Genomic DNA, 144,179 nt, shown 5'->3' with positions numbered 1-144,179 from the left:
GCAGGGAGAAAAAGAGAAAGAGAGGTAGAGGTAGAAAGAGAAAGAGAGGTAGAGGTAGAAAGAGAAAGAGAGGTAGAGGCAGGGAGAGAAAGAGAAAGAGAGGTAGAGGCAGGGAGAAAAAGAGAAAGAGAGGTAGAGGCAGAAAGAGAAAGAGAGGTAGAGGCAGGGAGAAAAAGAGAAAGAGAGGTAGAGGCAGGGAGAAAAAGAGAAAGAGAGGTAGAGGCAGAAAGAGAAAGAGAGGTAGAGGTAGAAAGAGAAAGAGAGGTAGAGGTAGGGAGAGAAAGAGAAAGAGAGGTAGAGGCAGAGTGAGAAAGAGAGGTAGAGGCAGGGAGAAAAAGAGAAAGAGAGGTAGAGGCAGGGAGAGAAAGAGAAAGAGAGGTAGAGGCAGAGTGAGAAAGAGAGGTAGAGGCAGGGAGAAAAAGAGAAAGAGAGATAGAGGCAGGGAGAAAAAGAGAAAGAGAGGTAGAGGCGTGTCATAGTTGAAGTGCCCCTATGATGAAAATTACAGGCCTCTCTCATCTTTTTAAGTGGGAGAACTTGCACAATTGGTGGCTGACTAAATACTTTTTTGCGATACTGTATTCCCCCCAAGCAGACACATCGATGGCCCTGGACTAACTTTATTTGACCCTATGTAAACTGGAAACCACATATCCTGAGGCTGCATTCATTGTACCTGGGGATTTTAACAAGGCTAATCTGAAAACAAGACTCCCTAAATTCTATCAGCATATCGATTGTGCTACCAGGGCTGGTAAAACCCTGGATCATTGTTATTCTAACTTCCGCGACGCATATAAGGCCCTCCCCCGCTCTCCTTTTGAAAAAGCTATAGACAGAGACTAAAACAGGAAGCTCCCGCGCTCAGGTCTGTTCAACGCTGGTCCGACCAATCTGATTCCACGCTTCAACATTGCTTCGATCACGTGGATTGGGATATGTTCCGCACTGCGTCAAACAACAACATTGACGAATACGCTGATTCGATGAGCGAGTTTATTAGCAAGTGCATCAGCAATGTCGTACCCACAGCAACTATTAAAACATTCCCAAACCGGGCCTCCCGGGTGGTGCAGTGGTTAAGGGCTGTACTGCAGCGCCAGCTGTGCCATCAGAGTCCCTGGGTTCGCGCCCAGGCTCTGTCGTAACCGGCCGCGACTGGGAGGTCCGTGGGGCGACGCACAATTGGCCTAGCGTCGCCCGGGTTAGGGGAGGGCTTGGTCGGTAGGGGTGTCCTTGTCTCATCGCGCACCTGTGGCGGGCTGGGCGCAGTGTGCGCTAACCAAGGTGCTTCCTCCGACACATTGGCTTCCGGGTTGGATGCGCGCTGTGTTGAGAAGCAGTGCGGCTTGGTTGTGTATCGGAGTACGCATGACGCATCGACTACAGCTCTCTCCCGAGCCCGTACGGGAGTTGTAGCGATGAGACAAGATAGTAGCTACTACAACAATTGGATACCACGAAAAGGGGGTAAAATTCTAAAAAATAAATAATAATAACAATATATTTTTTTTTTAAACATTCCCAAACCAGAAACCGTGGATTGACTGAAAGCACGAACCACTGCTTTTAATCAGGGCAAGGTGACCGGAAACATGACCGAATACAAACAGTGTAGCAATTTCCTCCGCAAGGCAATCAAACAAGCTAAGCGTCAGTATAGAGACAAAGTAGAGTCACAATTCAACGGCTCAGACACAAGAGGCATGTGGCAAGAGGCATCAATCACGGACTACAAAAAGAAAACCAGCCCCGTCGCGGACCAGGATATCTTGCTCCCAGACAGACTAAACAACTTCTTTGCACGCTTTGAGGACAATACAGTGCCACTGACACGGCCCGCTACCAAAACCTGTGGACTCTCCTTCACTGCAGCCGACGTGAGTAAAACATTTAAACGTGTTAACCCTCGCAAGGCTGCAGGCCCAGAAGGCATCCCCAGCCGCGTCCTGCCTGATCACAGTTGGTCCAGCGTTGTCCAGGTTTGGCTAAGGTAGGCTGTCATTGTAAATAAGAGTCTTAACTGACTTGCCTAGTTAAATAAAAAAGCTAATGGAAGCAGAAAACATTCATGTCCACATCCAGTGTAGAAAACTAAAACATGTTCTGCTTCATCATCATTACACAAATCCCAGAGCATGGTGTGTTTACGGACATATTCAATCAATCCTTATCCCAGTCTGCTGTTCCCACATGCTTCAAGCGGGCCACCATTGTTCCTGTTCCCAAGAAAGCTAAGGTAACTGAGTTAAATGACTACCGCCCTGTAGCACTCACTTCCGTCATCATGAAGTGCTTTGAGGGACTAGTCAAGGATCATATCACCTCCACCCTATCTGACACCCTAGACCCACTCCAATTTGCTTACCACCCCAATAGGTCCATAGACGACGCAATCGCAACCACACTACACACTGCCCTAACCCTGGACAAGAGGAATACCTATGTGAGAATTCTGTTCATCGACTACAGCTCAGCATTTAACACCATAGTACCCTCCAAACTCATCATCAAGCTCGAGACCCTGGGTCTCGACCCCGCCCTGTGCAACTGGGTACTGGACTTCCTGACGGGCCGCCCCCAGGTTGTGAGGGTAGGTAACAACATCTCCACCCCGCTGATCCTCAACACTGGGGCCCCACAAGGGTGCTTTCTGAGCCCTCTCCTGTACTCATCTCATATGTATATGTATATAATGTACTCTATATCATCTACTGCATCTTTATGTAATACATGCATCACTAGCCACTTTAAACTATGCCACTTTGTTTACATACCCTACATTACTCATCTCATATGTATATACTGTATTTTGTACCATCTATTGCATCTTGCCTATGCCGTTCGGCCATCACTCATCCATATATTTATATGTACATATTCTTACTCATTCCTTTACACTTGTGTGTATAAGGTAGTTGTTGTGAAATTGTTAGATTACTTGTTAGATATTACTGCACGGTCGGAACTAGAAGCACAAGCCTTTTGCTACACTCGCATTAACATCTGCCAACCATGTGTATGTGACCAATAACATTTGGTTTGATTTGATTTGGGGGTGGTGTGTGTGTGTGCGTGCCTGGGGGTGGTGTATGTTCGTGTGTGTGCCAGGGGGTGGTGAGTGTGTGTGTGTGTCTGTGTGTGTGTGTCACCAGCCCCTACCACAGGTGTGAGCTGTGAATGTCACTGACCCGAGGCTTGGTTTCCAAAACAGGGGCTTACACCATGACTCCTGGGAGAGAGAGAGAGAGAGTGTGTGTGTGTGTGTGTGTGTGTGTGTGTGTGTGTGTGTGTGTGTGTGTGTGTGTGTGTGTGTGTGTGTGTGTGTGTGTGTGTGGCCTTCTTTCACATGTGTAGGTTTGTTACACAGGGGAGTGTGTGGGTGTGTTTGAGGCCTTGATAACACTTTCCCCTGTTTTAATTCTCTTGGGAAGATCGGCACTGTAGACTATAGACCCTTACAGAGAAACCACATGATTTCACATGGAACATCTCACAAGAAATAGCACATTTTAAATGGTGTGAAAAATTGTGTTTTTTTTTATCACGTCATCACATGTAGTTTTATGTCAGCACATGTAGTTTTATGTCATCACGTGTAGTTTTATGTCATCACGTGTAGTTTTATGTCATCACGTGTAGTTTTATGTCATCATGTGTAGTTTTGTCATCACGTGTAGTTTTATGTCATCACGTGTAGTTTTATGTCATCACGTGTAGTTTTATGTCATCACGTGTAGTTTGATGTCATCATGTGTAGTTTTATGTCATCATGTGTAGTTTTATGTCATCATGTGTAGTTTTATGTCAGCACATGTTCCATTACATGTTGTCACAATAATACATTGCCTTCACATAAGATCATGTGATCACATGAAAACGTGTTTTTGGAACACTTCACATGTGATCCCGTGACATTCATGTTGTTTTTCCGTGAGGGCAGGCCATACTGTCTCACACCCCATCCACATTTTATGGTCCACTGCTTATGGGTCAGCAGCTGGTCAATCAGAAGCATAAAAGAAAATGCAGCCGCCACCATTGGCTGCTACGTAAAGCCAACGGCAGTTGCTCTCCGCAAAAACAAATGCATGCTAGCAAATGTCCTCCTTGTTGGACCTGCGTTTACGACATATTCAACTTGTGTTTGTGTGGTTGTTGCTGTTGTAGTTTTCTGTCTCTTGGTCTCGTTGGTGCAGTGATTTAGAGTAATGGATCTACTTCAGAGGTATACAATAACTTTTACAATTGTCCCATTATCTGACATGAATGCACAGTGTAAGTACACCATTTATTATTTAACAACGCTGTGGTACAATACGGCGGGAAAGTGACCGCCTTTGGGCTTCAAGATTATACACCAAAGTATGTGGACACCCCTTCAAATGAGTGGATTCTGCTATTCCTGTTGCTAACAGGTGTATAAAATCAAGCACACAGCTATGTAATCTCCATAAAGAAGCATTGGAAGAAGAATGGCCCATAATGAAGAGCTCAGTAACTTTCAACGTGACACCGTCATAGGATGCCACCTTTCCAACAAGTCTGTTCGTCAAATTTCTGTCCTGCTAGAGCTGCCCCTGTCAACTGTAAGTGCTGTTATTGTGAAGTGGAAACGTCTAGGAGCAACAACGGCTCAGCCGTGAAGTGGTAGGCCACACAAAGTCACAGAAAGGGACCGACCGAGTGCTGAAGCACATAGCACGTACAATTAGTCTGTCCTCGGTTTGCCTTACTCACTACCCAGTTCCAAACTGCCTCTGGAAGCAACGTCAGCACAAGAACTGTTCGTCGGGAGCCTCATGAAATGGGATTCCACGGCCGAGCAGCCGCACACAAGCCTAAGATCACCATGCTCAATGCCAAGCGTCTACTGAAGTGGAGTAAAGCTCACCGCCATTGGACTCTGGAGCAGTGGAAACACGTTCCCTGGAGTGATGAATCACACTTCACCTTCTGGGTTTGGCAGATGCCAGGAGAATGCTATCTGCCTGAATGCATAGTGCCAGCTGTAAAGTTAGGAGGAGGATGAATAATGGTCTGGTGCTGTTTTTAGTGGTTCAGGCTATGCCCCTTAGTTCCAGTAAAGGGAAATCTTTACGCTACAGCATACAATGACATTCTATACGATTCCGTGCTTCCAACTTTGTGGCTAGAGTTTGGAGAAGGCCCTTTCCTGTTTCTGCATGACAATGCGCCTGTACACAAAGCAAGGTCCATACAGAAATTGTTTGTCAAGATCGGTGTCGAAGAACTTGACTGACCTGCACAGAGACCTGACCTCAACCCCAATGAATACCTTTGGGATGAATTGGAACTCCGACTGCGAGCCAGGCCTAATCCCAACATCAGTGCCCAACCTCACTAATGCTCTTGTGGCTGAATGGAAGAAAATTCTCGCAGCAATGTTCCAACGTCTAGTGGGAAGCCTTCCCAGAAGAGTGGAGGCTGTTGTGGCAGAAAAGGAGGAACCAACCCCACATTAACACCCATGATTTTGGAATGAGATGTTGGACGAGCAGGTGTCCACATACTTTTGGTCATGTCGTTTATTTATAAAGAGAGGAAGAGAATTGTTATACATACTGTTGAGGTCTGCCTCGTCAAATGCATGAAAATGTGGTTGTTTAAAATATACATCCAATTATATTTGTACAGTGCTTGTGGGATAATTTACATCTACCCGATGCCTTTTATGAACGTTTTCATTTACGAATACGCAATCAAAAACTTTCATGAAAGCCATCGGGTTGTCGTAGGCTAGAATAATCCACGAATGCGAATATAGTTTAATAGACAGTACCAGTAAAATATTTGGACACACCTACTCATTCAAGGGTTTTTCTTTATTTGTACTCTTTTCTACATCGTAGAATAATGGTGAAGACATCAAAACTGTGAAATAACACACATGGAATCATGTAGTAACCAAAAAAGTGATAAACAAATCAAAATATATTTTAGATTTTAGATTCTTCAAAGTAGCCACCGTTTGCCTTGATGACAGCTTTGCACACTCTTGGCATTCTCTCAACCAGCTTCATGAGGTAGTCACCTGGAATGCTTTTCCAACAGTCTTGAAGGAGTTCCCACATATGCTGAGCACTTGTTGACTGCTTTTTACTTCACTCAGCGGTCCAACTCATCCAAAACCATCTCAATTGGGTTGATGTCGGGTGATTGTGGAGGCCAGGTCAGCTGATGCAGCACTTTTCTTCTTGGTCAAATAGCCCTTTCACAGCCTGGAGGTGTTTCAAAATACTTAGTAGTCACCAAAGTTCCAGAGCACATCTTTAAGCAGTAAGACACACGAGGCTGGGCTATATCATGAATAAAGTCACAGTGACAGCAGTAAGACACACGAGGCTGGGCTATATCATGAATAAAGTCACAGTGACAGCAGTAAGACACACGAGGCTGGGCTATATCATGAATAAAGTCACAGTGACAGCAGTAAGACACACGAGGCTGGGCTATATCATGAATAAAGTCACAGTGACAGCAGTAAGACACACGAGGCTGGGCTATATCATGAATAAAGTCACAGTGACAGCAGTAAGACACACGAGGCTGGTCTATATCATGAATAAAGTCACAGTGACAGCAGTAAGACACACGAGGCTGGGCTATATCATGAATAAAGTCACAGTGACAGCAGTAAGACACACGAGGCTGGGCTATATCATGAATAAAGTCACAGTGACAGCAGTAAGACACACGAGGCTGTGCTATATCATGAATAAAGTCACAGTGACAGCAGTAAGACACACGAGGCTGTGCTATATCATGAATAAAGTCACAGTGACAGACCTGCTGGAGGCTCCTCCAGCCACAGCTTCTGTTGACTCAACATTATACTGTACAGCAGGCACACTGTCAGCTACCATTACTACTGCTGTCCCGTGGTCTTCCTCTTCATCCTTCTCAAACTAGTAACAAACGCATGTACGCACACACATCAACAGGGCTTAGCTTCAGACTAAATAGTTTACATTAGGCTGGGAGATAGGTAGGCAAGAAACGGCAAACACACAAATCCCCCCTCCCCCACAACACACACACGCAGTCAGGCTCTCATGAGGAGTATCTGCAGCAGCCTGGTGGGGCAAGCTTCAGCTAGCTACACCACAGACAGGAAGAGATGGGACGGGTCAAACACACACAGACAGACAGACAGACACACAGATGGCTCATTAACACTCGCTGTTTGAATAGGTGTCTGGCTGACAAGAGACAGTGTGTGAGCATGTGTGTGTGTGTGTGTGTGTGTGCGTGTGTGTGTGTGTGTGTGTGTGTGTGTGTGTGTGCGTGTGTGTGTGTGTGTGAGATTAGCCAGTGAGACATCACTCTACACTTGAAGCTGTGTGAAAAGGAGCTGATTCTTCTTAAAGCTGCTTGTCTTAAACATCACTGTTAGCCTTACTGTAGCTAACCAGAGAGGGCCCCTTGCTTTAAGCTACTTCTATATACCCCTCTCTGTTCAACGTTAACAAATCAGTTAGCAGATACTACAGTGATTCACTGTACAATAAGTTAATTTCTTCAGGAAGGGGGAAAACCATAATCATCACAAGTATAGTGGCTCAACTTTAATGTAACATTCCTCAATCGTTTCATCAATAATGTTATTGTCCAGGTTGAGAAATTCATGAATTCATCGTGCTTCTCTACATTGGTAATATTCTATGGTTGTGAACGTGGTCTGTAACCAGTCACACTCCATTAGAGGCTGCTGAGGGGAGAAGGCTGAATAATGTCTGGAAGGCACTGGTGTAAAGGACTTAAGTAAAAATACTTTACAGTACTACGTAAGTCATTTTGGGGGGTATCTGTACTTTACTATTGATAGTTTAGAAATGTTTTACTTTTACTTCACTACATTCCTGAAGAAAATAATGTACTTTTTACTCCATACATTTTCTCTGACACCCAAAAGTACTCATTGCATTTTGAATGCTTAGCAGGACAGGAAAATGGTCCAATTCACGCACTTATCAAGAGAACATCCCTGGTCATCTCTACTGCCTCTGATCTGGCGGACTCACTAAACACACATTTCATTTGTAAATGATGTCTTAGTGTTGGAGCCCCTGGCTATCTGTAAATGATGTCTTAGTGTTGGAGCCCCTGGCTATCTGTAAATGATGTCTTGGTGTTGGAGCCCCTGGCTATCTGTAAATGATGTCTTAGTGTTGGAGCCCCTGGCTATCTGTAAATGATGTCTTAGTGTTGGAGCCCCTGGCTATCTGTAAATGATGTCTTAGTGTTGGAGCCCCTGGCTATCTGTAAATGATGTCTTGGTGTTGGAGCCCCTGGCTATCTGTAAATGATGTCTTAGTGTTGGAGCCCCTGGCTGTCTGTAAATGATGTCTTAGTGTTGGAGCCCCTGGCTATCTGTAAATGATGTCTTAGTGTTGGAGCCCCTGGCTATCTGTAAATGATGTCTTAGTGTTGGAGCCCCTGGCTATCTGTAAATGATGTCTTAGTGTTGGAGCCCCTGGCTATCTGTAAATTATGTCTTAGTGTTGGAGCCCCTGGCTATCTGTAAATTATGTCTTAGTGTTGGAGCCCCTGGCTATCTGTAAATGATGTCTTAGTGTTGGAGCCCCTGGCTATCTGTAAATGATGTCTTAGTGTTGGAGCCCCTGGCTGTCTGTAAATTATGTCTTAGTGTTGGAGCCCCTAGCTATCTGTAAATTGTGTCTTAGTGTTGGAGCCCCTGGCTATCTGTAAATTATGTCTTAGTGTTGGAGCCCCTGGCTATCTGTAAATGATGTCTTAGTGTTGGAGCCCCTGGCTCTCTGTAAATGATGTCTTGGTGTTGGAGCCCCTGGCTATCTGTAAATGATGTCTTAGTGTTGGAGCCCCTGGCTATCTGTGAATGATGTCTTAGTGTTGGAGCCCCTGGCTATCTGTAAATTATGTCTTAGTGTTGGAGCCCCTGGCTCTCTGTAAATGATGTCTTGGTGTTGGAGCCCCTGGCTATCTGTAAATGATGTCTTAGTGTTGGAGCCCCTGGCTATCTGTGAATGATGTCTTAGTGTTGGAGCCCCTGGCTATCTGTAAATGATGTCTTGGTGTTGGAGCCCCTGGCTATCTGTAAATTATGTCTTAGTGTTGGAGCCCCTGGCTATCTGTGAATGATGTCTTAGTGTTGGAGCCCCTGGCTATCTGTGAATGATGTCTTAGTGTTGGAGCCCCTGGCTATCTGTAAATGATGTCTTAGTGTTGGAGCCCCTGGCTATCTGTAAATGATGTCTTAGTGTTGGAGCCCCTGGCTATCTGTAAATGATGTCTTAGTGTTGGAGCCCCTGGCTATCTGTAAATGATGTCTTAGTGTTGGAGCCCCTGGCTATCTGTAAATAATGTCTTAGTGTTGGAGCCCCTGGCTATCTGTAAATGATGTCTTAGTGTTGGAGCCCCTGGCTATCTGTAAATTATGTCTTAGTGTTGGAGCCCCTGGCTATCTGTAAATTATGTCTTAGTGTTGGAGCCCCTGGCTATCTGTAAATGATGTCTTAGTGTTGGAGCCCCTGGCTATCTGTAAATGATGTCTTAGTGTTGGAGCCCCTGGCTATCTGTAAATGATGTCTTAGTGTTGGAGCCCCTGGCTGTCTGTAAATTATGTCTTAGTGTTGGAGCCCCTAGCTATCTGTAAATTGTGTCTTATTGTTGGAGCCCCTGGCTATCTGTAAATTATGTCTTAGTGTTGGAGCCCCTGGCTATCTGTAAATGATGTCTTAGTGTTGGAGCCCCTGGCTGTCTGTAAATGATGTCTTAGTGTTGGAGCCCCTAGCTATCTGTAAATTGTGTCTTAGTGTTGGAGCCCCTGGCTATCTGTAAATGATGTCTTAGTGTTGGAGCCCCTGGCTATCTGTAAATTATGTCTTAGTGTTGGAGCCCCTGGCTCTCTGTAAATGATGTCTTGGTGTTGGAGCCCCTGGCTATCTGTAAATGATGTCTTAGTGTTGGAGCCCCTGGCTATCTGTGAATGATGTCTTAGTGTTGGAGCCCCTGGCTATCTGTAAATGATGTCTTAGTGTTGGAGCCCCTGGCTCTCTGTAAATGATGTCTTGGTGTTGGAGCCCCTGGCTATCTGTAAATGATGTCTTAGTGTTGGAGCCCCTGGCTATCTGTAAATAATGTCTTAGTGTTGGAGCCCCTGGCTGTCTGTAAATGATGTCTTAGTGTTGGAGCCCCTGGCTATCTGTAAATGATGTCTTAGTGTTGGAGCCCCTGGCTATCTGTAAATGATGTCTTAGTGTTGGAGCCCCTGGCTATCTGTAAATGATGTCTTAGTGTTGGAGCCCCTGGCTCTCTGTAAATGATGTCTTGGTGTTGGAGCCCCTGGCTATCTGTAAATGATGTCTTAGTGTTGGAGCCCCTGGCTATCTGTAAATTATGTCTTAGTGTTGGAGCCCCTGGCTATCTGTAAATTATGTCTTAGTGTTGGAGCCCCTGGCTATCTGTAAATGATGTCTTAGTGTTGGAGCCCCTGGCTATCTGTAAATGATGTCTTAGTGTTGGAGCCCCTGGCTGTCTGTAAATGATGTCTTAGTGTTGGAGCCCCTAGCTATCTGTAAATTGTGTCTTAGTGTTGGAGCCCCTGGCTATCTGTAAATTATGTCTTAGTGTTGGAGCCCCTGGCTATCTGTAAATGATGTCTTAGTGTTGGAGCCCCTGGCTCTCTGTAAATGATGTCTTGGTGTTGGAGCCCCTGGCTATCTGTAAATGATGTCTTAGTGTTGGAGCCCCTGGCTATCTGTGAATGATGTCTTAGTGTTGGAGCCCCTGGCTATCTGTAAATGATGTCTTAGTGTTGGAGCCCCTGGCTATCTGTAAATGATGTCTTAGTGTTGGAGCCCCTGGCTATCTGTAAATTATGTCTTAGTGTTGGAGCCCCTGGCTCTCTGTAAATGATGTCTTGGTGTTGGAGCCCCTGGCTATCTGTAAATTATGTCTTAGTGTTGGAGCCCCTGGCTATCTGTGAATGATGTCTTAGTGTTGGAGCCCCTGGCTATCTGTAAATGATGTCTTGGTGTTGGAGCCCCTGGCTATCTGTAAATTATGTCTTAGTGTTGGAGCCCCTGGCTATCTGTGAATGATGTCTTAGTGTTGGAGCCCCTGGCTATCTGTGAATGATGTCTTAGTGTTGGAGCCCCTGGCTATCTGTAAATGATGTCTTAGTGTTGGAGCCCCTGGCTATCTGTAAATGATGTCTTAGTGTTGGAGCCCCTGGCTATCTGTAAATGATGTCTTAGTGTTGGAGCCCCTGGCTATCTGTAAATGATGTCTTAGTGTTGGAGCCCCTGGCTATCTGTAAATAATGTCTTAGTGTTGGAGCCCCTGGCTATCTGTAAATGATGTCTTAGTGTTGGAGCCCCTGGCTATCTGTAAATTATGTCTTAGTGTTGGAGCCCCTGGCTATCTGTAAATTATGTCTTAGTGTTGGAGCCCCTGGCTATCTGTAAATGATGTCTTAGTGTTGGAGCCCCTGGCTATCTGTAAATGATGTCTTAGTGTTGGAGCCCCTGGCTATCTGTAAATGATGTCTTAGTGTTGGAGCCCCTGGCTGTCTGTAAATGATGTCTTAGTGTTGGAGCCCCTAGCTATCTGTAAATTGTGTCTTAGTGTTGGAGCCCCTGGCTATCTGTAAATTATGTCTTAGTGTTGGAGCCCCTGGCTATCTGTAAATGATGTCTTAGTGTTGGAGCCCCTGGCTGTCTGTAAATGATGTCTTAGTGTTGGAGCCCCTAGCTATCTGTAAATTGTGTCTTAGTGTTGGAGCCCCTGGCTATCTGTAAATGATGTCTTAGTGTTGGAGCCCCTGGCTATCTGTAAATTATGTCTTAGTGTTGGAGCCCCTGGCTCTCTGTAAATGATGTCTTGGTGTTGGAGCCCCTGGCTATCTGTAAATGATGTCTTAGTGTTGGAGCCCCTGGCTATCTGTGAATGATGTCTTAGTGTTGGAGCCCCTGGCTATCTGTAAATGATGTCTTAGTGTTGGAGCCCCTGGCTCTCTGTAAATGATGTCTTGGTGTTGGAGCCCCTGGCTATCTGTAAATGATGTCTTAGTGTTGGAGCCCCTGGCTATCTGTAAATAATGTCTTAGTGTTGGAGCCCCTGGCTGTCTGTAAATGATGTCTTAGTGTTGGAGCCCCTGGCTATCTGTAAATGATGTCTTAGTGTTGGAGCCCCTGGCTATCTGTAAATGATGTCTTAGTGTTGGAGCCCCTGGCTATCTGTAAATGATGTCTTAGTGTTGGAGCCCCTGGCTCTCTGTAAATGATGTCTTGGTGTTGGAGCCCCTGGCTATCTGTAAATGATGTCTTAGTGTTGGAGCCCCTGGCTATCTGTAAATGATGTCTTAGTGTTGGAGCCCCTGGCTATCTGTAAATGATGTCTTAGTGTTGGAGCCCCTGGCTATCTGTAAATGATGTCTTAGTGTTGGAGCCCCTGGCTGTCTGTAAATGATGTCTTAGTGTTGGAGCCCCTAGCTATCTGTAAATTATGTCTTAGTGTTGGAGCCCCTGGCTATCTGTAAATGATGTCTTAGTGTTGGAGCCCCTGGCTATCTGTAAATGATGTCTTAGTGTTGGAGCCCCTGGCTCTCTGTAAATGATGTCTTAGTGTTGGAGCCCGTGGCTATCTGTAAATGATGTCTTAGTGTTGGAGCCCCTGGCTATCTGTAAATGATGTCTTAGTGTTGGAGCCCGTGGCTATCTGTAAATGATGTCTTAGTGTTGGAGCCCCTGGCTGCCTGTAAATGATGTCTTGGTGTTGGAGCCCCTGGCTATCTGTAAATTATGTCTTAGTGTTGGAGCCCCTGGCTATCTGTAAATTATGTCTTAGTGTTGGAGCCCCTGGCTATCTGTAAATGATGTCTTAGTGTTGGCGCCCCTGGCTATCTATAAATTATGTCTTAGTGTTGGAGCCCCTGGCTATCTGTAAATTATGTGTTAGTGTTGGAGCCCCTGGCTATCTGTAAATGATGTCTTAGTGTTGGAGCCCCTGGCTATCTGTAAATGATGTCTTAGTGTTGGAGCCCCTGGCTATCTGTAAATGATGTCTTAGTGTTGGAGCCCCTGGCTGTCTGTAAATGATGTCTTAGTGTTGGAGCCCCTAGCTATCTGTAAATTGTGTCTTAGTGTTGGAGCCCCTGGCTATCTGTAAATTATGTCTTAGTGTTGGAGCCCCTGGCTATCTGTAAATGATGTCTTAGTGTTGGAGCCCCTGGCTGTCTGTAAATTATGTCTTAGTGTTGGAGCCCCTAGCTATCTGTAAATTGTGTCTTAGTGTTGGAGCCCCTGGCTATCTGTAAATGATGTCTTAGTGTTGGAGCCCCTGGCTATCTGTAAATTATGTCTTAGTGTTGGAGCCCCTGGCTCTCTGTAAATGATGTCTTGGTGTTGGAGCCCCTGGCTATCTGTAAATGATGTCTTAGTGTTGGAGCCCCTGGCTATCTGTGAATGATGTCTTAGTGTTGGAGCCCCTGGCTATCTGTAAATGATGTCTTAGTGTTGGAGCCCCTGGCTCTCTGTAAATGATGTCTTGGTGTTGGAGCCCCTGGCTATCTGTAAATGATGTCTTAGTGTTGGAGCCCCTGGCTATCTGTAAATAATGTCTTAGTGTTGGAGCCCCTGGCTGTCTGTAAATGATGTCTTAGTGTTGGAGCCCCTGGCTATCTGTAAATGATGTCTTAGTGTTGGAGCCCCTGGCTATCTGTAAATGATGTCTTAGTGTTGGAGCCCCTGGCTATCTGTAAATGATGTCTTAGTGTTGGAGCCCCTGGCTATCTGTAAATGATGTCTTAGTGTTGGAGCCCCTGGCTATCTGTAAATTATGTCTTAGTGTTGGAGCCCCTGGCTATCTGTAAATGATGTCTTAGTGTTGGAGCCCCTGGCTATCTGTAAATGATGTCTTAGTGTTGGAGCCCCTGGCTATCTGTAAATTATGTCTTAGTGTTGGAGCCCCTGGCTATCTGTAAATTATGTCTTAGTGTTGGAGCCCCTGGCTATCTGTAAATGATGTCTTAGTGTTGGAGCCCCTGGCTATCTGTAAATGATGTCTTAGTGTTGGAGCCCCTGGCTGCCTGTAAATGATGTCTTAGTGTTGGAGCCCCTAGCTATCTGTAAATGATGTCTTAGTGTTGGAGCCCCTGGCTATCTGTAAATGATGTCTTAGTGTTGGAGCCCCTGGCTATCTGTAAATTATGTCTTAGTGTTGGAGCCCCTGGCTATCTGTAAATGATGTCTTAGTGTTGGAGCCCCTGGCTCTCTGTAAATGATGTCTTAGTGTTGGAGCCCGTGGCTATCTGTAAATGATATCTTAGTGTTGGAGCCCCTGGCTATCTGTAAATGATGTCTTAGTGTTGGAGCCCCTGGCTCTCTGTAAATGATGTCTTAGTGTTGGAGCCCCTGGCTGCCTGTAAATGATGTCTTGGTGTTGGAGCCCCTGGCTATCTGTAAATTATGTCTTAGTGTTGGAGCCCCTGGCTATCTGTAAATGATGTCTTAGTGTTGGAGCCCCTGGCTATCTGTAAATGATGTCTTAGTGTTGGCGCCCCTGGCTATCTATAAATGATGTCTTAGTGTTGGAGCCCCTGGCTATCTGTAAATTATGTGTTAGTGTTGGAGCCCCTGGCTATCTGTAAATGATGTCTTAGTGTTGGAGCCCCTGGCTATCTGTAAATGATGTCTTAGTGTTGGAGCCCCTGGCTATCTGTAAATTATGTCTTAGTGTTGGAGCCCCTGGCTATCTGTAAATGATGTCTTAGTGTTGGAGCCCCTGGCTATCTGTAAATGATGTCTTAGTGTTGGAGCCCCTGGCTATCTGTAAATTATGTCTTAGTGTTGGAGCCCCTGGCTATCTGTAAATTATGTCTTAGTGTTGGAGCCCCTGGCTATCTGTAAATTATGTCTTAGTGTTGGATCCCCTAGCTATCTGTAAATGATGTCTTAGTGTTGGAGCCCCTGTTTATCTGTAAATTATGTCTTAGTGTTGGAGCCCCTGGCTCTCTGTAAATGATGTCTTAGTGTTGGAGCCCCTGGCTATCTGTAAATGATGTCTTAGTGTTGGAGCCCCTGGCTATCTGTAAATGATGTCTTAGTGTTGGAGCCCCTGGCTATCTGTAAATGATGTCTTAGTGTTGGAGCCCCTGGCTATCTGTAAATTATGTCTTAGTGTTGGAGCCCCTGGCTATATGTAAATGATGTCTTAGTGTTGGAGCCCCTGGCTATCTGTAAATGATGTCTTAGTGTTGGAGCCCCTGGCTATCTGTAAATGATGTCTTAGTGTTGGAGCCCCTGGCTATCTGTAAATTATGTCTTAGTGTTGGAGCCCCTGGCTATCTGTAAATGATGTCTTAGTGTTGGAGCCCCTGGCTGTCTGTAAATGATGTCTTAGTGTTGGAGCCCCTGGCTGTCTGTAAATGATGTCTTAGTGTTGGAGCCCCTGGCTATCTGTAAATGATGTCTTTGTGTTGGAGCCCCTGGCTATCTGTAAATGATGTCTTAGTGTTGGAGCCCCTGGCTATCTGTAAATGATGTCTTAGTGTTGGAGCCCCTAGCTATCTGTAAATGATGTCTTAGTGTTGGAGCCCCTGGCTATCTGTAAATGATGTCTTAGTGTTGGAGCCCCTGGCTATCTGTAAATGATGTCTTAGTGTTGGAGCCCCTGGCTATCTGTAAATGATGTCTTAGTGTTGGAGCCCCTGGCTATCTGTAAATGATGTCTTAGTGTTGGAGCCCCTGGCTATCTGTAAATGATGTCTTAGTGTTGGAGCCCCTAGCTATCTGTAAATGATGTCTTAGTGTTGGAGCCCCTGGCTATCTGTAAATTATGTCTTAGTGTTGGAGCCCCTGGCTATCTGTAAATAATGTCTTAGTGTTGGAGCCCCTGGCTATCTGTAAATGATGTCTTAGTGTTGGAGCCCCTGGCTATCTGTAAATGATGTCTTAGTGTTGGAGCCCCTGGCTATCTGTAAATTATGTCTTAGTGTTGGAGCCCCTGGCTATCTGTAAATGATGTCTTAGTGTTGGAGCCCCTGGCTATCTGTAAATGATGTCTTAGTGTTGGAGCCCCTGGCTATCTGTAAATGATGTCTTAGTGTTGGAGCCCCTGGCTATCTGTAAATGATGTCTTAGTGTTGGAGCCCCTGGCTATCTGTAAATGATGTCTTAGTGTTGGAGCCCCTGGCTATCTGTAAATTATGTCTTAGTGTTGGAGCCCCTGGCTATCTGTAAATGATGTCTTAGTGTTGGAGCCCCTGGCTATCTGTAAATGATGTCTTAGTGTTGGAGCCCCTGGCTATCTGTAAATTATGTCTTAGTGTTGGAGCCCCTGGCTATCTGTAAATGATGTCTTAGTGTTGGAGCCCCTGGCTATCTGTAAATGATGTCTTAGTGTTGGAGCCCCTGGCTATCTGTAAATGATGTCTTAGTGTTGGAGCCCCTGGCTATCTGTAAATGATGTCTTAGTGTTGGAGCCCCTGGCTATCTGTAAATGATGTCTTAGTGTTGGAGCCCCTGGCTATCTGTAAATGATGTCTTAGTGTTGGAGCCCCTGGCTATCTGTAAATGATGTCTTAGTGTTGGAGCCCCTGGCTATCTGTAAATGATGTCTCAGTGTTGGAGCCCCTGGCTGTCTGTAAATGATGTCTTAGTGTTGGAGCCCCTGGCTATCTGTAAATGATGTCTTAGTGTTGGAGCCCCTGGCTATCTGTAAATGATGTCTCAGTGTTGGAGCCCCTGGCTATCTGTAAATGATGTCTTAGTGTTGGAGCCCCTGGCTATCTGTAAATGATGTCTTAGTGTTGGAGCCCCTGGCTATCTGTAAATAAAAAATACAAATAAAATGTTGTCGTCTGGTTTGCTTAATATAAGGCATTTAATGATTTATACTTTTACTTTTGATACTTTTAGTTGTGGTATATTTTAGTCAGTACATGTGCTTTTGATAGTTACGTATATTTAAAACCAAATACTTTTACTGAAGTAGTATATTACTTGGTGACTTTGACTTTTACTTGAGTCATTCTCTATTTAGGTGTCTTTACTTTTACTCCAGTATGACAACTGGGTACTTTTTCCACCACTGCTGGGACGGAACGAATGGAATGGCATCACACCCCTGGAATCCATGTGTTTGATACCATTCCACATATTCTGCTCCAGCCATTACCACGAGCCCGTCCTCCCTCATTAAGGTGCCACCAACCTCCTGTGATACACTCACAGGTAAAGGAGACCCAGCTGTGTGAGCGAGGCGGTTATGTTTCGGGTCGCAGGGTGAAAGTTCAGATCTGCACCTGTGCCTCAGCCTAAACACAATACCTGTCACCAACAGACAGCCTTTAGAGCTGATGTGTGTGTGTGTGTGTGTGTGTGACAGGGGAGCAAATACCTGAGCCACGTGCAAGTCCACACACAAACACACACATATTATTACTATTTTTAAAACATAATAGCAACTGACCTGAATTATAAAAAAGATAAATATCAGACACAAGCCTGGTTGCTAGACAGCCAGCCAGACAGACACATCTCATGGGTGGGATGCATCAGACCCTTCATCCTCTTGACACGGACAAATAAACCCTACACACACATCAAATAACCTTACAATGGAAAACACTGGGGGAGATCACTCTCTAACATCATCTAACTGCTAATGACTTTATTTTCTTATCAGCAGGCTATCCAGGAAGTACTTCAAACTTTCTGTATTCCTCTGCCATATGTGTTACTATGACAATAGAGATATATAGGTGACACAAATGGCTGTTTAAAGGCCCATTGCAGTCAAAATCCTGTTAATTCTGTGTTTAGTATCATTTTGTAAAGCTGAAGAATATAACACTGTAAAAGTGTGAAAACATTGAATCAGTGTTATTTCCTGTTTGTTTCTGGTTGAAACTAGAATATGCAATGGACCTTCTAATCGGCGGGTTTTGCAAGGTTGGAGTTTCAGCTTGCCTGGGACGTCACCAAGCAGTACATTAGTTAATAGTCCAATAACAGAGAGAGTTCCAAACCTCTCTGCCAATAACAGAGAGAGTTCCAAACCTCTCTGCCAATAACAGAGAGAGTTCCAAACCTCTCTGCCAATAACAGATAGTTTCCCCTCCCAGAAAAATTATTGCTTGAGGAATAGTATATTTCTTTGTTGCTAAAAATAAATATTTGTTCTTCTTTTCAACCATTCTGATGTAAAACTATTACAGTTAGGTACTTAATTGTTACCCACAAAGGATTTGATATCGATATAAAAACGGCCTTTAAGCTTTCGATCGCAGTATGTGAGATTCTACTGCATTGTTTTGTTGTTGCTGAGAGGAAAGGTATATGTGTCTGTGTGTACGAAAACAAACAATGCAAACAAGTGTAACAGCACCTGTGGGCAACCTGAGGGAGTCTACTGCTCTGTTTATTGATCAGACAGGATTACAGGGGACAGTCAGACAGAGGTCAAGAAGACTGATCAGCTGCATTCATCATCCACACACACAGCTGAGGCCACATAGGCTACATTTACACAGGCAGCCCAATTCTGACCTTGTGTCCAATTATCGGATCCGATTGGTAAAAATACCAATTATTGTTAAGAGATCAGAATTGGGCTGCCTGTATAAACACAGCCATACACACCGAGTGTCATGGATAAGTCCCTTAATCAATCAATTCATGTAATAGTTAATACACAACAGTATAATGACGTCACACCCCTAGCCACTGATCTAAGGCCAGTGTAGCATTCTCTCCAATGGTTAAGTTAGTATTTCGGGAGAGGAAGCTGATCCTAGATCTGTGTCTAACGGTTACTTCTACCTGAAGTCTTCAGTGCGGCCTATTAAACAAACAGATGACTTGTGCAGAAACCTTTCAATGGAAGTTCCCCTGAAACATGAGCTCTTTCCTTCTTGACCCTTTCGAGTCAGGGCCAGACCGTAACATTCACATGATGTAAACATGTTTCTGTAGTGTAGATTTTGCTTCATGCGTGGGAATCCATATTGTGTTTGTGCCAGTCAGCCTCTGTTTTAGCCAAGCTGTCCTGTCTAAACCTTCATGTGTTCTTTTTAATACAGGAACAGCCAGTCAGTCTAGGTAAAACAAGGGTGTGACTGTAAACTGAAGTGTGTTTACATTGGAGTTATTTTAGTCAAATGCAGAGCGACATACAGGAGCAATCAGGATTAAGTGCGTCGCTCAAGGGCTCATCAGTATATGTTAAAACCTGGTCGGCTCGTGGATTTGAATCAGCAACCTTTCAGTTACGGTCCAAACGCTCTTAAGCGCTAAGCTACCTGTCACCTGTGTGGGCTAACCCATCCAAGAATTTGATCTACTCAAAGCAAAAGTACAAAGTGAGATCTGGGCAAACCCCCCACCCCACCCCACCCCACTCTCCTTACATCAGTGCAAATAACAAGGCAAGATGGAATTTATCTTCCAATGAATTGTCCAAAGATCCATGGTGATTCTCTCCATTCTTTCTATATACCAAAGCCAAAGTGAAAACCAACCAACGTTAGTACTGTAGGGGTTCAGGAATCACTTTAACTCAATAGTTCCTCTCAGAATATATTTACTGTACTTTACAACTTGCTGGCAGCAATATATTTAAGTTATATATTTATTTAAGTCTATATTTTGAGAGAAATTCCTGATTTCAAACCTCAAGAAGAGGTTACGTCTCTACCAGTTCACAAAATGACAAACTGATACTAGGCCTGGGGTTAAGGCGATCTTGTGCCTGAAGCCTATAAACAATTGTCTGGGTTTACACAAATGCCCCCTAAAGGCCCACTGTCACTCACACCTGGCCAAATGATATTACTCAAGAGCTTTATTGGGATGGTCACAGTGCCCCCTGGTGGGGCTTACAGTGAACAACATTCTCATCCAGATACATTAAAACGCAAGAATTAACACTACAGGTAGACTCCGTAATAGATCATCATACAAAGCTGGGCGACTTCCCGCTAACACATAACAATAACAGAATCCAAATCTGCCAAGATGACCGCCACTACTGGCTATTTCCAATCTGCGCCTCAATTGGACAATCTTGTTGTTAATTTCCGAAAGCAGGAAGTGGCCAACTGTCTGTGTATGATGAGGTCACAGTCTGCCTTTAAGAACACCGACAGAACAGCTGTCGTCAAATTCATCCCAACAATACTCTATGAAAGGTGCTGGACACTTCACATATTTCACAACTAAATCCGCTGGAGTAAAACAGAAGCATCTCTTTCAGGTTGACGTTTATGTGCGTTATATGGGTATACATTGAACACGTACCGTCAATACATCACATATTCACTTTCATAGTGTATTGTAAATTCTCAGTTTCAAACAGTTTAGCAGAGATGTTGATGGTTGAGCCACAGATGGAAGTGTCTTATTGGCAGTCTGAACGGGGTAAATAAGGTGGGTATTGGTTGGTTTATGTGCGTGTCGATTCTTCCTCATTTCTCCCTCGCTCTGAACACCTGCTCCAAAGGAAAAGGAAGGAGGTTGATAGATTTAAAAAAAAAAAGGAAGATATGGTGAAGAGATATGGCTGAAAGAAAATAGGACATGATTTATTTTTCCTCCCGCTGCAGCGCGACCCTCTTCTCGTGCTGGTGCTTGGTGATTCCGTACTTGAAGAACTCATAGACGGACCAGCTGATGGCTGTGGAGGGCATCTGATAGATCACCCTGGCCTGGACTCCTTTAAAGAACCCAGGCAGGCCACCCAGCCTGTACACTGTCCGGAAGGCATGGGCCAGGCCCGTGATGTGTCTGTGTGTCCCCTGACCTCCACCCTGGCCTGCAGCGGGGAGCCCCACCAGGGACTCCTGGGTGTTGAGCAGGGTCTTGCAGACATCCAGAGGGGTGGTGGCTGCAGCAGCGATGGCCCCGGCCAGGGCTCCAGACACCATGTGTGAGGAGGGGTTGTACTGTCTGTGGGGGTTGAGCAGCTCCTGGAGGTACTCGTAGGTCATGAAGTGGAGAGCCTGGAAGGGGACGTTCATGGTGAGCTGGGTGGTGTAGGAGCGGTAAAAGGCCCCAGGGCCCTCGCTCTGCCACACGGCACGCACACAGTCCATCACGCCGCGGTATGGAGAGTTATACATCTGCAATCGCTGCTTCACCACTGGACAGGGAGAAAAAGAGGGAGGGGGGGATAGGTGAGTAGAGGGGAGGGAGGGAGGGAGGAAGGGACAGGTGAGTAGAGGGGAGGGAGGAAGGGACAAGTGAGTAGAGGAGAGGGAGGAAGGGACAGGTGAGTAGAGGAGAGGGAGGAAGGGACAGGTGAGTAGAGGAGAGGGAGGAAGGGACAGGTGAGTAGAGGGAGGAAGGGACAGGAGGGAGGAAAGGACAGGTGAGTAGAGGGGGGAGGGAGGAAGGGACAGGTAGGTAGAGGGAGGAAGGGACAGGTGAGTAGAGGGGAGGGAGGGATGGAGGGAGTATTAGAAAGACAGGATTGCCAGGTGTGTTTACATCATCAGGGACCAGGAACAGAGTCCAGAGAATGAAAAAGAAATAGCAAAATGATTGACCAAATAAAAAACCTGCACAGTCATAACTTCCTCAAAGGATTTAACAGATTTATTTAGGCTGTTGAAGCTAAAAACCTGCTCCCTCCCTCTACCTGCCCCCCACCCCCCAATCTCCCCCTCCACCTAGCTAGCAGGTAGAATAAACAGGCTAGGCCCTAGAGGTACAAGGTGCTAAACCTGCAGAGAGAGCTCTGACACAGTGGTTTATCTGCAGCAAACAACATCTCAGTGTCCTTAACTTCTTGAGTGTAGGTAGCAGGATTTTCGTTTTTGGCTAAAAGACATACCCATTTGAAACTGCCTATTTCTCAGGCCCAGAAACAAGAATATGCACAATTGTCAGATTAGGATAGAAAACACTCTAAAGTTTCCAAAACTGTCAAAATATTGTCTGTGAGTATAACAGAACTGATATTGCAGGCGAAAACCTGAGGAAAATCAAACCAGGAAGTGCTGTTTTTCCTGAAAGCTCTCTGTTCCATTGGATGGCTTGCCTCCATTTAAAGGGATATCAACCAGATTGCTTTTCCTATGGCTTCCTCAAGGTGTCAGTCTTTAGACAGTTTCAAGCTTTTATTTTGAAAAAATGAGCGAGAAAGATAACATCGCGTCAGTGGATAGCTGGTTGTTGGATAGCTGAGTTTTGCTTGCGCAACAGAGTGGGGCAGCCATTGTCTCTCCCTCTCCTATTGAAAAAGCGACAGTCCCGGTTGATATATTATCGATTATATTTTTTTTAAACAACCTGAGGATTGATTATAAAAAAACGTTTGACATGTTTCTGTGGACATTACGGATACTATTTGGAATTTTCGTCTGTGATGTCGTGACCGCTTGCGCCTGTGGATTTCTGAACATAATGTGCCAAACAAATGGAGGTATTTTGGATATAAAAATAATCTTTATGGAACATTTATTGTGTAACTGGGAGTCTCGTGAGTACAAACATCCGAAGATCATCAAAGGTAAGCGATTTAATCTATTGCTTTTCTGACCTTCGTGACCAATCTACTTGGCTGCTAGCTATTTGTAATATTTTGTCGACTGAGAGAGATGTTCTTACATAAACGCTTGTTATGCTTTCGCCGAAAAGCTGTATTGAAATCTGACACGCCAGGTGGATTAACAACAAGCTAAACTGTGTTTTGCTATATTGCACTTGTGATTTCATGAAAATGAAATATTTTTAGTAATTTAATTTGAATTTGGTGCTCTGCAGTTCAGCGGGTGTTGATGAAAATGATCCCGCTAAAGGGATGGGTGCGTCAAGAAGTTTAATACACCCCATGCATCAGAAGGAGAAAAGCAGGTTCAAAACAGTGCCGTGAGACCTGTGTCCCTGGCCCAGGGAAAGAGAGAGATTATTTATAGACAGAGAAATGTACCTTCAGATGGGTTCATGGCTGCGTCATGAAGCAATGTGGCTACACACCCTGCCGTACCTGTAACACACACACACACACACACCCCAATGGTGAACAACAACAAGAGAGAGAGAAAGATTGCAGGGAATGAACGAAAAAGCAGAGGAGAAATCCTCTAGTTCTCTCTAGTGGTAAAACAGGACATCATCACTGCTGATGGACCAGTTAAAACTTCTCTTCCTCTACTGGGCACATCTGCAATCTCTTACCCTGCCTCTCCCCTGACTTGGAAACAAGGGAGGGGGGGAGAAGAGAGAAGACAGCTGACCTGGGAAGAAGAGAGAGAAAAAGCAGAGAAGACAGCTGACCTGAGAAGAAGAGAGAGAAAAAGCAGAGAAGACAGCTGACCTGGGAAGAAGAGAGAGAGGAAAAGCAGAGAAGACAGCTGACCTGGGAAGAAGAGAGAGAGGAAAAGCAGAGAAGACAGCTGACCTGAGAAGAAGAGAGAGAGGAAAAGCAGAGAAGACAGCTGACCTGAGAAGAAGAGAGAGAGGAAAAGCAGAGAAGACAGCTGACCTGAGAAGAAGAGAGAGAGGAAAAGCAGAGAAGACAGCTGACCTGAGAAGAAGAGAGAGAGGAAAAGCAGAGAAGACAGCTGACCTGGGAAGAAGAGAGAGAAAAAGCAGAGAAGACAGCTGACCTGAGAAGAAGAGAGAGAGGAAAAGCAGAGAAGACAGCTGACCTGGGAAGAAGAGAGAGGAAAAGCAGAGAAGGCAGCTGACCTGGGAAGAAGAGAGAGAAAAAGCAGAGAAGACAGCTGACCTGGGAAGAAGAGAGAAGACAGCTGACCTGGGAAGAAGAGAGAGAAAAAGCAGAGAACAGAAACAGGGATAAATAGAGAAATATTCTCTAGTACTTGCTTTGTCTGAGCAAACTGTGTTTCAAGTTTCTTGTCGTGCAAATTAGAACTGTGTGTGGACAGACCTTGATGACAGCTACCTAGTGAACTCTCAGAGGACTGTTAGTCTGGTTCTAACTGCAGTCTGCTTTCCTTTCACATGCTCTCTAATAAAGCTAGTTACAACTCTACGGGGGACAGAAACAATTCCTGCAGTAATAATAGTGTCTTTCTTTACCCTCTGAAGGTCTCTGATGCAGTCAGTCTGTGAATGTGGCTGACTCGGCAGAATGCTGACCATTCATACGGGGTCATATCAGCCGCGCGGCCAGATAAATACCACTCCTACTAGCCTGCAGGGCCAGAATTAGACCCCACCACCAGCTGATACCCCGCCAAAGTGGCTGGTGATGTTTTTCATCACACTGGCGAGTGGACCAACAAGTTAGTTTCAGGCCAATCAATCAATTAAAATGTATTTTATAAAGCTCTTTTTACATCAGCAGTTATACAGATACCTGGCCTAAAACCCCAAAGAGCAAGCAATGCAGAAGCACGGTAGCTAGGGAAAAACTCCCTAGAAAGACAGGAACCCAGGACGAAACCAAGAGAGAAACCAGGGCCTGCTTACTGTCTGGGTATGAGAGATCCTGGAGCTCAAGCAGTAGTCCTGTCTACTGTCCACAGAATGGGGCTATAGGAACAATGTAGCACCACTCCTCAGCCACTGTGCTCCAGGTGGCAGGCTGACTCACTCACCCACCCACACAACTCAGTGTCTGAGAACAAGGTTCATCTAGGTTAGTCCTAGTAGCATCTGCTTAGTGCCCAGGGGAGAAAAGGGCCTCTCCCTCTCTGCAGTGTGAACCAACATTACAGGACTACAGAACTAAATAATTCACTACTTGATTGAGTTGCTAAGAATAATATTGGAAACACCAAATGAAATGAGTGTTTACAAGAAAAAAACAAGGTCATTTACTGTATGTAGGAGAAGTACAGGCTTGGTATGCACACATGTGCATTTTGTGCGTGTGCTTTGCATGTATATGCCTTGTGTGTGCTGTGTTTTCCCGGTATACCGTTGGCCAGGTGGCTGTTAGCACCAGGATGGATGATGTCACCCAGACTCTTCTTCAGTTTCTCATAGCAGGCAAAGTAGAGAGCATGTGCCGGTCCTGCCCCCACGGCCGTGGCATTCAGCCCTCTCATTGGTCGCCAGACACCCTCTGTGGTTATGATTCGCCGAAGCGCGTCCATCACATTCCGGTAGCGGGCGGCAGGCTCAGGCTGTAGGCTCTGCATTCGCGTCTACACAGGGGAGAGGTTAGAGGTCACAGACCTACTGGTTACCCAAGTCATAACCTAACCACACACTTCTCACCATACCATAATCTAACCAGAATGTTTAAATTACATTTGAGAAACTTCCATGTTGGAATAAAATCTTAGCAGAGGTGGGATGAGTGCAGTAGTTGTAATATATTAAAAAAGCCAAGTCATAATATTGGCAGTGCTTCCACATGCTAAATAGTTTCACGTTTGAACATTTTGAGTGGTCGTGCCCATCCCTCGTGTTAAACAGAAGGACGTGTTGAATAAGGAGACCCAAGGTCAGAGGGACATAAGCTGCCTTTCTGTGAGCCACCCCCCCCCCAGCAGCACTCACACGCCCTGCCCTTACACACACTCCTTATCGCTGGGCCAGTGTCCAGGTTCAGTGTTCATCCCGTGAGGCTCAGGGTTGCACATTTTGGGGAATATCCACAGGTGGAAACATTCCATGGGAATATATGGGAATTAACAGAAATATATGAAAATTAATACCATTTAAACTGTGGAATTATTTGCATTGGATATATTTACCATATCATACAGAGACATAAACCTTTTACCTTATCATTAGACATAGTTGCAAATGATTAAATCCTTCCAATAGAAATTTAAAAAAACAATTTAGTGACAAATTGAACTTTAATTAAATGAGTTGACTCTTCACATGGGATGATTTCACTGAACAACAAAAGGGAATATTGAATTATCTCCAATGATCCATCGCATCTCCCAAAAATGTTTTCAACACACATCTGTAAAATGATAGTCTAGAAACTAAAGCTTTGGTTGTTATCCTCTCAGGCTTCCATGTCTTCTCCCTGGACCTCCTCAATGTCCACCTCTTGAACATCAGACTGAAGTCTCATCTTCACTTGTCAGCCTCAGATCTGCCCGGATGGCCACCAATTATTCAACCCTTGTATTGGTCAGCCTGTTGTGTGCTTTGGTGTGTGTGTGTTCCCAAACAAGGACCAGTTGCACTGAGGTGGCGGATGTTGGTGGGATTTGGAGGATGATTGAGGCAATATGGGAAATTTCCTCAGATCCACAAAGTCCCTTCCACCAGGTGGCTGATGAGATATGTTGGCACGACTGCCATATTGCATCTCCATCCCAAAGCCCTTGCTTGGAAGTGTACTTCGCCAGACTGCCAAGAACCTTGCCCTCATCCAGGCCAAGGTGGCGAGACACAATAGTGATAACACCATAGGCCTTGTTGATCTCTGCACCAGACAGGATGCTCTTGCCAGCATACTTGGGGTCCAACATGTACGTTGCAGTGTGTTTGGGCTTCAGGCACAAGTCTTCACGCTTTTTGATGCATTTCAGAACTGCAGTTTCCTCTGCTTGGCACAACAGTGAAGTGGGCCGGGCAGTATGGATTTATTATATTACATCTGCAAGCAGAGTCTGAACATCAGACATGATGGCATTGTCTTCCTCAATCTATGCAATGGCTACTGCTATAGGTTTCACTCTGCTTACCACTCTTTCCCAAAATACATCATCCAGTAGGATCCTCTTGATGGGGCTGTCCATATCAGCAGACTGTGATATGGCCATTTCTTGGAGACTCCTTCCCATCCAGGAGACTGTCAAACATGATGACAACACCACCCCAACAAGTGTTGCTGGGCAGCTTCAATGTGGTGCTCTTATTCTTCTCACTTTGCTTGGTGAGGTAGACTGCTGCTATAGCTTGATGACCCTTCACATACCTAACCATTTCATTGGCTCTCTTGTAGAGTGTTTTCAGTGCCATGATGTCCTTGAGGAGCAGATTCAATGCATGAGCAGCACAGCCAATGGGTGTGATGTGAGGGTAGGACTCCTCCACTTTAGACCAAGCAGCCTTCATGTTCGCAGCATGGTCTGTCACCAGTGCAAATACCTTCTGTGGTGCAAGTTCATTGATGACTGCCTTCAGCTCATCTGCAATGTAGAGACCGTTGTGTCTGTGCTCTTGTAGAATACTGGTGGAGGGATGGAGATCTAGTTAATTATTCCTTGCCCACAAACATTCGACCACCCATCAGAGATAGGTTCAGGGTTCATCCTCTCACTGTGAGGCTAGGGACCAGTGTCAAGGTTAAGGGTTCATCCTCTCACTGTGAGGCTAGGGACCAGTGTCAAGGTTAAGGGTTCATCCTCTCTCTGTGAGGCTAGGGGCCAGTGTCAAGGTTCAGGGTTCATCCTCTCTCTGTGAGGCTAGGGACCAGCTAGTGCTGTGAAACGCATAGAGGGTCTTCTAATAACGTCCAAAGGAGAGGCCCGGGCTACAGCTGAATGGACAACACATGCTGATTGCTTGCTGCAGTGTGTATGTCAGTGTGTTACAGGAACTGTAAAGCACTGTGGAATGCCGGGGCCTGTAAGAGAGAGCAGACTCCCACACGTCAACCAACCATGCATAATGTAGCAGTACCTGGATGGCCTTGAAACGTTTAGAACAGCGCCATCTTGGAAGATATTTGATGTCAATGTTTCAATGAGACTTCGGTATGAATCAATGTTAAAGGAAATAAGAACAGTTCTCTCAGCCACGACACACGATATGTAGCCTATGGTTGTGTATTGCAGAGAGCTTAGCTTGTCTAGAAAGTGCCTTTCTAACCTCAACCTTTGGAATGAGTGTAAACAACGAGTTGACATTATCTCTACTGTGCAATCTGTGTGACAACCACTGCAAGCTATTTTCCGAGGATTATCAACTGTTAGTCCACTGGGGTCAGCTGTCAGCTTGAGCTAGGTCCCCTCTGTAGAGATCTGCTAATGTGTTTATAAGTAAAGACGGTCAATGCCATGTTGTTTGACAGGTGACATGATTTACAGATCAGTGAGTCTGTGTCTCAGGCTGCCCTTCCTCTGCAAGCAGACTGTTTCACTGTCTGGGCTGCACCTCAATACTTTAAAGACACATGCTTTCCTAGTCTCCTTTACTTTGTCTGCGCGCATTTGAAAACTCAGTATATGTGAAAGCAACACAGTGGCCGGATGCCAACTGGGAACTTTTTTTTTCGACTGTCCTGTTCTTTCATGTCGTTGAAGAGAGGAGACTGGAGAGGAAGCCATTTTAGACGACTGAGACGAAGCCCAAGCTGTGTGAGCAGCACCTGGATCAGAGGTAGGAAATACAGCTGGGAAAGACAGACGAATCTCCGCTTTGTTCTAAGAGAGCCCTGCTCTCCCACCTGACACTAACAGCTGACTCGTCTCCCTACCTGACCGCTCTGACTCGGTTGGTCTGTCTCTGCTAACTGCATAGTTGTACACAATGACCGCAGCGGTCTACAAATCTCCCTGAATCTTAAATAACTACTCAATATTATTTGTAGATCAGTCAGTCACAATTTACCGATGATATATCACGGTTTTGATGCTCCCAAACACCACCAGTGACCAACTCATGACTCTTTCTACAGGGACCACAAAATATACCAGACAAAACACTGGGCTCTCATGTGCAGAGCAGACCTAAATCAGTGAGTGGGCCTGTCAAAACAGCATAGGCTAATGTAACTTAACACATCTTGTTTACATAACACCTAAGTCATCCCGGCTAAGCACTTCATCCAACACACATTTAAAGTCTTATAATATAACAATAAACAGAACTATGGTTCTAAGAGTGTGCAGTGGTAGAGCCAACCTGTCAGCCTAATTCTGCATAATGAGCACAGCAACATAGAAGCATTGTGCTCTTAATCCCAGGACATCCAGCCCGGTATTTTCTGTAAACAAAGAACAGTTCTACCCCATCTAAATGCTGCCAGGTAGCAATTAGCATTGCAAGTTCGTTTTGCATGGCCCGATGCCCCGGGTGTGCGGAGTTTCCACATTGTACACCATTGGTTTCTATTGAATCTCCTTCCAACCGGGGAACCGGGCCATGCAAAACGAACTCACCCATTGACAATCTAAGACTTTTTGACAGAATCCAGGGTGCCTGTACTAACCTATGGGTTCTCTTCTTGAATACAGGGACAGTTTGGAAATACAGGGAGTTACACCTAGAAGCCATATGCATGCTAAAAGCAGTTTGGAACGTTTTCAAATGTAACGTTAGCTACTAATCGATCACATACTCTCCTACGGTTACTAGTCACCTAGCTAGCTGGTGGGCGACGGTGGTGGGCAACAGTCAGCGGGTGATGTGTATACATGTACAGGAAATGGGGCACATGTGCTGCTTCATTCCACCTAACAGTCTCCTTTCTCAAAGCGAAAAATAACTTTGCGTGTTATTAGTATGAAAAACTACCTGGGGGTGCACACTAATGGCAATAGGGACCATAGTAAATTGCAGTAGGAAAATGTTAAGCCTAAACCCATTATATCAGGCGCCAACTAAATAGCTGGCTACAGTACTAGCTAATCATCATTCAACCCCAGACTCGAGCCGATGCACAGCCAGAGGCCGACCTTGCTGTTTTGGTTAGCTAACTAACAGCTAAAATGGCTAACGTTAGACAGCTAGCTAATAAGATGACAACAACGGCAATATTAAATTCCTAAAAGTTTACCTTTCCACTTTATTGAAATTCTGTATGCCAAAGTTAAGTTAATGAATATGGCGACTAAATATGTGACAAAAGTAACTTGTGTGCACTGCAGTAACTAACTAGCTAGGTAACGTTCCCTAATCTAGCAAGTAGAGGATTCTCGATCCACTGATATTCGTAGTGGATGGAAGTTAGCTCGTTAGCATGCTAAGTTAGCGTCCTAGCTGAAATATTAGCCTGTCTGGTTTCGACCTTGCCTCATATGTGCTGTGACTGACAAACTTATTGACATGGTGGCCACCAATCGGATTCGCATGATTGCTGAAGCCACATCATGACGAGCAAAGTAATTTCTAACCCTCCAATGTAATGTGCCCAAGCTCCAAGACAAGTCGGTTAACTATCTAACGGTTAACTATCTAAGTTAGCGGCTAACGCTAGCCCAACATAGCCTACCGCGTTACCTTGACACAGTCGATGGGGAACATCAGGCAATGCTCCATGATCCCAGCCACTGCTCCTGCAAACATGTGGGTGCTGGTGGAAGCGCCTTGCGGCAAACCCTCATACTCCGGTTCCGAAGCATCTGCTATTTCAGGAGGGCCACCGCTAAACTGAACAGTCTGGATCTCTGCATCGCCTCCGATCCGGGGAGACAAATTCCCAACGAGGCTCTCCGACACTCCCCAGATCCTTCCACTGAACCATCGGACCTCTGCGCCGGCTGAGGCTCCAGCAACCCCGGCGTTCCCGCCTGCTGTCTCCGCTGTCATCCGATGCCTTCTCGGGAAACCATCCGCTTCCATTGGAATCTCGATGGACAGTCTTTACTTTATGCCCCGATGGCACTCCGTCTAAGGCGGTTTCGTGTTCGCGTACCGTTGGTAGTTTTTTACATTCCCATCCCAGATGTTTACCGGTCGTACACCGTTTCCACGCCCCGCCTCCCTCAGTCCCCAGAGCGGACAGGTCCACGCAGTGTTTGGGAAAGGCTTGCCTCTGCCGAAACCCCAACAACCGGATGTTCCGGTTTTCAGGGGAAGTGAGAAGAGAGCCTGTGACGCGACGGCCGCTTTTGGACGTTAACATAATGTGGTTGGTTGAGCTATAACTGCATTTTCTATTGCATCAGGATTAAAACTGAATGTTTCTAAATGTGAAATGTTATGTTTATTTGACTCTGATGATAAAGAAATTGAAAATATTCCTGTAAAGGACTGTGTTAAATATTTAGGAATACATCTGTCAAAAAACCACTTAGTCAGACAACATTTGAATTTCTCTCCTAAAATTAAGAGAACTAAACATATATTTAATAATTGGCTACAAAGAGATCTTTCTATACTTGGGAGAGTACTTCTGTCCAAGGCAGAGGGACTGTCTCGTTTTGTGTACCCCTCATTATCGTTATGTGTAAATCCAGCTACTTGTAAAGAGATCAATAAGACCTTTCTTGACTTCCTCTGGAAAAATAAGCCTCACAAATGAAAAAAATATGTCCTTTCTAACCAAAGAGCTGAAGGCGGTCTAGAAGTGTTGGACTTTGTTGACATAAATAACACTTTCAAGATAAACTGGTTGAAAAAATGTTTGCTCAATACTGATTCAATATGGTATTTCATTCCAAATAATGTTTAATAAATTGGGAGGTCTTCAATTTTTACTGAAATGTAATTATATTCCTGAAAGATTACCTGCTAAATTGGCTAGGTTTCACCAACAAGCTTTACTGGCCTGGAAAATATGTTTCCTGCACAATTGTTCCCCTCATAAAGCTCTTTTGTGGAATAATTCAGACATAACTGTAAGGAATAAGTCATTGTTCTACCCCAGCTGGCATGAGAGGAATATTGACTTTGTCCTTGATATTTTCGACAACAAGGGTAATATTCTCAGCTATGAACAATTTATAACATTGAAAGAGTTTCCAATACCTTTCAGAGAGTTTATTTCTGTGATCAAAGCCGTTCCCAGTGGTCTAACTACACTAATGAAAAGTCATCTTAGTTTTGGGAATGATCACAGAGTTTATCCAGAACTCAGATTGGAAGGCTAAGTTAGCTTACTTGAGATATCTTGTTGTGATAAATATATAAGATAAATACAGTGCCTTGCGAAAGTATTCGGCCCCCTTGAACTTTGCGACCTTTTGCCACATTTCAGGCTTCAAACATAAAGATATAAAACTGTATTTTTTTGTGAAGAATCAACAACAAGTGGGACACAATCATGAAGTGGAACGACATTTATTGGATATTTCAAACTTTTTTAACAAATCAAAAACTGAAAAATTGGGCGTGCAAAATTATTCAGCCCCTTTACTTTCAGTGCAGCAAACTCTCTCCAGAAGTTCAGTGAGGATCTCTGAATGATCCAATGTTGACCTAAATGACTAATGATGATAAATACAATCCACCTGTGTTTAATCAAGTCTCCGTATAAATGCACCTGCACTGTGATAGTCTCAGAGGTCCGTCAAAAGCGCAGAGAGCATCATGAAGAACAAGGAACACACCAGGCAGGTCCGAGATACTGTTGTGAAGAAGTTTAAAGCCGGATTTGGATACAAAAAGATTTCCCAAGCTTTAAACATCCCAAGGAGCACTGTGCAAGCGATAATATTGAAATGGAAGGAGTATCAGACCACTGCAAATCTACCAAGACCTGGCCGTCCCTCTAAACTTTCAGCTCATACAAGGAGAAGACTGATCAGAGATGCAGCCAAGAGGTCCATGATCACTCTGGATGAACTGCAGAGATCTACAGCTGAGGTGGGAGACTCTGTCCATAGGACAACAATCAGTCGTATATTGCACAAATCTGGCCTTTATGGAAGAGTGGCAAGAAGAAAGCCATTTCTTAAAGATATCCATAAAAAGTGTCGTTTAAAGTTTGCCACAAGCCACCTGGGAGACACACCAAACATGTGGAAGAAGGTGCTCTGGTCAGATGAAACCTGGGCCTGCTTTTCTTCAGCAGGGACAGGGAAGATGGTTAAAATTGATGGGAAGATGGATGGAGCCAAATACAGGACCATTCTGGAAGAAAACCTGATGGAGTTTTCAAAAGACCTGAGACTGGGACGGAGATTTGTCTTCCAACAAGACAATGATCCAAAACATAAAGCAAAATCTACAATGGAATGGTTCAAAAATAAACATATGCAGGTGTTAGAATGGCCAAGTCAAAGTCCAGACCTGAATCCAATCGAGAATCTGTGGAAAGAACTGAAAACTGCTGTTCACAAATGCTCTCCATCCAACCTCACTGAGCTCGAGCTGTTTTGCAAGGAGGAATGGGAAAAAATGTCAGTCTCTCGATGTGCAAAACTGATAGAGACATACCCCAAGTGACTTACAGCTGTAATCGCAGCAAAAGGAAGGTGGCGCTACAAAGTATTAACTTAAGGGGGCTGAATAATTTTGCACGCCCTTTTTTTTTCAGTTTTTGACATGTTAAAAAAGTTTGAAATATCCAATAAATGTCGTTCCACTTCATGATTGTGTCCCACTTGTTGTTGATTCTTCACAAAAAAATACAGTTTTATATCTTTATGTTTGAAGCCTGAAATGTGGCAAAAGGTCGCAAAGTTCAAGGGGGCCGAATACTTTCGCAAGGCACTGTATATAAGAAATTATTCATTCACAAAACCAACTTACACCGAGAGGAAAGTTTTTCTGGAACATGCTTATTCCTGACAAATGCATGGTTAAGGCCTTACAAATACTGTATACCAAACAAAGTTAAGGAAGTGCACTTCAACATTTTGCATAAGATATATCCATGTAATTCTATGATGTCCAAATTTGTGGCTATTGATGATATCTGCGTTTTCTGTGAAAAAGAAGGTGAGAATCTGTCTCACTTGTTCTTTGAATGTAAATTTGTGGCAGAGTTTTGGGATAACCTTGCAAAATACTTATTTACCATTATGAACACTGCCTATAATTTTAACATAAAATATATAATATGTTACTATTGCAATGATAACAAAACCACTGAAATTATTAATTTTTTTATTCTTGTTGTCAAATACTTTATACACAAATAAAAATTCCAAAATTCTATACCAAAATTACCAATTTTTCTGATTGAATTTAATTATCTTATTAAAACACTAACCCTAGTGAATAACAAAAATAATAACATCTTCATGAATCATTATAATAAGATATTTCCAGAGCAAATATAATTGCACTTAAATTGTTTCTTTTTTGTGTTTTATTGATATTTTGTGTATGTTTGAGCATTGTTAATACCTGTGTTTAGTTTGCTAGACATGTTTGATGTAGCAATGTAAGTTGATTTTTGTATTATGAATAATTAAAAATAAAAATGTAATTAAAAATAAATAAATAAAATAAAATAATGTGGTTGGTTGTCTGGTATAGCTATCTTAAGATGAATGCACCAACTGTAAGTCGCTCTGGATAAGAGTGTCTGCTAAAATGTAAATGCAGGCTAGATGTTAAAGAATCAGTAATTTGGGTATATATTTGGGCACTTTTTCACCACTTTTCTACAAAATCTTTAAAGGATACATACATATGGCATACTTGGGCCATTTTGTTGTGTTTTCCAGACCCCCTCAAACATTTTAAGACATTATTGGGGTGTATGTACCAATTATTTATGGAGATATGGCCGTGTGAATCCTGTCCAATATGGCCATGTGGATCCTGTCCAATACAGCCCTATGGAGCTGGTTGATGGTCATTTTAAAAACTGTCCCTTTATAGTATGAGTATAATATGTTAAATCTGCTATGGAGCTATAGCTAGACATCTTTATTTATACTCTTACTTACTTTGTGTAAAGGCTGAAAGGTCTCATCATAAAAGTGTTTGTGTAACCGATGTGAAATGGCTAGCTAGTTAGCGGTGGTGCGTGCTAATAGCGTTTCAATCGGTGACGTCACTTGAGACCTTGAAGTAGTTGTTCCCCTTGCCCTGCAAGAGCCATGGCTTTTGTGGAGCGATGGGTAACGATGCTTCGTGGGTGTCAGTTGTCTATGTGTGCAGAGGGTCCCTGGTTCGAGCCCGGCGAGGGGACGGACTAAAGTTGTACTGTTAAAATGGGTTTACCCGTCTCTCTCGGCTGGACATAATGCATTCCTATGAGATTTTACCCAAAGTGACAATTACAGGGTAGGTTTTCTGTTACATTTCTAAAACTTTTTTCCAAAAAGGACTTCTTTAGACATGTGTGTCAAATCTGGTGGACTATCACAGTTTAAACAAATTCACTTAGCTGCTGGGCTACAGTCAAAAGTACCTCAACATGACCTCAATGAAAGGCTTAAGAGTACTTTATGATCAGAAGTATTTTCTATGGCCTCCCGAGTGGTGCAGTGGTCTAAGTCACTGTAGCCTGGGGTTTTATCCCAGGCTACGTCACAACTGGCCGGGACCGGGAGTCCCAAAGGGTGGTGCACAGCTGTCCGTATATTATATGTGGGGTTTAATTAGTGGGTAGATGACCCTATTTTCATCTAGAATGTGGCTGCAAATACAGATGTTTCGCGGTCGCCACCACTCAAGCCCCTCCGGAATCTGCTTTCTCAAAGCTAAGGATCACGTTCTGCGCTTGTGTTATTTTATGCACACTGCATAGCTGCTGCTCAAACTCCCCCTCTTAGGTTTCTCTCTTTACTCACCAGCCTCTCTGAACCATGATGAAGTATCTCTACCTCATATTTATTAAAAAGAAACTGGCAATTTGAACGAACATTCCCAAAAATATTTATTGAAGGCTATACAACCTTCTCTGTCAGTTGTAACGGATATTGCATTTGCACAATAATTGCTGCAAAGAAACAACTACGAAAGGACACCAATAATAAGAAGAGACTTGCTTGGGCCAAGAAACATGAGCAATGGATATTAGACCGGTGGAAATCTGTCTTTTGTGAGACACAGAGTAGATGAACGGATGATCTCCGCATGTGTATTTCCCACCGTGAAGCATGGAGGTGGTGCGATGGTGCTTTGCTGGTCACACTGTCTGTGATTTACTTAGAATTCAAGGCACACTTAACCAGCATGGCTACTACAGCATTCTGCAGCGATACGCCATCCCATCTGGTTTGGGCTTAGTGGGACTATAATTTGTTTTTCAGGACAATGACCCAACATACCTTGAGGCTGTGTAAGGGCTATTTGACTAAGAAGGAGAGTGATGGAGTGCTGCATTAGATGACCTGGCCTCCACAATCACCCGACCTTAACCCGATTGAGATGGTTTGGGATGAGTTGGACAGGTTTGGGATGAGTTGGAAAGCATTCCAGGTGAAGCTGGCTGAGAGAATGCCAAGAGTGTGCAATGCTGTCATCAAGGCAAAGGGTGGCTACTTTGAAGAATGTAAAATATAAAATAGATTGATTAGTTTAACACTTTTCTTTGGTTACTACATGATTCCATATGTTTTGCTGAGTCATGGCTGAATGACAACACGGATATTATACAGTTGGCTGGGTTTTATGTGCTTCGGAAAGAAAGAACAGGTAAATCCGGTAAGCCAAGTGGTGGTGGTGTGTGTCTGTCTGTCAATAACAACTGGTGTGTCTAATATTAAGGAAGTCTTGAGGTATTTCTTGCCTGAGGTAGGGTACCTCATAAGCTGTAGAACACACTACCTACAAAGAGTTTTCATTCATTTTTTTCAGAGATGTTTATTTACTACCACAAACCAATGCTGACACTAAGACCTCACTCATCGACCTGTATAAAGCCATAAGCAAACAAGAAAATGCTCACCCAGAAGCGGCGCTCCTAGTGGCCAGGGACTTTAATGCAGGCAAATTTGAATATGTTTTACCTCATATCTACCAGCACGTCACATGTGCAACCAGAGGGGAAAAAAACTCTAGACCACCTTTACTCCACACACAGACATTCGTACAATGCTCTCCCTCGCTCTCCATTTGGAATTACCATAATTCTATCCTTCTGATTCCTGCTTACAAGCGAAAACTAAAGTAGGAAGTAGCAGTGACTCACTCAATACGGATGTGGTCAGATGACGCGGACACTATGCTACAGGACTGTTTTGCTAGCACAGACTGGAACATGTTCCAGGATTCATCCAATGGCATTGAGGAGTATACCACGAGCAATGAAACAGGCAAAGCGTCAATACAGGATTAAGATTGAATCCTACTACACTGGCTCTGACGCTCGTCGGATATGGCAGGGCTTACAAACTATTTACGGAAACCCAGCTGCGAGCTGCCAAGGGACGCGAGCCTATCATGCTTGCTTCGAGGCAAGCAACACTGAAGCATGCTTGAGAGCATCAGCTGTTCTGGACGACTGTGTGTCTCCATAGCCGATGTGAGTAAGACTTTTAAACATTCACAAGGCCGCAGGGCCAGACGGATTACCAGGATGTGTACTCGGAGCATGCACAGATAAACTGGCAAGTGTCTTCACTGACCTTTTCAACCTCTCCCTGACCAAGTCTGTAATAACTACATGTTTCAAGCAGACAACCATAGTCCCTGTGCCCAAGAACACGAAGGTAACCTGCCTAAATTATTACCGCCACGTAGCACTCACATTGGTAGCCATAAAGTGATTTGAAAGGTTGGTTGGTCATGGCTAACAACACTATCATCCCAGAAACACTAGACCCACTCCAATTCGCATACCGCCCCAACAGGTCCACAGATGACGCAATCTCAATTGCACTCCACACTGCCCTTTCCTACATGGAGAAAAGGAACACCTATTTGAGAATGCCGTTCATTGACTAGGAAAGGCAAAGGGGGATACCTAGTCAGTTGTCCAACTGAACGTAATTCAACTGAAATGTGTCTTCCGCATTTAACCCAACCCCTCTGAATCAGAGAGGTGCGGGGGGCTGCCTTAATCGACATCCACATCTTCGGCGCCAGGGGAACAGTGGGTTAACTGGCTGCAGCTCACTGTTCAACACCATAGTTCCCACAAAGCTCATCACTAAGCTAAGGACCCTGGAACTAAACACCTCCCTCGGCAACTGGATCCTGGACTTCCTGACGGGCCACCACAAGGTGGGAAGGCTAGGCAATAACACTTCTGCCACACTAATCCTCAACATGGGGGCCCCTCAGGGGTGCGTGCTTAGTCACTTCCTGTACTCCCCGTTCACCCATGACTGTCTGTCCAAGCACGACTCCATCACCATCATTAAGTTTGCTGACGACAAGGTTTGGCACTATGTATTCAGGTAGGTAGCGATCTCTTGGCATCCGCCAAACCCAGATTCGTCCATCGGACTGCCAGATGGTGAAGCTTGATTCATCACTCCAGAGAATGCATTTCCAAAGTGTTATGAAATGTAATGTCATATAATATTTTTAATTGTATGTACCTGCCTTAATGTTGCTGGATCCCAGTAAAAGTAGCTGCTACCTTGGCAGGAGCCAATGGGGATCCTTAATAAACACCAGGAAGATTACCTGCTGCCTTGATCAATAGCTAACGGCTACATAATCATCTCCTCCACCAGACTTCTCTCTGCTAACATGGAAACTAGCTAATTGTGTTTCAGTCCAGAGCTGTTTTAACTTAACACTATTATCTATTCTAGTCCCCGAGAGGACCTTCAAGGCAGTGCAGTGTTCAATTTCTGCCGACCAAGGGGAATGAAGTGTTAATTTCTGCTTACAAGAACAAAAGCCACTGGTTCTGATCAAGTTAGAGTCGATTGTGTGTTGTCCAAAGGCGCTCCTTAAAGGAATACCAAGCCGGAGAAGGGTCATCATTCTCCATTGACCCTAATGTCTCTCTAACACACTCTAACATGTCCTGGGAGAGAAGTGTTACAGGAGACGAGCGGGAAACCTTAGATCGCTTAGACCTCCCCCCCCCCCACACACACACAGAGAGACCATATATCACTCATAACATACTACTTCATTCCCTCTCCTGTGGGACAACAGGAGTTATTTTACCCAGCATAAGCTAAACAAGACAGAAAATTCACATTACACTGCCTGAAAATTAGACGATAACCTGTTTACGTCCTGCTGTTTGGTTGTTTTTGCACATTCAGTGAACACTCTTCCTTGAGTTACAGAACAGATACCTTCCGCGTGGGTTTTCTGTATTCCCTTGGCTGCTGCATTGTTAACTGGCATATTACCTATTATTGTATTTAACACAGGCGTTGGACTACTGAAGATGCTGACGGAGCTCAATGTGACACATTAGGAAACCATCTTCTGTTATGGAGACTCTCAAGGTGGGCCCTTCACTTAAGATGGTTTCCTTTAGTGCTCTTATGGAAGATGTCTGTCAGGGCTCTGTCATGATTTTATGTGGTCCTGTAAGGCTCAGTTGCAACAAGATTATCGTGTGTTCAATTTCTGGGACCACCCATAGTTGAAATGTAGACACACATGACTGGAGGTTGCTTTGGATTAAAGCCTGCTAAATGTTATATTATGCACATGATTTGACGTCTGGCAACTTCAGGCCTCTGAATTTTTCCAATGTTAACAAAAGCGCTTTAGATGTATGCTAAATACTATTAAAATAGGTAATAGAAATGGTTAGAATGGAGTCAAGGCTTACTGGAAAATACTTCAGTTATCTTACTAACAAAAATATTTCTGCATCAACATGCCGTTCACCTGAAAATATATTTATTTAAACCTATTTTCAACATTGTGAATTCTTCTTTTTCTTTAACTGGAATTAAAAGTTGAAATCGTTCGTCTATCACTGGCTGATTCAGAATCAGAAAAAAAATACTGTCATTTAAAACTATTTATAGGATTGTGTCAGTGTTATACGAAGCGAAACATTGAAATCACACCATGATAAACAGTAGGTCAGTGAAATTGTTGAGTGAATAATGTGGATTCGGCCTACGTTAATTCCAACTGCAGTAAAGGGTTCCATGTGTAGACAATGCCCATCTGCTTATCGGTCTGAGATGCCGTCTGTGTATTCGGGGCCTGTATTTGAGTGGAGGACATTTTTGGTTTAATGCAACAGCTGCACCACCTTGTGGAAAATAAAATGGCAAACAAGAATATATATTTTTTTAAAACTGTACACCTATTATTTATTGTCTTTATAGCCATGGATATCAATCACATTTGATTTGTTTGTCTCCTTTTGTAAATACCTTTGTAATAAAGTGCAACCCGGTCCTAAACCCAACACAGAGCGAGCAGAAAGAAGCCACACCTTGCAGGAGTTTAACAACCCAAATACACACGTTGCAGCACAGATGACAGTAGAGATAGGTAGAATTCATAGAGGACTCATCTTTGTATCTGGCCATCTCCATTTTGAAGTTGTACATTTTCTTAACGATAGGCTGACAGTGCCTTGCAACAGTATTCACCCTCCTTGGCATTTTTCCTATTTTGTTGCATTACAACCTGTAATTTAAATTGATTTTTATTTGGATTTCATGTAATGGACACACACAAAATAGTCAAAATTGGTGAAGTGAAATGAAAAAAATGACTTGTTTCAAAAAAAAAAAAAAAAAAAAAAACTGAAAAGTGGTGTGTGCATATGTATTCACCCCCTTTGCTATGAAGCCCCTGAATAAGATATGGTGCAACAAATTACCTTCAGAAGTCACATAATTAGTTAAATAAAGTCTACCTGTGTGCAATCTAAGTGTCACATGATCTGTCACATGATCTCAGTATATATACACCTGTTCTGAGAGGCCCAGAGTCTGCAACACCAGAAAAAAATAAGCAAACACATTTGGTGTTCACCAAAAGGCATGTGGGAGACTCCCCAAACATATGGAAGAAGGTACTCTGGTTAAATGAGAATAAAATTAAGCTTTTTGGCCATTAAGGAAAATGCTATGTCTGGAGCAAACCCAACACCTCTCATCACTCAGAGAATATCATCCCCACAGTGAAGCATGGTGGTGGCAGCATCAGGCTGTGGTGATGTTTTTCATCAAAAGGGACTGGGAAACTGGTCAGAATTGAAGGAATGATGTATGGCGCTAAATACAGGGAAATTCTTGAGGGAAACCTGTTTCAGTCTTCAAGAGATTTGATACTGGGAGGGAGGTTCACCTTCCAGCAGGACAATGACCCTAGGCATACTGCTAAAACACTTGAGTGGTTTAAGGAGAAACATTTCAGTGTCTTGGAATGGCCTAGTTCAAGTCCAGACCTCAATCCAATTGAGAATCTGTGGTATGACTTAAAGATTGCAGTACACCAGCAGAACCCATCCAACTTGAAGGAGCTGGGGCAGTTTTGTAAGAATGGGCAAAAATCCCAGTGGCTAGATGTGCCAATCTTATAGAGACATACCCCAAGAGACTTGCAGCTGTAATTGCTGCAAAAGGTGGCTCTACAAAGTATTAACTTTGGGGGGTGAATAGTTACGCAGATTAAAGTTACGTTTTTTTGTCTTATTTCTTGTTTGTTTCACCCAAAAATATTTTGCATCTTCAAAGTGGTAGGCATTGTGTAAATCAAATGATACAACCCCCCCCCCCCCAAAATTCCAGTTTGTAAGGCAACAAAATAGGAAAAAATGCCAAGGGGGGTGAATACTTTCGCAAGCCGCTGTAACTCGATGACTCGGTTGGACATGACTCTGACAGGGTCACCATGAGGGATTAGCCAGTGAAGTTGGAAGTCCCACCCAGTTGACTGCATTAAAATGGTGGAAGCTAATACTGCCATTTGGCCACTAATGGCCTCTATCATTCTCTATGGGAGCATCTCAATTGCATACTCCTTGCACACCCTCTCCCCTCGCATTCCCCTCAAAACCCATTGGAGGAAAAGGTCAGAGGGGAGGGACCTCTGGCTTTCTCATTCAATGGGTTTTGAGAAGGAGGTGAGGGAATGCTAACATAGTCAAGGGCCGATAGATTAGGAATGGGCTAATACCATCCCAACCGATTGTCGGTCGGTCTCTAGTTGGCAGCACTTTTTACAATTTTCTTCCCACTCATCTCTAGTTGGCATGGTCAAGTTCCTTATTCTGCACAGGTGTAAAGAGAAACTATTTCCACTCCATAACAGAAGTGATACGTGGGGGGGCATGTGTACTAATGATGCAGTGAAGAAATTCTACTCAAACACAATTGGGATTTGTTTGACAAACTACATTTATTTTTTACCACTTCTGCAACTGCAATATGAAGTGTATTTTGGAAATATAAGTTATTCAACAGCAGAAATGTTACAAAAAAACAAGTGCAAATAGTAAAAGGAATGAACAGAACAGGTGAAAATATATATAGGTAGGTCAATCCTACTAGGATTCATCTTTTGCATTGTTCAACAAAGTGCCTGAAAGAAATCATGTGACGTTTGTTCACTTGAAGTGATTTACCTGAGAAAGTGGAACATGTAGACAGTTGAGTCCCAAATGGCACCCTGCTCCCTATATAATGCACTACTTTTGACCAGAGCCCCATGGGACCTGGTAAAAAGTAGTGCACTACATAGGGAATAGGCCGGGGTGCCATTTTGGATGCAATCTTGGTCGTCTAGACGACAGGCACAATTCTATATGGAAGCAGCCAGGTTATCTTCCATTGCATTCTTCTTTGGTTTCTTTCTGCCTCCTTCCTTCATATAATCTTCATCCCTCCTCTCTGTGCTTCTCCCAGTCTCTTCCTTCAGTTCGGTGCTTCTCTCTGCTTCCCTTGATTCTCCACCTCTTTGCCCCATGTCTGAATCTTTCTGTAAATTGCCTCTCTCCTCAGTCTCTCCCTTCCGTCTGTTCTTCCCTTCTCTCCTCCACCGGTGCTTCCCTCTTTTCTGTGACCCTCAGTTCTACTTCTGTCCTTTCTGCCACCATGTCTTCCATATCTGGTTCCTCATCTGAATCCTCGAGCGTAAGTTCCACCATCTCCTCCATCTTTAGGAATGTATCTTCCTCCTCCCCCTGAATGTCCTTTTCTTCCTCAGCTTCCTCCATGACTATGAGCTTTTCTGGTGTCTTCTCTTTCTCATCGCTCTCATCCTCCATCGCCAAAGTCTTCACTGCAATCCTCACCTTGTCCCCCTCATCTTCTTCTCCTTCCACCTCCATGACCCTGTCCCCCTCTCTCTCTTCCTCCCCGTCGCTCTCCCTGTGGGAGTGTTGGCTCTCCTGGCTGCTGCTCACAGCATCCTCAGGCGGAGGCTGCCAGAAGTCATACAGTTTATCCTAGAGGCAATACACACATTATAAAACATATCACATTGCTTTCAAACACATCACCACAGCTTACCCTGTAGGGAATACACATAATATTATTCTAACACTTTTACTCTGCAATAATAAACACAGCATTAAACCAAACACAGCTGTGCGATACTATAGTTACCCTGGGAATACTTCCTGAACTAACTAACTAACTAACTAACTAAACACACACACATACATACAGTACCAGTCATAAGTTTGGACACCTACTCATTCAAGGGTTTCTCTTTATTTTACAATTTTCTACATTGTAGAATAATAGTGAAGACATCAAAACTATGAAATAACACATATGGAATCATGTAGTAACCAAAAAAAGTGTTAAACAAATCAAAATATATTTTAGATTCTTCAAAGTAGCGACCCTTTGCCGTGATGACAGCTTTGCACACTCTTGGCAATTTCTTTACTCTGTGGTCCAACTCATCCCAAACCATCTCAATTTGGTTGAGGTTGGGTGATTGTGGAGGCCAGGTCATATCTGATGCAGCACTCCATCACTCTCCTTCTTGGTCAAATAGCCCTTACACAGCCTGGAGGTGTTTGGGGTCATTATCCTATTGAAAAACAAATGATAGTCCCACTAAGCCCAAACCAGATGGGATGGCATATCGCTGCAGAATGCTGTGGTAGCCATGCTGGTTAAGTGTGCCTTGGATTCTAAATAAATCACTGACAGTGTCACCAGCAAAGCATCCCCACACCTCCTTCTCCATGCTTCAATGTGGGAACCACACATGCAGAGATAATCCGTTCATCTACTCGGTTAGAACCAAAAATCTCAAATTTGGACTCAAAGGACAGATTTCCACCAGTCTAATGTCTAGTGCTCGTGTTTCTTGGCCCAAGCAAGTATGTTCTTCTTATTGGTGTCCTTTAGTAGTGTTTCCTTTGCAGAAATTTGACCATGAAGGCCTGATTCACACAGTCTCCTTTGAACAGTTGATGTTGAGATGTGTCTGTTACTTGAACTCTGTGAAGCATTTATTTGGGCTGCAATTTCTGAGGCTGGTTACTCTAATGAACTTATCCTCTGCAGCAGAGGTAACTCTGGGTCTTCCATTCCTGTGGCGGTCCTCGTGAGGTCAAGTTTCATCATAGCGCTTGATGGTTTTTGTGATTGCACTTGAAGAAACTTTAAATTCTTGAAATGTTCTGGTTTGACTGACCATGTCTTAAAGTAACGATGGACTGTCATTTCTCTTTGCTTCTTTGAGCGGTTCTTGGACTTGGTCTTTTACCAAATAGGGCTCTCTTCTGTATATCCCCCTACCTTGTCACAACACAACTGATTGGCTAAACCACATTAAGGAAAGATATTCCACAAATTAACAAGGCACACCTGTTAATTGAAATGTATTCCAGGTGACTACCTCATGAAGCTGGTTGAGAGAATGCCAAGAGTGTGCAAAACTGTCAAGGCAAAAGGTTGCTATTTTGAAGAATCTAAAATGTTAAATATGTTTTGATTTGTTTAACACTGTTGGTTACTACATGATTCCATGTGTTATTTCATAGTTGTGATGTCTTCACTATTATTCTACAATGTAGAAAATAGTCAAAATAAAGAAAGATTGATTCCAGGGTTTATCTATACACACACATCTAGCTATGGCTTTATGTACTATAGCTGTACTGTATCTCTCTATGCATGTCTACCTGGAGAGGCCTGGTTCTCTGGACCAGCGCGTGCCACTTGGTGTAGATCCTGGCAACAAGGTCCTTCACCTGGAGGGAGAAAGAGTGAGCGATGAGGAAGAGAGAGCGAGAGGTGGGGTGGATAAGGAAGAGTGCGGAGAGAGAGGAAGAAGAGAAGAAAGAGGGAGAGAACGAGGGGGGTTAAGAGCTGTTTAACTAGAGAGAACATATCATCATTAATGCATTAATGTGGGTTACAGTTCCCATAGAAATGTTGTCTATATGGAAGAAGTAACTACATACCCTGCTCCTGTAAAGCATCTTCTCACTCTCCCTGATGTCACTTTTGATGTGTTTCTCCAGCTCAGCACTTAGCAACAACAACTGGTTCTTTTGCTCTGAAGGGAAGAACTCAAAGTTGGTGGCTTCGTTGGCCAAGGCCAGGAGGCTGTAGCATAGGTAGTAGGCCTGAAAACAACAATGTGTTCATTAGACACCAACCGGAAGAAAACAGGGATGACTTTGACAATTGGTCATATATATATATATATACACACACACACACATTTACATATATATACACACAGTTGAAGTCAGAAGTTCACATACACCTTAGCCAAATGCATTTAAACTCAGTATTTCACAATTTCTGACATTTAATCCTAGTAAAAATTACTTGTCTTAGGTTAGTAAAGATCACTTTATTTTTAAGAAAGTGAAATGTCAGAATAATAGTAGAGAGAATGACTTATTTCAGCTTATATTTCTTTCATCACATTCCCAGTGGGTCAGAAGTTTACATACACTCAATTAGTATTTGGTAGCATTGCCTTTAAATTGTTGAACTTGGGTCAAACGTTTTGGTAGCCTGAATTTGGCCCATTCCTCCTGACAGAGCTGGTGTAACTGAGTCAGGTTTGTAGGCCTCCTTGCTCGCACACGCTTTTTCAGTTCTTCGCACACGCTTCATTCATCAAATGATGTCAATTAGCCTATCAGAAGCTTCTGAAGCCATTACATAATTTTCTGGAATCTTTCATGCTGTTTAAAGGCACAGTCAACTTAGTGTATGTAAACTTCTGACCCACTGGAATTATAAGTGAAATAATCTGTCTGTAAACAATTGTTGGAAAAGTTACTTGTGTCATGCACAAAGTAGATGTCCTAACCGACTTGCCAAAACTATAGTTTGCTAACAAGACTTTTGTGGAGGGGTTGAAAAACTAGTTATAATGACTCAGGTCTAAGTGTATGTAAACTTCCGACTTCAACTGTATATACACTTCCCTTGCAAACCACTGTCGGTTGTGTGACCTAATGAACACAACCCCAGTTCTCCTGATTTAACCTGACAACAAGTGTAGTCACTTTGAACCAGACGCAAACAAACCTGGGAGGGACTAGCTGCTGCTCTTGTCCAATAAGAAACTCATATTTTGTTGCAAAACAAATTCTGTTGCAAAAATACCCTTATATACACCCTGGTAAATAACCCTTTGTTGACCTGCTGGTCCAGGGAGGCACAGTCCTCCTCTTCCTCCCGCTCTCTGTGTGGGTGGTGACTCCTCCTGTAGCAGGAGGTGGCCAGCCCCCGGAGGAGTGAGGAGGGCCGCATTTGGGAGAGGTAGGGACGCAGGTCTGACAGCTGGAACTCTGTGTTGGAGGGAATGTAAGTGCATCTGTTGTTTAGCAGCTTGGAGATGGCTGACACACTGAGGTGTCTCCTGAGTTGCTTGCCGCGCATGCTGTCTGGCAGGAGCTCAACCAGCCAGCGCAAGTTGTGGTGGTCCTCAGTCAGGGCAATCAGCGACATGCAGATCCTGGGTAGCTACAGGACAGGAGATCGATCAACATCAACAATCAGACAGGAGAAACAGACACACAACACAGTGAGATGAGTTTACCTAGGAAAAGGAAAGAAATAAAGTTCAAACTAGCAAAATAGAAATGGTGACAAGCATTCATTCATCTCCAGCACTATACCAGTGTCTACATACAGTGAGCTCCAAAAGTATTGGGACAGTAGCTAGGTTTCCATCCAATTTGTGACAGATTTTCATATTTTTAAAAATCTGCATTTTCCACCAGACATGTGTTTCCATCAAACTAACCTTTTGCGGATAAAAGGCTGTGTGCGATGATGTAGTGCACATAAAAATAACTTTTGCAGTTAAATTACAAGTTAAATGGGTTTCCATGGGGCCTCCCGAGTGTCGCAGCGGTCTAAGGCACTGCATCGCAGTATTTCCTCTGACACATTGGTGCAGCTGGTTTCCGGGTTAAGCGAGCAGTGTGTCCAGAAGCAGTGCGGCTTAGCAGGGTCGTGTTTCGGAGGACACATGGCTCTCGAGCTTCGCCTCTCCCGAGTCCGTATGGGAGTTGCAGCAATGAGACTGTAAATACCAATTTGATCCCACAAATTTGAGAAAAAAAAGGGGTAAAAAGTAACATTTTATTTGTATATAAAATAAACAAATGAGTTTCCATCGCATTTTCAACTTTACTGATGGTTTTGTAACAAAAATTGTTGCATTATGTTGCAAATGTGCCCAATCTAGTCTTGGCACATGCACATTAACCAACATCTCGCAGATACAGTGCTGGTAGGCTACCTACATTATGAGATTATTATGGAGAAGAGTGATATTTTTTGTATTTGTCAAACGGCAGCCAAGCATTGATGATCATGTCACCAAAATAAGACCCTCGATATTCATTGGAAAAGAGCATCAAGCTCATCACCTTGCACTTTCACCTCCCAACTAAGTTCATCTGTAGCCTAATAAACAGCATAGTTTACAGATTGGTAGTGGGAGGACCACACAACATCGCGTGACTCCAAGTTTACTTAAAAATGATGGTTATATTAATATTTGCTAATAAAGGCATTTCCACTGCCATTTCTCACATCATTTATTTTAGACTTAAAAAGATCCCACCATGTCGAACAAACAAATTGTCTGTTGGCATTTATAAAATTGTACCGGCATTTCATGTTTCCATCAGCCCAGTCGTGATGGACTTTTTTCACGCGTCAGGTAATTCAGCTGCATGAAATGGTTGGCTGGAAGCCTGGTTGGTGACATATTTTGGGGGTTTTGGTCTACAGCACTTTGGATTTGAAATGATACAAAGTTACAGAGGCACAAACATCATACCCCCTAAGAAATGCTAACCTCTCCTGTTCTTGTAATGGTGAGAGGTTAGCATGTCTTGGAGGTATGATATAAAATGCTAACCTCTCCTGTTATTGTAATGGAGAGAGGTTAGCATGTCTTGGAGGTATGATATAAAATGCTAACCTCTCCTGTTATTGTAATGGAGAGAGGTTCGCATGTCTTGGAGGTATGATATAAAATGCTAATCTCTCCTGTTATTGTAATGGAGAGAGGTTAGCATGTCTTGGAGGTATGATATAAAATGCTAATCTCTCCTGTTCTTGTAATGGTGAGAGGTTAGCATGTCTTGGAGGTATGATATAAAATGCTAACCTCTCCTGTTATTGTAATGGAGAGAGGTTAGCATGTCTTGGAGGTATGATATAAAATGCTAATCTCTCCTGTTCTTGTAATGGTGAGAGGTTAGCATGTCTTGGAGGTATGATATAAAATGCTAACCTCTCCTGTTATTGTAATGGAGAGAGGTTAGCATGTCTTGGAGGTATGATATAAAATGCTAACCTCTCCTGTTCTTGTAATGGAGAGAGGTTAGCATGTCTTGGAGGTATGATATAAAATGCTAATCTTTCCTGTTCTTGTAATGGAGAGAGGTTAGCATGTCTTGGAGGTATGATATAAAATGCTAACCTCTCCTGTTCTTGTAATGGAGAGAGGTTAGCATGTCTTGGAGGTATGATATAAAATGCTAATCTTTCCTGTTCTTGTAATGGAGAGAGATTAGCATGTCTTGGGGGGATGATTTTTGTGCATCTGTAATTTTCTCACTCATCATTATTCATCATTATTCATCATTGGGGCGGCAGGGTAGCCTAGTGGTTAGAGCGTTGGACTAGTAACCGAAAGGTTGCAAGTTCAAATCCCCGAGCTGTTCCTAGGCCGTCATTGAAAATAAGAATTTGTTCTTAACTGACTTGCCTAGAAAAAGAAATAAATGCAGTGCCTGTTAATTTATCATCGAATCACAGCCTACTTCGTCAAACGGGTGATGATTTAACAAGCGCATTCGTGAAAAAACACTGTCGTGGCACCAATGTGTACCTAAACATAAAAACAACACACAAGTATATATATTTTTAAACCTGCATATTTAGTTAAAAGAAATTCATGTTAGCAGGCAATATTAACGAGGGAAATTGTGTCACTTCTCTTGCGTTCAGTACAAGCAGAGTCAGGGTATATGCAACAGTTTGGGCTGCCTGGCTCAAACTGTGAAGACCATTTCTTCCAAAAAAGACTAATTCATTTGCCAGAATTTTACTTAATTATGACATAACGTTGAAGGTTGCGCAATGTAACAGCAATATTTAGACTTATGGATGTGGTTCCGTATTTCACTGAAAGAATAAACGTTTTGTTTTCTAAATGACAGTTTCCAGATTTGACCATATTAATGACCAAAGGCTCGTATTTCTGTGTGTTATTATATTATAATTAAGTCTATGATTTGATAGAGCAGTCTGACTGAGCGGTGGTAGGCAGCAGCAGTAAGCATTCATTCAAACAGCACTTTCCTGCTTTGCCAGCAGCTCTTCGCAATGCTTGAAGCACAGCTCTGTTTATGACTTCCAGCCTATCAACTCCCGAGATTAGCCTGGCAATACTATAGTGCCTATAAGATCCTCCAATAGTCAAAGGTATCTGAAATACAAATGGTAGAGAGAAATAGTCCTATAATTACTATATTAACTACAACCTAAAATGTATTAACTGGGAATATTGAAGACTCATGTTAAAAGGAACCATCAGCTTTCATATGTTCTCATGTTCTGAGCAAGGAACTGAAACGTTAGCTTTCTTACATAGCACATATTGCACTTTTACTTTCTTCTCCAACACTTTGTTTTAGCATTATTTAAACTAAATTGTTTTTATTTATGTATTATATTAAGTTAAAATAAAAGTGTTCATTCAGTATTGTTGTAATTGTCATTATTACAAATATATATATAAAAATCGTCCGATTAATCGGTATCGGGGTTGAAAAATCCTAATCGGTCGACCTCTAGCCAACACACCGTAATGGTGTTGTCCACCACCCTTCTTCCATCGTCATATTTGACAGGGAAGCCAAAATGCTCCCATCCATGAGACTTAAATGAAGCAGGAGGCATTTCCTGTTCTTCAGCTCCTCCCCCAGCCATGGCTGTCACTGCTCTTCTTTTCGTAGCTTTCTGCAACGCGAGCATCCAGGATTGATACGTTGGGATTCAACATGCCCCGTTCACGTGAACAGTAAGCACAACTGCTTAAAAAATTATTCAATCAGGCTTCAGAGCAAAACACAGCACTGTCTTTATCTTTCACTGCAAATTTGCATCAAGATTTAGGGAATTACTTTAAAAAGTAACAGCAGCAGTAAAATCACACTATGATGGTTAAACTCTGCAATTGATCTGCGGTTCACATGCGTGCTGAGCCGTGGGGGGTGATCTGTACGGATCACGGATCAACTACGGTCCGTTACATCATTAGTCATGAGCATATGTAGATTAAGTGAAAGTGCAGCTTTTGTGATTGGACCTAGAAAATTCTTGACCCTGTTTCAAACGGGCTATTTTGGGACCGTGTTTAAAACAAGTCAGTGCTAACTCTGCTCCGGAGCAGAGCCAGCTAGCCCTGGGCTAAGGATGGTGCTAGTCCACTTTACAATGTGCAAGCGTGAACACTCCCTTAGCCCTGGGCTTATTTAGACAGCAAATAACTGGATGGGAGAGACAAGCAAGTAGGAAAATAAGTTAAAAACGCTGAGGCGGGGATTGAACCCACAACCATTGGGGTTGCACATGTACACGTGTTTCTACGGCACCACGCAGAAGCCACAGAAGAAGAAATAAATAAAACAGTTGACTGACCATGATGTCCAAGTCCCTTATGCTGTTGACCAGGTTGTGCAGTAGGGAGCGGAGGTGCTCAGTGGGCTGGAGGGCGAGCTGCGTGTCCAGGCCCACTCTGCTCACCACCGTCAGGAGTAACAACAGTTCTCCGTCACTGTAGACCCGCGGGCACAACGACGTGCAATGACACATGTACTTGATGACATTGTCAAAGTTGTGTCCAGGGAAAGTGCTGATCTCCTTCTTGCTGGACAGGCTCTCTGTGCTGATCTGGAGGCCCTCTCTACATACACACAGGTAGTTATTATCTGTCTATCAGAAAAATTGTATGAACAAGGTAGTTACTGACGCACACACAGACTTACATCAGGTCTCCCTCAGTGAAGGGGGGTTGTAGGTTCTCCAGGGGGAAAAGGGCGACAAAGGGAACCCCCATGTTCATGAAGACCAGGGTCATGTCTCCAATACTGGGCACCCACACCTCAAACCTCTCACTCTTATTCAGCACCATGTGTTCAGCAGCGGAGCAGGCAATATCTCCAAGGGCCTTTAGTACCTGATGACATGTCAGCCTGTCTGAGTGGACTGACATCATCTACAGGAGGGAGGGAGAAAGAGAAAGAGAGAGAGAGGCTGACGTTTTCTCTGTCTTTAATGAGCCATCCTCATTTGATTAAAAACAATTTAGTACCCCCTCGTTAGTCCTCCCCCTATGTTAGTCCCCCCCCTCGTTAGTCCTCCCCCGGGGCAGCAGGGTAGCCTAGTGGTTAGAGCGTTGGACTAGTAACTGGAAGGTTGCAAGTTCAAACCCCCGAGCTGACAAGGTCGTTCTGCCCCTGAACAAGGCAGTTCACCCACCGTCATTGAAAATAATAATTTGTTCTTAACTGACTTGCCTAGTTAAATAAAGATAAAATGTTAGTCCTCCCCACAAAAAAAGAGTCGCAAACCACCAAAGAGAGAGACATAATACATTGATCAATTAAAATTAAGCAATTATACAAACAAATCAATCAATCTGATTAGTCTAGCACAGGTAAAAGGGGGTGTAGTACCTGGAAGAGCCAGCGGGTCACCTGGGGAGGACAGGGGGAGGAGCAGTAGGCTCTCTGGAACAGCTGGGAACTGACCTGGGTCCTGAACTGGTCTGGAGAGGAGCTGAGAGACACAGAGACACAGAGGGAATGAGAGAGGGGAAAAACACATACCAGAGAGATGAGAGAGAGGAAGGAAAAACACCTGAGAGATGAGAAGGGGAAAACACATACCAGAGAGATGGGAGAGAGAGAGAGGAAAAACACCTGAGAGATGGGAGAGAGAGGGAGGAAAAACACCTGAGAGATGAGATGAGGGGAAAAACACCTGAGAGATGAGATGAGAGGGGAAAAACACCTGAGAGATGAGAGAGAGAGAGGGGAAAACACACACCAGAGAGATGAGAGAGAGAGAGAGGGGAAAACACACCAGAGAGATGAGAGAGAGAGAGGGGGGAAACACACACCAGAGAGATGAGAGAGAGAGAGAGAGGGGGGAAACACACACCAGAGAGATGAGAGAGAGAGAGGGGAAAACACACACCAGAGAGAGGGGGAAAACACACCTGAGAGAGAGAGAGGGGAAAAACACCAGAGAGATGAGAAAAACCAGAGATGAGAGAGAGAGAGAGGGGGAAAAACACCAGAGATGAGAGAGAGAGAGAGAGAGAGGGGGAAAACACACACCAGAGAGATGAGAGGGGGAAAACACCAGAGATGAGAGAGAGAGAGAGAGGGGGAAAACACCAGAGATGAGAGAGAGAGAGAGATGGGGAAAAACACCAGATATGAGAGAGAGAGAGGGGGAAAAACACCAGAGATGAGAGAGAGGGGGGGGGGGAAACACCAGAGATGAGAGAGAGAGGGGGGGGAAAACACCAGAGATGAGAGAGATGAGGAAAACACCAGAGATGAGAGAGATGAGAGAGGGGGGAAACGCCAGAGATGAGAGAGAGAGAGGGGAAAAACACCAGCGATGAGAGAGAGAGGGGAAAAACACCAGAGATGAGAGAAAGGGGGGGAAAAACACCAGAGATGAAAGAGAGAGGGGAAAAACACCATAGATGAAAGAGAGTGGGGGGGAAAACACCAGAGATGAAAGAGAGAGAGAGAGAGAGGGGGGAAAAACACCAGAGATGAGAGCGAGAGAGAGGGGGAAAACACCAGAGATGAGAGAGAGAGAGATGAAAGAGAGAGATGAGAGAGGGGAAAAACACACCAGAGAGATGGGAGAGAGAGGGGGAAAAACACCAGAGAGATGAGAGAGAGGGGGGAAAAACACCAGAGATGGGGTATTGGGGCAAGAGATGAGAGGACTGAACATTTCCTCTCAGTCACACACACACACCTCACCATAGGATTGTTTTCTGTGTGGTGTCACACGGGGTGACGTTACAGCGTCTCAGCTGCAGTGTGTGTTGGCTGAAGAGACGCCCAAAGTTGTCCAGGTTGAACACCGCTTCCCCGGGGTGCAGGTCCTGGATGGCACTAGACAACACCGAGAAACGCTGCAGGAAATCCCTGGGGTTGACAAGAGATACACACATGGAAGTGTGGGATTGTGGTTATTAGTCCTCCTGCTGTGTGTGTAGTTACCTCTGCTCCTAGGATTAACTGGAAATGGGGTACCTAGACAGTTCAACAGAAGATGTCCGCTGCATGCATCTGCCTTAAATCGACGTCATCGGCGCCCGTAGAGCGGTTGTTGTTAAGTGCCTTGCTCACGGACAGAACAGCAGATTTTCCCACATTGCCCGGCTCAGGGATTCAAACCAGCGACCTCTGTTAACCTCTAGGCTACCTGCACTCTGTATGCTCCTCTTTTGTGTTTATATGGATGTACAGTACCAGTCAAAAGTACTAGGTTGACTTTATTTGTACTATTTTCTACATTGTGGAATAATGGTGAAGACATCAAAACTATGAAATAGCACATGGAATCATGTAGTAACCAAGTGTTAAACAAATCAAAATATATTTTATATTTGAGATTCTTTAAAGTAGTAGGAAAGGAAGACCCCGAGTTACCTCTGCTGCAGAGGATAAGTTCATTAGAGTTACCTCTGCTGCAGAGGATAAGTTCATTAGAGTTACCTCTGCTGCAGAGGATAAGTTCATTAGAGTTACCTTTGCTGCAGAGGATAAGTTCATTAGAGTTACCTCTGCTGCAGAGGATAAGTTCATTAGAGTTAACAGCCTCAGATTGCGGCCCAAATAAATGCCTCACAGAGTTCAAGTAACAGACACATCTCAACATCAACTGTTCAGAGGAGACTGTGTGAATCAGGCCTTCATGGTCGAATTTCTGCAAAGGAAACACTACTAAAGGACACCAATAAGAATAACATATGTGCTTGGGCCAAGAAACACGAGCAATGGGCATTAGACTGGTGGAAATATGTCCTGTGGTCTGATGAGTCCAAATTTGAGATTTTTGGTTCCAACCGCCATGTCTTTGTGAGACGCAGAGTAGGTGAACGGATGATCTGCACATGTGTGGTTACGACTGTGAAGCATGGAGGAGGAGGTGGGATGGGGCTTTGCTGGTGACACTGTATTTAGAATCCAAGGCTCACTTAACCAGCATGGCTACCACAGCACTCTGCAGCGATATGCCATCCCATCTGGTTTGTGCTTAGTGGGACCAGCATTTGTTTTTCAACAGGACAATGACCCAAAACACACCTCCAGGCTGTGCACGGGATATTTGACCAAGAAGGAGAGTGATGGAGTGCTGCATCAGATGACCTGGGCTCCACAATCACCCAACCTCAACCCAATTGAGGTGGTTTGGGATGAGTTGGACTGCAGAGTGAAGAAAAAGCAGCTAACAAGTGCTCATCATATGTGGAAACTCATTCAAAACTGTTGGAAAAGCATTCCACGTGAAGCTGGTTGAGAGAATGCCAAGAGTGTGCAAAGCTGTCATCAATGCAAATGGTGGCTACTTTGAAGAATTTCAAATATATTTAGATTTTTTTTAAACACTTTTTGGTTACTACATGTGTGTTATATCATAGTATTGATGTCTTCACTATTATTTTACAATGTAGAAAATAGTAAAAATAAAGAAAAACCCCAAACTTTTGACTGGTACTGTATGTTTTAAGTGTATGTGTGTGCGTGCAGTTACTTTTGCTGCTGCGAGATAGCCTCCTCAATGTTCTCCTCCTCCTCTTCCTCAGCCAATCTCAGCAGTTTCTCCTTACAGGAGAGATGCAGCTTGGCTTCCATCTCCTTAGACCTGGGGAGAATAACCACGACATAGCACACATTGTTATGACATAGAACTCGTTTAATTCTTAAAGTCTAAGCCGTTGGGGGGGTTCTCAGCTGACATATGGAATTGTTTTAAGGTGGTCATACTATGGATCATTAATCTATTTGATTTAGAATTTTTAGGTAACTAACAAAGTGAAGTGTTTGCTCTATATCTAGAGACATAAGAAAGCTCAGGAAATATACAGTGGGGAGAACAAGTATTTGATACACTGCCGATTTTGCAGGTTTTCCTACTTACAAAGCATGTAGAGGTCTGTAATTTTTATCATAAGTACACTTCAACGGTGAGAGACGAAATCTAAAACAAAAATCCAGAAAATCACATTGTATGATTTTTAAGTAATTCATTTGCATTTTATTGCATGATATAAGTATTTGATCACCTACCAACCAGTAAGAATTCTGTCTCTCACAGACCTGTTAGTTTTTCTTTAAGAAGCCCTCCTGTTCTCCACTTGTTACCTGTATTAACTGCACCTGTTTGAACTCGTTACCTGTATAAAAGACACCTGTCCACACACTCAATCAAACAGACTCCCAACCTCTCCACAATGGCCAAGACCAGAGAGCTGTGTAAGGACATCAGGGATAAAATTGTACACCTGCACAAGGCTGGGATGGGCTACAGGACAATAGGCAAGCAGCTTGGTGAGAAGGCAACAACTGTTGGCGCAATTATTAGAAAATGGAAGAAGTTCAAGATGACGGTCAATCACCATCGGTCTGGGGCTCCATGCAAGATCTCACCTCGTGGGGCATCAATGATCATGAGGAAGGTGAGAGATCAGCCCAGAACTACACGGCATGACCTGGTCAATGACCTGAAGAGAGCTGGGACCACAGTCTCAAAAAAAAACATTAGTAACACACTACGCCGTCATGGATTAAAATCCTGCAGTGCACGCAAGGTCCCCCTGCTCAAGCCAGCGCATGTCCAGGCCCTTCTGAAGTTTGCCAATGACCATCTGGATGATCCAGAGGAGGAATGGGAGAAGGTCTGTGGTCTGATGAGACAAAAATAGAGCTTTTTGGTCTAAACTCCACTCGCCGTGTTTGGAGGAAGAAGAAGGATGAGTACAACCCCAAGAACACCATCCCAACCGTGAAGCATGGAGGTGGAAACATCATTCTTTGGGGATGCTTTTCTGTAAAGGGGACAGGACGACTGCACCGTATTGAGGGGAGGATGGATGGGGCCATGTATCGCGAGATCTTGGCCAACAACCTCCTTCCCTCAGTAAGAGCATTGAAGATGGGTCGTGGCTGGGTCTTCCAGCATGACAACGACCCGAAACACACAGCCAGGGCAACGAAGGAGTGGCTCCGTAAGAAGCATCTCAAGGTCCTGGAGTGGCCTAGCCAGTCTCCAGACCTGAACCCAATAGAACATCTTTGGAGGGAGCTGAAAGTCCGCATTGCCCAGCGACAGCCCCGAAACCTGAAGGATCTGGAGAAGGTCTGTATGCAGGAGTGGGCCAAAATCCCTGCTGCAGTGTGTGCAAACCTGGTCAAGAACTACAGGAAACGTATGATCTCTGTAATTGCAAACAAAGGTTTCTGTACCAAATATTAAGTTCTGCTTTTCTGATGTATCAAATACTTATGTCATGCAATAAAATGCTAATTAATTACTTAAAAATCATACAATGTGATTTTCTGGATTTTTGTTTGAGATTCCGTCTCTCACAGTTGAAGTGTACCTATGATAAAAATTACAGAACTTACATGCTTTGTAAGTAGGAAAACCTGCAAAATCGGCAGTGTTTCAAATACTTGTTCTCCCCACTGTATATATTCTTTACACATATTTAACCCCTTTTGGGGTAGGCACAAATCTACCGTCATCCTTCCATTCCTTTTTTAAAATGGTACAGGTTACCTTCAGACGACACTTGTAGAGCAAAACGGCAAACACCATCGTGTGTGTTTTGAAGCAAGAAATAGATCTCTGAACATTTCACCTATTACTACCTGTCAGGGCAATGAGATGGAGACTGTAACCTCATAAATATCTTGGAATTTTAATTGATGATAGCCTCTCTTTTAAATTGCATATTCAACAACTTACAAAATAATTTAAGCTGAAGTTGGGATTTTATTTTAGGAATAAGGCCTGTTTTTCTTTTGAAGCCAGAAGGAGGCTAGTATCAGCTACATCTATGCCTTTACTAGACTATGGGGATATTTTATATATGAATGCTTCCACTCAGTGATTGAGATCAATTGACACCCTTTGCCATGGAGCATTGAGATTTATTTTAAACTGCAAAACTATTACGCACCACTGCACTTTGTATACCAGGGACGTCTGGCCTTCTCTAGTCACTTGTAGGCTCAGTCACTGGTATACTTTTATTTACAAAGCCATTTTGGGTTTACTACCATTTTATTTGGGCATTTTTATTGTTCAGAAATGTGGTGGGTACTCTCCTCGTTCGCTGGACTTTTTCCTGCTAACTGTTCCAAATGTCCGAACTGAATTTGGTAAAAGGGCTTTTATGTACTCTGCGCCATCGTCTTGGAACACCTTACAAAATACTTTTAAACTGGAAGAACTTGTCCTGATTGGTGTTTTTAAATCACTGATGAAGGACTTTGAGACTGATTCCCTGACCTGTCAATGTTTTTTTGAATTTGCTGTTTTATGATTTTGTTATATACTTGTGAATTCTATGGTTTGTACTAGATTACTTGTAGTTTTTCATGATGTCTGTCTGAGCCCTTCCTGGTTAAAAACATTTTTAATAAAAAAAATAAAAAATGGTACGTTATCATTTTAAAGCAATGCAGGGATTTCTCTATCTCCAAGACCCACATAGAGAAAATAGCACTATAATGTCACTTATGATAAAGCAATACCTTTGAATGCCCTCCTTTTCCTTCAGCATCTCATCCAGGTTGTTCCTGTAACTGGTGGCTTTAGATGAAGATGGCTGCCAGAGAAAACATCACATCAACGTTATCAACCCTTTTAGACTGAGGTAAAACACTGTAGCATCGTTAGAGACGACTTGTACACTGTTTTACGGCATTTCAAATTAGTCCTTTGAACCTTTCTAACCTTCTACAATAAGTTACAACTAAACCATATAAATGCCATTATAGAAAGTAGCTCCTTACAGACTGGTTATAGTGGCTATACTGGAACCCATTTAGGCCTACATCAAAACTGGAAAATTACAATAAGTGAATAAAACATTGTTGACCACGACCCATAGGGACACAGCCCTAAGAAAGTTGCATCTTACTGGTTGGCTGTGGTGTGGGAGCCCAACGGGGATGCTGGGTGCAGGGATGGTTCCTTTTTCTGGGGTGTCTGGGGGCCAGGCGGTACGGTACAGGATCTGCTGCAGGGACGGCAGCTGGTCCTCGTCACTGCTGCTGCTGGTCTGGGATAGCGCCAACTCTAGCCCCAGGCTCAGGTCGAGGCCTAGGCTCAACTCCACATCCACAGGGTCCCCCTCCAGACTCTTACGGGAATTGTTCTTGTTGCTTCTTTGTTCTCCTTCCTTAAGGAACGATAAACTCTTATGGACCTTCTGGTCTCCTCCCTTCCTCTCTTCACCCTTCTTTCCTTGTCCATGTTGGTCCAGGGTTGAGAAGGGACTGGTTTTGAGGTCTGCCGTCTCCATGCTAAATGACTTGTCCTTCCATGAGGATGAGGACTTTGCAGAGACTGAGAGGGGGATAGTTTTCAGAACGGAGGACTCAGTCTTGAGGTAGGCATTCTCATCCTCATTCATAGTTGACACCAACTCTGCTGAAGCAATACCAGAAGATCTTGTTTTCGGTCCTGAGGTGACATCCTTAGGGGACGAGGGCTTTCCTGAGGAAGATACAGTGCTGGTGATGGCTCTGTACAAGCCGGTCTCTAGTTTAGTCAAGTCATTCCTGCTCAACTCCAGCCTTACAAAGGAGGAGTAGATTTTGGGGTCCAGGAGTAGCTTACAGGGGTCCGTTGCAGTGTCCGTACAGGAAGAGATCTTGGGACATGGGATTCGCTGTGAGCGGGATTTTGGGGGGATTTCTCTAGGGCTTGTTACATAGGGGGACCCCGGTCCCATACTAGCATCACTGACAGTAGCCAACACAACAGACAGAGGAACCTTGTTGTGTACAGAGGGCGACCTGTCTCCTCTCTGGGGACTGGGAGAAAAGGTCATCACTGCTCTAGACAGGCTAGAGGTTATGGGGTCAGGGGTGAAAAGGTCATTCAGGTCATCCGGCAAGGCAGACGTTCTCCGTGGGCGAGAGACGTGTCGCTTCTTTTCCAATGCTTGATGGCACCGAGAACTAGGGCAGTTCGACTCCGAGCTCTGAGATTTTGAGTCGGGTTTGGGGGTTCTCCCGTCGGGGCGAACTGTCGGTTCTCTTCCTCCACTCTCTCGCTCTCTGGTCTCTTTAGCTCTACTACATTCTCCTCTACTAAGGATTGTGACTGGCAGGTTGGCTGGGTTGCCAGATTGGTGATTCATTCCCCTGTATCCGGCCTGAGGGTTGCCGTTCTCCCTCACATTATTGCAGCATGGCGTCTTTCCATGGCCGGTGCAGCGCTTCCTCGCAGGTTTGGGTGTGGAGAGTGGATAGGTCGGGAAATTACTCATGTCTCTCTCCATCCCTTCCTCTGTCTTCTTAGGGGTGAAACTCTCCTTCAACCTTAGAGAAGGACTTGAGCTCAGATTGTTCTTCATGAAGACTTTCTTCAGGTAGGATGGGTTGGGGCTGGTGGACATTTTAGAACTAGGAGTAAAGGATCAAATGAAATCAAATGTTTCATAACAGAGCACTTAGCCATCACAAACCAGGCTTTACAGAGATCACAATCAGTAACATTTCTGGCTTTTCAATTGATGATATTATATTCATAGATCCTTGTAGGCCTTATGAGCTTAGTTAGCACAATTATCTAAATGATCATAAGCCAAAATATACGGTTCACTCCATCGTCCATCTTTCTGTAGTCATTTCCAGCTACTACACGGCATACAAAGTTAGCCCTAATAGTAATTGCTGAAGGGGACAAATAAAGTTGCATTGAATTAAATGTTTACCCCCTCACCTGGCTGTTCCATCGGGTGGGTAACAGGTACTGATAGGGTCTGGGATATAGTCCTCTGGATGAAGTCTCTTATTAGCCATGTCCTCTCCTCTTCCTCTGTTTCTCTCCTCCAAGTCTGGGTGTCTGAGTCTCTTCAGAGACATGGATCTGGTGCCTCCTGGTGGGAAACATCATAATCAACATTCACAGTAAATACAATATTTCATATAAAGTTCAACAAATAAAATACTAGAGAACGAGTATATGGGTTTTTACAAGGCCCCTCAACAAATGACAAAATATTACATGAATTGTGAAGTCAATTTTTCAAGCGCTTTAGCACACATAACAGAGAGGCCCACTAGATAACTAGATAAAAGTGCACTTCATGCAAAATTAGCCTGAATTTGCATAGTATACTACTCTCAACAAATCATTAGTCAAATGGCAGAAGGTGCATCAGAGACTACTATACACGTCTGCATCAGCATTGTTACTGTACAAAAAGAACATTGAAACGTATCATTTGGAGATGGGTAACCTATTGATGTGTTTATAGACTCATTTTACAAGGGTTCAGTATTATAAAATAGGTCTATGATGGGCTTGTTATTTACATACAAGTTAGTAGGTCTAATTTGTACCTTTAGTGAACTGCTTGTTAGAGGGAGTGGCTCCTCTGTGGTCCAGGGAACCACGACTCTGTGGAAAGACCGAAAACAGAAGAGAACCAAATATCAACATCATTGAATTGTCATTATTGACGTGCCTGTGTGAGGTGAGAGTGAGACAGTTTAGATTATTTTCTATTTGTTCGTATCTGTTTAGGCCACAGACTTTCGGGATCAATGAAGTACAATACATGGTCAAAGGTATGTAGAGACCTGCTCGGCGAACATCTCATTCCAAAATCATGGGCATTAATATGGAGTTGGTCCCCCTTTGCTGCTATAACAGCCTCCACTCTTCTGGGAAGTCTTTCCACTGGATGTTGGAACATTGCTGTGGGGACTTGCTTCCATTCAGCCACAAGAGCATTAGAGAGGTCGGGCACTGATGTTGGGCGATTAGGCCTGGCTCGCAGTCGGCGTTCCAATTCATCTCAAAGGTGTTCAATGGGGTTTAGGTCAGGGCTCTGTGCAGGCTAGTCAAGTTATTCCACAACGATCTCGACAAACCATTTCTGTGTGGACCTCGCTTTGTGCACGGGGGCATTGTCATGCTGACAGGGGAAAGGCCCTTCCCCAAACTGTTACCATAAAGTTGGAAGCACAGAATCGTCTAGAATGTCATTGTATGCTGTAGCGTTAAGAAACCCATTTCATGAAGCTTCTGACGAACAGTTCTTGTCCTGACATTTCTGCCAGGGGCAGTGTGGAACTCGGGAGTGAGTGTTGCAACCAGTGTTTTCCCCACTGAAAAGCATTGAAGAGAGTTGGAATGGGAATTACAGTGCACTTCCTGAATTGACTGGAATTGACCCCAACCCTAATAGGGATGTGATCAGAGAAAAGAGAACAAACTCAAATGAAACTCTACCTTGAGTTTCTTGTTCATGTCTTCCCTCAGCACCACTCCATAGTCCCCCCTTCTGCTGGGGGCACTGACTCTGCATGGGGGAAGGGAGGACGGCGACAGTGGGTTGTCCCTTCCCATACCACCCCAAGTGTTAAAGTGCTTGCCCCTATAGGGGTCAGGGGTCACAGGGCTGTGGGAATGCTGGGTTTTCATGATTAGGGTGTTTGTAAAGTTGGCCGGGCCATCCTTGGCTTCACCCCCAACTCCAACCCGGGAGGCTCTGTGGTGTACCCCTGGCAGGTGGGGAGGGTGAGGAGGCAGGCCAGGAGCGGGCTTCGCCCTGGGTTTGGGCAGGGGGTAAGTGTTGGGGTTGGACAGGTGTCCGGGGGGCTGAGAAGGTTCCATCTCGGTCTCCTGGATGGAGGAGAGGGCCGATGAGGGTTCAGGACGAGGAGACCCCAAAGGGATGACGTCTTTGACTGCAAACACAGGTGGAAAAGGGATACAGGTGTGAGCACATAGACCAACAGAGACATGATCCAGCACCATATGGAGGAACCATCACCACCCATTTCACAGCAAGCTTGCTCAAAGGAAAAATGCACACTGTATTAATGCAGGTTAACAGCCCCAAAGCATTACTTGGCCCACCACCATTCGATGGGCAACAAAATATTAGGGTTGTCACAATACCAGGATCGCGATACTACGATACCAGATTTTCCATGGTAGAAAAAGAAAACACAAATTAGACTCTATAGCCCTATATTAACCTACTTTAATGTTAAATTGTGGGTGTTACAGCTTGCAGATTAAACAAATGTGACTCTAGATTGTCAGCTCGATGGTGAGAGATTTTGGCATGCCTACGGTCTGTGGACCGACCAAGGTCCACTGTCATCCAGAAGGCTGTGTCCATGATATCTCTCCTGCACACGGTTATGGCTAACTACTACAATTTTGACACCATCGTCACTGACGTAGGTTTTAACAACCTTAGTTTTCGGCGATCTGAGGAAGGACTACAAACATTTTTTAAAGCCCTCGCTGGCACAGGGAAGAGAATAATTATCTCTGGCCCCCTCCCGTGCTACAGAAGGGCTTCTGGACATTTCAGACGACTCTTTGCCCTAAACGAGTACCTGAAGAAACTTTGCAACGACAGGAATGTCTCTTTTTGTAGGTTTGGTTACCTCTAGGCAGACGCCCACACTCATTGAATGTCACTTTTAAATGTTAGAGCAATCACTAGTAAAAACCTCATTACTGACTGCAAAGTTCATGGCATGTTTCTCACTGAAACATGGCTGTCTTCAGACTGTCGAGCCACTCTTATTGAAGCCCCCCGGGGCTAAAGATGTTCATACTCTATCAGAAAAGGGAAAAGGGGTGGGGGTGGGGGACAGACACTATTTTTTGCTAATGCTCTCAGCTGTAAGGACATTTCATTTGGATACTTTGGGTCTTTTCAGCATCATGCTATACTTTTTAAATGTCATTGTGTTGGGAGATGTTATATTCATGTTGACAAAGAGAATTTAAGAATATTTTGAGCTCTATGGACTTTATCCAACATGTTACTGGGCCCACCCATAAGCACAGCCATTCTCTGGACCGGGTTATTACCAAGAGGCTTTCTACTGACATATCCTGTATTGTTTATGTTGCTTTATCTGATCACCACTGTGTGTTCATTACTACCTTGTTGCCCATAGCACAGGGTAATACTGAACACATTAAGAAACACTATTGAGTGTATGAACAATAACTACTCCACCACCTATTCTGCCTTCCTCTTGTGATGATTGAGTTGATAACTTTAATAACAAATGAAGGGTAACCATTGATGCCATAGCTCCAGTAAAGTTGACAAAGGCCACATCCAAATGGAGACTGAGGAAACTAATAAATGAAGGAGAAATTGCAGAAAGGCAGATCGGAAGTGGAGAAAGTCAAAGTTGCAGGTCCATTAAGATACTCCGAGAGCGACTTGGCATATAATGCATTCAGAAAGTATTCAGACGCCTTGACGTTTTCCACATTTTGTTAGGTTACAGCCTCATTCTAAAATGGATTAAATAGTTACACACAATACCCCATAATGACAAAGCAAAACAGCTATTTAGAAATGGTTCCAAAATTATATACCAAAAACATTGAAATATCACATTTACATAAGTATTCAGACCCTTTACTCAGTACTTTAATGAAGCACATTTGGCAGCAATTACAGCCTTGAGTCTTCTTGGGTATGACGCTACAAACTTGACGCACCTGTATTTGGGGAGTTTCTCCCATTCTTCTCTGCAGATCCTCTCAAGCTCTGTCAGGTTGGATGGGGAACGTCGCTGCACAGCTATTTTCAGGTCGCTCCAGAGATGTTCGATCAGGTTAAAGTCCGGGCTCTGGCTGGGCCACTCAAGGACATTCAGAGACTTGTTCTGAAGCCACTCCTGCATTGTCTTGGCTGTATGCTTAGGGTCGTTGTCCTGTTGGAAGGTGAACCTTCACCCCAGTCTGAGGTCCTGAGCGCTCTGGAGCAGGTTTTCATCAAGGATCTCTCAGTACTTTTCTCCGTTCCTCTTTCCCTCTATCCTGACTAGTCTTCCAATCCTTGCCCTGAAAAACATCACCACAGCATGACGCTGCCACCACCATGCTTCACCATAGGTATGGTGCCAGGTTTCCTCCAGATGTGAGAATTGGCATCCAGGCCAAAGAGTTTGATCTTGGTTTCATCAGACCAGATAATCTTGTTTCTCTTGGTCTGAGATGCCGTTAGGCAAACTCCAAGCAGGCTATCATGTGCCTTTTACTGAGGAGTGGCTTCCGTCTGGCCACTCTACCACAAAGACCTGATTGGTGGAGTGTCGCAGAGATGGTTGTAGTTCTGGAAGGTTCTCCTATCTCCATGGAACTCTGGAGCTCTGTCAGAGTGGCCATCGGGTTCTTGGTCACCTCCCTGACCAAGGCTCTTCTCCCGCAATTGCTCAGTTTGGCCAAGCGGCCAGGCCCAGGAAGAGTCTTGGTGGTTCCAAACTTCTTCCATTTAAGAAGAATGCCACTGTGTTATTGGGGACCTGCAATGCTGCAGAAATGTTTTGGTACTCTTCCCCAGATCTGTGCCTCGACACAATCCTGTCAGAGCTCTAAGGACAATTCCTTCGACCTCTTGGCTTGGTTTCTGCTCTGATATGCACTGTCAACTCTGGGACCTTATATAGACAGGTGTGTGCCTTTCCAAATAATGTCAAATCAATTGAATTTACCACAGGTGGACTCCAATCAAGTTGTAGAAACATCTCAAGGATGATGAATGGAAACAGGGTGCACCTGAGCTCAATTTCGAGTCTCATAGCAAAGGGTCTGAATACTTATGTAAATAAGGTCTGTTTTTCATTTTTAATAAATGTACAAACATTTCTAAAAACCTTTTTTCGCTTTGTTATTATGGGGTATGGTGTGTAGACTGAATTTTTATTTAATCCGTTTTAGAATAAGGCTGTAACGTAACAACATGTGGCAAAGTCAAGGGGTCTGAATACTTTCCGAATGCACTATATAACAAGACAATTAGAAAGGCCAGACGGACTTATTTTTCTAACTTGATCACTAATAATCAGAATAATTCTAGTGCTCTTCTCAACCATTGATGGCCTGATAAATCCTATCCCTCACATTTTATGTGGACTTTTCTCCACATCTAAATGTGATGAGTTTGCGGCATATTTCAGAGATAAGACAACAAACATTAGGCTGGGTATCAGTCAAGCAAGACCTGATGAGAAGTTAGATGATATGTGCCCTAGTCTACTACGCAAAGGCACTAGGGATTTATTTTCCCTGGTGGACACTGACATGCTCAGGAAAGTGATATCACAACTTAAGCCTTCTACCTGCCTTCTGGATCCTATCCCCACCACCTTCTTCAAAACAGTTTTTAATTGCATATCTGAAGAAGTGCAAGCTATTGTTAATCCCTCCCTGTTCACAGGCACTTTCCCCTCTGCACTAAAAACTGCTATGGTGAAACCCCTTCTGAAGAAAAATGATCTAGATTCAACAGTTCTTAGCAATTTTCGGCCAATCTACAACCGTACATTCTTAAGCAAAATTCTGGATAAATTTGTTTCAAACAAGTAAAATTACTTTTTCAGTGCCAACTGTATTTAAACAAAAATCCAAACTGGTTTTCCGGCCCACCACAGTAGAGACAGCATTAGTTAAAGTAGTAAATGATCATAGAGCCAACAGATGCCAAACAGCTCTCTGTCCTTGTACTCTTGGATTTAAGTGCTGCATTCAACACTGTTGACCATGATGTCCTTCTGGAAAGACTGGAGAGGTGAGTTCTAAAGTGGTTTGGGACCTACTTCACCAGTGGAGAGTTTGTTGTCACCCTTGGTGAACATAACCTAGAGAAAATACATCCCACATGTGGCATTCCACAAGGTTTGATTTTGGGTCCGGTATGGTTCAGTTTCTATATGTTACTCCTTAGCAGCGTTAACAGAAAGCATCTTCACTGCTACGCAGACCATACACAACTTACAATTTGTGTAAAACCAGAGGATTTTAGCTTCACGGATAAATTATTAGACTCTATTTGTGATTTAAATACTTGGATGGCTCACAACGTCCTCCAGCTAAATCAAGACAAGACTGAGGTATTTATTGTTGGAGCAAAAGCACAGAGAGAATCTGTCCACAGTTTAATTCACAGGCAATAAAGATAAAACACCAGGTAAAAAAAACCCTAGGTGTTATTTTAGATTCTGAACTCAATTTCTAATGACACATTAGGAATGTAGCTTTTAACCACCTGAGGAACATTGCCAAGGTCTGGCTGTTTCTGTCTCAGGCTGATGCAGAGAGACTCACTCATGCTTTCATTACAAGCAGGCTTGACTACTGTAATGCTCCTGTCTGGTCTACCCAAGAAAGCCATTGGTCAACTGCAAAACATACAGAATGCTGCAGCACAGGTACTAACCAAGACCAGACAGAGAGCACTCATTACACCAAATTTAATGTCTCTGCACTGGCTGCCTGTGAGTTTAGAATTAATTTAAAGATTATTATTGGTTTTTAAATCAATCCATGATTGTGCACCCCAATACATACCAAGTAATGCACCCATTAGGTCCCTCTGGCACTGGCCTTTTAACTATCCCAAAGCCTAGGACCAAGAGGCATGGAGAGGCAGATTTTAGTTATTATGCCCCCAGCCTTTGGAATAGCCTGCCAGAGAACCTGAGGGAGGCTGAAACTGTGGACACATTAAAAAGAGATCTTAAAAACACACCTTTTTTTTAGCTTTGCTTTTCCTTAAGATGATTTTGGGTAGTTCAGTTATTGTTATTCTGTAGTTTTTTTTATCCTCTTATGTTTGTTGTGTAGTAAATATTTCAGTTATTGTGTTGCAGTCCATGTCTGAAATGTCCATGTCTGAAATGTCCATGTCTGAAATGTCCATGTCTGAAATGACCATGTCTGAAATGACCATGTCTGAAATGACCATGTCTGAAATGTCCATGTCTGAAATGTCCATGTCTGAAATGTCCATGTCTGAAATGTGCTTTAGAAATACTTCTCGATTTGATAATGCTGTTTCTTTCTAACATTAGGACTGTTTTCCTCAAGAAATCTGCTTCATGATTTGTTTCCTTGCCATGATACTTCTGAATATTGCGATACTGGTATTGTGACAAACCTACAAGACATTAATGGTAACTTTTCAGAATCCAGGGCAAGTGAGTGAGTGATAGTTTTGAGGTCGAGCTTAGAAGAACCCTGTAGGCTATATAGTTAGTTGTGGTTACTGTGCCGAGTGGTCAAACAAAATCTACACAGACAGAGTAAGACACAGCCAGAGAGACAGAGAAAAACAGACACACCCACACTACACTGTAGCAGCAAGGGTTTTGACCAAGTTCAAAGGTTAGCGTTAGCATAGCGTCAAATGATCCAACGATGAAGCATTATGCTGTAGAGTGTTAGTGCTCCATGCCCCAACTCAATACAAACTCTGTTTCTCACCCGCATTGGTGAAGTACTGCCTAAGGCTACTCATCCTTCTATATAAGTACGATCTCACTCCTTTACATTAGCATGGGGCAGCTCCTAAGGCAGTCACACAAAGCAGCAGGTGCCACAGTCATCTGTGTGTGGAGTCAAATCCCTTGGGTTTAACTACAATATTTCAGTGTGTGTGTGTGTGTGTGTGTGTGTGTGTGTGTGTGTGTGTGTGTGTGGATACAGTCTCATAACAAGTTTAGTGTTGTTTCATCAGTTCTCAAGATCTTACATCCACCAGTAATGCTTTTCGTAGAGAAGTAGTCTGCAATTGATCTGCAAAAAAAGACAAGACAAAAGTCAATCGAGAAGTAATTTCCATAAAAAGCATTATGCTTTGTTTGAGTCAATTAAACATAAACAAGAAATATTGCGTACAACAGAAAGAGAAACTTGCCCTTTGAATTTTATTTAACTAGCCAAGTCAGTTAAGAACAAATTTTTATTTACAATGACGGGCAAACCAGGATGACACTGGGCCAATTGTGCGCTAGCTACAACCGTCATAGACTGTTTTTTGCGGGCTAGCTGGCCTCCGCCCAGTACCCTGCTCTGAACTTATTCACTGTTACTAGCCAGCTACTACCCAGTACTCTACACTGCACCTTATAGACTGCTGCCCTATGTACATAATCATTGAAAACTAACTTTAATAATGATTACATACTGTTTTACCAAGTTCATATGTATATACTGTATTCTAGGCAAGGATCATCCTACAGTGCATTCGGAAAGTATTCAGACCCCTTGACTTTTTCCACATTTTGTTATGTTACAGCTTTATTATAAAAATGACTAAATAGTTATTTTTGCTCATCAATCAATAACCAATAACCCATATTGACAAAGCAAAACATATATATTTTTTTTAACATTTTGGCAAATCTATTAACAATAAAACACTGAAATATGACATTAACATAAATATTCATTCCCTTTACTCAGTACTTTGTTGAAGCCCTTTTGGCAGCGATTACAGCCTTGAGTTTTGTCAACATGAATATAAAAATCTCCCAACACAAGGATTTTTATCAAAGTTCTCAAGGACAATAGACAATAGTTCAGAGAGATCCGTAAAGAAAGTGTTTCATTACTTTGGTGGTCTATACAGGGTGATGGCCAGCACTGGTGGCTGACATTTAAACAGTATAACATGCTGCTCAAAAGACCCAAAGTCGCCAAATGAAATCTCCTCACAGCTGGAAGCAATAGCAAAAAGAGGCTGTCCCTCCCACACTTTTCTGATAGAGTATGAAAAGCTTCAGCCCGGGGGGGGCTTCAATAAGAGCATCTCTACAGTCTGAAGACAGCCATGTTTAGTGAGAAACATGCCATCAACATGAACACTTATGTAAATGTGAAATTTCCATTTAAAAAAATAATATACAGCGGGGCAAAAATGTATTTAGTCAGCCACCAATTGTGCAAGTTCTCCCACATAAAAAGTGAGAGGCCTGTAATTTTCATCATAGGTACACTTCAACTATGACAGACAAAATGAGAGAGAAAAAAATCCAGAAAATCACATTGTAGGATTTTTAAAGAATTTATTTGCAAATTATGGTGGAAAACAAGTATTTGGTCACCTACAGACAAGCAAGATTGCTGGCTCTCACAGACCTGTAACTTCTTCTTTAAGAGGCTCCTCTGTCCTCCACTCGTTACCTGTATTAATGGCACCTGTTTGAACTTGTTATCAGTATAAAAGACACCTGTCCACAACTTCAAACAGTCACACTCCAAACTCCACTATGGCCAAGACCAAAGAGCTGTCAAAGCGCACCAGAAACAAAATTGTAGACCTGCACCAGGCTGGGAAGACTGAATCTGCAATAGGTAAGCAGCTTGGTTTGAAGAAATCAATTGTGGGAGCAAATATTAGGAAATGGAAGACATACAAGACCACTGATAATCTCCGGGGCTCTGGGGCTCTACGCAAGATCTCACCCCGTGGGGGTCAAAATGATCACAAGAACTGTGAGCAAAAATCCCAGAACCACACGAGGGGACCTAGTGAATGACCCGCAGAGAGCTGGGACCAAAGTAACAAAGCCTACCATCAGTAACACACTACGCCGCCATGGACTCAAATCCTGCAGTGCCAGACGTGTCCCCCTGCTTAAGCCAGTACATGTCCAGGCCCATCTGAAGTTTGCTAGAGAGCATTTGGATGATCCAGAAGAAGATTGGGAGAATGTCATATGGTCAGATGAAACCAAAATATAACTTTTTGGTAAAAACTCAACTCGTCGTGTTTGGAGGACAAAGAATGCTGAGTTGCACCCAAATAACAACATACCTACTGTGAAGCATGGGGGTGGAAACATCATGCTTTGGGGCTGTTTTTCTGCAAAGGGACCAGGACGACTGATCCGTGTAAAGGAAAGAATGAATGGGGCCATGTATCATGAGATTTTGAGTGAAAACCTCCCATCAGCAAGGGCATTGAAGATGAAACGTGGCTGGGTCTTTCAGCATGACAACGCTCCCAAACACACCGCCCGGGCAACGAAGGAGTGGCTTCGTAAGAAGCATTTCAAGGTCCTGGAGTGGCCTAGCCAGTCTCCAGATCTCAACCCCATAGAAAATCTTTGGAGGGAGTTGAAAGCCCGTGTTGCCCAGCAACAGCCCCAAAACATCACTGCTCTAGAGGAGATCTGCATGGAGGAATGGGCCAAAATACCAGCAACAGTGTGTGAAAACCTTGTGAAGACTTACAGAAAACGTTTGACCTCTGTCATTGCCAACAAAGAGTACATAACAAAGTATTGAGATAAACTTTTGTTATTGACCAAATACTTATTTTCCACCATCATTTGCAAATGAATTCATTAAAAATCCTACAATGTGATTTTCTGGATTTTTTTTCTCATTTTGTCTGTCATAGTTGAAGTGTACCTATGATGAAAATTACAGGCCTCTCTCATATTTTTAAGTGGGAGAACTTGCACAATTGGTGGCTGACTAAATACTTTTTCCCCCACTGTATATATAAAAACAATAATTAAATCGCTGCCAAAGGTGCATCAACAAAGTACTGAGTAAAGGGTCTGAATACTTAAGTAAATGTGATATTTCAGCAAAAACAAATAAGACTGTAAAGTAACAAATTGTGTAAAAAGACAATGACAAAGCAAAACAGGTTTTTAGAAATGTTAGTAAATGTATAAAATTAAACTGAAGAATCACATTTACATAATTATTCAGACCCTTATTTCAGTACTTTGTTGATGCACCTCTGGCAGTGATTACAATCTCGAGTCTTCTTGGGTATGACGCTAAAAGCTTGGCACACCTGTATTTGGGGAGTTTCTCCTATTCTTCTCTGCAGACCCTCTCAAGCTCTGTCAGGTTGAATGGGGAGCGTCACAGCACAGCTATTTTCAGGTCTCTCCAGAGATGTTTGATGGGGTTCAAGTCTGGGCTCTGGCTGGGCCACTCAAGGCTCAAGGACATTTAGAGACTTGTCCCAAAGGGACTAATGCGTTGTCTTGGCTGTGTGCTTAGGGTCGTTGTCCTGTTGGAAGGTGAACCTTCGCCCCAGTCGGAATCCTCTCTCGAAGAGATTACGAGCTAAATAGCTTCTATGCTCGCTTCGAGGCAAGCAACACTGAAGCATGCATGAGAGCATCAGCTGTTCCGGACGACTGTGTGATCAGGCTCTCTGCAGCCGATGTGAGCAAGACCTTGAAACAGGTCAACATTCTCAAGGCCACAGTGCCAGACGGATTATAAGGACGTGTACTCAGAGCATGCGCTGACCAACTGGCAAGTGTCTTCACTGAAATTTTCAACCTGTCTCTTACGGAGTCTGTAATACCAACATGTTTTAAGCAGACCACCATAGTCCCTGTGCTCAAGAAGACCAAGGTAACCTGCCTAAATTACTACCGACACGTAGCACTCACATCGGTAGCCATGAAGTGCTTTGAAAGGCTGGTCATGGCTCACTTCAACACCATTATCCCTGAAACCCTAGACCCACTCCAATTTGCATAGTGCCCAACAGATCCACAGATGATGCAATCTCTATTGCACGCCACACTGCCCTTTCCCACCTGGACAAAAGGAACGCCTACGTGAGAATGCTATTCATTGACTACAGCTCAGCGTTCAACACCATAGTACCCTCAAAGCTCATCACTAAGATATGGACCCTGGGACTAAACACCTCCCCCTGCAACTGGATCCTGGACTTCCTGACAGGTTGCTCCCCCCAGTTGGTAAGGGTAGGTAACAACACTTCTGCCACGCTGAATCCTCTGATCCTCCTCACGGGGGCCCCTCAGGGGTGCGTGCTCAATCCCCTACTGTACTCCCTGTTCACCCATGACTGCATGGCCAAGCACGACTCCAACACCATCATTAAGTTTGCCAACGACACAAAAGTGGGAGGCCTGATCACTGACAACAATGACACAGCCTATAGGGAGGTCAGAGACCTGGCAGTGTGGTGCAGGATAACAACCTCTCCCTCAACGTAACCAAGACTAAGGAGATGATTGTGGACTACTAGAAAAGGAGGACAGAGCACGCCCCCATTCTCATCGACGGGGCTGTAGTGAAGCAGGTTGAGAGCTTCAAGATCCTTGGTGTCCACATCACCAACAAACTAGAATGGTCCAAACACACCAAGACAGGTGTGAAGAGGGCACAACAATGCCTATTTCCCCCCAGGAGACTGAAGAGATTTGGCATGGGTACCCAGGTCCTCAAAAAGTTTGACAGCTGCACCATCGAGAGCATCCTGACTGATTGCATCACCGCCTGGTATGGCAACTGTTTGGCATCTGACCGCAAGACGCTACAGAGGGTAGTTCATACGGCCCAGTACGTCACTGGGGCCAAGATTCCTGACATCCAGAACCTCTATACCAGGCGGTGTCAGAGGAAGGCCCAAAACATTGCAAAAGACTCCAGCCACCCTAGTCATAGACTGTTCTGTCTGCTACCACACGGCAAGTGGTATCAGAGCGCCAAGTTAGGTCCAAAAGGCTCCTTAACAGCATCTACCCCCAAGTCATAAGACTCCCGAATAGCTAATCATATGGCTAACCGGACTATTTGCATTGTCCTTCCCCCACCCCCATTTTTACGCAGCTGCTACTCTGTTTATTATTCATGCAGTCACTTTACCTCTACCTACATGTACACATTACCTCAATTACCTGGACTAACCGGTGCCCCCGCACATTGACTCTGTACCGGTATCCCCTGTATATAGCTTCAATACTGTTATTCTATTGTTGCTCCTTAATTATTTATTTTTTTATTTCAGTTTATTTTAGTAAATACTTAACTTTTTTTTCTTAAAACTGCATTGCTGGTTAAGGGCTTGTAAGTAATAATTTCACTTGTTGTATTCGGCGCATGTGACAAATACAATTTGATACTCAAGGATTTCTCTGTACTTTGCTCCGTTCATCTTTCCCTCGATCCTGACTAGTCTCCCAGCCCTGCCGTTGAAAAACATCCCCACAGCATGATGCTGCCACCAGCATATTCACCGTAGGGATGGTTCCAGGTTTCCTCCAGATGTGACGCTTGGCATTCAAGCAAGAGTTCAGTCTTGGTTTCATCAGACCAGATAATCTTGTTTCTCATGGTCTGAGATGCCTTTAGGCAAACTCCAAACGGGCTGTCATGTGCCTTTTACTGAGGAGTGGCCACTCTACCATAAAGGCCTAATTGGTGGAGTGCCGCAGAGATGGTTGTCCTTCTGGAAGGTTCTCCCATCTCCACAGAGGAACTCTGAAGCTCTGTCAGAGTGGCCAGCGGGTTCTTGGTCACCCCCGACCAAAGCCATTCTCCCCAGATTGTTCAGTTTGGCCGAGCTGCCAGCTCTAGGAATTGTCTTGGTGGTTCCAAACTTCTTCCATTTAAGAATGATGGAGGCCACTGTGTTCTTTGGGACCTTCAAGGCTGCAGACATTTTTTGGTACCCTTCCCTAGATCGGTGCCTCGACAAAATCCTGTCTCGGAGCTCTACGGACAATTCCTTCAACCTCATTTCTTGGTTTTTGCTCTGACATACCCGGGCGTGAACCAGGGACCCTGTGCACACATCAACAACAGTCACCCCTCGAAGCATCGCTCCACAAAAGCCCTCCTTGCAGAGCACTACTTCAAGGTCTCAGAGCAAGTGACATCACCGATTGAAACACTATTTACCGCGCACCACCAACTAAACTAGCGTTTCACATCCGTTACACTACTCTCTGTTGATCATGTATGCACAGTCAATTTAACTATACATTCAAGTATATACTACCTCAATTGGCCCGACCAACCAGTGCTCCCACACATTGGCTAACCGGGCTATTTGCATTCTGCTCCCCCCAACCCCTCTTTTACGCTGCTGCTATTCTCTGTTCATCATATATGCATAGTCACTTTAACCACATCTACATGTACATACTACCTCAATCAGCCTGACTAACCGGTGTCTGTATGTAGCCTCGCTACGGTATATAGCCTGTCTTTTTACTGTTGATTTATTTCTTTACTTACCTATTGTTCACCTAATACTTTTTTGCACTATTGGTTAGAGACTGTAAGTAAGCATTTCACTGTAAAGTCTAATACACCTGTTGTATTCGGCGCACGTTACAAATAATCTTTGATTTGATTTGATCTTCAGGTCGGAAAGTCAGAGCTTTCGAAAGATGTTCCGAGTTTCCGACTTGGAATTCCAAGTTGGACGACCTTTAAAAATGATTTCTCCCAGGCTGAGCTCGTATTTTTACGAGCTCCCAGTTGTCTTCTATGAACATACAGAGTATCTGACAGTAATAGACAATCACACACAAGTCGACGTGTCCATTTGCATTAAGTCAATATGCATGTTCACAAAGCAATGTGTCTCACTCGTCAATTTCACCGGAACAGATTATTTGAATTAAAATTAATTGAAGTTCATTTCCTGGTGTTTTAAGTCTTATGTCCAACAATGAAAACAAAATGTTTTTTTTGGGGGGGGGGAATAAAACCACCCGCAGGAAGCCAGTTGGGGAACCTTGACCTAGTGGTAAACTAGCTAGCTTTCTAACAAGCTAACAGTAGCTTGCTGCCGTCTAGTTTCTGTTGCACAGGAAGTGAAAGGACTAAGGTAACTTAATGAAATGCAGCTAACTCGTTTCTTACCTCCCATTTCCATTAGATCGTATTTCATTATGACAGAACAAGTTGCCCGTTAAACACTAACCTTGCTATGTTATTTGTTTCCTATCAGGATATCAATGGTGCTTTCAAGACAAAATGGTAACGAGAGGGGGAGAGAGAAAGAGAAAAAAAAGAGGTCAAAATCTGACATCGTTTATATTCAGGTCGGAAAGTCGGAGCTCTACAAAGATGTTCGCGTTTCTGACTTGGAATTCCAAGTTGGATGACCGTTCAAAAATATTTTCACAGTCTGAGTTCGTATTTTTACGAGTTCCCAGTTGTCTTCTAGGAACATAGAGCGTATATGCTTGTTCCTAGGTTGTCTAAAACACACTGAAGTCGGAGATTTCCGAGTTTCGACTTGTTTTGAACGCGGCATCTGACTGTCGACCTGCTTAATATACTTATGTCCACAAAGCAATTTGTCTCACTCGTCATTTTTCCTGGAATTTGTATAAAGTAATTCTGAAACAATTTATTAAATCGTCTAGAAAGCAAAACATGTATAGGTTGCTAGCTTGCTACTGTACTCTAGCAACCAAATAGTGTCGACTTGTTAAAAAACAAAATCTCACATTTCGTAAACAGGTGTGGACTTAACAATGACACGTTACTTAGGGCCCTTCCCAACAATGCAGAGAACAAAAAAGATCAATAGAAACATATCTAATAACAAGGAATAAATACACAATCATGAGTAACGATAACTTGGCTATATACACGGGGTACGTTATTCAAACTCCCGACAATAACATCTAGCTAACTAGGTTGGTGTTACCCAGCAGTTTACACATCGGTGTGATATGACTAGCTAATTCTCTTAACAAACCCAGATTTGACACGCCAAGACTGTCTAGCTTTGCTGCTGACTAGTTTCTGTTGCAAAGGAAGTGTAAGGACTAAGGTAACTTAATGAAATGTAACTACATTCTTACCTCCCATTTCCTTTAGATTTTTTTCATTATGACAGAACAAGTTATCCGTTAAACTAACTTCGCTATGTATTTGTTTCCTATCAGGATATCAAGACAACTGTAAAACCACAAAAAAAAGTTTCCGAGTTTGATGACCATTCAAAAGGATTTTTCCCAGTTGGGACTCTTTTTTTCCCACCCTGGAGTTCCCAGTTGTTTTGAACGCGATATATGAGAGCGCTTTTCCATTCTATCACGCCAACTGTAAAGTCACAGTGAAATTACGATACCTGACATTTTTTTGTGACGGAAAAACACGTCACGTCCTGGCTGGCTGCACAGGTGTGCCACTGAGAGGCCTACTAAACCAGTGTCCTTAGATTTCTATAATAAAAATATAGACCAAATACATGTTTTTATTTTTCCACACATTTATTGGTTCAGCACAGGCTTCAGAAACAGTGCATTACAATGAAGTTTAACACTAATAAATAACCTTTTATTACAAAGGATTTTCCTTTCAGTCAGAAGATTGTTGCCAATGTCAAAGGAGAATGTCTTGGGAACGACTGGGGAAGGATAGAACAGGCATATCCTATAGGAATGGGTACTTGCATTGCAGTTTTCCCACTTAGAGGTGTTACAAACAGAAAAGGCAAACGTCAAGTAAAATTAACACAAATCTTTTCAGAGTAGAAGAGTGGTTCTAGCAGCAGACAGGGTGGTTAAGATGCACTTAGAGTATGGGCCTACTCATAGATTGTGGAATGCTCACAAAGTTGAAGATATAAATGAAACGTATATAAACGAATCAGCTCGCTTGGACGTGGAAGAAGCGAGTTGGTCTGTTACGTGCAATCTATTTCTATCTGCATCTATGAATGTTTAGCCCTGAATGCCACTGGTGTAGGCTAAAGCAGAAACAGACCGACAGTGCAGGTACCAAACGTTTGATCCCACTGACAAAACAGTATCAATGGGACACACTACTCAAGAGGAAATGGGATGGAAAAACATGTTACAAACAGCAGTACTTGCACATAGAAGCACCATCCAAGGCTAGGAAAGGTATTCAGTCAACTTCTGATGTGGTTTTACATGACACACAGAAGCAACATCAAGGGAAGGGGGCATGGGAGAAAGAGCTATTTGGTCTCTGCCACAGCTCTTAAAAACCTCTACAGGACCAGTGTCCCTATACCGGGACAGTTGAGCTAACGTACACTGATGTGATTAGCATGACAGTTGTAAGTAAAAGCAAACTTTCCAGGAAATAGACATGTCTTATATGGGTAGACAACTTTAATTATTGTTAATCTAACTACACTGTCCAATTTACAGTAGCTATTACAGTGAAATAATACCATGCTATTGTTTGAGGAGAGTGCACAGTTATGTACTTAAATGTATCAATAAACCAATTAGGCACATTTGGGAAGACATTTTGAACAGTAATACAATGGTGCATTGGATCAGTCTAAAACTTTGCACATACACTGCTGCCATCTAGTGGCCAAAATCTAAGTTGTACCTAGACTCCTAAGTCATATAATGAATGGCCTCTCTTGCATTTCAAAGATGGAACAAAAAAAATTGAAAAAGCATGTTTTTTTTCTTTGTATTATCTTTTACCAGATCTAATGTATTATATTCTCCTACATTAATTTCCACAAACGTCAAAGTGTTTCTTTTCAAATGGTATCAAGAATATGCGTATCCTTGCTTCATGTCCTGAGCTACAGGCAGTTAGATTTGGGTATGTCATTTTAGGCGAAAATATGGGGGAAAAAAGGGGCGAATCCTTAAGAGGAGATGGACACTGTCGTCCAACTTCTGATGTGGTTATACAGTGAATTGCGCAACCACAGACAGGGCAAAGGAAAACAAAAAGTGAAGAACCAGTACAACCGTGTGTGTTGTGCAAATATGAATTATTTCTCCCTTCTTGTGGTTTTAACTGTTTATTAATTTGGCTATTTTTTTGTTGTTGTTTTCTTTGGGTAGAAATCACATGACTGTTTACATTTTTAAGTGCAAAAATTATTCTCTAACATCTAAATATATACTATTTTCTAGAGAAACTTGGAAGTATAATAACGCAAGACCAACTATTTTCAAATAAACGAGGCTTCATCACCACATTCGTAATCTCAGTGATCCATCGTCAAACAGGGGAAACACTTTTGTTGGACTTACAGAAACAGTAATAAGCCAGTGGAATGATGACTGTGTGATTTGATAGTCAGTGGTCCCCATATAAGTAGCTTGGTCAATAAATATCCACTTATACTAACTTATTAGTTACTTTATAATCATTTTTTAAAACGTTCTATGCACAGTAGAGTTGACTATGAACACACATTCTTAGTGCCTGTTTCTTGGACTGCATGTACAGAGTGTGTGAGAGCTCCTTTGAGAGCTGTAGTATTGTTGACCCTCTACTCCGACCCATATCCCTTTACCCCTACTCTGAGCCACATGGAGTAGAATGAAGCTTCCCACAGAGAATGATCTAGGGTCAGTTATACATGCTTCCTTCCTAATGAAAGGTTGGGAATTGGTGGGAGGCTAAAATCTGATCCTAGATAAGTGCAACTTCCTACTGCACGATACACAAAGTGCCCCCTCTCTCTCCCTCTACTTCTTGGCTTTGCCCTGGGCTGCCACGGCCTCCATAGCCTTCCTGACGGTCTCCTCATCCCCCAGGAACTGCATGGGTTTGACGGGCTTCAGGTTCTTGTCCAGCTCGTACAGGATGGGGATGCCTGTGGGCAGGTTCAGCTCCATGATTGCCTCCTCTGACATACCTGCAGGGGGCAGCACAGAGCAGGACATGGTTGACAACATGCTGTAAATCATGTCAATTAAAATATAATGACAAAAGAAAGTGTACACAAAAAAAATAAGGAACACACAGATGGACACTTACACAGGAGGGTTGAGGTGCAACATATTTCAGTGTGCGATTTTTTTCAATATCATACATTCGATTTGTGCCGATTAGAACGTGTAAAACCTCAGGCCTGAATATACGATACTACCACAGGTAGTTCCTAGAAACTAATCAGGGTTCTCCAATTCCACTCCTGGGGATAATTGGTGTTTAGGCTTTTGTTTCAGCCCAGCTCTAACACACCTGATTTGACTAATTGTGACCATGAACAGCTTATGAATTAAAAACTGGTGTTCATTTTCCAAAAAATATGCATTATTACTAGGCTGTAACAAAAACCTGCACACCATGTGGCTCTCCAGAGCCAAGAGGTTAGAGATATTCACTGTTCTAAGCAGTTCTTACTACCTACCCTCCAGGTGCTTGACAATGCCCCTGAGGCTGTTGCCGTGGGCAGCAATGAGAACCCTCTTGCCCTGTTTGATCTGGGGGACAATCTCGTTGTTCCAGTAGGGCAGTGCCCGGGCGATGGTATCCTTCAGGCTCTCACAAGACGGAAGCTGCTCCTCCGACAGGTCGCCATAACGACGGTCCTAAAGAAAATATAGTACGTCAACAAACAAAAAAATGCCTAACAGCAACCTGGGCCTGAAGCCTCATACAATCATATTGCTTTCAATCAAATCACATTTATTAAGCTATTTTTACATCAGCGGTGGTCATTTGAGGCTTTATTTACAAAGGCAGCCCAATTTTGATCTTTTACCCAATTATTGGCAGAAGAGCTGATATGATTGGTCAAAAGACCAATTACACTGAACAAAATTATAAAACACAACATGTAAAGTGCTGGTCACATATTTAATGAGCTGAAATAAAAGATACCAGAACATTTCCATACGCACAAAAAGCTTCTTTCTCTCAAATTCTGGACACAAATCTGTGCCCCTGCCCAGTCATGTGAAATCCATTGATTAGGGACTAATTTATTTACTTAAAATGGAATGATTTCCTTATATGACCTGTAACCCAGTAAAATTGTTGAAAGTGTTGCATTTATTTTTTTGTACAGTATAGTAAAAAGAATATCAGAATTGAGCTGCCTGTGTAAACGCAGCCAAAGTGATTTTACATTAACCCGGCCTAGACACCAAAGAGCAAGCAAAAGGCACATTGACTCAGAATAACTCCCTAAAATAAATACATCTTTGTTTATTCCCTAGAGAAGGAAGAAACGTTCAACTGTCCAGTGCTTTCAGTTCTATGTACAGTCATGGCCAAAAGTTGAGAATGACAAATATTAATTTTCAAAGTTTGCTGCTTCAGTGTCTTTAGATATTTTTGTCAGATGTTATTATGGAACACTGAAGTATAATTACAAGCATTTCATACATATCAAAGGCTTTTATTGTCAATTACATGAAGTTGATACAAAGAGTCAATATTTGCAGTGTTGACCCTTCTTTTTCAAGACCTCTGCAATCCGCCCTGGCATGCTGTCAATTAACTTCTGGGCTACTTCCTGACTGATGGCAGCCCATTCTTGCATAATCAATGCTTGGAGTTTGTGGGTCCACCCGCCTCTTGAGGATTGACCACAAGTTCTCAATGGGATTACGGTCTGGTGAGTTTCCTGACAATGGACCCAAAATATTGATATTTTGTCTCCCGAGCCAATTTTGCTTTATGGCAAGTTGCTCCATCATGCTGGAAAAGGCATTGTTCGTCACCAAACTCTTCTGGATGGTCGGGAAAAGTTGCTCTCAGAGCATGTGTTGGTACCATTCTTTATTCATGGCTGTGTTCTCAGGCAAAATTGTGAGTGAGGCCACTCCCTTGGCTGAGAAGCAACCCCACATGAATGGTCTCAGGATGCTTTACTGTTGGCATGACACAGGACTGATGGTAGTGCTCACCTTGTCTTCTCCGGACAAGCTTTTTTCCAGATGCCCCAAACAATCGGAAAGGGGATTCATCAGAGAAAATGACTTTACCCCAGTCCTCAGCAGTCCAATCCCTGTACCTTTTGCAGAATATCAGTCTGTCCCAGATGTTTTTCCTGGAGAGAAGTGGCTTCTTTGCTGCCCTTCTTGGCACCAGGCCATCCTCCAAAAGTCTTCGCCTCACTGTGCGTGCAGATGCACTCACACCTGCCTGCTGCCATTCCTGAGCAAGCTCTGTACTGGTGGTGCCCCGATCCCGCAGCTGAATACATTTTAGGAGATGGTCCTGGCGCTTGCTGGACTTTCTTGGGCGCCCTGAAGCCTTCTTCACAACAACTGAACTGCTCCCCTTGAAGTTCTTGATGATCCGATATTTTAGGTGCAATCTTACTGGCAGCAATACCCTTGCCTGTGAAGCCCTTTTTGTGCAAAGAAATGATGACGGCACATGTTTCTTTGCAGGTAACCATGATTGACAGAGGAAGAACAATGATTCCAAGCACCACCCTCCTTTTGAAGCTTCCAGTCTGTTATCCGAACTCAATCAGCATGACAGAGTGATCTCCAGCCTTGTCCTCGTCAACACTCACACCTGTGTTAACGAGAGAATCACTGTCATGATGTCAGCTGGTCCTTTTGTGGCAGGGCTGAAATGAGGGAAAATGTTTTGGGGGGATTCAGTTCATTTGCATGGCAAAGAGGGACTTTGCAATTAATTGCAATTCAGCTGACCACTCTTCATAACATTCTGGAGTATATGCAAATTGCCATCATACAAACTGAGGCAGCAGACTTTGTGAAAATGTATATTTGTGTCATTCTCAAAACCTTAGGCCATGACTGTGCATTGAATAAGTCTGACAAATGATTTGAATTATCCAAATGTTGAGTCTATGAAGATCAGTTGGCCAATGCACCTGTACTCTATACCTCTGATAGTCCTACGTGGCAATTTTTAACACATCACAACCACTGACCCCTGTCAATACTGATGACGCATTCACCAATCGCTTCTGATCTCAACTTTGAACTTTACCGTCTTACATCATACTCCTCTGAAATACATTAACTCAGAGAGTTGAAACACAACACCAAAAGACCCTGTTCTATATAAGAGCACCATGAAATTAAAAAATACTTCAAACATGTATGACCAGGCGAGGCAGAAACCATTTTGTTTTAATGGTCAGGAGGACTAACCACCAGTATGCTTGAGGAAATGCTGCCCCTGTAGATTGTATCCAGTCCTGATCATAGCAACTTAATTTAAAGATCATTACTTCAATCAAATCGATGACTATAGTTCAACAATAAGTGCTAAGATGGAACGAAATCCTGCAGCTCTCTCGGGCTGGAGTTGGCCCTCCCTGCCCTACCCTGGCCTGGCCTGGCCTGGCGTCTTCCCATGGGACCTGGTGGTGCAGACAGAAGGCACAGACACATAGGTTCTATCCCAAATGGCACTCTGTTCCTTATAGTGTGCACTACTCCTCTAGTTAAAAGTAGTGCACTATATATAAAACAGGGTGTCATTTGGAACATAGCCATAACCTAAAACACTCTCCTCAGCATAACACACAGCCCATACTAGTCTCTACTTCTGCCCCTCTGTTGAGTCACGGTAATTAGGCATCTCCAAGCTCTGATGCTGCTGATGGTCATTAGTAACATACCAAACTTTAACTGTCTGGTACTCAGCACTCTATTGTCCCTCTAATCATTCTGACATCAATGCAAATGTATTCGATAATCTAATCAAACACTTCATGAGAGCCCATGAGCTCATGTTGAGCAACATTTCTATAGGCTAAGCAATAGGCACACTGCTTTGCAACAGGAGAATAGCCTACTTGGCTGGCCTGAAAATGAACCATGGGGAAAGCGTCCTCCATACACTATTTAAGTGCATAGATTATTTTTTTTGGTCCATTCTAAATAAAAACTAATATCACATATATTATTTACTATATGTAAAGACAAAACTAAAAATTAAGAATAGTTTGATGGGTGGCAATATTAGCCTATCACTTGTGAATGATGCCCAGCTTGTGCATTAAGGCAAGAAACAGCACACAACTTTTTTTTGCGGCTTTTTCAAATCAGTTGCACACCTCATGTAGCCTAGCCCATAGGCCTATATGTTTTGATATGGTTAGTATCACACCTCATGTAGCCTAGCCCATAGGCCTATATGTTTTGATATGGTTAGTATCACACCTCATGTAGCCTAGCCCATAGGCCTATATGTTTTGATATGGTTAGTATCACACCTCATGTAGCCTAGCCCATAGGCCTATATGTTTTGATATGGTTAGTATCACACCTCATGTAGCCTAGCCCATAGGCCTATATGTTTTGATATGGTTAGTATCACACCTCATGTAGCCTAGCCCATAGGCCTATATGTTTTGATATGGTTAGTATCACACCTCATGTAGCCTAGCCCATAGGCCTATATGTTTTGATATGGTTTGTCCCACAGCTAAACTGGCCAAATAACTTCTTAAAATGAAGCACATTAATCCGCTATATAACCGGTGTAGAGCCTAACTGGCATACATAGGCAGCGTGTGAGTTTCAAGTTTGGGGAAGATAATTGTCACCATAAAAATGCACCTTTATAATAAAGCATTACATGCGTAAACACATTTGCAGTCACTTTCAATAAGAGTTTTTCCAATTGATTGTGTTTGGAACATTCTCGCTTGTAGCCTACTGTGCGCATGTGAAAAAAATTTCCTAATAGTTTATCAAAATGTTAAGATAAACAATCATCCTCATTGCTTTAAATGTTTTTTGGATGCGAGTTGTATTAGATCCCAAATTATCACATCCCACTACTGTCCCAGACCATGTTTGGAATATTTATTTATGGCACTGAAGGACAAGTTGACCAAAAGAATAGGACTGTGTTAAGGGAATTTTTTTCAATGATGACTAATTATGTATACATTTCAATCAGGACTGACTAATCCGAATACTATTATGTTACTATACATGTACTAATCAGAATAATAAATGTTACTGTATATGTATGAGTTTTCATTCTTGATCCCAGTACTGAAAATAATGTGTGTGTGTGAACGTGGGCAAAAGTTAGAACAATGACGGTCTGTTCCTTTGTACAAATGAATGAACTATCTCCAGACTGTCTAGAATGTTTATCTACACTGACTGACCTTGGCTCTAGGCGAGGAGGGAAGGCTTGAGAACTATAGGGCCTTTCTACCAGTGTTAAGAAGAGACAGAACATTTAGAAAACGCTGACGTCATTTTCAGTTTGTAACCTGTGGTAAACTCAGTACTCTCTTGAATAAAGGCTGTTACTTGACTTTAAGACCGGGACTCTGTCCATTCCTATAAAATAAGGGTCATACAAATCCTTATGCATTGACAGAGTGTTTAATTTTGATTGGGAATTAAAACAGAGGAATTAAATTCCTTTAACAGACTGTCACGTTCTGACCTTTATTCCTTCCTTTTGTCTTTATTCAGTATGGTCAGGGCGTGAGTTGGGGTGGGCAGTCTATGTTAGTTTTTCTTTATTTTCTATTTCTGTGTTTGCCTGATATGGTTCTCAATCAGAGGCAGCTGTCTATCGTTGTCCCTGATTGAGAACCATATTTAGGTAGCCTGTTTTCCTTTGTGTTTTGTGGGTGGTTATTTTCAGTCTTTGTGTGTCTGCACCAGATAGAACTGTTTCGGTTGTCACTTTGTTGTTTTGTATTTATGAAGTGTTCAGTTTTCCATTAAAAAGATGAACACTAACCACGCTGCACTTTGGTCCTCTCCTTCTTCCACCGACGACAGGGACAACGTTTGTACTATGGGGGATAGTATATTGATACAGGCTAGTGTTTTGGCTGTTCGTTAGGCCTACTCCGCTTGTTGGCTGATAAAAGTAGGATACATGTGGACAGTTCTAACATCTTCAATATGCACCTCAGAATTCCATAAGAGTGACGCGAGCATTTGCGTCCCTGATGTGTCGGTCTTCATTCACTTGTAGCCTACTTCTTAGCTGAAATGCCTGTGAGAAGGACCCAATCACGGGACGGGCATTGGCTACATCTGAGAGAACCATGTGAGTGAGAGGTGCTTTGAAGCTTTGGCCGCAGAAGGCATGGATTTTTATAGGGGACATTACAGTCACACAGGGGGAATGCCGCCGGTAAATTCAAGGCCTGGTGAGAATATCAAGTTCTTGTCAAATTGTGAATGAGAGACTGATGAAGTGTGGGCAGCTTGTGACTTTTTTCAAATCCTCATTAGAGTCCCATCATGCAGCCTTAGAATGTATTAAACATCAAAACATACAGCCCAATGTTTGTATCACAACTAAAGTTGCATAAATCTCTCTAAATGAAGCATATAGGAGGACCAGTTTCTTTGTTTACAACTCAACACAGAATAGCTGCATGTGCGCACTTCCTTTGAAATCATTTGGAGAAAAATAGCCTTTCTATTCTATTAAGCTATGTTCAATTGTATTCTTCATACTATAAAATAATAAAAATTCTAAGCAAATCTTGTCTGCTAAATGAGCTAGTGTAGCCCACAGCCATATGGCATATTCAGATCAGGGCCTAACATAAGGACAACTCAGAGTATGCTATTCTTTTCTTCTGAAATAGACTACATTTTCTTCATATCATGTTTATTTAGACCTGTATAAAATAAATGGATTAATTGTGATGGTGTAGGCTATATTAAATAGATTTTTTTAGACTTTTAAAAATGTATATGTTCCAACGGTCTGTATCAGTGGCTTGTAGGCTATTTGTGGAAGCCAGGAGATGCTAACTATGTTTATACTAATTAACGGTAAATTACTGTGAGACAGGCAGTTATTTGCTTGACAATCACCGCCACAGCCCTAAACAAGACTGCCACTATAGGCTCTTCCCAATGTGAGTGAGCCTAAAGACAGATTCACAAATGATGTTGATGTCTGATGCCATAGCAGGTCAATTCTCCCCCATGTTAGCGAGTGTGTCCCTCACCTTGCTGATGACGGTGTAGAAGTCGTGGTCCGGATCCATAGTGGGAGGAGGGATATCGAAGCTCCGCCTCCAGATCTTCACCTGAGCCTCTCCGTGCTTGGCGGCAGTCTCCGACTTGTTTAATCCCGTCAGGCCACCGTAGTGGCGCTCGTTGAGGCGCCAGGTCCGGTGGACGGGAAGCCACATCTGGTCAATGCTGTCCAGACACAGCCACAAAGTGCGGATGGCCCTCTTTAGGACTGAGGTGTAGCACACGTCAAACTCATAGCCAGCATCTGAGGAAGAGAAAGGATGTGTTCAGGGTTTGATTCAGGTTGATTTTGGTGGGTGGTTGGACTGCTATGTAAGCAACATCTCTGGTCAAATTCAAATCAAATCATCAGGGTTACTAGAAGCCTAAGTTTTGGCCCACATATGTCTAAACTTGAGTCAGAAAGCCAGATATTTCCCTAACCAACACACTGAGTAAGTTTGATTTCATTCATTGCATGAAGCAGCACGTCTAGAACGTCACGTTCACGTCACGTTCACGTCACGTCACGTTCACATCACGTTCACATCACGTTCACATCACGTCACGTTCACATCACGTCACGTTCACATCACATCACGTTCACATCACGTTCACATCACGTCACGTTCACATCACGTCACGTTCACATCACGTCATGTTCACATTGGAAGAGCTGTAACATCAAAAGCAGTGGATGCAGGATCTCCGTTGCTCCTTCGTCCATTAGTAAAAGGGGGCTGAACTAATAGGCCCACCATAGATAGCAATACCACAGAACAAGTAATGGGTTAGTTATAAAAGTCACACCCAAGTAATTTCCTAGTTCAAGTCTAGGCCGAAAATATAAGATTGTCATCTTCAACCTAGACTTCCACCAGGAAGTAGCTGGGACTTTCATAGGGTGTGGAAACAAGGGGTACAGTCACAACCATGGTAAAGTTGATTTGACATAGTCGCTGGACATTTGGACCTTCAAACCTCAATAGCTTGTAAACGGTTTGAGCTCCAGACCTCAAGTTAGGCTCTTTATGAAGGAAAAAAAGTCTAGCTTCCAGATTTCAATCAGAGCATCACAATATCATGTCAAGGTTGTAGGCAGGCTGCCACAAGGTCTATGCAACTAGTTAGGGACCATCAAAAAAGTGCATGATCACAATATTCAAATTCTGGACTTATCACCTAGAAACTTCAAACTGTTCAGAAGGGATGGACACATGCTGCACATCCTTTGTCCTCCTCACAAAATGATTTTAATATAAAAAAATATATTAAAAACAGATGGTATCTAACCACATTTTCACAATCTCGCAAGATGAAAGAATCATATTTCTCCACTCCCGTCCCAGAGTCTAAATTTTGCCTACATTTGGTGCATTTACTGCAAGAAATGCTTAAATTCTGCAGGAGTTAATATTAAGGCTATGTGAGTGGTTATAGACCTACAGTCAGTGTCCAGATTTCAGTTTACATTTAACCCATCTGAACAGTAGACTATAGTTCCCTTGACTTGCCATACACCTATTTAAAGTCCCCATCTTGTGCCTGTCGAATTTGTATTGCCCCTCACAATCACACATACCTGGCACTTTTTCTGCCAGTTCCCAAAAGCATGTCAATTGGTGTGTAGGCTATTTGGCGTGAGAGTACAGTTAAGCCCTAAAGTTTAGGTTTATGCTCTAATGCCAGAAAGGTTATTATTTCAGGCTAAATGTATCCCATAAATAACAATAATTTTACAGTTATAGGTTTTTATATCATTATTTTAGGCTAAAATGTATATATATATTTTTTTTATTATGTTTTTTAACTAGGCAAGTCAGATAAGATCAAATGTACAATGTGTAGCCTATACATAACAATAATTATACATTTATAGGTTTTTATTTCATTATTTTAGGCTACATGTAGCCTATAAATAACAATAAATATACTATGTATGGATTTTTAAGGTGTTTTATATTTATTCAACCCGCAAGCCACCCACCTGCCCCTCATCTATCCCTAAACTGATAGGCTACGACGGGGACTACGGGTTGAGAGTCAACCCGCGCATCACTAATGCATAGTAATGTTCAGACCGAGCATCAAGATTTTAATAAAACTCACCCTACAGAAGACGCCTTGGTCCAATGACTCGTGTGTAGCGTAATGGAACGGAGTGTCACGCTCAATGGATTGCATATGATGTGCAGCAGACTGCCAACATCGTTGCTGTGAGATTATTAAAAACTCGGTCGAAATCGGGAGGAAAAAAATTAAACCCTTTTTTCCTCCATAAAGAGCCTACCAGCCTTAGGTCTGTAGCGCAAACCGTTCACGAGCAATTGAGGTTTGTAGGTCCGGCGAATATCGAACAATCAAACCAACTTTACCACGGTGGGGAACAGCCACCAAAACACCTCCATCCTATGTCAAAATCGATGAGGTCGTCACGTGACATTGCTGGTATTGGTAACAAGAGTTTTCACAACTACAATTTCTATAGTGAATAGACATCAAATAAGATAGTTGATCTTCCTTCAGGCAGCAAAATGGCCAACTGGACTGGCACTACAGGCTTCCAAAATACTGTAGGGCTAGCAGTTGCGACCGATATTTAAAATAGTTTATGAAAATGTACAATCAATGTCAGTGTCTTTAGTGAGGAAACATTTTATGTGTTTGTGTCTGATATAAAGTGAGTAGCTAGCTGGTCAAATAAAAAAGAACAAGACTCCACCTTTCAGGGCCTGTCCTCCTCTCCTCGCCTCCCGTTCTCCAGTCTCACTCAGATCTGCGTCAAACCAGCCGCAGAATCGATTATCCTGGTTCCAGTTGCTCTCTCCGTGGCGGATCAACACCAGCTTGTAGGCGGCCATAAGTGATATATTCCTTTGCGTTGATTAAGCTCCGAAAATAAGGAATACACGGAAATGTTCAAATTGAAAAGACAGCAACAGAATGGGTGGACATGGACAGCTATCTTTGACGCTAGAAGATACGAGTGATGCGATTGGTTATTTTTCTCGCTCTTTGTTTTACAGCAGTCTAATAGGATCCCCCTGCGGTACTTCCTGCATATTCCTAGACCAATGAAACAGAAGACCATTTGCACATCGTTACAACACTATATATATATATATATATATATATATATATAAAATATGACATTTGTAATGTCTTTATTCTTTTGGAACTTCTGTGAGTGTAATGTTTACTGTTAATTGGTATTGTTTATTTCACTTTTGTATATTATCTACCTCACTTGCTTTGGCAATGTTAATATATGTTTCCGATGCCAATAAAGTCCCATCACCTCCAATATGATTTGTATGACCTTATTTTACACTGGCTCGGGTTGAACTGCGCAAAAGCCACTCCGCGTCATCGGCTAAAGCGGAAAGGAGGAGCGCCGCTTGGTCATTTTGTCAACAAGCAGTATGACGCATCGCCCAGAAGCATACAGCATCTCGTTTCCATAAAATAAATGTTCTAATTTTCTATTTTTCATTGGGACGGCAGGTAAAGCATTTTTATCAAAAGTAAATCACTTGTTATTGAAAACACAGAACCCTACTAATTAGCCAACGACACATGATTAATTACGTCATTTTTGTTTTGAACGGGGCACCTGGTTTATGCCCAAGGGGCAGCCCGATTCCAAATCGAATGCAAAACACGCTTTTACTGGCGCCCGGTCGAGATTACTCGAACCCACTCGTTGTACGTTGGATATTAGTTGCCGCTGGTTCATTTAGCCATTAATGGGGAAAGAATGGGGTTTTGGGCGAAACGCCGAAAATAAGGTCTGAGTTTAACACAGCGTTACAAAAAATATATACAAACATTTTGTTATGAATTAATATTAGTCAGCTAACATGACCTTTATAACACGGCTAAGGGCTGTTCTTACTATAACGCAACACGGAGTGCCTGGACACAGTCCTTGGTATATCAGCCATATATCACAACCCCCCGAGGTGCTTTATTGCTATCATAAACTGGTTACCAACTTATACTATAGGTATGACAAAACATTTATTTTTCACTGCTCTAATTATGTTGGTAACCAGTTTATAATAGCTGGTTACAAACTTATAGAAATTACTATAGAAATGGTAGTTTACAGTTATGTAAAACGGAATAAAGCTCAGTGATACTAGCAAGAGCAGTGTGCAGGTTTCTGCTTTTTTCTCATCCTATTTAACTGCTACCATGCACCTGCAACAAAGATATCTCATATGTGCAAGTGCCTTTTTGTAACATCATACCAAATGTGTGATGGACATCCACAAATGATTACATACCATAATAAATTGACTCTCCCGGATTTACATACAGAATAATATGAAATGCTCTGAGACCAGGTTGCTCTACTACAAAGTGACTACTACCACATTTCAGTGGAATCGAATGCAACCACTGAATTTGACTGAAAGTGACGTAGAATCGTAAATGCTATGATAGAACACTTGAGAAGTAATTTTAACTACCACTACCATCATGATTTACCACATTTATTTGATCAGTGGGGTGATCAGAATATCGATGAGAACCATCGGTTACGTTAAGCATATTTTATTTCACCGATTTCACCACACAACAAGCGTTCCCTCAGAAACGGGGCGGTACCACGAGGAGGCTGGGCAGAGGAAACGCCAATTGCAAGTCTCTATTCCGAGTGGGTGGGTCTTTATGCAGAGGATGACAGTCATGTTTTGTTTGAAAGCTTGGAATCAACAGCATCGAAACAACACCTCGTCTGATTCCCTGGCTCCTGTCTGTCCATTTACCGGCCGCTGTAATACCCGAAATCCCACGCTGAAATGGAAGAAACGAGCCCCCTCGTCTCTCCTCTCCAGGACTCCGTAGATTACAACTGTTGCCAGAGCGAAGCCACCAGTCCAATAACTCCGGGTTCTGTGGTGCGAGTGTCGGCTGGGAGCCCTGGACGCAGCCGGGAGAGACAGACGCTTTTGGTCAGGGACAGAGGGAACTCTCCGCGGGATCCACACAGGAATGAGTTTCCAGACGACCCAGAGTTTCGGGAGATCGTGAGGAAAGCAGAACAAGCCATAGAAGAAGAGATCTTTCCAGAGATCATCTGCCAAGGATCTAGTGGTAGTTACTTCGTGAAAGACTCTCAAGGGGTGAGACGGACTAGCTTCGTCCCGCAACTAGCTTTTTAAATGACCATTTATATAAACAATTTTGACTTTGACTTTTTAATGTTACATGTCATCTGCAACATTAAAACAGACAAGCTTCTAGCTAGGACTGCTAGTCTTTCGAGAGAGAAATGTACACACTGACTGACTGACTGACTGACTGACTGACTGACTGACTGACTGACAGGCAGACATGGAGACTGATGAGGAGAGGATGCAATCTGTCATTTTTTTTAAACGCCCTTTGTTTTCAAGTAAGCCATATAACTCAGTCTTATGCAGCACCACCAGCACATGATTTTGCTTACACTGTCTGTCTGCTCTGGCAACCTGCTGTTGCTGATTCTAGCTCACAGTGTAGTGATGTCATCATGTTCTGTATTGACTTCCACCAGCATCTCTCTGCAGTGTTGCTTTTTGGGTGATGTGACAGTTGAGGTGAGCAATTTACACATGGTGGTTTCTAGCCATAGTAGACCTTGCTGTATAGTAGATACGGGATGTAGTTCGACCATGCCAGGCTGGGGCTGTGACCTGGCATCATCACATGGCACAGTGGCAGTCCGGGTGGGAAAAACCTTTGTGGGCTGCCAGCCCCACAGTGGAGTGATGCGGTGGTGTGACGCATGAAATAGAAAGAAGTGGCCCCCAGACCTTGATCTAAGGATAAGGACACTGTAAGATCCTAGACATGCCTTGGGGCAACTTCTATTAAAACTAGTGTGGTGCACAGTGCACACAGGCCAAACCTTTCAAAGATTAGCTGTCACTATCAGTTCTCAGGCCTAAGCAAATGTGCTGACGTCCCTGTATAGAGAAGGTTGAGACACTGTCATGCAGGAGGCCTATATATATATAAATAAGGCAGGCTGGGGGAGTATTATGCTTTGTTCACACGTTAATGTGATCTGCCGTGGACCAGTCAAGGAGCGTTTTTTTTTTTTTTTTTTTAAACCCATAGTAAATCAATTTACTCTGTGTGTACTGTGTAGGCTGCTGTCTGTGTGAATATGTTGTAGCTTAGGAGAAGTCATGTGCTAGCAATCTGAATGGATAAAGGTAGAGCTCTCCATTTTCTCTCCAGAGGTAGGCTGAGTAATCAGAATCCTCACACTCTCTGAAGAAAATGGATACTCCATTTCCGTTCCCTAGCCTGCCTCTCTCCCTCTCCTTTCAATTCAACACACTCAATAAACACATCTCTGTTTCTCTCCTATGGACCAGTGGCTATTAAACGCAACAGATATAAACTTACAGGGTTCATAGGCTGCGTTCCAGGGCATCTTTACTGTTGTCATACCGTGTATATGTGGCGGAGGTGAGTTGGACTCAAAATTTCATGGTGAGGCAGTCCTCCCTGCTAGCGACTTTACAAATCTTTGTCAGCCTTGGCCCAAGAGAGAATGTTCTCTTGGTCTAAAGGTTAAGAAGTTGGTTTAGACCAATAGACCAGGGTTCAGATCCCTGGCCGACATCCAGGTCACAGCCCCAGCCTGGCATGGTCGAACTACATCCTGTATCTACTATACAGCAAGGTCTACTATGGCTAGAATCCACCATGTGACAGTTGAGGTGAGCAATTTACACATCACCCAAAAAGCAACACTGCAGAGAGATGCTGGTGGAAGTCAATACAGAACATGATGACATCACTACACTGTGAGAGCTAGAATCAGCAACAGCAGGTTGCCAGAGCAGACAGACAGTGTAAGCAAAATCATGTGCTGGTGGTGCTGCTGCATAAGACCGAGTTATATGGCTTACTTGAAAACAAAGGGCATTTTAAAAAGCGGAAGACCAAGGTTCAGATCCCACTCATGGCACATGCACTACATGACCAAAACTATGTGGACACCTGCTCGTCAAACATCTAATTCCAAAATCATGGGCATTAATTATTATAAATGTAACCTTTTATTTTACTAGGCAAGTCAGTTAAGAACACATTCTTATTTACAATGACGGCCTAGGAACAGTGGGTTAACTGCCTTGTTCAGGGGTAGAACGACACATTTTTACCTTGTGAGCTCTGGGATTTGATCTAACAACCTTTCGGTTACTGGCCCAATGCTCTAACCACTAGGCTACCTGCCGCTATGAAGTTGGTCCCCACTTTGCTGCTATAATAACCTTAACTCTTCTGGGAATGCTTTTTACTAGATGTTGGAACATTGCTGAACATCCATTCAGGTCTGGGCTCTGTGCAGGCCAGTTAAGTTATTCCACACCGATCGACAAACCATCTCTTTATGAACCTCACTTTGTGCATTGTCATGCTGAAACAGGAAAGGGCCTTCCCCCAAACTTGCCACAAAGTTGGAAGCACAGAATAGTCTAAAATGTAATTGTATGCTGTAGTTCCAGTGAAGGGAGATCTTAACTCTAAGGGGCCTAGCCCAGACCATTATTCCTCCAAACTAAACAGTCGGCACTATGCATTTGGACAGGTAGCGTTCTCCTGGCCTCCGGCAAACCCAGATTTGTTTGTCGGACTTCCAGATGGTGAAGCAGGATTCATCACTTCATCACGTGATTCAGCCAACACATTTCCACTGCTCCAGAGTCCAATGACAGCGAGCTTTACACCACTCCAGCCGACGCTTGGCATTGCGCTTGGTGAACTTATGCTTGTGTGCGGCTGCTCGGCCATGGAAACCCATTTGATGAAGCTCCAGATGAACAATTCTTGTGCTGATGTTGCTTCCAGAGCCAGTTTGGAACTCGGTAGTGAGTGTTGCAACCGAGAACAAACCATTTCTCTGTGCTACGCACTTCAGCACTCAGCGGTCCTGTTCTGTGAGCTAAGCCACATCAGTGGTTCCAGAGATGTTACACACATCTCCGGGTGTTGTGAGATATGATCTTCTGGCACAGTCAGCGAGACTGCATTAAAGACGACCTGGAACGTGCCCGTAGACTACAAAGCTAGCCTCAGTCTCTGTGCTTAACCTCCTATGTGGCACCCTCCACAGTTGATCATGTGAGGAAACTCAAGTTAATCCGATTGACTTTAATGGCTTGCAAAACTATTCCAATTCCAGCTTGTTAGCCCCATTCTGCAGGTTCTGCTGCACCATGAATCACCCTCTTTGATTGGCAAAGGTTGTGTTATGTCACTTCCTCTGACATTACCACTCTGTCTCTTACTATGGGTAAAGAACATTAGTAGAGTGTAACAAGTACCAATAATAATCCCGTCTGTCCATCTGTCTCTAGAACGTAATCGGTGTGTTCAAGCCTAAGAACGAGGAGCCGTATGGTCAGCTGAACCCAAAGTGGACCAAGTGGCTCCAGAAGCTGTGTTGTCCCTGTTGCTTCGGACGGGACTGTCTGGTCCTGAACCAGGGCCATCTGTCTGAGGCCGGGGCCAGTCTGGTGGACCAGAAACTACAGCTCAATATCGTGCCCCAGACCAAGGTAGGGGGGGGGTTACAGGCAGACATGCATGCATTCACGCACATACGCAGTCAGTCACACACACACATAGGGTATGGACAATAAATTATCTTTATCTCTCCCCCCTCTCCCATTCATCACTATCTCGCTCTCTCTCTTCTCTAGGTGGTGTACCTGGCCAGTGATACGTTTAACTACAATGCTATAGACAGAGTCAAGTCTCGGGGAAAGAGGCTAGCTCTGGAGAAAGTTCCCAAAGTTGGACAGCGCTTCAACAGAATAGGCCTCCCTCCTAAGGTAGGTTCAGCTGCCGCCTGGGGTTCAGAACCTACAACTGGGCAGTGTTCATTCGGCATGAAATGGGAGAAAGCAATCTAAAACGGTTTGAAACAGTGAGGCATTGTCTGAACTTGTCCAATAAGAAACACAAATGTTGTACAACGTTTAGAAATGTTTTGCAACAGTGAACACAACGCTGTTATGGTGCTTCTGTCTCTGCTTTAGCCAACACTAAATGTGTCATACATTTATTTTATTTATTTTTATTTCACCTTTTATTTAACCAGGTAGGCAAGTTGAGAACAAGTTCTCATTTACAATTGCAACCTGGCATACATGCCACATGTAGCGTTGTTGACTAATTCAACCAATCAAGGGCTTGAGGAGCAGTTGATGAGTTGAATCAGGTATGTTAGTGCTTGGTTAGAACCAAAGCCTGCAATCCCCAGGACTACAGTTGAAGAACACTGCCCTAAAGTAAATAATATGGTAACCCTTAAAGGGGAAACCTAAAATTGAAACAATAACAAAGCTGGTACCCCGCCTCAGTTTTGGTAAAAAGCTGAGGGATCAGGCCTGACTAAATGTAACCACTAAAATGCATCATCAGAGCTATTGATGTAAAGACTGACCATCTAAGATATCAACATTGTAGTTGTAAGCATGTTGAGGCTAACATTTACAATGTTGACAAACATTGGGGTAAAACAAGCTTATATTTTGGGTTCTGATGGGGTACAACAATTGAACTAAGCTCATGAGGCATTCATACAGTGGCTTGTGATAGTATTCACACTCCTTGGCATTTTCTCCAATTTTGTTGCTTTACAAACCTGTAATTCATTTATTTGGGGGGGTTGTATCATTTGATTTACACAACATGCCTACCACTTTGAAGATGTAAAATATTTATTGTGAAACAAACATGAAATAAGACAAAAAACAGAACTTGACCGTGCATAACTATTCACCCCCCAAAGTCAATACTTTGTATAGATACTTTTTGCAGCAATTACAGCTGCAAGTCTCTTGGGGTATGTCTCTATAAGATTGGCACATCTAGCCACTGGGATTTTTGCCAATTCTTACAAAACTGCCCCAGCTCCTTCAAGTTGAATGGGTTCTGCTGGTGTACAGCAATCTTTAAGTCATACCACATATTCTCAATTGGATTCAGGTCTGGGCTTTGACTAGGCCATTCCAAGACATTTAAACTTTTCTCCTTAAACCACTCGAGTGTTGCTTAGGGTCATTTTCCTGCTGGAAGGTGAACCTCCATCACCAGTCTCAAATCTCTAGAAGACTGAAATAGGTTTCCCTCAAGAATGTCCCTGTATATAGCGACATCCATCATTCCTTAAATTCTGACCAGTTTCCCAGTCCCTGCCGATGGAAAAACATCCCCACAGCATGATGCTGCCACCACCATGGGATGGTGTTCTCAGGGTGATGAGATCATGTGACACTTAGATTGCACACAGGTGGACTTTATTTAACTAATTATGTGACTTCTGAAGGTAATTGGTTGCACCAGATCTTATTTAGGGGCTTCAAAGCAAAGGGGGTGAATACATATGCATGCATCACTTTTCAGTTTTAGATTTTTTTGAATTTTTTGAAACAAGTAATTTTTTTTCATGTCACTTCACCAATTTGGACTATATTGTATGTCCATTACATGAAATCCAAATAAAAATCAATTTAAATTACAGGTTGTAATACAACAAAATAGGAGAAACACCAAGGGGATTAATACTTTTGCAAGGCACTCTAAGTTATATTCTTCAAGAATCAATGAGTATCATTCCTTTATAAGTCCAAAAATGGATGTAGCTACTGCAGATTGCCCCTTTTTAAAGCCTGCAGGTATAATAATGTAGAACTTCCTGTATGAGCCTTTGTCTTATAATAATCAATTTTCCTCCATGGCTCAGGTGGGATCATTCCAGTTGTTTGTGGAGGGCTACAAAGACGCAGACTATTGGCTAAAGCGGTTTGAGGCAGAGCCTCTTCCAGAGAACACCAATCGGCAGCTGCAGCTTCAGTTCGAGAGACTGGTGGTCCTCGACTATATAATCAGGAACACGGGTGTGTGCAAGAAACAGAAACTAGTGTTTCTGTATTTCATCATCAGGAACACCGGTATATATGTGTGTGTGGAAGGGAGGATGAATAACTGAATTAGATGCAATGTAGCTTGATGCCGTGTTGATGCTTGCAGATCGGGGGAATGACAACTGGCTGTTAAAATACGACTGTCCAATGGACATAGAAAGGAACCGGGTGAGTAGACTTATAAAATACAAATTTAAACCTAAGATTTTGACTTGTAGCATTAGTTTTAAATTGAGTTATTAAAGAAAGTGCGAAACTGGATTGTCATATTCTTATTGTCGCTCTCTCCCTGTGTGTGTGTAGGAGACCGACTGGGTGGTGGTAAAAGAGCCTATTATCAGACTGGCAGCCATAGACAATGGTCTTGCCTTCCCAATCAAACACCCTGACTCCTGGAGAGCCTGTGAGTGTCTCTCACACACATACGTGTGTGTGTATATGTGTGTTGAAGTGGGAAGTTTACATACACTAAGGATGGAGTCGTTAACTTGTTTTTCAACCACTCCACAAATGTCTTGTTAACAAACTATAGTTTTGGCAAGTTGGTTAGGACATCTACTTTGTGCATGACGCAAGTAATACTTCCAACAATTGTTTACAGACAGATTATTTTACTTATAATTCACTGTATCACAATTTCAGTGGATCAGAAGTTTATATACACTAAGTTGACTGTGCATTTAAACAGCTTGGAAAATTCCAGAAAATTATGTCATGGCTTTAGAAGCTTCTGATAGGCTAATTGACAACATTTGAGTCAATTGGAGGTGTACATGTGGATGTATTTCAAGGCCTACCTTCAAACTCAGTGCCCTCTTTGCTTGACATCATGGGAAAATCAAAAGAAATCAGCCAAGACCTCAGAAAATAATTGTAGACCTCCACAAGTCTGGTTTATCCTTGGGAGCAATTTCCAAATGCCTGAAGGTACCACGTTCATCTGTACAAACAACAGTACGCAAGTATAAACACCATGGGACCACGTAGCCGTCATACCGCTCAGGAAGGAGACTCGTTCTGTCTCCTAGAGATGAACGCACTTTGGTGCAAAAAGTGCAAATCAATCCCAGAACAACAGCAAAGGACCTTGTGAAGATGCTGGAGGAAACGGGTACAAAAGTATCTATATACACAGTAAAATGAGTCCTATATTGACACAACCTGAAAGGCCGCTCGGCAAGGAAGATGCCACGGCTCCAAAACCAGCATTAAAAAGCCAGACTACGGTTCGCAACTGCACATGGGGACAAACATCATACTTTTTGGAGAAATGTTCTCTGGTCTGATGAAACAAAAATGGAACTGTTTGGCCGTAATGACCATTGTTATGTTTGGAGGAAAAAGGGGAGGCTTGCAAGCCGAAGAACACCATCCCAACCGTGAAGCATGGGGGTGGCAGCATAATGTTGTGGGGGTGCTTTGCTGCAGGAAGGACTGGTGCACTTCACAAAATAGATGGCGTCATGAGGAAGGAAAATGATGTGGAAATATTTCATAATCTCAAGACATCAGTTAAAGCTTGGTCACACATGGGTCTTCCAGATGGACAATGACCCCAAACATACTTCCAAAGTTGTGGCAAAATGGCTTAAGGACAACAAAGTCAAGGTATTGGAGTGGTATCACAAACTCCTGACTTCAAACTCATAGAACATTTGTGGGCAGAACTGAAAAAGCGTGTGCGAGCAAGGAGGCCTACATTCCTGACTGAGTTACACCAGCGCTGTCAGGAGGAATAGTCCAAAATTCACCCAATTTATTGTGGGAAGCTTGTGGAAGGCTACACAAAATGCTTGACCCAAGTTAAACAATTTAAAGGCGACACACTCTAAGTATTTAGTATCATGTAAACTTCTGACCCACTGAGTATGTGATGAAAGAAATAAAAGCTGAAATAATTATCTTGACTATTATTCTGACATTTCACGTTCTTAAAATAAAGTGGTGATCCTAACTGACCTAAAACAGGGAATTTGTACTAGGAATAAATGTCAAGAATAAAAAAAATAAAAGTTTAAATGCATTTGGCTAAGGTGTATGTAAACTTCCGACTTCAACTGTATAAGAAGAACCCACACTACTTCATTCCTCCTCTCTGTAGATCCATTCTACTGGGCGTGGTTATCTCAGGCTAGGGTTCCTTTCTCTGAGGAGATTAGGGACTTGGTTCTGCCGAAACTGACCAACCCCACCTTCATCAAAGACCTGGAGGAAGACCTCTACCAACTCTTTAAGGTTAGCAGGGGGTTTAATTTGCCTGGCCCCAGATCTGTTTGTATTTCTGCCAACTCTTATGGACAGCACAAACTTACCTGGGACCAAGATTTTCATGGCCTTGATGTCACTTGACGTCGCAACAAAGTTCTACTCTACTCCATTCTGTCATCCTCACAACACTTCTGGAATCATGCCAGCGTTATTATAGTGACATCTTGTCCTGTGTTCTCTACAGAAGGATACAGGCTTTGACAGAGGACAGTTCCACAAACAGATAGCTGTGATGAGAGGACAGGTGAGTTGGTGGGGCAATACCTGGACATCTGAACAGTGTCAGTATTTCTCATTGTCCTCCTACTCAAATCAAATTGTATTGGTCACATACACATATTTAGCAGATGTTATTGTGGGTGTAGCGAAATGCTTGTGTTCCTAGCTCCAACAGTGCAGTAGTATCTGACAATTCACAACAATACACACATCTAAAAGAATGGAATTAGGAAATATATAAATATTAGGACGAGCAATGTCGGAGTGGCATTGACTAAAATACAGTATATACATATGAAATGAGGAAAACATTGTGTAAAGTGACTAGTGTTCCATGTCTATGTACATAGGGCAGCAGCCTCTAGGGTGCAGGGTTGAGAAACCGGGTGGTAGCCGGCTAGTGATGGCTATTTAACAGTCTGATGGTCTTGAGATCCCTATGGTGTTGAAGGCGGCGCTATAGTCAGTGAACAGCATTCTTACATAGGTATTCCTCTTGTCCAGATGGGATAAGGTAGTGCGATGGTGATTGCATCGTCTGTGGATCTATTGGGGCGGTATGCAAATTAGTGGGTCTAGGTATCAGGTAGATGTGATATGATCCTTAAATATCCTCTCAAAGCACTGCATGATGACAGAAGTGAGTGCTAAGGGGGCAATAATCATTTAGTTCAGTTACCTTAACTTTCTTGGGTACAGGAACAATGGTGGACATCTTGAAGCAAGTGGGGACAGCAGACTGGGACAGGGAGAGATTGAATATGTCCATAAACACTCCAGACGGCTGGTCTACACATGCTCTGAGGATGTGGCTAGGGATGCCGTCTGGGCCGATAGCCTTGTGAGTGTTAACACACTTAAGTCTTACTCATGTCGGCCATGGAGAAGCAGAGCCCACAGACCTTGGGAGTGAGCCGCGTCGGTGGCACTGTGTTATCCTCAAAGCGGGCAAAGAAAGTGTTTAGCTTGTCCGGGAGCAAGACGTCGGTGTCCTCCGTGGCTGGTTATCCTTTTGTAGTCCGTGATTGTCTGTAGACCCTGCCACACACGTCTCATGTCTGAGCCGTTCTCTGTACTGATGTTTTTCCTGTTCCACTAAGTGTGTGTGTGTGATGCTGAAGCTGTGTTTCTGTCACCAGATCTTAAATATATGTGTGTGTGCTTGCTTCCCTCTGTTTGTGTAAACCTGTGCTGAAGCTTTGTATGTCTACCACCAGATTTTGAACCTGAGCCAGGCCCTGAAGGAGCGTAAGACCCCCCTACAACTGGTCCAGATGCCCCCAGTCATAGTGGAGACAGCCAGAGCACCACAGAGAGCCAACAGTGAGTCCTACACACAGAGCTTCCAGAGCAGGAAACCCTTCTTTACCTGGTGGTAGAGGAGGAGGCCAAGTCGAAGAGGAGGTAAGAGGGGGAGAGACTTGAGATGGAGGAAGACTGTATAGCACTGGAGCAGAAAGAGAGGATGGTGAGAAGCGAGACAGATGAAGAGGGAAGAGTAGGGAGGAAGAATGGACCAGATTGAGAGACTGGAGAGGAGGAAGAAGAACACTGTTCAAAAACCTCTGCCTTACTTCAGTTTCATCAGCCAATAAAGCTCTTCCCTGCTCATAACCAATAGGAAGTCAGATATGTTTCTACCTTCCCTGGAACCCATCAGAGAGTTGTGCTGTAACTACAGACATAAGAGAGAGAGAGTAGTGTCAAAATTCAGAACGAATATATCTTACAAATTATCTTTTTAAATAAATATACAGGGGTAAAGAATGGTATGTTAAGACAGTTGAGTAGCCCTGCACTGGTAGTTGGCTGAAAGAGATGATTATAAAGACCCAAAACTGTGAAAGACTCCCACTGTGGCAGAGGTTAGGTTCCCATTGCCAATTGATGGTTGTATTTATTGTAACCAGTCACTGAAGGAGAATGCTAAGTCTGTTTTTCTATCATTACAAAATGTCAACATATGGTAGTCCAATCAAATTCAAGTGCACATAATATATTTTTACCTAAGGTTAAACATTTCAGCCTCAACAGGTCACTTTCCTTACCAAGTTACAGCCTTCTAGCATCTCTTATGGCCTCTGAAGCATGACATTACCATGAACAGTATGGCCTGTAGCTAGCAAGCAGAGAAGTCAAGTGTCCTGATATTTGTAGCTATAATCTTTAGGGTTGCAACCAGGGTTAGGGTTGCAACATTACATTAACTTTCTCAAAGTTCCTTGGTTTTTCAGAAATCCTGGTTGGAAAATGTCCTGCTTTTACCCTTCTGATTCCAGGAATTTTCCAACCAGAAAACCTAGGAATGTTGTGAAAGTTACCGTAATTTTGCAACCCTATGGTGGTATGTATGCTGTGGTCAGACATTCAGCATTTGGGCCTTATTTGAATGAGTGTCTTCCTTTGACCCAGAAGAGCCTGACCACAGGAGGTTGGTGGCACCTTAATTGGGGAGGACGGGCTGGTGGTAATGGCCGGAGCGGAATGGTATCAAATACATTAAATAAAATGTTTCCATGTGTTTGATGCCATTCCATTCACTCCATTCCAGACATTATTATGAGCTGTCCTCCCCTCGGCAACCTCCACTGAGCCTGACTGAAGTAGCCTGGTTAAACCAGAATGAACGCAGCGCTCACCATTGTTTCACTTCATGAGTGCAGTGTTACATATGGGTTAACCAGGCTATGACAGAAGGGCCACGTTACAGGTGGTACTAACTACTCATACTGGGATTGAAGTTTGTACTGCAGATTGTACTAGGCCATGTTCATTAGGGCAAACCGTGGGAAAATGTTTTGCAACAGAAAACAAAAATAAGCATGTCTTATTGGACAAGGCCAGATGGTACCTTCTGATTTCACTCCTTTTTGGACACTTTTCGTCCATTTCGTGCCTACTGAACATAAACCAGGTAACAGTGCCTGTTGTGTTATGGGCATCTGCATGTGATGGCAGCCCTGTGGCGCCACCTGTGGGATGACTGCAATGTACTCTCAGAAACGCACATTGCCTGTTTCCTCACATCTTGTTTATTTAAATGTACATTTCCTGCTGTAGTAACCAAACTGTCCTACTGATGTATTGTATTGACAAATCACAGGAGGTTGGTGGCACCTTAATTGGGGAGGGGCTTGTGGGAGTGGATGGAGTGGAATGGTATCAAATACATGGTTTCCATGCGTTTGCCACTTCATTTACTCCGTTCCAGCCATCATGAGCTGTCCTCCCGTTCGCAGCCTCCACTAATACGATTTGTACTGTATGTAAAGAATGAAATGCATAAAGAATTGTACTATTCCATTATCAAGGTTTCTTGTACTTTTCTTGTCTCTTAGGTTGTGATTTTCTACCCTTCTCCCAAAGCGAGCCCTTGCACACTTTTCTAACATGGATTTAGCAATCGTGGCAACTCAATCCAGCCCATGCTTACACTAGTCACATGTTTTTAAATCCATGACCGGGAGTGTCCATATTGCTGACTTCTAGAGAGGGCGGAGAATTGGGAGGCAGAGTTGGTTGATTTATTTCAAAGGAATGTTGATCAAATAAAATCAGGTCATTATTATGTATTGACTTCCTCTTAGCCTACTACTTTCCAGGTAAACACCAGATAATTTAGCGGTACCTTACAGTCTGCTGGTTTATGCTCTACTGAGAGCCTGTGTGTACAAAAGGGGGAAACGGCAGCTCTACTGAGAGCCTGTGTGTACAAAAGGGGGAAACAGCAGCTCTACTGAGAGCCTGTGTGTATAAAAGGGGGAAACGGCAGCTCTACTGAGAGCCTGTGTGTACAAAAGGGGGAAACGGCAGCTCTACTGAGAGCCTGTGTGTGTATAAAAGGGGGAAACGGCAGCTCTACTGAGAGCCTGTGTGTATAAAAGGGGGAAACGGCAGCTCTACTGAGAGCCTGTGTGTATAAAAGGGGGAAACGGCAGCTCTACTGAGAGCCTGTGTGTACAAAAGGGGGAAACAGCAGCTCTACTGAGAGCCTGTGTGTACAAAAGGGGGAAACAGCAGCTCTACCTAGAACGTCTAAGTGTTGACGGACTTCTAAATCTCTCCTTTCCAGTTGAAATCAACTAATTTTCCTTTACTTTCTTACTGTTGATGCTCCTTGACATTTATGGTTCAATGTTTGGTACGTGATGCTCATATGTCGTGCGGAGACAAACGAGTGTTTGGAACAACAGAGGCCATCAAATCTCCAGTTCCCCATCTTGTAGATCCAGTTTAAAATCTAATCAAATGACTTACGAGCTCCTAACCAACAATGCAGTTTAAAAAAACAACATAAGAGATAAAAGTAACAAGTAATTAAAGAGCAGCAGTAAAATAACAATAGCAAGACTATATACAGGGGGGTACCCATACATAGTCAATGTGCGGGGGCACCGGTTATTTGAGGTAGTATGTACAATGTAGGTAGAGTTATTGAAGTGACTATGCATAGATGACAACAGAGTAGCAGTGGTGTAACGAGGGGAGGGGGGGGGGGGGGGGGGGGGGGTCACTGCAAATAGTCTGGGTAGCCATTTGGATTGAGGGTAGAAGCTGTTTAGAAGCCTCTGGGACCTAGACATGGCACTCCGTTGCCGGTTACTGTGCTGTAGCAGAGAGAACAGTCTATGACGAGGGTGGCTGGACTTTTTGACGATTTTTAGGGCCTTCCTCTGACAACTTTTGGTATAGAGGTCCTGGATGGCAGGAAGCTTGGCCGCAGTGATGTTCTGGGCCATTCGCACTACCCTCTGTAGTGCCTTGCAGTCAGAGGCTGAGCAGTTGCCATAACAGGCAGTGATGCAACCAGTTCCATGCAACCATGCTCTCGATGGTGCAGCTGTAGAAACTTTTGAGGATCTGAAGACCCATGCCAAAACTTTTCGTGTACATTATATATATAATACATATAATGTGTGTGTATGTATGTATGTATGTATGTATATGTATGTGTGTGTATATATATATATATATATATATATATATATATATATATATATATATATATATATATATATATATATATATATATATATATATATATATATATATACACACACACCTTAGCCAAATTAATGTAAACTCAGTTTTTCACAATTCCTGACATTTAATCCCAGTAAAAAGTACCTGTTTTAGGTCAGTTAAGATCATCACTTTATTTTAAGATTGTGAAATGTCAGAATAATAGTAGAGAGAATGATTTTATTTCAGAAATGTCTTTCATCACATTCCCAGTGGGTCAGAAGTTTACATACAACCTATTAGTATTTGGTAGCATTGCCTTTAAATTGTTTAACTTGGGTCAAATGTTTCGGGTAGCCTTCCACAAGCTTCCCACAATAAGTTGGGTGAATTTTGTCCCATCACTCCTGGCAGAGCTGGTGTAACTGAGTCAGGTTTGTAGGCCTCCTTACTCTCACACGCTTTTTCAGTTTGTCCCACAAATTTTCAATAAGATTGAGATGAGTGCCTTGTGATGGCCACACCAATACCTTCACTTTCTTGTCCATAAGCCATTTTGCCACAACTTTGGAAGTATGCTTGGGGTCATTGTCTATTTGGAAGACCCATTTGCAACCAAGCTTTAACTTCCTGACTGATGTCTTGAGATGTTGCTTCAATATATACACTTAATTGTCCTGCCTTGTGATGCCATCTATTTTGTGAAGTGCACCAGTCCCTCCTGCAGCAAAGCACCCCCACAACATGATGCTGCCACCCCCGTGCTTCATGGATGGGATGGTGTTCTTCGGCTTGCAAGCCTCCCCCTTTTTCCTCCAAACATAACAATGGTCATTATGGCCAAACAGTTCCATTTTTGTTTCATCAGACCAGAGGACATTTCTCCAAAAAGTATGATGTTTGTCCCTATGTGCAGTTGCAAACCGTAGTCTGGCTTTTTTTTATGGCAGTTTTGGAGAAGTGGTTTCTTCCTTGCTGAGCAGCCTTTCAGGTTATGTCAATATAGGACTCTTTTACTGTGGATATAGATACTTGTGTACCTGTTTCCTCCAGCATCTTTACAAGGTCCTTTGCTGTTGTTCTGGGATTGATTTGCACTTTTCGCTCGAAGTGCGTTCATCTCTAGGAGACTGCGTGGTCCCATGGTGTTTATACTTACGTACTATTGTTTGTACAGATGAACGTGGTACCTTCAGGCATTTGGAAAATGCTCCCCTGGATGATCCAGATTTGCGGTGGTCTACAATGTTTTTCTGAGGTCTTGGCTGATTTCTTTTGATTTTCCCATGATGTCAAGCAAAGAGGCACTGAGTTGGAAGGTAGGCCTTGAAATACATCCACAGGTACACCTCCAATTGACTCATGATGTCAATTAGTCTATCAGAAACTTCTAAAGCCATGACATTATTTTCTGGAATTTTCCAAGCTGTTTAAAGGCACAGACAAATTAGTGTGTGTAAACTTCTGACCAACTGGAATTGTGATACAGTGAAATAATAATATTGTTGGAAAAAAATTACTTGTGTCATGCACAAAGTAGATGTCCTAACCGACTTGCCCAAACTATAGTTTGTTCACAAGAAATTTGTGGAGTGGTTGAAAAATGAGTTTTAATGACTCCAACCTAACTGTATGTAAACTTCCGACTTCAACTGCGTGTATGTATAGATGTGTATACATACACTTATATTTAACTTTGCAAGTCAGGTAAGAATAAATTCTTATTTACAATGACTGTCTAACCCGGACGATGCTGGGCCAATTGTGTACCGCCCTATGGGACTCCCAATCACGGCCGGATGTGATAGAGCCTCTTGCGCTGAGAAGCAGTGCCTTAGACCGCTGCGCCACTTGGGAGGCCAGCTGGGCCCTCCGCCGTGAACAACTCCTGCAGCTGACACAGATTCACGGTCACCTGTTTACCCACGGTAAATAAATTCCATACATAATTGGCAGTTTTATTTGGACTCTTTTCAACCAGGTAAGTCATTGAGAAGTAAGAACACATTCTCTTTTACAATAACTACAGCTGTCAGATTGAATGACTCCTAACCTTGATGCTTACCCTAACCTCACCTCCCTAACCTTACCTTAACCTTCACCTGTCAATCCCTGTGCTGAACCTTTACCTTCAGATCTGCCAATATCCACATCTTAAATGATAACAAACTCACCCAGTCAGAGATGTTCCCTGAGCCCGCCTTCCTACTCCCTCCACTCTGGCAGACACCACTGTGTGGAGGGCCCCGCCACCGTGGAGGAGGGAGACGGAGATGCTGCCTCCGCATCCTTCCTCCCCAGGGGAGAGACACCAAGAGTGGTGAGAAGATCCCACCAGATGGGCCTACCTGTGGAGGATATGAAAGGTTAGGGTTAAGGGCTAGCGCTCACCCGTTGCATTTGCAGTGTTTTTCATGTGAGTTTGTTTCTAGGTGCAACTTGAGCTTACTCAGAGGAATGACTGTGCCAGTTAGACTTAGGATGGTGTGACTGAAGCATGTCCTGGCCAAGGAGAAACTCTGTGCCCTTATTTGTTTACGGCCAGGTTATGGTTTTGGAAAACCTCCAGGCCCTTTATAAGGGAAACCCGGTGGGGTGCAAGGCAAGCTGCTGCCAGTCTACCTGTCCTTGATTGTTTAATCCTGCTTAGAGGAGCAGAGAGAGGAACCCGGTCCATCCGGTCCCAATGACTATTACACTGCATATGGTAAGAACCAGTCTACTGATACAGTAACTCTGGTAAGAACCAGTCTACTGATACAGTAACTCTGGTAAGAACCAGTCTACTGATACAGTAACTCTGGTAAGAACCAGTCTACTGATACAGTAACTCTGGTAAGAACCAGTCTACTGATACAGTAACTCTGGTAAGAACCAGTCTACTGATACAGTAACTCTGGTAAGAACCAGTCATCTAATTAAGTCTGCTTGGTCACACATGAAGAACTGACACAGTGGCAGGCAGTGTAATGGTATTATCAGAGTTATGTAAGGTACAGTAGTTACCTGGCTGTGTCACTAGGTCAACTGTAGCCTACTGGAGGAAAGTAGGGCTCTGCTCCAATATCCATACTAGAATTCCATTTATAAAGCATGCCCAATACATTGCTCCATTTGAAGTTGTGTGGTTATTTGGAATGTAGCCATTCTCTCTCTCCGCCATATGGAATTAGAAAGCATTTGCTCTAATTCAGTCAATTTAGATGGGCCTATCATACAATCTACTGTGTTTCTGTTGAGGTTCTAGAATAGATGGCAACCTGAGAAAGTCACTTTAGAATGTTACGCACTGAAGGTGACTCACATCAACACATCAATAATGTACAGTGCCTTGCGAAAGTATTCGGCCCCCTTGAACTTTGCGACCTTTTGCCACATTTCAGGCTTCAAACATAAAGATATAAAACTGTACTTTTTTGTGAAGAATCAACAACAATCATGAAGTGGAACGACATTTATTGGATATTTCAAACTTTTTTAACAAATCAAAAACTGAAAAATTGGGCATGCAAAATTATTCAGCCCCTTTACTTTCAGTGCAGCAAACTCTCTCCAGAAGTTCAGTGAGGATCTCTGAATGATCCAATGTTGACCTAAATGACTAATGATGATAAATACAATCCACCTGTGTGTAATCAAGTCTCCGTATAAATGCACCTGCACTGTGATAGTCTCAGAAGTCCGTTAAAAGCGCAGAGAGCATCATGAAGAACAAGGAACACACCAGGCAGGTCCGAGATACTGTTGTGAAGAAGTTTAAAGCCGGATTTGGATACAAAAAGATTTCCCAAGCTTTAAACATCCCAAGGAGCACTGTGCAAGCGATAATATTGAAATGGAAGGAGTATCAGACCACTGCAAATCTACCAAGACCTGGCCGTCCCTCTAAACTTTCAGCTCATACAAGGAGAAGACTGATCAGAGATGCAGCCAAGAGGCCCATGATCACTCTGGATGAACTGCAGAGATCTACAGCTGAGGTGGGAGACTCTGTCCATAGGACAACAATCAGTTGTATATTTCACAAATCTGGCCTTTTATGGAAGAGTGGCAAGAAGAAAGACATTTCTTAAAGATATCCATAAAAAGTGTTGTTTAAAGTTTGCCACAGGCCACCTGGGAGACACACCAAACATGTGGAAGAAGGTGCTCTGGTCAGATGAAACCAAAATTTAACTTTTTGGCAACAATGCAAAACGTTACGTTTGGCGTAAAAGCAACACAGCTGAACACACCATCCCCACTGTCAAACATGGTGGTGGCAGCAGCATCATGGTTTGGCCCTGCTTTTCAACAGCAGGGACAGGGAAGATGGTTAAAATTGATGGGAAGATGGATGGAGCCAAATACAGGACCATTCTGGAAGAAAACCTGATGGAGTCTGCAAAAGACCTGAGACTGGGACGGAGATTTGTCTTCCAACAAGACAATGATCCAAAACATAAAGCAAAATCTACAATGGAATGGTTCAAAAATAAACATATCCAGGTGTTAGAATGGCCAAGTCAAAGTCCAGACCTGAATCCAATCGAGAATCTGTGGAAAGAACTGAAAACTGCTGTTCACAAATGCTCTCCATCCAACCTCACTGAGCTCAAGCTGTTTTGCAAGGAGGAATGGGAAAAAATGTCAGTCTCTCGATGTGCAAAACTGATAGACATACCCCAAGCGACTTACAGCTGTAATCGCAGCAAAAGGTGGCGCTACAAAGTATTAACGTAAGGGGGCTGAATAATTTTGCACGCCCAATTTTTCAGTTTTTGATTTGTTAAAAAAGTTTGAAATATCCAATAAATGTCGTTCCACTTCATGATTGTGTCCCACTTGTTGTTGATTCTTCACAAAAAAAATACAGTTTTATATCTTTATGTTTGAAGCCTGAAATGTGGCAAAAGGTCACAAAGTTCAAGGGGGCCGAATACTTTCGCAAGGCACTGTAAGTGAAATGCTGCACTAAGTAAATTATTGCATTAACCCTTGAATTGTCTCTTCTTGAAAAACAATTCACCTTAAAATTCTTATTACTAACAACTCAAATAAGAACTTCCCATAGTTTTTTTTCCAACTTCATGTTTATTTTGGAAATAACGAGTTCTACTAGGAGGTTGAGTCAGGTCATACCAGCAATGCCATATTAGAATGGCAATTTGCATAGCATTTGTGACCGACCACCTCGATTTGAAAGTGTTTTTTTTTTTTTATACATAGGATAAGAGATTTATCCTATATAAGAGATTCAAAGCTAGAAATAGTATATCATACACTGCAGTTGAGGATCAAATGGGAAAGTAATTCTGCTTTGAAAGTTGATAAACTTGTAACCACACTTTTGAGAAAATGGCCTTTGAATATTTTGGTAAACCTACTGGAGAGCTCCTCTTTTTCTACACCCATTCAGAATCGTTCACACCCTCTTAAGCCTTTTGCCCCACCCATCTCTTTAATGATTCACATGTGAGGCCATGTGCTAAATAGTGAGTACGGTAGTTTTCTAACAAAAGATTTCCAGACTAGAGGCCGGTTTATACGACTTCTATCTACATGTCTGTATACAGTTGTCGCAGTGACATCATGAACATTCTATTGTCGTCCAACATCAAACATGTCGTTATGAAAAAGTACAAACACACAAGAACAACAGGCTGCATGACATCATGTAGCCTAGGGTCCGAAATAGAATAACTGGTGTTTTTTACACCAATAAACCCATCTGTTTAAAAATGTATTTCGTATATGTCAATCTAGCAAACCAGGCAACTAAAATGACATTTTACCCCTTTTTTGTGATATCCAATTGGTAGTTACTGTCTTGTCCCCATCGCTGTAACTCCAGTACGGACTCGGGAGAGGCGAAGGTCGAGAGCCATGCGTCCTCCGAAACATGACCCCCGCCAAGCCGCACTGCTTCTTGACACACTGCTCACTTAACCCAGAAGCCAGTCGCACCAATGTGTCAGAGGAAGCACTGTACACCTGGCAACCATGTCAGTGTAAACCTACTGGAGAGCTCCTCTTTTTCTACACCCATTCAGAATCGTTCACACCCTCTTAAGCCTTTTGCCCCACCCATCTCTTTAATGATTCACATGTGAGGCCATGTGCTAAATAGTGAGTACGGTAGTTTTCTAACAAAAGATTTCCAGACTAGAGGCCGGTTTATACGACTTCTATCTACATGTCTGTATACAGTTGTCGCAGTGACATCATGAACATTCTATTGTCGTCCAACATCAAACATGTCGTTATGAAAAAGTACAAACACACAAGAACAACAGGCTGCATGACATCATGTAGCCTAGGGTCCGAAATAGAATAACTGGTGTTTTTTACACCAATAAACCCATCTGTTTAAAAATGTATTTCGTATATGTCAATCTAGCAAACCAGGCAACTAAAATGACATTTTACCCCTTTTTTGTGATATCCAATTGGTAGTTACTGTCTTGTCCCCATCGCTGTAACTCCAGTACGGACTCGGGAGAGGCGAAGGTCGAGAGCCATGCGTCCTCCGAAACATGACCCCCGCCAAGCCGCACTGCTTCTTGACACACTGCTCACTTAACCCAGAAGCCAGTCGCACCAATGTGTCAGAGGAAGCACTGTACACCTGGCAACCATGTCAGTGTGTATGCGCCCGGCCCATCACAGGAGTCGTTAGAACGCAATGGGACAAAGACATCCCGGCCGGCCAAACCCTCCCCTAACCCGGATGACGCTGGGCCAATTGTGCGTCTCCAAATGGGTCTCCAGGTCGCAGACGGCTGCAACACAGCCCGGGATCTAACCCGAATCTGTAGTGACGCCGTTAGCACTGCATTGCAGTACCTTAGAGACCGGGCAACAACCTCCCCCTCAAAGTCAGTGAAACAAAGGAGCTGATCGTGAATTTCAGGAAACGGAGGGCTGAGCAGACCACCATTCACATCGACAGGGCTCTAGCTGAGCGGGCCGAGAGCTTCAAGTTCCTCTGTGTCAACATCACTAAGGATCCATCATGGTCCAAACACACCAACAAAGTCGTGAAGAGGGCACAACAACGCCTCTTCTCTGAAGGAGTCTGAAAATAATTGTCATGGGCTCTCAGATCCTGAAAAAGTCCTACAGCTGCACCATTGAGAGCATCTTGACTGGCTGCATCACTGCTTCATATGGAAACTGCTTGGCATCCAATGGCAAGGCGCTACAGAGGGTAGAGCGGATGGCCCAGGACCTCTATACCAGGCGGTGTCAGAGGAAGGCCCTAAAAATTGTCAAAGACTCCAGCCACCCAAGTCATAGACTGTTCTCTCTGCTACCACACGGCAAGCGGTACCGATGCTCCAAGTCTGGAACCAACAGGACTCTGAACAGCTTCTACCCCAAGCCATAAGACTACTAAATAGTTGGTTAACTTCTGTATTTAACTAACTAGCTACCCAGACTATCTGCATTTACCCTTTTTGTGCTAAAAGAATATTGGACAGAAGAGCGCAGTGACTTTCAACATGGCACCGTCATAGGATACCACCTTTCCAACAAGTAATTTCATCAAATTTCTGCACTGCTAGAGCTGCCCCGTTCAACTGTAAGTGCTTTTATTGTGAAGTGGAAACGTCAAGAAGCAACAACGACTCAGCCGTGAAGTGATAGGCCACACAAACTCACAGAAAGGGACCGCCGAGTGCTGAAGCACATAGCACGTACAATTAGTCTGTCCTCGGTTGCAACATTCACTACCCAGTGAGTGTTGGAGCAGGGAAAAACATTCTCTGAAGTGATGAATCACACTTCCCCATCTGCCAGTCCGACGGACGTATCTGGGTTTGGCAGATGCAAAGAGAACGCTACCTGCCTGAATGCATAATGTCAACTGTAAAGTTTGATGGAGAAGGAATAATGGTCTAGGGCTGTTTTTCATGGTTCGGGCTAGGCTCCCTTAGTTCCAGTGAAAGGAAATCTTACTGTGACAGCATACAATGACATTCTAGACGATTCTGTGCTTCCAACTTTGTGGCAACAGTTTGGGGAAAGCCATTTGCTGTTTCAGCATGACATTGCCCCTGTGCACAAAACAAGTTCCATACAAAAATGGTTTGTCAAGACTGGTGTGGAAGAACTTGACTGGCCTGCATAGAGCCCTGACCTCAACCCCATCGAAAAGCTTTGGGATGAATTGGAATGCCGAAGAGCCAGGCCTAATCGCCCAACATCATTTCCCGACCTCACCAATGCTTGTGGCTGAATGGAAGCAAGTCCCGCAACAATGCTCCACCATCTAGTGGAAAGCCTTCACAGAAGAGTGGAGGCTGTAGTAGCAGCAAAGGGGGAACCAACTCCATATTAATGCCCATCACTTTGGAATGAGATGTTCGACCAGCAGGTGACCACTTACTTTTGGTCATGTAGTGTATAACCCTCAATGACCTTGTACCCCTTGTAAATAACCACTTTATCGTTACTCATTGTGTATCTATTATTACATGTTTTACTTTATTATTTCTCTTTTCTTTCTCTCTGCATTGTTGGTAATCATTTCAATGTTAACCCACACCTGTTGTTTACGAAGCATGTGACAAATACATTTGATTTGATAGGCGACCTTTCTTAAGGCTAGGCTTCCCGCTAGCGGGACAACTTCTGGTGAAGCTGGAGGGCGTGCAGTTCAAATAAATAATCATAAAAATAATGGATATACAACATTTAGGAACATACAACATACATACAAGTCTTATATCGGTTAAAAGCTTACATTTGTGTTAATCTAACTGCACTGTAAGATTTACAATAGCTATTACAGCGAAAGCATGCATGTGGGGAGCCGTCCTCAAACAACCACATCTCAATATTTTTCCATCGGTTTCAGAAATGGCGATTAAATATACACTTCCTCTGATTTGTCATCCAAAGGGTCCCAGCTACAACCTGTTGTCGTTTTGTTAGATAAAATCCTTCTTTATATCCCAAAAAGTCTGTTTAGTTGGCACCATCGATTTGAGTAATCCACTCGTTCAACATGCCAAGATAGGAATCCGAAAATCTTCCCCTAAACTTTGTTTCAACAAGTCAAAATACGTTTCTATTTAATCCTCAGATACCCTAAAATGTAATTAAACTATCATTTTATAAGGAAGGAAGTATGTTCAATAGGAAAACGATATTAGCAGGTGCGTGTCCTCTTCCTTGTGCGCATGCACGAATTTCAAAGTCTATCCCTGTGGTAAAACATATCATTCTTCCCCGTTTTGGAAGAAACAAGCCTGAAACCTTGAACATAGACTACTGACACCCAGTGGAAGCCATAGGAATTGCATCCTGAGAGCAAGATTTCAGAATGGGCTCTCAAATGGTTGGTTTTTCTTTGGATTTTCTCCTACCATATCTATTGTGTTATAGTCTACTACATCATGTGGTAGCAATGGTACCAATTACAATGGTACCAATTATATGCATATCCTGGCTTCAGGGCCTGAGCAACAGGCAGTTTACTTTGGGCATGTCAGTCAGGTGGAAATTGACCATATGTCATGTTTATTATATATTATAATATAGTGTGTTGTCAACGATTCAATCATGGGGCGGCAGGTAGCCTAGTGGTTAGAGCGTTGGACTAGTAACTGAAAGGTTGCAAGCTCAATCCCTGAGCTGACAAGGTAAAAATCTGTTGTTCTGCCCCTGAACAAGGCAGTTAACCCATTGTTCCTAGGCTGTCACTGAAAATAAGAATTTGTTCTTAACTGACTTGCCTAGTTAAATAAAGGTTAAAAAATGCACAGATAGGACTCTAGTAATTATGCTGTAATAGTTTGTGTCGGGGCTCGGGTCAGTCTGTTATATCTGGAGTATTTTTCCTGTCTTATCCGGTGTCCTGTGTGAATTTAAGTATGCTCCTTCTAATTCTCTTCGAGAGAGAGAGAGAGAGAGAGAGAGAGAGAGAGAGAGAGAGAGAGAGAGAGAGAGAGAGAGAGAGAGAGAGAGAGAGAGAGAGAGAGAGAGAGAGAGAGAGAGAGAGAGAGAGAGAGAGAGAGAGAGAGAGAGAGAGAGAGAGAGAGAGAGAGAGAGAGAGAGAGAGAGAGAGAGAGAGAGAGAGAGAGAGAGAGAGAGAGAGAGAGAGAGAGAGAGAGAGAGAGAGAGAGAGAGAGAGAGAGAGAGAGAGAGAGAGAGAGAGAGAGAGAGAGACACACAAACAAACAAACAAACAAACAAACAAACAAACAAACAAACAAACAAACAAACAAACAAACAAACAAACAAACAAACAAACAAACAAACAAACAACTGTTCTGCTGCGGCTACGGAACCCTGACCTGTTCACCAGACGTGCTACCTTGTCCCGGACCTGCTGTTTTCGACTCTCTCTGAATGATTGGCTATGATAAGCCAACTGACATTTACTCCTGAGTTGCTGACCTGTTGCACACTCTACAACTACTGTGATTATTATTGACCCTGCTGGTCATCTATGAACATTTGAACAACTTGGCTATGTTCTGTTATAATCTCCACCCTGCACAGCCAGAAGAGGACTGGCCACCCCTCATAGCCTGGTTTCTCTCTAGGTTTCTTCCTGGGTTCCTGCCTTTCTAGGCCTGGTTCCTCTGTAGGTTTCTTCCTAGGTTCCTGCCTTTCTAGGGAGTTTTTCCTAGTCATCGTGCTTCTACATCTGCATTGCCTGCTGTTTGGGGTTTTAGACTGGGTTTCTGCATAGCACTTTGTGACACCGGCTGATGTGAAAAGGGCTTCATTTGATTGATTAATTGATTGACTGCATATTTCAACCATGTGTGCATCAAAGCATCTGGTCATATGTGCACAGGTTGAATTGGCATGCAGATATGTGACAATCAAAGACAATTATGCAGTTTTGCAAATATGTGCAAGAAAGTCTGAAAAAGTAAACGTGTTTGTTTATTTTTTTTTTGTTAGTCTGCATCAAAACATACATATTTGGACTCCTTTTGTGTAAAGGTACGAGGCCAGAAACTACTGTGTATTTCAGCTGCAAACAAAGGGTTTTGGAAATTAGTCTTCTACCCAGCCAATATAGGTCAAGGATAGTCTCGTGCGTAAAAGCCGAATACACAACTCTGGAATAACAAATACTATAGGAAACACGTTCTTATGCTTTTTCCAATATCATTTTCTCTATGTTATTTTGTTCTGTCCTGCACTGCGGTATATCCGGTCAGTTATGGATAATAAAGGACCTTTGATTTATCAATGGCTCTGTGCACTCGGTGTTGTCAATTGGCCGCACTCTGTAGTTTTGTCATCTCTGGTCTACACCACTGTGCCTATCTACCAATGAGAACGGACATGGAAATTAACCCCACCTTATAGGGCCGGATGGAATGTTTTCTCGAGCAATCAGAGTTTGTGGGCGGAGCATGGTGTGAAGATCCGCCCCTCGGCCACGTAGTTAATCTATTGACGTCAATGCTCCTGGCACGAAGCTGTGTGTGACGGGCTTGACGATTATGTGTGAGACAAAAATCACTCCCCTACAGTGTGTGTGTGTGTGTGTGCCTTTGCCTGCTTGGGTACGGAATGTCCCTGTAGTGTATGGCATCTCCCTGTGCACACTAACTTCACACTTTCACAGTGGGTTACAAGATTGCAAGAGTTGAATGCACTCATGACATAAAACTATAATTGTGCATCATCAAGAAGGGACATGGCATCATGCTGACATTTAGAAACCCACGTGAACTCGTCATCTTTAGGTTGCCATTATGTGTTCTGCCCTGACGTCAACGCACTCAGTAACTGATGGAAGACTATTGATTACTGCACGACCTTTGGCTTCCATGACCTCCAGCCATTGACTTGACCTAATCATATCTACAATGATCAGACTGACATGTTGCATCATATCTTAGAAGGCTATAGTGTAATGTGTATTACCTATGCCCTGTGTGTCTGTGGGTGTGTTGTGTGTATGGCCTAGTTAAATAAAGGTTCAATATTTCTTTTCAATTTTTAATGACATATAAAATATAGTGCACAATTAGGCTGTGTGTTGTGTGTATGTTCAGTGTAAGTCTGTGTGTATGTTCGTGCGTGCGTTCATGTGTGAGTATGTATAGTATGTCAAATCAAATCTTTGTGTGTGTAGGCCACCAAGGGGCATCAGAGTGCTTCAGAAAGATTAGTAACCTCTTGGAAGTAACCTACTGCTGGAGATTATTTGAGAACCAGGGGAGGAGCCTTTCACAAGCGAAGTGTCTCCTCATAAAACAGGAAAACAGACTCACTAAACCTTTCTGACACTCAGCCAACTCTCAAGGTTCCTTCAAGATAAACAGTTATTATTGTCTGCTCTATTCTTATGCATCACATTCCAAGGTTTTGGCTACACTCTGAAAACAGCATGTGTGTGTTTTTGACAACTTGGCATGAAAAGAGTGCATGGTTTAGTCAAACTGTCAACTTTTTTAATATACTTTAATACGGCCAGCTAACGAAACACATTGTTGTATTGACGTTGTCAACTGTTTCAGGAGTGTGAACAGATTTAATGCGCTTAAAGAACAGAGATTGATGAGGAACAAAGAGATTAACATGAATCAAACAAACTCTCAGCAAAGCTCTCAGTCTCTCTCAATTCAGTCAATTTCAATTCAAGGCGCTTTATTGGCATGGGAAACATATGTTAACATTGCCAAACAATCTCTCTTGCGCGAACACACACACACACACACAATATGACCGGCAGAGAGTGAGAGAGAACAAACACCATTGTAAATACAACCCATATTTATGTTTATTTATTTTGCCTTTTGTACTTCAACTATTTGCATATTGTTACAATGCTGTACATAGTCATAATATATTTAAAATTATTATATTATTTTGTGAGTGTAATGTTTACTGTTAATTTGATTGTTTTTCACTTTTGGTTATTATCTATTTCACTTGTTTTGGCAATGTAAACATATGTTTCCCATGGCAATAATGTACTTTGAATTGAATTGAGAGGAGGAGCGGTCTTTGAATGTGAATCCATCCCCCTTTCGGTTTCCTACCCCAACCCCCGAGAGAGAGAGAGGGGGGAGTGGAAAGGAAACGGAAAAGACGAAACACACACAATCCTCCTAATTTCAAAACCCCGGACTGTGCAGAAGAAAAGACAACTCGCTGAAGAAAATAACACTTCTAACCACCTATTTTATTTGTCAATCTAACCTCCCTTTTACTTTTCCGTTTTTTCTGTCCTTATTATCAGTCGGTGGTAGATTGAACTCCCCTGCTCTACTCAGTAAAAGGTTCCAGTGTTCGCTGGAGCAGAGATGCCCCCCCAGCCGGAGGTGAGCACACATTTCCGGGACTTCCTCAAGAGTTTTCTCGGCATCATCCGAATTCTCCAAATCCTATTCGGAGCTGGACTATGGGTCACAATCGCCGCCAACAAATACGAAGGCTCCATCCACTTCGTCCTGTTTGTGGCAGTCCTCTTCTGGCTCCTCACCCTCGCCGCCTTCTTCATCACTCTCCTGGACAAGAAGGACCTCGTCCCCATTTTAGGAGGGGACCGGTGGTTGCTTAGCAACCTTCTTCACGACATCGCGGCCGCGGTGCTTTATCTACCGGTGATCGGCGTCATGATCTACAAAACGGAGCGCTACGCATACTGCAACCTGGAGCAATACAAACACAACTGCCTGTATAAAGTCTACCTGGCTGCCACTGTGTTCGCATGTCTGGGCGCTGTGGTGTATCTTGTCTCCGCGGTGTATATGGGCTGTAGGAAGTGCCGGGGTGAGCAGACGGTGGTTTGAGAGAGAAGGGAGGACAGAGGGGAACCGAGTGAGGGATAGGGCAGAGGACTGGTGGAGGGAGGCAAGAGCTTTCCCTGGATAGGGGAGAGGACACGGGTGGAGAGGGGGTATTTTATGTCCTCAAACTGTCTTCTTGGCTCAAACTCCTACAGGTTTGTCCATATTCTGTTCCGTAATTTAATGTCAGTATCATTTCAGTAGCTTACCAAAGTATATATTTTATATTTTTATCTGTGTGTTTTTTTGTTGGACCATAATACTTTTTTGGTAGGCCTACTCCAGTGTTTTTGTTTTGACTGACAACAACATTCCAAAGCTCTGAGATGTCCAGTCCAGGCATGGGCGTGTTATCTGTGCCTTTAAAAACATACCTTATGCTTTTCAGCCTACAACAAGCTGTAATAGCAAGGACATGAGATTATATGCCTTTGATATGAAAATAACTACACCATATTTGTTGATAATGTTTTTAAGTGTTCTTTTAGCAAGAATGAATCCTTGTCTATATCAAAAACAAAACCAAGTCTGTTCCTAATTAAAGTGTTCTTTGTGTTAAGACCAAATGTTGATGCATTAAAACCAATGTCAGGGTTATTTTCTTTGGTAATAACACTGTCATTAATGCCGGAGTACCAGCATCTTAAACGTTCTGCTGCTTGAGCTTCTGTTCCTATTATAGAATATTATCTGAAAGCATTATGGAGCTCCTGAACCTACATATAAAGTGTACTGGCACACATAATGAGTACCGGAACCTATTTCAGTCCAAGTCAAGCAGTGCCTACAGTAGTCCTGTTTGTTTCCAATAATAACAATTTCCAGAGTTTTTTCTAATCTGAAAAGTATGCCTCTGCAAACTCTGTCTGGCCCTACCTTTATGTATGTGTGTCTATGTGAGTGTGTGTGTCTGTCTATGTGAGTGTGTGTGTGTCTATGTGAGTGTGTGTGTGTGTGTCTATGTGAGTGTGTGTGTGTGTGTGTGTATGTGAGTGTGTGTGTGTGTGTGTGTATGTGAGTGTGTGTGTGTGTGTGTGTGTGTGTGTGTGTGTCTATGTGAGTGTGTGTGTGTGTGTCTATGTGAGTGTGTGTGTGTGTGTGTGTGTCTATGTGAGTGAGTGTGTGTGTCTATGTGAGTGAGTGTGTGTGTCTATGTGAGTGAGTATGTGAGTGTGTGTGTGTGTGTGTATGTGAGTGTGTGTGTGTGTGTGTGTGTGTGTGTGTGTCTATGTGAGTGTGTGTGTGTGTCTATGTGAGTGAGTGTGTGTGTCTATGTGAGTGTGTGTGTGTATGTGAGTGAGTGTGTGTGTCTATGTGAGAGTGTGTGTGTCTATGTGAGTGTGTGTCTATGTGGGTGTGTGTATTGAAGTGCAGATGATGGTGTTGGTTTCCCAAACGAGAGCCAGATTGGTGTGGGGAGCAGATTGGGGTGGGGAGCCCTCAGCTACTTCCTGTCTGAGACAAACTGGCTTAACCAATCAGCAGGGGTGGCTGGGATGCCACACAGCCACATAAAAGACAGAAGAGTGTGTGCCTTTACTCTGTAATCACTTCCTCTGTGACTGGAATTGTGTATGTGTGTGGGTATGTATTTATGTGCTTATTGTTATATCTGTGAGTGTGTGTGTGTGACAGAGAGAGAGAGATAAAGATCATAGTGATTGGGAAAGTGGCAGTTCTTACAGGAATTAACGGTGGGGGTTTAGGGTGTGTATGTGGAGGGGGAGGGAAGAGAAGGGTTGATGATTAGTGATGTAGAAGTGGTCTGCAGGGAGATGAGATGGTCTATTCCTGGGAAACACACATTTCCTGCTAACTTCCTCCTCAGAGAGAAAAAAGTAACAAAGCACGACAATGAAGCAGAAATAAATCCAGCCACAAGGTGTATGACACAGCCTAAACCTAGTGGACCCATGTTCTGTGCTGAGCCAGAGAGACATGAAGCGAAATTAACATTTTGGAACAGGACCCATGTTCTGTGCTGAGCCAGGGAGACATTAAGCGATATTAACATTTTGGAACAGGACCCATGTTCTGTGCTGAGCCAGAGACATGAAGCAAGGGAGGAAGGAAGCATTGTGAAAATGTTGGTTGCTGAGCCCTGGGTAGACTGGAGGACACAAAACACAAGATGGAATGGTAAGGCTAATGTTGAACAGATGCATTGCAGGGATATAAAGTAAATCTGTGTGTGTGTTTGTGTGTGTGTGTGTGAGAGAGAGAGAGAGAGAGTCATAAGTGATGGGTCTGCAACACAGGCCAAGCAAACAGCTCAGATAGAAAGTAGATCCTTCCCTCCTCAATAAGACCTGCTAACTCCACCCCTCCTACGCTCACAACTTCGATCAGTAACAAATACTTTTCATTTGATCCTCTTTCCAAAAGTACAGTTATGTGAATCTGATTTGTTTTTAGGGAAGCTGACAGCTTTGCTTGTGTTGCATAAAGGAGTTGTCGTTTTCTCAAATGTTCTCTCTAGTCAGAACCAGATATTTTGACTCAGCCATGTATGGACTGACTGTAAGAGCAAGACACTGTACCTAAGAGCGTCTGCCAAGGAACTATGTGTAATGTGTGTCGGAGCTGCTGCCTAGTGTTTAAGAACATGGGTGAGAGAGAGAGAAAGAAAGAAAGAGAGCCATTGGACAGATGTGGAATAGAGTGAGATTGTGTTTTACCATCTTAACGAAGAAATAAAGTGAGAAGGGGGAGGTAGGACAGAGACGGAGGGAGAAGAAGAAAGACAGGGACGAGAGAGAGAGAGAGTGTGAGGAAAATATAAAGAGAGAGAGAATGAGCGAGTGAGAGCATTGGGATAGAGAGAAACCCTGGGAGAAGGGCACTTCAACACGTATAAAGCCAGACAGATTAGTTCAGAGTGCCAGCCCAGTGATATTTACTCTGGCTACTCAACCAGAGAGACATTTCCTGTATGGACTCTAACTGGACTAGAGTAGACTGGGCGAGACCAGTTAACACTTCAATGGTCTCTCTCTATCTCTCTCAATTAAAATAAATTCAAAGGGGTTAGGAACATATGTTTACATTCCTAAAGCAAGTAACATAGATAATAAACAAAAGTAAAATAAATAATAAAAATGAACAGTAAACATTACACTCACAAAAGTCCCAAAGGAATAGAGACATTTCAAATGTCATATTATGGCTGAACAGTGCCTTCCATAAGTATTCAGACCCCTTGACTTTTTACACATTTTGTTTGGTTACAGCCATCAATCAGCAATCTACACACAATACCCCATAATGATATTTTTGCAAATTTATTAAGAATAAAAAAAACTGAAATACCTTTTTTACATAAGTATTCAGACCCTTTGCTATGAGACTCGAAATGGAGCTCAGGTACATCCTGTTTCCTTTGATCATCCTTGAGATGTTTCTACGACTTGATTGGAGTCCACCTGTGGTACATTCAATTGATTGGACAATATTTGGAAAGGCACACATCTGTGTATATAAGGTCCCACAGTTGAGTGCATGTCAGAGCAATAACCAATGCATGAGGTTGAAGGAATTGTCCGTAGAGCTACGAGACAGGATTGTGTCAAGGCACAGATCTGTGGAAGGATACCAATTGTTTTTTACATCATTTAAGGTCCCCAAGAACACAGTTGCCTCCATCATTCTTGGAAGAAGTTTGGAACCACCTAAAACTCTTCCTAGAGCTGGCCACCTGGCCAAACTGAGCAATTGGGGGAGAAGGACCTTGGTCAGGGAGGTGACCAAGAACCCGATGGTCACTGACAGAGCTCTACAGTTCCTCTGTGGAGATGGGAGAACCTTCCAGAAGGACAACCATCTCTGCAGCACTCCACCAATCAGGACTTTATGGTAGAGTGACCAGACGGAAGCTGCATCCTTGTCTCCCCCCACGGCCCTGTGGAAAGAAATACGTTTTTTGCCCATTTTAACCCTGCACTTGTTGTTGGTGTCCATGGATTTTATATTGTTGTATGTTTATCCCCAACACCGCTTTCCATCAGTTTATTTAGCAGACCCTCATGCCAAATTGAATCAAAAGCTTTTTTAAATGTAAAAAAAATGTATCCTTTATTTAACTAGGCAAGTCAGTTAAGAAAAAATCTTATTTACAATGACGGCCTACACCGGCCAAACCCTACACCGGCCAAACCCTACCCCGGCCAAACCCTACACCGGCCAAACCCTACACCGGGCAAACCCTACCCGGCCAAACCCTACACCGGCCAAACCCTACACCGGCCAAACCCTACCCCGGGCAAACCCTACCCCGGCCAAACCCTACCCCGGCCAAGCCCTACACCGGGCAAACCCTACACCGGCCAAACCCTACCCCGGCCAAACCCTACACCGGCCAAACCCTACCCCGGCCAAACCCGGACAATGCTGGGCCAAGTGCGCTGCCCTATGGGACTCCCAATCACGGCCAGTTGTGATACAGCCTGGATTCAAACCAGGGTGTCTGTAGTAACGCCTCAAGCACTGAGATGCAGTGCCTTAGCCCGCTGTGCCAATCAGGATCTCAACAAAGCGGCAGGTAGCCTAGTGGTTAGAGTGTTGAGCCAGTAACTGAAAGGTTGCAAGATCGAATCCCTGAGCTGACAAGGTAAAAATCTGTCGTTCTTCCCCTGAACAAGGCAGTTAACCCACTGTTCCTAGGCTGTCATTGTAAATGAGAGTTTGTTCTTAACTGACTTGCCTAGTTAAATCAAAAATCAACAAAGCATGAGAAGAGTTTGCCTTTGTTTGTTTGTATATTAGGGTGTGCAGGGTGAATATGTGGTATGTTGTACAGTAAATATAGCCAATTGGAAATTTGATCGGGTGTAGAAGGGGAATAAACTGATCTGTGGGAGTGTGGCTGGGGTTTGTTTGGGGGGGGGTTGACTGGTTGGGGTGGGGATGTGTCTCTCTCTCCATGTCCCCTTTACCTGTCTTTTTCCTATCTGTCTCTCCCTGTCTGTCTCTCTCAAACCCCTAAAAACTAGTGCAGAGTGAAACAAGTCCTAAAGAATAGGGAGAGACAGTGAAGCACTATCTTACAAAAAATAATACTGTTGCTATGGACTGACATCAACTAGCTGAATGACTGATAGGGATGTGTTGTCAGCCATTTTCTGCCAAGAAATCTAAAACGGACTTCATCATTCCAAATGGCCCACAATGACTCGACTGTGATTCACAGCTATAATTACATCACTGGCAGGCTTTCTGATTCAGAGTGGTTGGGTTAAATGCGGAAGACACATTACGGTTGAATGCAGTCAGTTTTGCAACTGACTAGGTGCCCCCTTTCCCTTTCTGTATCTTCAAGAACATGAACAAAGTGCCACCTGTCTCTCTATTTGGGAATTGCTGTGCCCATATTAACAAATCATACCCAGAGTAGAGTAGGCCCTCATCCTAGATCAGCTGTACCTGGGTCTGTGCAGAAGAAAAAACTCTCTGACAAATTTGACACTTCTAACAACCTATTAAGCAAATCTACCCTCCTTTTTTCTATCTTTTATTTGAGTCAGTGTTAGATTGAAAGCCCCTGCTCTACTCAGTTAAAGGACCCAGTGTTCTCCAGAGCAGAAATCCCCCCTCCCCAACATTTCCCGGGACTTCCTCAAGACTTTTCTCAACTTCATCCAAATCCTATTCGGAGCTGGACATTGGGTTACAATTGCCGCCAACAAATACGAAGGCTCCATCCACTTGGTCTTGTTCGTGGCAGTCCTCTTTCTGGCTCCTCACCCTCGCAGCCTTCTTCATCACTCTCCTGGATATGCAGGACCTCGTCCTCATCTTGGGAGGGCAACCTAATTCATAACATGGCAGCCGCGGTGCTGTATCTACCAGTGATTGGCGACATGATCTAGAAGACCAAGCGGTACGCACAATGCAACCTAGAGCAATGTATAAAGTCTACCTGGCTGCCAACGTGCTCGCATTGTGGTGTATCTTGTCTCGGCAGTATATGTGGGCTGTAGGAAGTGCCGGGGCGAGCAGACGGTGGTTTGAGAGAGGGAGGGGAGGACAGAGGGGGACAGAGGAGTAAGGGATGGGGGACTAGGGGAGGGAGGCAGGAGGTCTCATATGGGAGAGGAGGGGGGGGGTATTTTCTGTACCCCAAAGATAAGGGAGTGTCCTCTTGTCTTCTTGGCTCAAATTCCTATAGGTTTGTCCATATTTTGTTTTGTAATTTAATGTCAGTATTAATTTATTAACTTATCAAAGTATATTTTATATTTGAGTGTGTTTTTTAAAATATGGCAGCAAGCTATCAACCAAAAACCTTTAAAAAAAAAAAAAAAAAATTTTTTTTGGGGGGGGGGGGGGGTGGGCCTAGTCCAGTGTTTTGGTAGGCCTAGTCCAGTGTTTTGTTAGGCCTAGTCCAGTGTTTTGGTAGGCCTAGTCCAGTGTTTTGGTAGGCCTAGTCCAGTGTTTTTGTTTTGACTGGCAACAACATTCCAATGCTCTGAGCAGTCGTCAGGGCATGGGCGTATTATCTGTGCCTTTACAAACACACCACTTGTGTTTTGCAGCCTACAACAAGCTGTAATGGCAAGGACATGAGATTACATACCTTTGATATGAAAATAACTACACCAAATTTGTTGGCAAGAAAGAATCCATGTCTATATCAAAAACAGAACCAAGTCTGTTCCTAATTATTCCTGAAATGTCCTCCATGTTAAGGCCAAATGTATTAAAACCAATGTCACTGAACACCAGAGACAGGGTTCTCTTCTTTGGTAATAACACCCTCATTAATTAACATTCTACATTTGACATTTTTTGTCCTTTAGTAGACGCGACTTACAGTTAATGCATTCATCTTAAGATAGCTAGGTAGAACAACCACATATCACAGACAAGGGACCTGAGGTGGCAGAACGGAGTGCTCGGGTTGGGGTGTGGAGTTTGATCGTAGCCTGAAGGTAGGGAGGGGCAGTTCCTCTTGCTGATCCGTCAGAAAGCACCATGGTCTTGTAGTGGATGCAAGCTTCGACTGGAAGCCAGTGGTTGTGCAGAGGAGTGGGTGACATGAGAGAACTTGAGAAGGTTCAAAACCAGGCTGGCTGCAGCATTCTGGATAAGTTGCAGGGGTTTGATGGCACAAGAGGAGAACCCAGCCAACAACGAGTTGCGGTAGTTCAGACGGGAGAGGACAAGTGCCTGGATTAGGAATTGTGCCTCTTCCTGTGTGAGGTAGGGTCGTACTCTACTGATGTTGTAGAGCATGAACCTGCAGGAGCGAGTCACTGCTTTGATTTTTGCAGAGAACGACAGGGTGTTGTCTAGGATCACGTGAAGGTTATTTACGCTTTGGGAGGGCGACACTGTGGAGCTGTCAACAACTGGTGGAGAGGTTTTTGAGCAGGCAGGCAGGCCTCCCTGGGAGGAAGAGCAGCTCTGTCTTGTCGAGGTTGAGCTTGAGGTGGTGGGCCGACATCCAAGTTGAGATATCTGCCAGGCACGCAGAGATGCGTGTCGCCACCTGGGTGTCAGAAGGAGGGAAGGAGAAAAGTAGTTGATTGTCATCCTCACAGAAATGATAGGAGAGACAATGTGAGGATATGACTTGGTGTATAGAGGGAAGAGGAGAGAGACTAAAACCAGGGGACACCAGTAGTGAGAGTACGTAGTGCAGACACAGATCCTCTCCACGTCACGTGGTAGGAGCGGCCTGCCAGGTAGGATGCAGTCCAAGAATGTGCAGCGCCTGAGACGCACAGCCCTGAGAGGGTGGAGAGGAGGACCTGATAGAGCCTGAGACACTCAGCCCTGAGAGGGTGGAGACGAGGACATGATAGAGCCTGAGACACCCAGCCCTGAGAGGGTGGAGAGGAGGACCTGATAGAGCCTGAGACACTCAGCCCTGAGAGGGTGGAGAGGAGGACCTGATGGTTCACGTGTCGAAGGCAGTGGATAGATCTAGGAGGATGAGAACAGAGGAGAGAGAGTCAGCTCTGGCAGTGCAGAGGAGAGAGAGTCAGCTCTGGCAGTGCGGAGAGCCTCCGTGACACAGAGGAGAGAGAGTCAGCTCTGGCAGTTGAGGAGAGTCTCCGTGACACAGAGGAGAGAGAATCAGCTCGGGCAGTGAGGAGAGTCTCCGTGACACAGAGGAGAGAGAGTCAGCTCTGGCAGTTGAGGAGAGTCTCCGTGACACAGAGGAGAGAGAGTCAGCTCTGGCAGTGAGGAGAGTCTCCGTGACACAGAGGAGAGAGAGTCAGCTCTGGCAGTGAGGAGAGTCTCCGTGACACAGAGGAGAGAGAGTCAGCTCTGGCAGTGCAGAGGAGAGAGAGACTCAGCTTTGGCAGTGCGGAGAGCCTCCGTGACACAGAGGAGAGAGAGTCAGCTCTGGCAGTGCGGAGAGCCTCCGTGACACAGAGGAGAGAGAGTCAGCTCTGGCAGTGAGGAGAGTCTCCGTGACACAGAGGAGAGAAAGTCAGCTCTGGCAGTGCGGAGAGCCTCCGTGACACAGAGGAGAGAGAGTCAGCTCTGGCAGTGAGGAGAGTCTCCGTGACACAGAGGAGAGAGGGTCAGCTCTGGCAGTGAGGAGAGCCTCCGTGACACAGAGAAGAGGAGTCTCAGTTGAGTGACCCGTCTTGAAGGCTAGGGTCAAGAAAATCATTCTGAGAGAGATAGCGAGAGAGTTGATCCTAGACAGCATGCTCAAGTGTTTTGAAAAGAAAAGAAAGAAGGGATACAGGTCAATCGTTTTTGACACCAGATGAGTCGAGTGTTGGTTTCTTTTGAGGAGGGGAGCAACTTGGGCAATTTTAAAGTCAGAGGGGACGTAGCCAGTAGTCAGGGATGAGTTGATGAGGGAAGTGAGGAATGGGAGAAGGTCTCCAGAGATGGTCTGGAGAAGGGAGGAGGGGAAGGAGTTGAACGGGAAGATTGTCGGGCAGACAGATCTCACTCGTCGCAGGATGTCATCTGGAGAGAGAGGGGAGAAAGAGCTCAAGGTGTAGGGTAGTTCTGTGTGAGTGAGATCAGTGGGCTCAATCGCTGGGATGCCACTGAAGAGTTGTGCCTTTACTCTGTAATCACTGCCTCTGTGACTGGAACTGTGTATGTGTGTGATTATTGTTATATCTGTGTGTGTGTGTGTGTGTGTGTGTGTGTGTGTGTGTGTGTGTGTGAGAAAGAGACGTGGAGAGGACAGCAACACAATTACACTCAACCAAATCATGAGAAAACTACAAGTGAATTACTTACACTTTGGAAAGAATTAACAAAAAAACAGTGCAAACTAGAATGCTATTTGGCCCTAAACAGAGAGTACGCAGTTGCAGAATACCTGACCACTGTGACTGACCCAAAATTAAGGAAAGATTTGACTATGTACAGACTCAGTGAGCATAGCCTTGCTATTGAGAGGGGGGAGAAGGGTTGATGATTAGTGATGTAGAAGTGGTCTGCAGGGAGATGAGATGGTCTATTCCTGGGAAACACACATTTCCTGCTAACTTCCTCCTCAGAGAGAAAAAAGAAACAAAGCACGACAATGAAGCAGAAATAAATCCAGCCACAGAGTTTATGACACAGCCTAAACCTAGTGGACCCATGTTCTGTGCTGAGCCAGAGAGGCATGAAGGAAGAGATGTGAAAATGTTGGAACAGGACCATGTTCTGTGCTGAGCCAGAGAGACATGAAGGAAGAGATGTGAAAATGTTGGAACAGGACCATGTTCTGTGCTGAGCCAGAGAGACATGAAGGAAGAGATGTGAAAATGTTGGAACAGGACCGTGTTCTGTGCTGAGCCAGAGAGACATGAAGGAAGAGATGTGAAAATGTTGGAACAGGACCATGTTCTGTGCTGAGCCAGAGAGACATGAAGGAAGAGATGTGAAAATGTTGGAACAGGACCATGTTCTGTGCTGAGCCAGAGAGACATGAAGGAAGAGATGTGAAAATGTTGGAACAGGACCATGTTCTGTGCTGAGCCAGAGAGACATGAAGGAAGGGATGTGAAAATGTTGGAACAGGACCATGTTCTGTGCTGAGCCAGAGAGACATGAAGGAAGGGAGGGATGTACGAAGCGATATGTATTTTTCTGTCTGGTTCCTCTATCGAGTTTCTCCCTATCTGTCTCTCAAATCCCTGGACACTAGTGCAGAGTAAAACAAGTCCTAAATGACAGGGAGAGACCGTGAAGTCCTGTCTTACAAAAAAACATTGGAATACAACATCATAGATACTATGGACTGACATCAATTAGCTGAATGACTGATAGGAATGTCTTGTCAGCCATTTTCTGCCAAGAAATCTGAAACGGACTTCATCAGTCAAAATGGCCCACAATGACTAAATAATGATTCACAGCTATAATTACATCACTGGCAGGCTTTCTTCAAGAGCATGAACAAAGTGCCATCTACCTCTCTCTTTGGGAATTTCTATGTCTGTACTTACAGAGCGTATTCAGAGTAAGAGTGCTGATCTAGGATCAGACGCTTTATGAATATGTGCGTCCTGCTTTAATTTGTGCTTGAAAGCAGGAATCAGGAGGATAGAATTATGGTCAGATTTGCCAAATGGAGGGCGAGGGAGAGCTTTGTATGCATCTCTGTGTGTGGAGTAAAGTCTATACAGGACTTGGTGTGGTCTATACAGGACTCTCTTTCTCAACTCTTTTGACCGACAAAGTATTCCATTAAAGTATTCCATTAAATGTAAAAACCATTCGAGCCCTCAACTCTCCACCTCGAAGTGAGTTCCACTGAGTTTTTTCATCGTTCGTCTCTAATCTGGGCCTGATTTAGACCTGGGATACGAGGTGGGTGCAATTAATCATCAGCTAGAACAGAAAACCAGCAGAGCTCGTAAGGTCAGAATTGAATACCCCTGCACTAGAGCATCAAACAGGCTGTGATGAGGGTTGACTAATAGTTAGCATGTTCCTAGCCTGAATGCCACTCTGTTTCTGCTAATATTTGGCATATCCCTAGCCTGGATGCCAGTCTGTTTCTGCTAATAGTTAGCATATCCCTAGCCTAGATGCTAGTCTGTTTCTGCTAATAGTTAGCATATCCCTAGCCTAGATGCTAGTCTGTTTCTGCTAATAGTTAGCATATCCCTAGCCTAGATGCTAGTCTGTTTCTGCTAATAGTTAGCATATCCCTAGCCTAGATGCTAGTCTGTTTCTGCTAATAGTTAGCATATCCCTAGCCTGGATGCTAGTGTTTCTGATTCAGCCCACTCCTCTGTCATTGTCATGTTTGAATATAGGGCTATAGAGCTGGCTTAAGCAGAACCAGATTTGCATTACTATTGCCCTCTTTTCCCTCCCCTCTTCTATGTATTAGTGTGGCGGTAATGTCTGACTACATAAAGCAGACAAAGTGAACAATCTGGAGTGCTCAGTTTATGATATTGGGTGCCGTAGCCCAGAAGTAGCCAAAAATCCATGACGTAGACTGGCTTAGTACCCATAATCCTGTAATATCTCTCTCACTCTCATTTTGCACCTTGATGTGTTTGATACCATTCCACTGATTCCGCTCCTGCCGTTACCAAGAGACTGTCCTACCCAATTGAGGTGGCACCAACCTCCTGTGCTGGGGTCACTTCTAAGGGCCTGGATTAGTGATAGAGGCCGGATCCAGTTGTGATTAAATCTTTAGGTAAGGGAAAGGGAAAGAAGCAGACAATGTGTGAAACATACTGTACCAAATGTTTAATTCTCTCATTCTCACATTTCTCATTCAATTTTACCGTAATTCTTATCAATGAGACAATTACAAGAGCAACAGAGTATTTAGTCATTAATACAGGAGGCTGCTGAAGGGAGGACTGCTCATATTAATGTCTGGAATGGCATGAATGGAATGGTATCAAACACATGGAAATCATGTGTTTGATGTGTTCGATTACCATTCCATTGATTCTGTTCCAGACATTACTATGAGCCCATCCTCCCAAACTAAGGTGCCATCAACCTCCTGTGATACAAAGTGTTCCTCCCAAAAAATGTGTATCCTTCATTTTTCCCAATTCACTAAATATTACAAGAAATGACAGATATAGTTGGTGTTCAAACCACCTCAGATAGCTTTGAAAGGAGCTATATATAATGCTGTAGTGCTCTGGGTCATTGGGATTGTCTGTTGGCGTTGCTATGCATGACTCCACAAACATTTCAGTGTTGGGGACCGAGGACGTGGATGTGATCTCCATGTAGACCATCTCTTTCAGTTCCACCTGGAACCACAGAGAAGATGATGTTGTCCTATGACACTAATCTAAGGTCAGTTTGTTAGTTTTACTCCCTTTCACCAACCCAAAGGGTCAAGATTTGGGTAAGGTAAGCTGATTCTAGATCTGTGACATAACCAATTAGCCTGTACATTGGCTAGATCCTCTTTAGGATAAATTGACATTATTCATTAGTTAACTCAATATAGCTCTATGTATAACGTCGGGAAAGTACATAATTTTGAGTCATTTCGCAGATGTTCTAATCCAGAGTGACTTACAGGAGAAATGATGGTTAGGTGCCTTGGTCAAGGACACATTGAGAGATTTTTTTAACCTAGTCGGCTCAGGATTTGAACCAGTGACCTTTTGGTTTAAAGCCCTATCCACTAGGCTACCTGCCGCCCTACAGCAGCAAAGACGATGCAATTTCTTGTTCTATGAAACTGGGCTGTCTGCATGAATCAAGATCGAGTTAGCCCACTGATGATAAACCTAATCAGTCTGGATCTTAAGGTGTCAGGCTAGGTAACACATTAAGCAAGCATAGTTCAGTGAACTAGTTACACTACATACACACCTCCACTGGGTAACTGGCTGGATCCACCATCCTGTTAAAACTACTACTGTGGTAGAACTCAAACTGGTAGTTGAACTTCCCGAAGCCCTTCTCTCTGAAAATGCACAGAATCTTGTGGGCCAGGAATTCCAGGCTCACGTTGCCCTTCTTGAGGTAGACGCACCAGAATTCGATCTCCATCCCGTCCCTCTTGGTGATCACGGCACTGGAGTCCTCAAAGGAAGTGATCACGTTTCTGAAGATTAGGTTGTCCTCTTCCTCCTAAAAAGCAACATATTTTGCTTTAATTGACGATCACTGTCAGAGTGATAGAAATGGCAAAGATCTGGTTGAAATAATACGTCAAATATGTAATACTGTGCTGATATAGGATTAGATTTCCATTTTTGATCATAATGAATATGATTATAGGAACAGGGAGGACCTGATCCTGGATAGGCACTTATTTTTGTGAATAGAAGTCCAGACCTCCAGCTGGGTGCCGCAGGTGTTGAGGGCCAGGGTCCTGAAGACATGGCTGCTATTGGAGCTCAGGCTGCAGGACGGGTCATTAAGACGCAGGTGGTCCTCATAGAGACCCAAGATGGAGGCCTTCTCCACAGCCACAGTCATGCTGGTCTCATTGCAGACCACATTTGCTTTGAAAACAGTCACTAAAACGAGGACATGAGAGGATGCTATGCTTGTCAGAGAGTAGAGATCTGCTCGGGCAGTTTAACATTACACAGATTCACAAACCAGATTAGCATTGCGTTTGCACCAGTAGGCCTTTTTCTCAGTTGGCCTACCACTTGTAGTAGGGAGTGTTGTTGTTTGTGGTTGGGTAGTAACAGGTTCCGTTGTTTGGGGTTGGGTAGCAACAGGTTCCGTTGTTTGGGGTTGGGTAGCAACAGGTTCCGTTGTTTGGGGTTGGGTAGCAACAGGTTCCGTTGTTTGGGGTTGGGTAGCAACAGGTTCCGTTGTTTGGGATTGGGTAGCAACAGGTTACGTTGTTTGGGGTTGGGTAGCAACAGGTTCCGTTGTTTGGGGTTGGGTAGCAACAGGTTCCGTTGTTTGGGGTTGGGTAGCAACAGGTTCCGTTGTTTGGGATTGGGTAGCAACAGGTTACGTTGTTTGGGGTTGGGTAGTAACAGGTTCCATAATTTGTACCATGGTTGTGGCTTTTGTTACTGTAGGACACAGCCCTGAAAATATTAATTGAAACATGTTGCAACAGATGGTTTAAATTGTCAAAAGAACACTACCAAATTTCCACAAAATAATTATGTTTTATTTATTAAGTAGGTAATGCAAAAACTTTAAATTCTGTTATTCCTTTACTGGCCTGATAACAGAATGATCAGGAACACAGTTTTTTCCATGGCTTCACACTATGTAAAGTAAGGGAGAAACAATGCATCAAATGCAAAGCTGCGTTTCTGGACTAAAGGCTGAAATTGATATTTGGATTGTTATTATCAAGTATTTCGGGATGTCTTACACATTTTCAAATTCATTTTATGTTCCTCGAAGCTCACTCCCCACACCAGTAGTCGCGCAAGACAATTACGTCATCAAAGATGGCTTCCCACTACCAGAGATGTGCAGTGAGCTTCCGGAAAAGTTGGATATAAACATTTATTTGACCATGGTTCACACATTTTACAATCAGAGTGGACTGGCAAGGTGTTCCTCATAATAGATGTGCCTCCGGTGACTGGATTTGTTTTTCAGAAAAATACCACAGACCTGGGATGTTTAATTTGCTGGGTTCGTCAATTAGCATTCAATGACTAAGAACCAGTGCAATGTAATAAAAGTGCACGTTGTTCGAAGGAGTGAAAACGGCTATGATACAGTATGGTAGCGGCGTTTGTTAGCCAAAATAGCATTCACATTCAAATTACTTTTGAGTATAAATGTGACAATAACCACATTTCATTCCAACCATTTCATACAGGTGAATTACCTGACACATTCAAAAGTCACAACCAATTTGTTTGCTCGAAATGGTGGGATCTTTTCGTGTTGGTAGCCTGTGAGCGGTTGGTAGCCTGTGAGCGGTTGGTAGCCTGTGAGCGGTTGGTTCAAGTGCATATGCCATGACCAGAGTGGCCACATTTGTTATTTATTTAACGAAACAGTTTTTGTGACCAAACCAACAGTGGAGTTGAAAATGATGGAAAACCATTTAACTTTGTCATTTGGTACGTGGGAATTTAGTGGCAAAAGTTATTTTTATGTGCACTACGTCATCACTTTTACCCGCATTAAGTCTGTTTGGTGGTTAGATGCACATACTGTTTTAGGCAGATTTGAGAATATTTGGAAGACAATCTTTCGCAAATTGGATTACAACCCTTAAATCATGTGAAATACCCCTCTTTTACGCTGCTGCGGCTCCCTGTTCATCTATGCATAGTCACTTTAACTATACATCCATGTGCATATTACCTCGACTAACCGGTGTCCCCGCACATTGACTCTACGGTACCACCTGCATATAGCCTCGCTACTGTTATTTTCACTGTTGTTTCCTTTTTTTAAATCTATTGTTTACCTAATAGTTGTTTTTATTTACATTTTTACTTAAATTGCACTATTGGTTAGAGCCTGTATTCAGCATTTCACTGTAAGGTCTACTACACCTGTTGTATTTGGCGCACGTGACAAATACAATTTGATTTGATACACCCATTCAATATATTTAGACTATTTTAGCTGGGCTTGCTAGTAGAGCATTACACTCTGTGAATAATAGTACACTGTAGACTAGGGTGAAACAGAGGTTGAGTTCCTGCCCGACTACGTTGCAGACGCATGCCAGATCTTACAACGCGTGGATAGGTATTTAACATATGAGCTAACCACATCATATAGCAAAATCTGATGCCCGACTGCACTGTCGTCGACGTGGCTCGCAACCAGTGGGTGATGCAACGCCTGCAAATCCATGGGCAGGAACGCGACCAGAGGTTCTAAAAATGACTAATGTGAGAAATCATGCAATGTGACTGACAAAAACAATAAAAAACCAACTTTTCTATCAAATCTTACAGTAGTGCATATACACTTACAGCATAACTGTTTTTATTGTGATGGAATTGTCCTTGAAGTAACTGGATTATCAATGGTATTGATTCATCATGTTAATTATGTTCTGGTGCCATTTGGGCAATTTAAAGTATCGATTGGGGACTTATTTGTAGAGGAATGTAACAGTTTCTGGGTGATTTGTGATGATTTATTTGCGCCTCCCATTGACTGTGTTTTTGTGTTTTAATGTGTTCATACATACATATATTCATACATAGCTACAGTACCAGTTAAACGTTTGGACAACCTACACATTTTTCTTTATTTTTACTATTTTCTACAACGTAAAATAATAGTGAACATCAAAACTATGAACTAACACACATGGAATCATGTAGTAACCAAAAAAGTGCTAGACAAATCAAAATAGATATTATATTTGAGATTCCTCAAAGTAGACACCCTTTGCCTTGATGACAGCTTTGCACACTCTTGGCATTCTCTCAACCAGCTTCATGAGGTAGTCACCTGGAACTACAGTCCATGAAACCCTGGAATTAGGTGTGTCCACATTTTTGACTGGTACTGTAGATATAGTTATAGTTTTGGTATAATGGCTATTTTTTGTAAATGAGACCTAGTTCTCAATACGTCTTCCCTGTTAAAATAAAGGCTAAATAAAAAACATAAATTATAAAAAATAAAAAAATTATAATACAATAAATAATAATATGAATAATGTAGTGTTCATTTTCCTGGTGGATCCAGAATGAACATCCCATGCTGATGAGGATGATGATAATGATGAAGAGGATGATGATAATTATAATTGTATGAAAATAGCGTTACAGTTACGTTCACTGAAATGTTTTTTGAAAAATCTTGAGCATTTGATATTCTAACTCATTCCACTCCACTGTATTGCAATGTCAGAAGACTGTAATTGTGCTTTCTGCCACACAGGGTTCTGCAAGCGCCACGTTACAGGGAATAAGAACGCTCACTTATTCATCTACTGCAGTGGAGGCTGGTGGGAGGAGCTATAGAAGGATAGGCTCGTTGTAATTTCTGGAATGGAATAAATGGATTACGACATTTGATTCCGTTCCAGCCATTACAATGAGCCCATATAATATAGTATTGAACATGCTGGCTTTTTCAATGGACTCACAGATTGACTTGAATATGATAGTTCAATGCTGAACTTATTGTAATGATGATGGTGAAGTGTTACCTTCAGTTAGATATCATAGCTGGTGTCTTATTCTGTCACTCTCTTCTATGACCCTCTCTCTGGATCACTTTGTCTGTCGTCTCTCTGGATCACTTTGTCTGTCGTCTCTCTGGATCACTTTGTCTGTCGTCTCTCTGGATCACTTTGTCTGTCGTCTCTCTGGATCACTTTGTCTGTCGTCTCTCTGGATCACTTTGTCTGTCGTCTCTCTGGATCACTTTGTCTGTCGTCTCTCTGGATCACTTTGTCTGTCGTCTCTCTGGATCACTTTGTCTGTCGTCTCTCTGGATCACTTTGTCTGTCGTCTCTCTCCGTCTTTCCGTGTCTCTATATCTATATCACTGTCACTGTCTATCTCTGTCTTTCTCGGTGTCAGACCAGCTCTGTCTGGAGATGAAAGCTTCTCTCTTGAAATATCAATCAGATACCAGTTTGTTCGCATGCCATTTATCTCACATGACACATTCTGATTGTGAAGTGTGGAGTCAGTTGTATTCAGTGTCTCTCTCTCTGTGTGTGTGTGTGTGTGAAAGAGAGAGAGAGACATGGTGAGGACAGCAACACAACCAAATCATTAGTAAACTAAAAGTTTCTATGTGTGCTTCTGTTGGTGCTTGTGTGAGAGTGTGAATGGTCCTTGCCCCACACAAAGACAGAGTGCAAATGGTTTTAGTCAATTACCGATCAGCCACTGTCCATTGTGAGCATTATTGGAAGTTGATAACACAGATTGTCAACTTTGAGCATACAGTATATGGGCTCTGACCTTTCTTGGCATGGGGCCGTGTAGCAGGAACTCTATATATGGGCAAAGGGCCGTGTAGCATGAACTCTATATATGGGCATAGGGCCGTGACAGCCGCTTTGCACACCTGCTCAGTGAAATTCATACACATTTTTCATCAGAAAATGCTAACATTTGGTCTACCAAACCAAAGTATGGATTGCAGTTACTCCTAAGAGTCGCAAGGCGACCGGAAACATGGCCGAATACAAACAGTGTACCTATTCCCTCTGCAAGGCAATTAAATAAGCTAAGCGTCAGTATAGAGACAAAGTAGAGTCGCAATTCAACGGCTCAGACACGAGAGGTATGTGGCAGGATCCATAGTCAATCACGAGCTACAAAAAGAAAACCAGCCCGTCGCGGACCCCGATGTCTTGCTGGTGTGTTTACGGACATTTTCAATCAATCCCTATCCCAGTCTGCTGTTCCCACATGCTTCAAGAGGGCCACCATTGTTCCTGTTCCCAAGATGGCTAAGGTAACTGAGCTAAACGATTATCGCCCCGTAGCACTCACTTCTGTCATCATGAAGTGCTTTGAGAGACTAGTCAAGGATCATATCACCTCCACCCTACCTGACACCATAGACCCTCTCAAATTTGCTTACTGCCCCAATAGGTCCACAGACGACACAATAGCAATCACACTGCACACTGCCCTAACCCATCTGGACAAGAGGAATACCTATGTAAGAATGCTGTTCATCTACTACAGCTCAGCATTTAACACCATAGTACCCTCCAAACTCATCATTAAGCTCGAGACCCTGGGTCTCGACCCCGCCCTGTGCAACTGGATCCTGGACTTCCTGACGTGCCGCCCCCAGGTGGTGAAGGTAGGAAACAACATCTCCACTTCACTGACACCCATAAGGGTGTGTGCTCAGCCCTCTCCTGTATTCCCTGTTCACCCATGACTGCATGGCCATGCACGCCTCCAACTCAATCATCAAGTTGCAGATGACAGAACAGTAGTGGGCTTGATCACCAACAATGACGAGACAGCCTACAGGGAGGAAGTGAGGGCACTCAGAGTGTGGTGTCAGGAAAACAACCTCTCACTCAACATCAACAAAACAAAGGAGATGATTGTGGACTTCAGGAAGCAGCAGAGGGAGCACTCCCCTATCCATATCGAAGGGTCAGTAGTGGAGAAGGTGGAAAGTTTTAAGTTCCTGGGCATACACATCACAGACAAATTGGAATGGTCCACCCACACAGACAGTGTGGTGAAGAAGGCGCAACAGCGCGGAAACTGGTACGGAAACTGCACCGCCCTCAACTGCAAGGCTCTCCAGAGGGTGGTGCGGTCTGCACAACACATCACTGGGGGCAAACTATCTGCCCTCCATGACACCTACACCACCCGATGTCACAGGAAGGCCAAAAAGATCATCAAGGACAACAATCACCCGAGCCACTGCCGGTTCACATCGCTGTCATCCAGAAGATGAGGTCACTACAGGTGCATCAAAGCTGGGACTGAGAGATTGAGAAACAGCTTCTATCTCAAGGCCATCAGACTGCTAAACAGCAATCACTAACTCAGAGAGGCTGCTGCCTACATTGAGACCCAATCACTGGACACTTTAATAAATGGATCACTAGTCACTTTAAACAATGACACTAAATAATGCCACTTTACTATTGTTTACATATCTTACATTACTCATATCACATGTACAGTATATACTGTATTTTATACCATCTACTTCACCTTGCCTATGCAGCTCGGCCATATATTTACATGTACATATTCTCATCCACCCTTTTAGATTTGTGTGTATTGGGTAGTTGTTGGGGGATTGCTAGATTAGTTGTTAGATTTGTGTGTATTAGGTAGTTGTTAGGGATTGTTAGATTAGTTGTTAGATATTACTGCACTGTTGGAACTAGAGGCACAAGCATTTTGCAACACTCACATTAACATTGCTAACCGTGTGTATGTGACCAATACGATTTGATTGCAACAGTTGTTTTGCAAGAGTTTTTGTGAGTAAAATGTTCAATATATTTCTTTAAACATTCTGTGTTGAGTGCTTAGTCTTTTACCATTGATATGTTCTGGGTCTTTTAGAGACCTTATTAAGGAACATCAGGTACTGCTGATAGGTCTACGCATGGTATCTCCATCTTTTTGTCAAAAAATTACTTTATCAGCTACAACAGATAGTTACACTGTCTCTGTCTCTGTTTCTCTCCTTTTCTCTGTCTCTGTCTGTTTCTCAACCTCTCTTTCTCTCTGCCGCCCCCTTCCTTATCTCACATTCTGTCAATCCCTCTCTCTCTTTCAATTCCATAGAAATTCAATTTAAGGGCTTTATAGGCATGGGAAACATATGTTAACCTCTCTCTCTCTCTCTCTCGTGTCAACATTGCAAGTGGGGTAGATAATATACAAAAGTGAAATAAACAATAAAAATGAACAGTAAACATTACACATACAGAAGTTTCAAAAGAATAAAGACATTACAAATGTCATATTACTTATATATACAGTGTTGTAACAATGTACAAATGGTTAAAGTACACAAGGGAAAATAAATAAGCATAAATATGGGTTGTATTTACAATGGTGTTTGTTCTTCACTGGTTGCCCTTTTCTTGTGGCAACAGGTCACAAATCTTGCTGCTGTGATGGCACACTGGAATTTCCCCCAGTAGATATGGGAGTTTATCAAAATTGGATTTGTTTTCGAATTCTTTGAATTCTGTGTAATCTGAGGGAAATATGTCTCTAATATGGTCATACATTGGGTAGGAGGTTAGGAGGTGCAGCTCAGTTTCCACCTCATTTTGTGGGCAGTGAGCACATAGCCTGTCTTCTCTTGAGAGCCATGCCATATTTTTGCAGAATTCTGCATGCAGAGTCTCAATTCGGTGTCTGTCCCATTTTGTGAAATCTTGTTTGCTGAGCGGACCCCAGACCTCACAACCATAAAGGGCAATGGGTTCTCTGACTGATTCAAGTATTTTTTAGCCAGATCCTAATTGGTATGTTGAATTTTATGTTTCTTTTGATGGCATACAATGTCCTTCTTGCCTTGTCTCTCAGATCGTTCACAGCTTTGTGGAAGTTACCCGTGGCGCTGATGTTTAGGCCGAGGTATGTATAGTTTTTTGTGTGCTCTAGGGCAACGGTGTCTAGATGGAATTTGTATTTGTGGTCCTGGCGACGGGACCTTTTTTGGAACATCATTATTTTGGTCTTACTGAGATTTACTGTCAGGGCCCAGGTCTGGCAGAATCTGTGCAGAATATCTAGGTGCTGCTGTAGGCCCTCCTTGGTTGGTGACAAAGGCACCAGATCATCAGCAAACAGTAGACATTTGACTTCAGATTCTAGTAGGGTGAGGCCGGGTGATGCAGACTTTTCTAGTGCCCTCGCCAATTCGTTGAAATATATGTTGAAGAGGGTGGGGCTTAAAGCTGCATCCTTGTGTGCTTTTTGCCAATTTTAACGGCACACTTGTTTGTGTACATGGATTTTATAAATGTCGTATGTTTTACCCCCAACACCACTTTCCATCAATTTGTATAGTAGACACTCGTGCCAAAATAGTTGAAGTTTTTTTTTAAATCAACAAAGCATGAGAAGACTTTGTTTTGGTTTGTTTGGTTGTCAATTAGGGTGTGCAGGGTGAATACTTGGTCTGTTGTACGACAATTTGGTAAAAAGCCAATTTGACATTTGCTCAGTACATTGTTTTCATTGATGAAATGTACGAGTCTGCTGTTAATGATAATGCAGAGGATTTTCTCAAGGTTACTGTTGACGCATATCCCTCGGTAGTTATTGGGGTCCAATTTGTCTCCACTTTTGTGGATTGTGGTGATCAGTCCTTGGTTCCAAATATTGGGGAAGATGCCAGAGCTAAGGATGATGTTAAAGAGTTTTAGTACAGCCAATTGGAATTTGTTGTCTGTATATTTGATCATTTCATTAACCTCTCTGGGATATGTGGGATGCTAGCGTCCCACCTGGCCAAAAGCCAGGGAAAATGCAGAGCGCCAAATTCAAATAAATTACTATAAAAATCAAACTTTCATTAAATGACACATGCAAGATATCAAATTAAAGCTACACTTTGTGAATCCAGCCCACATGTCAGACTTCAGAAAGGGTTTTCGGCGAAAGCAAACAATGCTATTATCTGAGGATAGCACCTCAGTAAACAAAGAGAGAGAAGCATATTTCAAATGGTCCTGTTCAATTTATTCCGTCGATATGTATCCAAAATGTCAATTTATTTGGCGTGTTTGATCCAGAAAAACACCGGCTCCAACTTGCGCAACGTGACTACAAAATATCTGTAAACTTTCCCAAAACATTTCAAACTACTTTTGTAATACAACTTCAGGTATTTTTTTACGTAAATAATCGATAATATTGAAGACGGGATGATCTGTGTTCAATACAGGAGGAAAACTAGCTTTCTGGTCACGCGCCTCTAACAGTACACTTCAAGTGACCCTCGTTCAAGATGGCCGTACTTCTTCATTACACAAAGTAAAAACCTCCACCAATATCTAAAGACTGTTGACATCCAGTGGAAGCGGTAGGAACTGCAAGAAGATCCCTTAGAAATCTGGATTCCCAATGAAAACCCATTGAAAAAAAAAAAAAGAATCTGAATGGTTTGTCCTCTGGGTTTCGCCTGCTACATAAGTTCTGTTATACTCACAGACATGATTCAAACAGTTTTCGAAACTTCAGAGTGTTTTCTATCCAAATCTACTAATAATATGCATATCTTATCTTCTGGGGATGAGTAGCAGGCAGTTGAATTTGGGCATACATTTTATCCAGACGTGAAAATACTGCCTCCTGTCACCAAGGAGGGAGGGAAGGAGGGAGGGAGTCTGTCTGTCTCCCCCCCCCCTCCCTCTCCCCCTCTCTCCCTGTAACACATTCCTACCATCTGTTGGGGTTGGCAGGGAGGGGGGTGGAGGCAGGGAGGAGGAAGCTGTGGTATTGCTAAGCCTTCTATAAATAGCCCATACCCCACAGTCAGCCAGCAAGTCAGTCAGTTCGCCAGTCAGTCACTAACCTACCTAGCACAGGAGGCTGCTGAGGGGAGGACGGCTGTACTTGATACCTTTCCATGTATTTTCTTTCTTTCTCGCGCTCTCTTTACATTGTTCTTTCTCTCTCTCTCTCTTTACATTGTTCTTTCTCTCTCGCTCTCTTTACATTGTTCTTTCTCTCTCGCTCTCTTTACATTGTTCTTTCTCACTCTCTTTACATTGTTCTTTCTCTCTCGCTCTCTTTACATTGTTCTTTCTCTCTCTCTCTCTTTACATTGTTCTTTCTCTCTCTCTCTCTTTACATTGTTCTTTCTCTCTCGCTCTCTTTACATTGTTCTTTCTCTCTCGCTCTCTTTACATTGTTCTTTCTCACTCTCTTTACATTGTTCTTTCTCTCTCGCTCTCTTTACATTGTTCTCTCTCTCGCTCTCTCTTTACATTGTTCTTTCTCTCTCTCTCTCTTTACATTGTTCTTTCTCTCTCTCTCTCTTTACATTGTTCTTTCTCTCTCGCTCTCTTTACATTGTTCTTTCTCTCTCGCTCTCTTTACATTGTTCTTTCTCTCTCGCTCTCTTTACATTGTTCTTTCTCTCTCTCTCTCTTTACATTGTTCTTTCTCTCTCTCTCTCTTTACATTGTTCTTTCTCTCTCTCTCTCTTTACATTGTTCTTTCTCTCTCGCTCTCTTTACATTGTTCTTTCTCTCTCTCTCTCTTTACATTGTTCTTTCTCTCTCGCTCTCTTTACATTGTTCTTTCTCTCTCTCTCTCTTTACATTGTTCTTTCTCTCTCTCTCTCTTTACATTGTTCTTTCTCTCTCTCTCTCTTTACATTGTTCTTTCTCTCTCTCTCTCTTTACATTGTTCTTTCTCTCTCTCTCTCTTTACATTGTTCTTTCTCTCTCGCTCTCTTTACATTGTTCTTTCTCTCTCGCTCTCTTTACATTGTTCTTTCTCTCTCGCTCTCTTTACATTGTTCTTTCTCTCTCTCTCTCTTTACATTGTTCTTTCTCGCGCTCTCTCTTTACATTGTTCTTTCTCTCTCTCTCTCTTTACATTGTTCTTTCTCTCTCTCTCTCTTTACATTGTTCTTTCTCTCTCTCTCTCTTTACATTGTTCTTTCTCGCGCTCTCTCTTTACATTGTTCTTTCTCTCTCTCTCTCTTTACATTGTTCTTTCTCTCTCTCTCTCTTTACATTGTTCTTTCTCTCTCTCTTTACATTGTTCTTTCTCTCTCTCTCTCTTTACATTGTTCTTTCTCTCTCGCTCTCTTTACATTGTTCTTTCTCTCTCGCTCTCTTTACATTGTTCTTTCTCTCTCGCTCTCTTTACATTGTTCTTTCTCTCTCGCTCTCTTTACATTGTTCTTTCTCTCTCTCTCTCTTTACATTGTTCTTTCTCTCTCTCTCTCTTTACATTGTTCTTTCTCTCTCTCTCTCTTTACATTGTTCTTTCTCGCGCTCTCTCTTTACATTGTTCTTTCTCTCTCTCTCTCTTTACATTGTTCTTTCTCTCTCGCTCTCTTTACATTGTTCTTTCTCTCTCTCTCTCTTTACATTGTTCTTTCTCTCTCGCTCTCTTTACATTGTTCTTTCTCTCTCGCTCTCTTTACATTGTTCTTTCTCTCTCTCTCTCTTTACATTGTTCTTTCTCTCTCTCTTTACATTGTTCTTTCTCTCTCGCTCTCTTTACATTGTTCTTTCTCTCTCGCTCTCTTTACATTGTTCTTTCTCTCTCTCTCTCTTTACATTGTTCTTTCTCTCTCTCTTTACATTGTTCTTTCTCTCTCTCTCTCTTTACATTGTTCTTTCTCTCTCGCGCTCTCTTTACATTGTTCTTTCTCTCTCTCTCTCTTTACATTGTTCTTTCTCTCTCGCTCTCTTTACATTGTTCTTTCTCTCTCTCTCTCTTTACATTGTTCTTTCTCTCTCGCTCTCTTTACATTGTTCTTTCTCTCGCGCTCTCTTTACATTGTTCTTTCTCTCTCTCTCTCTTTACATTGTTCTTTCTCTCTCGCTCTCTTTACATTGTTCTTTCTCTCTCTCTCTCTTTACATTGTTCTTTCTCTCTCTCTCTCTTTACATTGTTCTTTCTCTCTCTCTCTCTTTACATTGTTCTTTCTCGCGCTCTCTTTACATTGTTCTTTCTCTCTCGCTCTCTTTACATTGTTCTTTCTCACTCTCTTTACATTGTTCTTTCTCTCTCGCTCTCTTTACATTGTTCTTTCTCTCTCGCTCTCTCTTTACATTGTTCTTTCTCTCTCTCTCTCTTTACATTGTTCTTTCTCTCTCTCTCTCTTTACATTGTTCTTTCTCTCTCTCTCTTTACATTGTTCTTTCTCTCTCGCTCTCTTTACATTGTTCTTTCTCTCGCGCTCTCTCTTTACATTGTTCTTTCTCTCTCTCTCTCTTTACATTGTTCTTTCTCTCTCTCTCTCTTTACATTGTTCTTTCTCTCTCTCTTTACATTGTTCTTTCTCTCTCTCTCTCTTTACATTGTTCTTTCTCTCTCGCTCTCTTTACATTGTTCTTTCTCTCTCTCTCTCTTTACATTGTTCTTTCTCTCTCGCTCTCTTTACATTGTTCTTTCTCTCTCTCTCTCTTTACATTGTTCTTTCTCTCTCGCTCTCTTTACATTGTTCTTTCTCTCTCTCTCTCTTTACATTGTTCTTTCTCTCTCGCTCTCTTTACATTGTTCTTTCTCTCTCGCTCTCTTTACATTGTTCTTTCTCTCTCTCTCTCTTTACATTGTTCTTTCTCTCTCTCTCTCTTTACATTGTTCTTTCTCTCTCTCTCTCTTTACATTGTTCTTTCTCTCTCGCTCTCTTTACATTGTTCTTTCTCTCTCGCTCTCTTTACATTGTTCTTTCTCTCTCTCTCTCTTTACATTGTTCTTTCTCTCTCTCTCTCTTTACATTGTTCTTTCTCTCTCTCTCTCTTTACATTGTTCTTTCTCTCTCTCTCTCTCTCTTTACATTGTTCTTTCTCTCTCGCTCTCTTTACATTGTTCTTTCTCTCTCTCTCTCTTTACATTGTTCTTTCTCTCTCTCTCTCTTTACATTGTTCTTTCTCTCTCTCTCTCTTATTGTTCTTTCTCTCTCGCTCTCTTTACATTGTTCTCACTCTCTTTACATTGTTCTTTCTCTCGCGCTCTCTTTACATTGTTCTTTCTCTCTCTCTCTCTTTACATTGTTCTTTCTCTCTCTCTCTCTTATTGTTCTTTCTCTCTCGCTCTCTTTACATTGTTCTTTCTCTCTCTCTCTCTTATTGTTCTTTCTCTCTCACTCTCTTTACATTGTTCTTTCTCTCTCGCTCTCTTTACATTGTTCTTTCTCGCGCTCTCTTTACATTGTTCTTTCTCTCTCTCTCTCTTTACATTGTTCTTTCTCTCTCTCTCTCTTATTGTTCTTTCTCTCTCGCTCTCTTTACATTGTTCTTTCTCTCTCTCTCTCTTTACATTGTTCTTTCTCTCTCGCTCTCTTTACATTGTTCTTTCTCTCTCACTCTCTTTACATTGTTCTTTCTCTCTCTCTCTCTTTACATTGTTCTTTCTCTCTCTCTCTCTTTACATTGTTCTTTCTCTCTCTCTTTACATTGTTCTTTCTCTCTCTCTCTCTTTACATTGTTCTTTCTCTCTCGCTCTCTTTACATTGTTCTTTCTCTCTCGCTCTCTTTACATTGTTCTTTCTCTCTCGCTCTCTTTACATTGTTCTTTCTCTCTCGCTCTCTTTACATTGTTCTTTCTCTCTCTCTCTCTTTACATTGTTCTTTCTCTCTCTCTCTCTTTACATTGTTCTTTCTCTCTCTCTCTCTTTACATTGTTCTTTCTCGCGCTCTCTCTTTACATTGTTC

The 144,179-nt window shown here is 43.2% G+C and overlaps 5 protein-coding genes, 1 long non-coding RNA gene and 1 pseudogene across 12 annotated transcripts; 4 read left to right on the top strand and 3 right to left on the bottom strand.

The window, feature by feature from the left end:
- Positions 1-18,408: 18,408 nt before the first annotated feature.
- Positions 18,409-30,865, bottom strand: LOC110499341 (mitoferrin-2). Its single transcript, XM_036956203.1, has 4 exons — positions 30,114-30,865; positions 24,895-25,123; positions 22,936-22,992; positions 18,409-21,144 (listed from the first exon to the last, which is right to left on the bottom strand). Exons 1-4 carry the CDS (start codon positions 30,453-30,455, stop codon positions 20,588-20,590), a joined length of 1,185 nt encoding a protein of 394 aa, XP_036812098.1. The 5' UTR covers positions 30,456-30,865; the 3' UTR covers positions 18,409-20,587.
- Positions 30,866-41,725: 10,860 nt separating this feature from the next.
- Positions 41,726-75,665, bottom strand: LOC110499338. Of its 6 annotated transcripts, none has more exons than XM_036956202.1 (16): positions 75,526-75,665; positions 67,662-67,705; positions 61,376-61,833; positions 60,481-60,538; positions 59,858-60,014; positions 58,047-59,538; positions 57,658-57,731; positions 54,650-54,760; positions 52,870-53,037; positions 51,538-51,640; positions 50,848-51,077; positions 50,501-50,765; positions 45,974-46,297; positions 44,773-44,937; positions 44,491-44,559; positions 41,726-42,792 (listed from the first exon to the last, which is right to left on the bottom strand). In XM_036956202.1, exons 3-16 carry the CDS (start codon positions 61,757-61,759, stop codon positions 42,343-42,345), a joined length of 4,050 nt encoding a protein of 1,349 aa, XP_036812097.1. In that variant the 5' UTR covers positions 61,760-61,833; positions 67,662-67,705; positions 75,526-75,665; the 3' UTR covers positions 41,726-42,342. The 6 variants fall into 6 exon arrangements, with proteins under 6 accessions (XP_036812097.1, XP_036812093.1, XP_036812094.1 ...); XM_036956198.1 differs by having other exon boundaries at positions 67,394-67,705; positions 75,526-75,654; XM_036956199.1 differs by lacking the exon at positions 75,526-75,665 and adding an exon at positions 74,634-74,718 and having other exon boundaries at positions 67,394-67,705.
- Positions 74,003-75,738, top strand: LOC110499340. 2 transcript variants are annotated; one of them, XR_002469938.2, is made up of 3 exons: positions 74,006-74,537; positions 74,661-74,754; positions 75,610-75,738. It is a non-coding gene; the product is annotated as an uncharacterized LOC110499340 (long non-coding RNA). The 2 variants fall into 2 exon arrangements; XR_005037980.1 differs by lacking the exon at positions 75,610-75,738 and having other exon boundaries at positions 74,003-74,537; positions 74,661-75,007.
- Positions 75,739-75,930: 192 nt separating this feature from the next.
- LOC110499339 (phosphoglycerate mutase 1) lies at positions 75,931-88,369 on the bottom strand. Its single transcript, XM_021576423.2, has 4 exons — positions 88,076-88,369; positions 85,344-85,618; positions 78,810-78,990; positions 75,931-78,311 (listed from the first exon to the last, which is right to left on the bottom strand). Exons 1-4 carry the CDS (start codon positions 88,212-88,214, stop codon positions 78,142-78,144), a joined length of 765 nt encoding a protein of 254 aa, XP_021432098.1. The 5' UTR covers positions 88,215-88,369; the 3' UTR covers positions 75,931-78,141.
- Positions 88,370-90,029: 1,660 nt separating this feature from the next.
- LOC110499337 (phosphatidylinositol 4-kinase type 2-alpha) lies at positions 90,030-102,086 on the top strand. The gene is made up of 9 exons (XM_021576419.2): positions 90,030-90,485; positions 93,720-93,920; positions 94,065-94,196; positions 96,113-96,266; positions 96,400-96,461; positions 96,597-96,696; positions 98,395-98,528; positions 98,746-98,805; positions 99,998-102,086. The coding sequence occupies exons 1-9, from the start codon at positions 90,162-90,164 to the stop codon at positions 100,157-100,159; spliced, it is 1,329 nt and encodes a 442-aa protein (XP_021432094.2). The 5' UTR covers positions 90,030-90,161; the 3' UTR covers positions 100,160-102,086.
- A 14,663-nt stretch (positions 102,087-116,749) lies between these two features.
- On the top strand, positions 116,750-118,235 carry LOC110499335 (MARVEL domain-containing protein 1). Its single transcript, XM_021576418.2, has one exon. The coding sequence runs from the start codon at positions 117,008-117,010 to the stop codon at positions 117,494-117,496; it is 489 nt and encodes a 162-aa protein (XP_021432093.1). The 5' UTR covers positions 116,750-117,007; the 3' UTR covers positions 117,497-118,235.
- Positions 118,236-122,270: 4,035 nt separating this feature from the next.
- LOC118942014 lies at positions 122,271-123,499 on the top strand (annotated as a pseudogene).
- Positions 123,500-144,179: the final 20,680 nt, after the last annotated feature.

Source organism: Oncorhynchus mykiss, chromosome 20, assembly GCF_013265735.2.
Source record: "Oncorhynchus mykiss isolate Arlee chromosome 20, USDA_OmykA_1.1, whole genome shotgun sequence".
Classification (NCBI taxonomy): Eukaryota; Metazoa; Chordata; class Actinopteri; order Salmoniformes; family Salmonidae; genus Oncorhynchus; species Oncorhynchus mykiss.
Note: the sequence above shows the minus strand (reverse complement) of the source record. Positions and strands in the feature narration are given on the sequence as shown.

What these genes read in the sequence shown, in the direction of transcription:
- LOC110499337 (XM_021576419.2), top strand. Translation starts at nt 90,162, where the DNA reads ATGGAAGAAACGAGCCCCCTCGTCTCTCCTCTCCAGGACTCCGTAGAT. An exon ending in TGGACATAGAAAGGAACCGG is followed by an intron (nt 96,462 to 96,596) that starts GTGAGTAGACTT and finishes GTGTGTGTGTAG; the next exon opens with GAGACCGACTGGGTGGTGGT. An exon ending in ACCTCTACCAACTCTTTAAG is followed by an intron (nt 98,529 to 98,745) that starts GTTAGCAGGGGG and finishes TGTTCTCTACAG; the next exon opens with AAGGATACAGGCTTTGACAG.
- LOC110499338 (XM_036956198.1), bottom strand. Translation starts at nt 67,427, where the DNA reads ATGAGTAGCCTTAGGCAGTACTTCACCAATGCGG. An exon ending in GAAAAGGAGGGCATTCAAAG is followed by an intron (nt 54,761 to 57,657) that starts GTATTGCTTTAT and finishes TATTCTCCCCAG; the next exon opens with GTCTAAGGAGATGGAAGCCA. An exon ending in TTCACTGAGGGAGACCTGAT is followed by an intron (nt 50,766 to 50,847) that starts GTAAGTCTGTGT and finishes GTGTGTATGTAG; the next exon opens with AGAGGGCCTCCAGATCAGCA.
- LOC110499335 (XM_021576418.2), top strand. Translation starts at nt 117,008, where the DNA reads ATGCCCCCCCAGCCGGAGGTGAGCACACATTTCCGGGACTTCCTCAAG.
- LOC110499339 (XM_021576423.2), bottom strand. Translation starts at nt 88,214, where the DNA reads ATGGCCGCCTACAAGCTGGTGTTGATCCGCCACGGAGAGAGCAACTGG. An exon ending in AGGAGGACAGGCCCTGAAAG is followed by an intron (nt 85,619 to 88,075) that starts GTGGAGTCTTGT and finishes TCTCTTCCTCAG; the next exon opens with ATGCTGGCTATGAGTTTGAC. An exon ending in CATTGTCAAGCACCTGGAGG is followed by an intron (nt 78,312 to 78,809) that starts GTAGGTAGTAAG and finishes TGCCCCCTGCAG; the next exon opens with GTATGTCAGAGGAGGCAATC.
- LOC110499341 (XM_036956203.1), bottom strand. Translation starts at nt 30,455, where the DNA reads ATGGAAGCGGATGGTTTCCCGAGAAGGCATCGGATGACAGCGGAGACA. An exon ending in TCCCCATCGACTGTGTCAAG is followed by an intron (nt 25,124 to 30,113) that starts GTAACGCGGTAG and finishes TCCCCTGTGTAG; the next exon opens with ACGCGAATGCAGAGCCTACA. An exon ending in TAACAGCCACCTGGCCAACG is followed by an intron (nt 22,993 to 24,894) that starts GTATACCGGGAA and finishes TGTGTGTTACAG; the next exon opens with GTACGGCAGGGTGTGTAGCC.